At 42.8% G+C, this 144,179-nt stretch overlaps 1 protein-coding gene across 6 annotated transcripts; it reads left to right on the top strand.

Moving 5' to 3' along the window:
• The first annotated feature begins 48,635 nt into the window (after positions 1–48,635).
• LOC148040454 (flavodoxin family protein / radical SAM domain-containing protein) lies at positions 48,636–133,556 on the top strand. Of its 6 annotated transcripts, none has more exons than XR_015694797.1 (11): positions 48,636–49,016; positions 49,100–50,070; positions 81,162–81,277; positions 93,241–93,416; positions 93,512–93,702; positions 130,709–130,795; positions 131,355–131,512; positions 131,623–131,833; positions 132,033–132,245; positions 132,340–132,928; positions 133,164–133,556. XR_015694797.1 is itself a non-coding variant. In XM_087699505.1 (9 exons), exons 1-9 carry the CDS (start codon positions 48,785–48,787, stop codon positions 132,189–132,191), a joined length of 2,301 nt encoding a protein of 766 aa, XP_087555631.1. In that variant the 5' UTR covers positions 48,636–48,784; the 3' UTR covers positions 132,192–133,018. The 6 variants fall into 6 exon arrangements, 1 of the variants encoding a protein (XP_087555631.1); XR_015694793.1 differs by having other exon boundaries at positions 132,335–132,928; positions 133,164–133,518; XR_015694803.1 differs by having other exon boundaries at positions 48,636–48,976; positions 49,096–50,070; positions 132,033–132,928; positions 133,164–133,517.
• Positions 133,557–144,179: the final 10,623 nt, after the last annotated feature.

The following is a 144,179-nucleotide window of genomic DNA, read 5'->3' as shown; positions in this document are numbered from 1 at the left end:
TACGACATGGTTTATGTCACAATGGTTTGAAGACGGTTTGTAAGTGTTTGTGAACAGGTAATCTTCTATCCAAATCCCCGACAACCTCGATGGTGGTATGTTATACCTTCAACTCCTCGAGGTGTGAGAGTATATGATCAAAGTGATGTTCCAGGCATAGATGAAGAAAATATGCAAATAGAGGGATCGAAATTACAAGGGGTGGAGGCCACCACAAGCTTGGACCCCGCATTGGCTAACAATGATGGAAATACAGAAGTCGTAGAATTTTTTGAGAACGAGACAGACTCGTTGTTTTGTGGTGACATGTCTATCGACCTTCCAGTGTATGCAAAGTTGTGTCAGGAGATTAACATGGGACCATAGAATACTTCATTCTTGGAGAATTGTATTACTCAATTCGTTGTTTAGATCTTCCATAAAGGTAGATAAGATATGCATTTTAAGAGGGATTTTTCAAAAATGATTTTATTAATGTGCTTTGTATAGTTTAAATTGATTATTCTAACATTATTTTTTATCTGTACAGGTATCGACATTTTCAGGATGAGTCGAGGGATGAGCGATGAGGAGTTTCAGGAGATGATGGCACGTATGTCTCCAGATCAGCTCGCGAGATTCAGAGAGATAGCAGATCAGGAGCTGTTTCGTTCTTCGTCAGGGCGCTCTGCTAGATCAACTTCGGCGCGATCAGATGCTTTAGCTTCGAGTAGACGATCTCGACGCTCGCGACTCGGGCCAGAGGGAGGGACTGCGACTGCAGGAGGATCAGGGGGTGCTGCTGTGGAGACACGGACACGGTGTCTCTGTCTCGTCGTTCAGCTCGAGCTCGGTCACCTCCAGGATTTGTCACACCTGTGGGGACGTCCACTCCAGTTACTCCGGCTTTTGCGCAGCCGTCGGCAGATGTCACGCCTTTTGGTGGCACTCCTTTTGGTGGCACCCCCTCTGGTGGCACTCCTTTTGGTGGCACACCCTCTGGTGGCACCCCTTTGTGTGGCACTCCGGGAGAGGGTACCCCCGTCGGTACACCGGATGTTCAGGGGTCTCCTGGATATGCCCAGGAGCGTGGACGGAGATGGGAGAGGGCCCATACAAGGCACACTCCTAGGGATTATGGATACCTAGTGGATGGCAGGTCAGGAGCCATCATCATGAATGATGAGGGGAGGAGGGTGATGGCTCGCATGAGGGAGTTGTGCCAACAAGTTTTTCGGCACAACGTCCTGGATCATTGGAGGAACATACCGGAGGGGAGCAAGGAGTACATAGTAGCATCCTTGCACGAGGAGTTCCTAGTGCCAGCCGCAGTGGATAGATTCTCTACGGGCTGGATGATGGATTGCATGCGTGCATACATGTCACATAGACGATCCGACGCACGCAAGGCAATCAAGAGTGGGGCTCCAAAGCCCGAGTGGTTAGATGCAGACGACTGGCACCGACTGAGGGAGGAGGCTACAAATTCGCCAGGACGTTGGAGTCAGCAGCGGGAGGCGGCGAGGGCACGAATCGAGGCCGGATCGGTACATCATCTTGGGAGTGGCGGCCACAGGACATATTTGGAGGACTTTGCAAGATTCTCTTTTGTTTTGCTTATTTGTTTTTTTGAGATATTCTTTGTACTGACAATCATGTTCCTAACAGTTAGCATTTTGTTTTCTTTGCAGCACTCCATTACAAATCGCGATCCGCAAGGCCTTGAGACTCGATATGCGGAGAGGCACGGTCTTAGATCATTGATCAACCGATTATATAGACGCGGCGGCCCAGTAAGTCACTCATCTTTCTTGTCCGTAGTTACCATGAGATATTTGAATGCATTATTGTATGGTGGATTGATATGTTGTTTCTTTTTCTGCAGAATCCGTTTGATGCTCCTTTACAGCGGGAAGAGCTTTCGGGGGACGACGATTTGTAGCTCGCCCTTGGATCCTTAGAGCTCACATACCTTTAGTTTTTAGTCGCCCGATCTATGTAGACATTTTCTATGTATTAGTGATATTGTTTTATGATTGTACCAATCGCATTTTATGCGATATCATGTATTTATTTCATCCATCAGTTTTATGATTTCAGTATACATTCTTTTTGTTTGCAAACGCTTTGTATGAAGCAGTGCAAAAACTATTTTGTATGGCTCTCATACAGCACACAGTGCTATATGTGGCAGGGCAGCTTGCTGCCCTGCCACCAAAAAAAAAATTTATCTGTTACCGTCGCTATTTACGTCGCAAATTTACTGCACGCGTCGCTATTGTCATCGCTATCAGCGTCGCAAATTCTCTGTAACCGTCGCTATATGCGTCGCTATATGAGTCGCATTTGCGACGCATATAGTGACGCATATAGCGACGGTTATAGTGACGATTCTATGGCGTCGTCAATAACGACGCTTTTTGCGAGGACGGGGGCAAATTTTGTTGTTTGTATTTTCGTCGCTTTAAACGTCGCTATAAGGTCTATATCTTGTAGTGTAATGTATATGATTTTTCTACTCCACGTATTTGCCTTAAGTTGAGTATTCTTCATTTTCCTTTCCTCCCATCTTGCACTATGGCTTTGGTAGGAGGAAGAAAGATAACCTTTTTTGAGGGCCTATTATTTGGATGATATCCCAATGACATATCTTTTTCCTTGATGATGTACATATTATAACCTTAATGTAGATAAAGCCTGCATTAGAGATTGAATGATCACAATGTTGATTTTAAAGATATAGAAGATAATGAAGGATGATGATACAATGCTCCCAAAACAAATTGTGAAACTTGCAATGGCCAAATGAGAGAGATCTAAGCACTTTAGGCTTGCACCCACATCCAACAAATAATTTAAGCATTCATCTCTCCAAATTATCACTCTACCTTGCTTTTGTTAATGTTTATAAAGTTGTTGCATGACATTATGGTCCCTTTTTCTGATTATAGTGTGTGACTCTTTTGAGAGCCATAAAGTTATAGACCCCCTTGCTTTAGGGTAAGGGATCCCATGATATGACAACCCCTAAGCTATTACCATGTACCCCTCATTATTATTATAAAGGCTATCTATCATTCTTCTATAGAGACAAGAGAGACCTTGATAACAACTTCCAATTTTGCAATCCTATTGGTAAGAAGAAGAAAAATTTTGAAGCATAGCCATTTTTTTCCAATCAACTCCTCCTTTTAATAGTTCAATTGACTTTTTTCCCTAATGTAGGACAAAGTTGCACCAATATGTCTTGTGATACTAACCCTGTTGTCCTAAATACATGTACTTGTACATTGTGTCCCTTACTTAGCCAAAGCTATTGGCTAATTTAGATAATTTATTTAAACTTTATATAATGCTAATATTGACAAGTCTTTAAATGTTATATACAACAATAATAGGTTGGTTTTGAGACTAATACTAACATATATTAAATTTTGTTGGGTCCAAATTTTCTTATTTTTGACCTGAATATTTAAGTTATTATCTAAGAAATTGGTCGTGATATTGCTTTTACACGTAAATGTCTTATCATTAATGCTGTAAAGACTGTCCCCACTTTGCGGCTCCAAAGGCTTTCAAACTCTTCAAATCTTGTAGAATAGTTGCTTCACCAAGGGGAGTCCTAAAAAATTTTGGGGGCCAATAATTTCTCACTGGGATTGACTTTATAATGCTATCCACACCTATTTTCACAAGTCGTGCTCACTACTTAGTGAGATTGGCCTCATGCATGTAGAGGTGTAGAGTTCTCATTTAGTTTCTTCATTTACCCCCTTAACTCTTTTGTGCTAAGTTTTCTTATGTAGTATTCTTTCTTATGTAGGTTTGGGATGCTCGTAGTTCTTACTCATGTAGCATTCCCATAACTCATGTCCCTCACCCTATGTGTGATATGACCATAGCTCCTGACTCCTCCCTTTACAAACTTATATATTTGCAAGCTCTCAACCATGTCTCACAAGAGTGTGTGCATCCATTTTAGAGCCTTCTCTCCAATAAAATTAAGCAATGTATTTTCAACTTCAAGGTTTCATGAAAATAAGTTGAGGGAGGTCCACATGCCTTATGAGGAACGTATGGGGAGAGAAAGAAAACGAAAAATGGGGATGGGCTGAGGGCATGCTTTCGTTTCCCACTGTGTACCAAGATTTTCTATGCATTTTTGTCATCCATTTCACTTGACTAAAATACCAAAGGGAAACCAATGTAATATAAATAGTAGAAACTACATTGGGTCATAACCACTATTGGAACTAAAAGATTAATGACATCCAAAGATATACACACTAATGAGCAAGAGATATCTTTCAAGTTCTTTGTTGAATAATGCTATGCTTTTTTTAAAAGTTACTCTTGTCACGTTTCCTTGAACAACACTAGTGTGCATCAAAGCTCGTAGCCCACGAGGATCTATCTAATTTGGTGTCTAGCAAACATAAAAAAATCAAGAAAAATTGCAATTTAATTTGATAGCTAGCAAAAATAAGAAATTAGGCACATCTTTATATAATTGGCCACCCATGAGTCCAAGGGGATCACATTAAAACACAAAGCTGTTTATGCCTTGACCTTGGCATCCCATACCATCAAGAGTTATGATTCTACAACAATGCCGCTAAGCTAGAATAGAAAAGAGAGAAGTTTACCAAAGCTCAAACTCTAAACAATGAATGTGAAGAGAGAACTACATTCTACTTACATAGGATTGAGAAGAGCAAAACTCTTCCATCCAACTTCCTAGTTGAACTCTTCTACTTGAACCACTTAGATTATATGACTCTTTGTGTGCATGCATTGAAGCTTGAGGATTAGGATCCCCAAGGCATTATGCATTCTTGAATTGGTTTAGGCCTCTTGAGACATAACATACTTTCACTTGATTTTAACTCTAGGAATCAAGTGATTTTACAAAGCTTTTTTCCCCCTGAATTCAAGCACCTTACGAGTTCATGTGGAACATGAGAAGAATCTTTAACCTTAGCAAGTTCCCAAGGAGCAACTAGGTGTTCCTCACCTCCTAAATTCTTTTAAGATTATCTTGAAACACTGGATGCACTCTAACATGTGGGATAGTTTAGCTCCTATACAATAGTCCTTATCCAACATATATTTTTGTATGGACCATAGTACCTAGAACGTAACTTTGAGTAATTTCATGTTGAAAAAGTTTGAGACCCTTTAAGAACATTCACATAACCAATGCTTCATGTTCCAAAGACCAAGATGAGTGTCCTCTACTAGCATAAAATGTGCTCTATCTTGAAGATTGTGAGCAATTGTGATACGATCTAAGCTAATATTAATATTTGTTTCCTATCATGGAAGAAACCCTTCGTGTATCAAGCTCAATTTCCTTAGCATTGACCTCAACAAGTGCTTTGGGTTAAGACCCACACATAATCACAAACAAATGGTTGTAACCAATGGAGATGTGATTGGAACTATCACAAAATTTCCATAATTGGTTTACATTTTTCCCAACTTGTGGGTTTTGTAGAGACATAAGCATGAAGTGTGTCCTTTTAAATTACATGCTTTGTTTTCCCATTCGACCATAGATGATGAAAGGAAGAAAGAAAAAAGAAATCAACTTAGAGTTCCATTTTTTTACAATATCAAAAGGCAAAATATAAAGTCTAAACAATTGGCAAGACGCTTTTAAACCTTTAGATATAGTGATGATGAATAAAAACCAAGTAATATTTATCAATATCCATGACTACCCAATGGCACACTATGACCTCTACTTACACATAGAAGTTCCACTATGAAATCCATGAGGATATTTTGCCACTTCCTTGATGGTATATCCAAATGATGTGACCATCCCAACAAATTTTAGGCATCCATCCTTGTTACCATGACATACATCTTGGATACAATCATTCTATTTTTGTGTTGAGAGTGGAAAAAGACTGAATTTTTTGACTGATTTTTGTTGTTTTTGAGGTCTAAATGATTGATTTTTGATGGATTTAGAGTGATGTATGGTTGTTAATGGAAGTGTTTGAGAGTGTTTTAGATGATATTGATTATGTTTTAGAAGCTCATGATGATTTTTAGTGGAAATATGAAGCTCTGTGATGTTCTGATAGGTTCTGTTGAGGTTGTGATTGGTTCTGATACCTTTTGTATAGCTTTTGTTTTGTTCTGATTTTCTACTGTATGAAGTATGGATTGATGATTGATGAAGAATGAAATATTTTGGAAGCTTATTGATATTTTTTGATAGTTTGGAATGGTTTTAGTATGAGCTATGAGGATTTGATGTTCTCTGATGACCTTCTATAACCCTTTGTAAACCTTCTATAGAGCCTCTGTCTCTGCTCTATATTTATTCTGTCTCTGCTTTGGTCATATTCTATATTGTTTTGGAGATCTTCTGTAAGTGTTCTGTAGAAAGTTTTTGTGACTTTGGGAAAGTTTTCTAACTTTTGGAAAGGATAAATCTAAGTTCAAAAGAGCTAAAACAAATGGAAGAAGCAGCTGCTGAAGACTAAAGAGAAGACTATAGTGACAATGATAGTAGTGAGCTATGAAGAGACACTGTAGTGGCTCTGGTGCCTCTTCACATCAGACATACCTCTTGGGAGGTGTATCCACGGCCTAAGAAGGATTATTGAGAGTCATTATTAGAGTATTGTAGTGAGGAGATGATATACTATTGAGAGAGAGAGAGAGAGAGAGAGAGAGAGAGAGAGTCAATTTCTATCAAAACGATGTAGCTGTATATGAGAGATTGAGAGAGAAAACTATGAAGACATTGAAGATGAATACTATGTGATTGATTTCCATTCAAAAATGGTGTATTCTTTTGTGTTCATTGTTCTACTAAAGGATTCTATGAAGATATTGAAGATTATGATCGATTCTATCAAATCTGTGGGAGATATCTACTATGATGCTGCGTGAAGAAATGCTGTTTTCTTTGTTTTGGTAATCAAAAGAATGAAATGAAAGCTTGTTGATGTTATAAGATAGATTTTCTTGCAATAGAATCCCTTTTTCCTTGGTGTTCCTCTTGGGGCTCCATTTTGCTACTATAATTTCATTTTAAGCAATCTCAAACTTTGATGTACTACTTGATGGTGCATTGTGACATTCCTGGAGGATCGTCAACTTCAACATACTAGATTTGAACTATGAATGAAAAAATGGTTGACTTTACCATGGTTCTAACAACATAATCCTAAGTATATTCATTCATCTTTTTGCTAATGAGAAACATTTGTTTTCTTGATGTCCTACCAATGGTGCATCATGACATGGATGGAGGATCCTCGATGTTAGTTCTAAAACATATGGTACAAAAACTTAAACATTTTAAAATAACAATGGCATCGACATTAGAGTTTATCAGTGATTCTACCAATGTCCACAATTTTTCAAAGAAAACATTTGTGTTGCATCATCCTTTGAGTGAGTTACATGGACTAGAAGTAACTTCAATGAAGGTAAGTTCATTTGGTGCAAATACTTTACCATTATAGAATAGCAATTGGATTTATGTTGGGTTGGTTTATACAAGAACTCATACATGACTATACCAAATTCTAGACATTTTCTTAAGAAAACATTTGTGTTGCATCTTTCTTTAAGTGAAGCATTTAGACTAGAAGTAATTTCAATGAAACTAGATTATTGCACTTCACAAATCAATGGCTTTTATATTTAATTATTAGATCAAAGTCTCCCCCCTTTCCTATGGACCTCTCAAGTAGCATTGATTAGAAACATATCCCAAAAATTGATGGTTTATCAAAGCCACAAGCTAAAACACATGAAGACATTGTCTCCAAGCCTTTAGTGCATGAATATCATAAATAATTTCTAAATTTCATATCTAGTTTGCACATTATCAAGCATTATAATTTTAAAAGCTTGAAGCTAGCTCCTATGAAAAAAACATTAGCATTAGTCTCAATAATGTAGGGATTGCTAGGATTAAACAAAGTAGTAATTGATCCCATGCTCTAGCTTTCAAAGTCATAAAGGCATTATAACTTCTCATTCCCTTGAATAGCAAAATTGGTAATTTCTAAGATTATCTTTAAGAGGGTTTGTAAACTACAAAGTCAACTTCAAATAATCTTGAATAGTTTTTTGATGAAGTACCAAACACTACAAGATACAAGCCTCATACTGACGTTCAAAGCAATGAAAATGTTCATAAAAAAAATTGCCCCCGTCGTCGTTAAATGCATCGGTATTAGTGTCTCCATAGAAGCGTTGCTATTGGTGTCAGTATTTGTGTTGCAAATAACGATGCAGATACTGACGCCAATAGCGACGTGTGCAATAAATTTGCGACGCTAATAGTGATGGTTACAAATGAGTTTTTTTTAATGGCAGGGTAGCAAGCTGCCTTGCCACATGTAGCACTATGTGCTAAATTTACATTCTACAAATGGATTACATGTTAAGTGTACAATGATTGTCAAAATGAGTGCAAAATGTACTAGAATCCACAAGTCTAAAATATAAAATAAATACAAGATCACTAATGAAAACTCATGAAATCATGGCAAGATACAAATGATGATAATAACATAGTACATAGAAGATGCTTGCATAAATCACAAGACTAAAAAGGAAGAGGATGTGTGCTTCACAAATCCAAGCGCGAGCTATAGATCCTCACGATCCGAAAGCTCGTCCCAACACAAAGGAGTATCGAATAGAGTTTGCAAAAAAAAAAAAAAACTATACATCAGTCTACCATACATAATGCATTTTAATAAAAATAGTAACTAGGAACAAGAAAGATGAGTGACTTACTGGGCCACCGCATGCATACACTCTATCGATCAATGCAGTGAGACCGTGTCTCTCTACATATTGAGTCTTTAGGCCAGTGGGATCGCGGTTTGTAATGGAGTGCTGCAAAGAAAACAAAATACAATTGTTAGAAACCTGATTGTCAGAAGTACAAGCGATATTACAAAAAAGAAAGCAAAAAGAACAAAAGAAAAACTTACAAAGTCCTCCAGATAAGTCCTGCGGCCGCCACTCCCAAGATGATGGACTATTCCTGCCTCCAATCGTGCCCTCGTTGCCTCGCGTTGCTATCTCCAACGTCCCAATGAATCTATAGCCTTCTCCTTGAGTCTACGCCAGTCATCTGCGTCAAGCCACTTGGGCTTCGAGGCACCACTTTTGAGTGCCTTGCATGTGTTCGATCGTCTGTGTGACATGTATACACGCATGCACTCGATTATCCAGCTTGTGAAAAACCTCTCTGCTGCGGTGGGTTACCAGAATCTCCTCATGCAAGGATGCTACTATGTAGTCCTTGCTCCCCTCGGGTATGTTCTTCTAATGGTCCAAGACGTTGTGCAGAAAAACTTGTTGGCACAACTCTCTCATACAAGACATCACCCTCCTTCCCTCATTATTCATGATCTCAGCCCTTGTTTTTCCATCTACAAGATATCCATAGCTCTCTGAGGTATGTCTAAGATGTGTCCTCTCCCACCTACGACCGCGCTTCTGTGCATAACCAAGAGACCCCTGTACATCTAGTGTACCCACGGGGTGGTATCTCTTGGAGTAGCACCCATAGGGATGCCACCTGCAGACAACTGAGCAAAAGCTAGAGTCACTAGAGTAGACGCCCCACAAGTGTGACAAATCCTACGGGTAATGTAACTCCACTAGAATGACGAGACGGAGCACTATATAGGTGCCTCCACAACAACCACTTGAGCCACCCTCTCTCAAACCTGCATGAGAGCGAGGAGTAGCACCTGTATCTTGAGCTGACCATGGGCTCATCACATCCATGTCTCCGCAGTATCCCCCAGAACCACTCCCTTCGTCTGCCGGCCTACGCCACCCTCTCTCAAACCTACGTGAGAGCAAGGAGTAGCACCTGTATCTCAAGCCAATCACGAGCTCCTCACATCCATGTCTCCACAGCATCCCCCAGAACCACTCCCTCCGTCCGCCGACCCAAGTCTGGAGCGTCAACCTCGTCTATTGGAAACTGAAGCATCATAGCGTGCCGATGTAGATCTAACAAAATGGCCTGATGGTGTCCGAGATAGATTCTGGTCAGCCATACCTTTGAATTGAGCCATCTGATCTGGAGACATACATGTAAATATATCTTGTAACTCCTCATTTCTCATCCCTCGACTCATCGTGCTCTCCAAAATATTGTCAAAGGTCACCTGCATAGACAAAAAGTGATGTTAGTATAGTCAATATAAAGATTCAAGCAAAGAACATTAATATAACTTTGAAAAAAAGGATTTTACTTAAAAACACAATATTAGTGAGTTTGAGAATCTTCCAATTTCCATTTTTTGAATAGTAAAAAGGTGGCACCCGGATAACATACCCATAAGTTTTTCAAAACCATATGATGTGACCTAACATTGGAAAGCGCTTGAAAAATGGAATCTATTGAGCTATAGAGTGCTCGATTTGGAGTTATAGTGTCCAAGTTACTATCAATAGCATTGGGATCAAAAAATAGGGGAGGCAAGCTGTTTACTTGCAGTGCCAAATCTTGCTTGAGTAGGAGCTTAAGGAGCGTAAGGTAATTACACATAGTTATGAAAGTGGGATCGGGATAGGAGGAGAATTCCGCGAGGAAGCGCGTCATGGAGTCGGTTAGACTTCCTAAATAAAAAAGTAGAGCATCCTCGAAGGAGGTGGCATTGGAATTGTAGATGACGGGGAAGTCATGCCTCCCATGGAGGGTTGCGACAAAATCCACGCCTACCCTATGAGGATACGCCATGAATGTGGGGTCGTTTCTCTCGTAGGGTAGGGTGTTGCAAAATGCCATCCAGGCAAGCATGTTGGTATTGCATATTCACCTTCTCTAGAGGGGTTGGCAGTCGTAGCCCCTTACGGTGTGTGGCACTTCGTACACTTTGTCTTGCCAAAATTCTACTTTCTCTATGCCCCACGGAGTGGGGGTCCTTGCCTTGTCATCCAGCCATTTTCGGCCTAATCGGTTGCCAGCTGCAATCACCTCCTCCATTACTTTGATTGGTAGGACCCTTCTCAGGCTGTTAGGCATAAGGAAGCTGAAAGAGAAGGGGTCCTTTTCGATTTGCTGCCGCTCCCAGACCACCAGCTCCGCGTGGAATTGAGTTGGGAGGTCATCGGGGCATGGTGGGAGGGATGCGGATGGCCGCACAACTGGCTTGGCCTGCAGCTGCCTTCTGGCTTCTTCCACCAATTTTTTCCATCGCTCCTTGAGCATGGCTTGTCTGTCTAGGGGCGGGTTGAGTTGTTGCTATTCCTGATCGTGCGGCAAGGGGGGTTGTGGGATTATTTCTTCACTGGTTCTTCTTATGACGAATTCAATGTTAGTGTCCTCCCCCTGCCGATCGTCTAGCTGCGCCCCTTCCTCAAAGCCGAGTGCATCTGCCTCTTGGGGGGTTAGGCCGGCCAGTAGCAGGTACTTTCGTTGTTCTTCTAAGCCCAGCCTAACCTCCGCAAGTTAGGGTGGTATCTGTAGCCCTGCATGCAGGGCTCTGCATGAGATGCTCAGTTTCTTCTGCACCACCTCCAACAGCTCCTTTCTCTCCGGTTGGGTTGTGTCCAGTAGTGTGTTGAAGAAGCCCTGTTGTTGGGCAGTGAAGGCTATCTGGGCAGCGTCCATGTTGCTTTCTGCCAAGATTTTTTCTTTCTCCACCAAGGCGAGGCACCACACCAGTGCCTTCACCCGTTTCTCGTTCTGTGTGGCCAATTCCTCGGCCCTTTTGCTCATTCCTTCCATGCTCTCCCCCTGCTTCTGTGCTAGGGTTACGAGCTTCTGCTCCTTGTCTCTGAGCTCTTTGCTCATGTTGTCTTGCTCTTTCTTCCCGAGGTGTAGTTGATCGGTCATGGACTCGATCTCTTTTCATTGTTGCTCCCTCTCTTGTCTTCTCTCCTCTTCTTTGGTGTTCAGTTCCTCCATCATCTGCTCAATGGTGGCAGTTTTTGACTCCAGTTCCCTATATTGCATCAGGAGGAGCTTGTATTCCCGCTGCATCTGCACAAGTTCTTGATTCTCGTCCTTCAGGCCATTGTTTGTAGCTTTCTTCCCTGTCCTCTTTTGCTTTCAATTCTTGCTTGAGTTCAAATATTTGGCGTTGTTGCATGGCGATGATGCGGATTTTCTCCTGTTGGAAAGCCGCCACTAACTCTTTCTCTGTCACCAAGTCAGCCCCACCGCCATTCTTTTTTCCTCCTTCGCTCTCTCCAGTTGGGAGAGCAGCTTAGCGACGTATTTATCGTAACTGGATGCTGGCGTATTGTTGCGTGGGTGGGGGTGGTTGAGGCCTCCATATGCGGACGCTTCTGGTCCTGCCTCGATTCTACATCTGCGGCTGGCCTTTTTGGTCCCGTGGTCATGGTTTTCGTGCTCTTCCCTTGGGCCATTTCTTTACTGATGAAGTATTGCATCCAGGCCACCAGGTTGGACACTTCCAAGCTGGTGGGGATGCTAGGGGTGAGCATAGTGGGTTCAGCGGGGGATGCCATGAGGGTGGGGATAGGATGGAGGGGTGCTTTGCCTTTTCCTTCCGGAACTACGGGGGGCGCAGGTTCTGGTGCCTACATGCTGGAGCTAGGCCCTTCTTCCCTCGGCTGGTTCCAAGCTTCTGGATCATCCACCCTGCATTGTTGTTCGATGGACCGGCGTGTAGCCTCGGCCAAGTCCTCCTCCTCCTTTCTTCTTAACTCCTCTTCCTCCTCCGCGACTCTTCTTTTCCTTTCCTTTCCAGCCTTTTTGTATTCTTTCTCTAGTTTCTCTTTTTCTTCCTGCTCTTCTCTTCTTCTCCTTTCAACCTCTTGCTTTGACGCCTTTTTAGCCTACTTAACTTGCTCTAATGTTTCTGCTTCTTTCTGCTTGCTCTTCCTTTCTCTCTCCTCAGCCTCCTTGAGGGATTATCTTTTCGCTTTCTCCAAGTCTTCCTTCTCCTTCCTGCAGCCTTCTCCAAGTCTTTTTCTTTTGCGCTGCCTTTTTCTTGGTCTCCTTGACCTACTTTTTGCTTTTATGTTCTTTCCCTTCTTCCTCAGTCTCAGTCCTATCACTGGACCTCTCCTGGTGTTGATGAGGAGGTGATCTGTCGGGTGTTTCCCCCTCCCCCTCTTCTGCCTCCTTCGCTTCCTTCACGGCCTCCTGGATAAGCACCGTTAGATGCTCCCGTAGGCGATGAACGAGGCTTTGGAGGAGGCCCTCTTTCTTTCTATGGCCTTCGACACTGGGAATTCTCCTCCTATGGGCATGCTTCCTAAGGCTAGTGCTCGAGCTGCCTGGTCGATGGTCTTGCGCATGTAGCCGTTCTAGTTGACTTCGTGCAGGATATGGGCCGCCACATTCTCCAGTATCGGTATGTTGATCCAGTGCATCAACGCGTTATAGTGCTGGCTGGAAAAGAGCGCATGTATGATTTTTGCCTGTAACCTGGTCTCTGCATTGGGGATGTCCTGGATACTGATGCCATCGTTTGTCAGCACGTCCTCCTTTCTCATCCCCAGCATGGCATATACATCCCTCTTCTGCTTCTTTTCCACCTTTGGTTCCAGTCCCAGTGCCTTCTCCACCAAGGCCGAGGTTAGACGGAACCAATACTTACTTAGCATTCTGTCCTCTTCCCACTGTGACGGTGCCGCATTCGTTGTCAGGGTCATAGGACCTGAGAAATTCCACACAGCTTGTGTAGTTGGGTTCTTGTGTGAAACTTTCCAGGTACTTCTTGAAGTTGCAGCTTTCCACGACTCTCCTGGCCGCCTCTTCCTTGGCCACTAATTCTTCTAAATTGTGAATAGTTCAGAATTTCAATCGATTGTAGGCGCGGCTCTCCAAGGTGATGCTGTACCACGTTCTCTCCTCTTGCGTGAATGGGAGTTGGTGGGCTTGGTCTTGCTGCGATATTTTTTGTTCCTATCATAAATCGTAATTTTCATTAGTGCTTGCGACATAATAATTTGTTGAAAAAGAAAAAATCTATGCTTTTGAATGAATTCATTAAGATCTAATGCAGATTCCCCTTTTCAGTCTTTGACTTTTTACCCCTTACTTCAAAGTTTCCATGCCCTTTTCCTACCCCATCTGTTTTTTATAATATATGGATATGTGTTTGACTGACTTTGATTTGATTTACTGATTCTGATTTGATTCACTGATTCTGATTTGATTCACCTTGCCCCCTCCCCTTCTAGCTTGAAAAGAATCCTTCCTAGGATTTAGGGTCAGAAGGTGAAGGACTTTCGGCATGGTGGTGTAGGGGTTACTTGTGAAGGAGCCAAGTATAGAAATTGGGATTCTATTCCAATTGGGCTTCATGGTCCGGATCATAGGGCTTAATCCCCACTTGGGTGATGTATGTGAGAACATCTGTTAGGAACTCACCAGAGTTGACTCGGCTAGCAATGTGTAACTCTTCCTCAGTCACAAGTGGTCAAGGTAGGGGTGCCCTTTGATGTGTTCTTCCATCGGATGGCCCCCAAGAGTGGTTAACACTCGATATGAGGTTGGCGTGACATATATGGGGTCGTACTTTGCTATTTTGATAGCGTGGCACTGCTCAGCATTGGTCATTATTTGGCATCCTTCAATTTCCCATTGCAACCTAAGAGCGTACCAATGCCCTAAGAACTGGGATTTTGTCTCAGCAAGTCTTGACAGCTCTGCCACTTTTTGGTCAATGATGGCAGAAGTGGTTCACTGATCATACGACATGATGAGGCCTTGTTTGATTGCTTGCTCTTTGGAGATCTCACTTCTGAGCAACTTAGTAGCAGAGGTAGCGGCTTTTGCAAATGCGAATTCAAACATTTCCCAAGAACAAGGCATCGTTTGAAGTTCAGTTACGAAGGATTTGTCCAATAGGCCTAAGTTGAGGCGATCGTAGCTCAGAGCTAGCGATACAAAAGCGGCGTCCAGTCACTTAATGCAATCCACCACGTCATCCTCGGTTTCTTCAGCTAAATCAGCTACTAGTGAGAGAAAGGATTTCCTCTCGTAAGAGGGCCTAAGGCCTGCGGGTGGTTGGGGTTTGGTAGGACTTGAGCCGTTGGCGACGAAAAGTTGCGGTCATGAGTGTTTTTAAGCTTGCGATTGGGTAGCTAGGATGAAGGCTAGGTTAGCAGCAGCCTCGATGAGTGACAGCCTACTGCTTTCAGGATGGATTTGGAAAGTCCGATCGACGCTGGCGGGTGAGGACTCTTGTGATGGCGGTTGTCGCTTGGGTCGATAGGCTTGGGCGACTCTCTTGGGTTCGCGCGTGGATGAACTTGATGGTTGCGAGTCAGGGAAGCTCTGCAGCTTGTGGTTTTGAGGTTCTACAATTTTTGGGATGATCAAGCTTGAGGCTGGCATATGAGTGGTGCCTCTGGCCGTGTGGGCCTTAGGTATCCATATCCAAGCATTGCCCTCGTGGTAGCCTTGAGCATGCAAGAGGGCTTTAGGAACCCATCTTTGACAGATGTCACGTCTATACCTGTAACTATGTTTGGGCCTCCTAGGTTTAGAGTTTCTAGTCTTATGAGGGTAGGAGCATCGACTCCGAGGCAGCTGTTGCGGCTGTTTAGGCATCCATTGAAGGCGAGGTTGCGGGGTCTCAGCTTTGGCTGCTATGGGTTGCGGTCTATGAAATTCGGGGTGTGGTTGCCGCGCACTACCCCCCTCCTTAGATTTGACTACATATGTTTCTATCCGGTGGCTTTGTGGCCCGGGATGAGGTTGCGCCGCCCTTGCTGAAAGTTGTAACAATGCGGACGTTGCCTATTGCGAGGTGGATGCGCTTCAATGTGTAGTCAATATTGCAGTGGGTCTACTTTTTGAAGGTTCGCCCCAGCAGTGACTCTGTGCCTGCGTTTTTAGCATTTGGCAACACGTAAAAAATCATTGGAATAGTCTCAGACTCTGTCCGCTGGCACTTGCCACAGTGCTTGATGAATCGTGCTGCGTCGCGGAAAAGTGTGGGCCACCACAGTTGAGACTGCAACACTTTTCATGCTGTCGTGTCTCCGCTAAAGTGCCCTCCGACAATGCCGCCGTGCCCTTCTGAGAGCACACCGTGCATCTCATATTCGCATACGCATCTGCGCAACAATCCATCTTACCCCAGCCTATAGAGTTGGCCTGCTATTAGCTGATAGGGCTGGATCTTAAGGATTAATTGCTTAAGTTAGGCTTTTTCTATTAGTCGGTCAGGCAGTCCATGCTCAAGCACTTGGACTATGTCATCTGCCCAATATGACGTTAGGTCAGTCTTAAATAGATCTCTCTTGCTGGATAGGTTAAATAGATGGGTGTCGGGTAATTCATCAACAACACCTTGTCCAGCGGCTTCTCCGGTGGGAATGCGTGACATGTGATCAGCCATGTAATGTTGTTTTCCCTTCCGTACCACCACGGAGAAGTCGAACTCTAAAAGCAGAAGGAGCCATCAAGCTATGCATCTTGTAGCGCAAGGTTTGTTTACTAGATAGAGCAAGGCTTGATGGTCCACAAAGAAGGTAAAGGGCGTGGCCAAAAGATAATGCCGAAATTTCTTCACAGCGAACACCATGGCTAATCCCTCTCTTTTCGTTGTCGAGTAGTTCATTTCAGTCTCAATGAGTTGTTTGCTAGCAAAGCTCACTGGATAGTCTAAATTGCGTTTGCCCGGTTGGCACAACACTGCCCCCACAGCAAACTTAGAAGCATCGATATGCACGTGGAAGGTGATGGTCCAATCTGGGGCTCATAGGATTGGTGATGTGGTTAGAGTCTTCTTCAATTCTTCGTATGCCCGTTGGCATGCTTCAGTCCACTCGAATACAATAAGCAGCTTGTACAAGGGTCTAGCGATCAATGCATAATTCAGTACAAACCGCCGATAGTATCCAGTATGGCCTAGGAAGCATTGAACTCCCTTGTAGTTGTTTGGGGGTGGAAGGTCAACCATGACCCTAACCTTCGAGAAGTCAGTGGTGGCAATGCTGTTCTTCGACACTACATGCCCTAGGATGCATCCATGCTTCACCCAAAACTGGCACTTTAAGGGGTTCAAGGAGAGACGATATAAGCGACACTGCTCGAAGACTGCTCGGAGTTTGTCTAAGTGTTCGATCCAGGTCGAGTGGACAGAGAGATCGTCGACAAAGACTTCTAACTCCTTGCAAAGCATGTCCTTAAAGATGGTGCACATGAGACATTGGAAAGTGGCAGGGGCATTAGTCAACCCGAAGGGCATGACTATGTAAGCAAAGACGCCCCACTCAGTGGCGAAGGCAGTCTTATGCATGTCTGCAAGATGCACTTGCACCTAGTTGTACCCTGAGAAGCCGTCCAGAAAACTGTAGGCTTCCTTGCCTGCCACTCTCTCAAGCATATGCTCGGTGTATGGCAACACGGATAGTTGTCCCTCTTGGTAGCAGCGTTTACCTTCTTGTAATTGACGCACACTCGGATTTTTCCATTCTTCTTCATCACGATGACTATGGGCGATACCCAATATGTGTGCTCAATTTCGTAAATGAATCATGCTCTCATTAGCTTATCAATCTCTTCCTTGACATCATGAGCATGTTTTGGATTCATAGGGTACGGTCGCTGCTTGACTAGCGTTGCGTCTGGCGTCATGGGTATGTTGTGAGTCACGACACTTGGATCTACCCCCTTAAGCTCTTCTAAGGACCAAGCGAAAACGTCTATGTACTCTCGCAAGAGAGTGACAAGACTCGTTTCTTCTTCATTAGTCAAGTCATCGGCAATGAAGACTAGTCGGGGAGTTTCCCCTTCCTGGGCTAGGTCCACCTCCTTGACCTTGGCTGGTCCCTCGATTGGTTCGCTTATCTGTGCTTGACGTTTAGCACCTAACAAAACTACCACCCTATCCCCTTTTTTGAATTTTGTAAATCGTTTAGGGAGGTCCTGCAGTTTTCGTTGTTCTTCCGTTCGTGTATCCCTGGGTTGTTTTACCTTTTCCTGCCTTAATCATCTGCGCCTCAGGTGCACTACAACGTATCGACCCAATAGCAATGTTTAAAGCGACGAAATTATTCATGGAAAAAATTATCCCCGTCATCGATATTCGCGTCGCTATTAGCGATGCGATCAATTCGTCGCTATATGCGTCGCTATATGCGTCGCTATATACATCGCTATTTGTGTCGCTAACCCAATTAGCGATGCAAATAGTGACGCAAATATCAACACATATAGCGACGCATATACGACGCAAATAGTGATGCTAATAGCGACGGTTGCAGAGTAAATTTGCGATGCAAATAGCGACAGTTACAGAAGGGGAAAAAAAATAGGTGGCAGGGTTGTATGCACTAAATATTCTTGCATAATTCATTTGCCAATGTCAGCTACGTCTAATGTCTAAAAATTGTGTATCAGATTATTTTTTTAAAAAAAAATTGAATCCTTTGATTGCAAAAGCAAGATATAATTAATTCGAAAAGGTATTTCGCAAGGAGCTTTTTCATCACTTGCTTAGGCCCGAGAAGAAAAAGAGATTGTGATTACAAAAGCTAGATATAATCAATTCAAAAAAGTATTAATCAAGGAGCTTTTTTATCACTTGTTAGGCCCAAGAAGAAGAGCTTCACTTCAAGCTTTCATTATAGTCAGAACCCTGAGGTATGAATAAGTCCCATTGATCTTCTGCTTACTCCAACTTATTCTCCCCCTTCTCAAACTCCATTTCTTGAGCTCAGATTAGTTACTGTACTCCAAGTAGATCCATGAAACAAACAAATTTCTCTTTACCAAGTGATTTGGTAAAGATATCAGCTACCTGGTCTTGTGTCTTCACATGAAGTAGATCAATCTGTCCTACAAGTATCATTTCTCTTATGAAATCGTAATGAATCTCTATGTGTTTTGATCTAGCATGATAGACGGGGTTGCTAGTTAGTATCCATATACACCTCAGGTTGTATACATAACCCTCATGCTACTCCATATATACCTCTTCAAGCAAGTCACCATTCATGAATGCATTTTTTACATCCACTTTTCATAATTTTCGGCCCTTAGAAGCCACTAATGCAATGACTATTCTCACCATTTCCATCTTAGCAACCGAGCTGAAAGTCTCCTCATAATCTAGGTTGTATTGATGTGCATATCCGTTTGTAACAAGACGGGCTTTATACATTTCCAACGAACCATCTGACTTGCATTTCTCTTTATAAACCCATTTGCTTAAAGACATCGAGTACCTCATCCTTGTACTTCCGAATGTACAGCCATGTGTATCAGTTGAAATCATCTATCCAACCACCTTGTACTCCAGGTGGCAGGCTTTGGCATGAGGCCTGTCCATGGCCGAGAAACGGGGACATGCTTGCTTGGTGCCTGCCATGCAAGCTCGAGGAGGGCAAGATGGAGAAGAGACAGAGGTTGGCTTCTCCTTTGTAGTTGTCCCCTCTCTTTTAGTGGATGTGGTGGCAATGGTAGTGGCAATGGCAGCTTCTCTCTCTCTCTCTCTCTCCCTCTCTCTCAATCTCCCTTGTGTTGATTTGTCTCCCTTCTTCTCTCTATACATCTCTTCATCAACAAAAATAAAAAGAGAAGTAAATAAAAGAGAAAAACAAAGAGATAAGATATAATACATTTACCTCAAAGCTTGAAGAAGAATCCTTTCGCGCTTCTCTCCTTCTTCTTCTCCTTCACGGGTTCCCTCATTCTTCTTTGCAGTTGTCCCCTCTATTTTTGTGGTGGATTGGCGGTGGCAGTGACCTCTCTCTCCCTCTCTCTCTCTCTCTCAATCTCCCTTGTGCACGTTGATCTCTCACTTTTTCTCTCTATACACTCTTCATCAACAAAAAGAAAGAGAGAAGTAAAGAAAAGAGAAAAACAAAGAGAGAATAGATAATGCACTTACCTCAAGCTTGAAGAAGAATCCCTTCGCGCTACTCTCCTTCTTCTTCTTCTCCTTCACGGGTTCCCTCCTTCTTCTTTGCAGTTGTTCCCTCTCTTTTTGTGGTGGACTGGTGGTGGCAGCGACCTCTCTCTCTCTCTCTCAATCTCCCTTGCGCATGTTGATCTCTCTCACTTCTTCTCTCTATACACTCTTCATCAACAAAAAGAAAGAGAGAAGTAAAGAAAAGAGAAAAACAAAGAGAGAAGAGATAATGCACTTACCTCAAAGCTTGAAGAACAAAGAGAAAAACAAAGAGAGAATAGATAATGCACTTATCTCAAAGAGAAAAACAAAGAGAGAATAGATAATGCACTTACCTCAAAGCTTGAAGAAGAATCCCTTCGCGCTACTCTCCTTCTTCTTCTTCTCCTTCACGGGCTCCCTCCTTCTTCTTTGCAGTTGTCCCCTCTCTTTTTGTGGTGGATTGGCGGTGGCAGCGACCTCTCTCTCTCTCTCTCTCTCTCTCTCTCTCTCTCTCTCTCTCTCTCTCTCTCTCTCTCTCTCTCTCTCTCTCTCTCTCTCTCACAGTCTCCCTTGTACATGTTGATCTCTCTCACTTCTTCTCTCAATACACTCATCAACAAAAAGAAGCCCCTCTCTCTCCTGTTTTTTATTTCACTCCATCTCTCTCTTCCTTCCCCTCCCTTCTTCTCTCTATTTCTCTCCCTCCTTCCCTCCCCACTCTCACTCAACTCATCTCATTGCAAAGACAATCAAATATAGAAAATAAAAAGCTTAAGAAACAAAGATATTGAAAGAAATGTCACCCCACTTCTCTTTATCTCTCTCTCCCCCCTCTCCCTTTACTTTTCTTTATTAACCTTCTCTCTCATTCTCTCATTGTTTTTCTATTTCTCTCTCGCTCTCTATTTTTTCTCTCTATCTCTCTTTCTCCCTCTCTCTCTCTTTCTTCTTTTCACTCTCCTTCCTCTCTTTACCTCACCCTTCTTTTCTACGTCCTCCTCCTCTCTTCCTTCCCTCTCCCTCTCTCTATTTCTCTCCCCCTCCCCTCTCCCTCTCTCTATTTCTCTCCCCCTCTCTCTATTTCCCTTTCTTTGTTTCCTCTCTCTTTGTTTTTTCCCCCTCTCTCCCTCGTTGTTTCTCTCACTCATCCTCTATCCCTCCCTTCATCTCTCATTTCTCTCTTCCTCTTTCTCTTTATTTCCTTTCTCTACCTTTTTCTCTCTTTCTCTCCCTTCATTCTTCTCCCTTCTTTCCTCCCTCCCTCTCTTTCCATGTATCTCTTTGCAAAGAAAAACAAAAAAAGAAAACAAGATAACACAAAAATAAAGCAAGAAGAGGCAATGTACCTACCTCAAAGGCTTGAAGATGAAACCCTTTGTACCTTCTCTTTGCACCTTCCCTCCCTTCTCCATTGCACACTTCTCTTTCTTCTTCATATATAGCGGCGGCGGCATGGTGATGAGCTCCCTCTCTCTCTCTCTCTCTCTCTCTCTCTCTCTCTCTCTCTCTCTCTCTCTCTCTCTCTCTCTCTCTCTCTCTCTCTCTCTCTCTCTCTCTCTCTCTCTCTCTCTCTCTCTCTCTCTCTCTCTCTCTCTCTCTCTCTCTCGCAAAGCTTTAAGCTCTCTCGCTCTCTCTTTCATTCTTTCTCGCAAATGTTCTCTCGACGAATGTTACGCTCGGGTTTTCGAAATTTTTTCCCCCAGACCGATGTCGCTATTTGCGTCGCTATTTGCGTCTCTATTTGCGTCGCTATTTGCGTCTCTATTAGCGTCGCTATTTGCATCGCTATATGCGTCTCTATTGGCGTCGCTATATGCGTCGCTAATATTAGCGACGCTAATAGAGACGCAAATAGCGACGCTTTTAGCGACACCGCCTTTTTGCGTCGCAAATGACCGTCGCTATTGCCCCATTCCCTTGTAGTGGTGGACGGGTAGGTCCCCCTTGGTGCGTCTGGTTGTGGACGGCCTAGGGATTTCTGGATCACTATCCGAACTAACCTCCGATTCAGAGTCGAACCCTCCGTATTCGCTAAAAGAGGTGGTCTCCCCTGGTGGGCGTAGTTCAGATGGTGATTTAGTTCTAAGTACTGATGTCGTTCCTAGCTGGGCTAGGCCTGCTTGCTCAAGGTCTATGGCTTCTACGTGCTCCAACCAGGCGCGGTCACATTCCTTGTGCATGACTCCTCGCTCCATCGTGAAGATACTCTTTTTCTGCGGCTTGGAGTCTGCGCGTATCTGCTCTATTTCTTGTCCTTCAGTGTCGTATTCCATGATATCTACTTCACCCTCACTTTCATCACTGAAGGATTGGCAATCTTCGTATTCTCGTCAAAATTCTCTTCATCAGATTGCTCATCTCTCCTAGAGCTTGGTATATCTCTCAATGTTGGTCAGGAACTAGGGCCCAATTATACATGAGATTTAAGTCATGCACTCTGGTCCGTTGCCACTTGGATTCATCTAAGAGATCCTAGAGTGGTTTGAGATTTGCAGCTGGATTGCCAACTAGCTTGTCCGTTAGGTATTCCAGTATCTCTTGGAGTTCCCTTTTGTTGGTTGGGACTTGGAAGTTGACTGGCTTTGGTTCCCCATGAAGGCTTCCTGCCATCATGCAGACTGGTACAGAGGGTGTGGAGTTAGCCTTACCGATTGTTTTGATGGCTTGCTCATACGCCTTGTGATCAGAGAATGGCAGGTAGATTGTAGCAAGGACATGCATCCAATCCCGCTTGTCCTCTGGGCATGGGATATACTTGGTCAAGGGCCCATAGGACTTCTTGACTTGAGCATTACCCTTGAGCATAGCAGAGATGGCATTTTAAGTTGACTGGTGAGGTCTTCCAGGTGTCCATCTCTACTCTCACGATGTCCGTCCTATTGCCAAGGAAGATCAAGCCGTTACCCCAATCTTCGATGACTCTAGCGTTGTGCATCCAAGGTCGGCCTAATAGGATGTCATAGTTCACTCCCTTCATGACTATAACGTCAACGGAGAATTGGACACCTGCGATCTTCACTGGCTAATTCTTAAGTACCCCAAATGGCTTGACTCTCATACCGTTTGCTAGTGTAACATTAAACCTAGCAGTCTCAACAGGTGGGTTTTCCCAAGTTTGAAGCACTACGTGGCTAAGCACATTAACCCTAGCCCCCGTGTCCACGATTCCCTTCCTCATTGTATTGCCTAGGGCTAAAACCAGTAAGACCACATGCATCTCGGAACCTTCCTAGAAGGCATTGACGTGTAAGGATTTAGGCATAGAGTGCAGCGTCAAACTCGGTATTTGCGTCTCTGCGTCATGGTCATGAGGGTCTACCGTGACCTGTTCTTGTGACCCTTCAACCTACTGCTTAAGATCTTGCCATAGGGTGGGGTGCTACCTAAGTAGATCCCCCAGGCTAAGTGTTACAGGGGTAGTCACCAACGTGGTCAGGAGATCGTTGGGTGTTCGCCTCTCCCCTAACCTGGATTGTCCTGACCATTGGCCGTGACTAAACTGCGGCCCTGTAGTAGCACCGAGGCTTGGCCTTAGCGGCACCGCTTGTGGTGCAGTTGCTTCTCTTGACTTTGGTTGTGGAGGCAAGGTGGGCGTACTTATACTGGAGAGATCATCGATCCCGTCCTCTATGATGGACTCAGCGTCTTTTAGATGCTCTTGGGCTTCCTTTACCCATTCCTTCACCTTTTCTATGGCCTCTAATTGTCACTTCGGATGCAGGTATTCCCCTACCTTAGCGCTTCCCTTTTTGGTCGTCTTAGGGGCTGATATCTCTGCCTCTGCATTAGAGACCTTCTTTCCAGCAGGCAGAGTTGTAGCACTCTCTGTTTTTAGTGCGATTTTAGCTTCCAACTTCTTCCTCCTCCGTTTACGACTCTTCTTCCCTATCGAGGCTGCATCGAGATTGCTAGGTCCTGGCAGAGAGATGCCAGCCCGCTTCGTTTGGGCACGGGTCATGACCCGTAATGGGATAGGCGTAGCCTCCCCATTGTGGTTCTCGACACCAAATAGCCACGACTTGGCTTTTTCCATTACGACCTTGGACGCTATTGAGGCATTGTCTTGGTTACCTGTCTTTGGTACTTTGACTTGGTTTGCTTGACCTGTTGAGCTCGTTTATCTGCCTTTTGAGCTAGTGGGAGCATCTTGTATACTTGACTGACATTGAGCAGGGGTTTATGCTATTTGAGCATTTTGCAGTGTTATGTATACTTTGCCCTACTATCTAGGGGATATGCCTACTCTGACGGATGCTTTGGAGACATGTTTGGGTGTTTGCTCAAGGTCTTGATGACTGTTTGGTGCTGATTTATGCCTGTTTATGGCTGGTCATGTCTTGGCCATCATTTATTGACTTTGTGCAATGATTTGGTCAGCAATTGACTCTCATAGTACCTTGCTGTCATTTATTACAGCAAGCATATAACTCCAGACTAACATGGATTTTTCATGTTGAAATATTCTGAAATGATGTACTTTCACTAGTACTTGGTAGGCAGCAGCTTTGGTTACACTTTTCTCGCCATTTTCTCTCGATTTTGGTGATTTTTTTGTCATTTTCCGCAGTAAATAGCAAGCAGTTTTGAACTATCTACAGTCTTCCAGCCTGCATTATGGCGAGTTCGTCCACTGATCATGCTATTTTCAACATCACTAAGCTTGATGGTACGAATTACTCTTATTGGAAGAGCCAAATTTGGCAGGTGTTGGTGCAGAAATCGCAGATCAAACCTTTGAGGTTGAGCGGGCATCCGCCTGCAACTATACCAGATGAGGAATGGCTTGAGCTTGATGAGTTATACAAGTCCACTATTGCATTATCTCTCATAGAACAGGTTCATTAGAATGTATTTGAGGAAGAATAGAGTGCATGGTAGTTGTGGGATAAAATCAAGAATCTCTATGACAAGAAAATTCCAGCAAGTCAGATGTATTGGTTGAAGCAACTTATGGATCTCCGCATGAAGGAGAATGTGACTATGTCTGCTCACTTGATCCAGTTCCATGCTATAATCAAGAACTTGACTTCGCAAGACATCACTTTTATAGAGGATTTCACTCCACTTTTCTTGCTTGGTACTCTTAATGAGTCATGGGATGTATTCCACACTGCATTATGTGCATCTACTGCTACCTTGAAATTATCTAATGTTGAGAGTGCTCTTCTACAGGAAGAGGTTAACCATAAGAATTTGGATGCCTCTCGTGTGTCGCATGCTATGATAGTTAGAGGTAGGAATGATGGATATGGAAAGCATGGCAGTGGCAGTGGCCGTGGACGGGATTCTCAAAAATCTCAGTCCAAGTCTCGTGGGAAGTCACGTAGCAAATCCCGTGGTAGGAATGCAAATGTTACTTGTCACCATTGTGGGAAAAAGGGCCATATTAGGCCACAATGCCATGAACTGTGCAATGAAAGGCGCAAAGATAAGGGAAAAGACAAAGTGCATGATAAGTCTTCTGATTATAGCATAGTGCTTGCAAAGTCCAATGTTAAAATTGAAGAGATCAATGTTATGCAACCTGAGGATGTTAATGATGATAATGATTATATCCTTGCAGCTTCTTCTAGTGCTTTGCAGATGACAGAGATACGCTCTATGTATGCACAGTGTTGGATCTTGGACTCAGGTGCATCTTTCATGTGACACCTTGCCGAGAGTGGTTTCATTCATATCGTACTGTTTCGGGTTTTGTGCGCTTGGGTGATGAGAACTCTCTTGATATTGTGGGCATTGGTGATGTTAGGCTGCAGTTTCCTTCTGGCAACAGTTTTGTTATACAGAATGTACATCATGTACCTGCTTTAATACACAGTCTCCTGTCAGTTGGACACCTTGATGACGCAAGTTATCATGTATCTTTTGGAGACTCTGCATGGAAGATCACTCATGGCAAACTTGTGATTGCGAGAGGTGCCGAGGCTGGCAGCCTTTATCCCTTGATTGTATCCGCTTCTTCCCTTGATCATGTTTTTTCTCTGGGTTCTATCCCACATGTATCTCTTTGGTATGCCCGTTTGGGCCATATGTCTTTGAAGGGAATGAAAATGCTTTCTAGTTTGCAGTACTTACTACCCCTTGATTATGCATGTTTTGATTCATGTGAGCATTGTCTTTATGGCAGGCAGACTAGGTCTACGCATAAGAATTCTGGTAGGGCATGCATGAGTGAGCCCTTGGCATTGGTACATTCGGATATCTGTGGACCCATGCCTTGTCAATCTATGGGTGGTGCAAAGTATTATGTTACATTCATAGATGATTTTTTAAGAAAAGTTTGGGCTTATCCCATTAAGCTGAAATCTGATGTCTTGGCTGTGTTTCAGAGATGGCTTGCATTGGTTGAGAACCAATCCGGGTATAGGCTAAAATGCCTAAGAACAGATAATGGGGGTGAGTATGTCTCACGTGCTTTTGAGCAGTTATGTGATGAGAGGGGTATTAAGCGTCAGTTGACCGCCCCTTACACCCCCCCCCCAGAATGGTTTGGCTGAGTGGATGAATAGAACCATCCAAGAGCGTGTACACAATACGCTTAGCCATGCAGGCCTACCACAGAGCTTTTGGGCTGAGGCAGTTAGTACAGCTGTGCATATCATAAACATATCACCTTCTAGTGGTTTGGATTTCCAAGTTGCAGAGGAGGTATGGACTGGAAAACCTCCCTCTTATGCTCATCTCCGTGTCTTTGGATGTGAGGCATTTTGCCATGTGCCCAGGGACAAGAGAAGCTGAATCCTAAGAGTGTCAAATACATTTTCCTTGGTTATGGGGATGTAGGCGAGATGGCTTACCATCTCTAGGATCCGCAGGTGCGGAAAGTCATCCGCAGTCATGATGTAGTCTTCCATGAATACAAGATGCATAGGCAGCCTGAGAGAGTTGTTGAGATCCACAGGGTCATATTTCAGGAGGAGCGGAGAACTCTTGCACAGCCAGTTGGACAGCCTATAGCTGCAGCAGATGCTCATGGTCAGGGTTTTGGACAGACAGCAAAGCCTGCCGTGAGACGATCTACTAGAGACAGACATCCACCTGATAGATTTCAGCCCTCGATGCATTATGTCTTGGTTACAGATATAGGAGAGCCTTTCACTTATGATGAGGCTATGCGCAGGGGTGACAGTCACTCTTGGGAGAGGGCTATGCAGTCTGAGATAGACTCCTTGCATAAGAATGAGACTTGGGATTTGGTTTTCTTACCTAAGGGCAAGAAGGCTTTGCCATGCAACTGGGTGTACAAGCTGAAAAGTACTCGTGGACACCCAAGCTGGCATACAAGGCTAGATTGGTAGCAAAGGGTTTTAAGCAGGAGCATGGTGTGGACTTTGATGAGGTCTTTTCTCCTGTGGTTAAGATGACCACCCTGCGCTTAGTCTTGGCTTTGGTTGCTTAGCTTGACTTGGATTTATACCAGATGGATATCAAGGCCGCTTTCTTACATGGAGACTTGCATGATGAGATTTATATGGAGTAGTCTAAGGGCTATGCAGAACCTAGCAAGGAGCACCTAGTGTGCAAATTGAAGAAAATTCTTTATGGCTTGAAACAAGCACCTAGGGAGTGGTATCATAAGTTTGATTGCTTTATATAGTCACAGGGCTACAGCACGAGTGCTATGGATCCGTGTCTTTACACGACCAAAAGCGCCCTAGGGAGTGGTATCATAAGTTTGATGCATTTATATAGTCACAGGGCTACAGCACGAGTGCTATGGATCCGTGTCTTTACACGACGAAAGCGTGTGATGGTTCTTTAATGATTTTGGTACTCTATGTGGATGATATGCTAATAGCATGGAAAGCTCATGATGAGCTAGATGCTCTTAAGGCTCAGCTCAAAAAGAGCTTTGAGATGAAAGATCTGGGACAGGCCTCTCACATACTTGGTATGCACATTAGACACGACATGCATCAGGGACTCTTCTACTTGTCACAGAGGGAGTACATTCATAAAGTCCTTGAGCGCTTCCGCATGTAAGACGTAAAGCCTATTGACTGTCCATTGCCTTCTTATGTGAAGGTATCACAGGCTGATTGTCCGCAGACAGATGAGTAGAGGGCCGAGATGGCCAAGATTCCCTATGCATCCGCAGTGGGCAGTCTTATATATGCCATGATCGCCACTCGTCCAGATATTGCCTTTGTAGTTGGTGTTGTGGTACGCTATATGGCTACACCTGGCAAGAAGCATTGGGATGCCATGAAGGGTATCATGAGGTACCTGAAGGATACCGCAGATATGTGCATATGCTATAGCAGCTAGGATACAGAAGTTGTGGGGTACACTGACTCTGATTATGCAGGACATGCAGATAGTAGGAAGTCCACTTCCGGTTATGTATTCACCTATGCTGGAGGTGTTGTTTCTTGGATGTCCAGGGTGTAGAAATGCACAGCCCTTTCTACTACAGAGGCCGAGTATGTTGTAGCCACTGAGACTTGCAAGGAGGCCATTTGGTTGGGTCGTTTGGTTGCTGACCTTGGTATTGATGCTATACCTACACTGCATTCGAATTCTATGAGTGCTATTCAGTTAGCCAAGAATCCTAGCCAAGAATCCGGTCTTCCATGCAAAGACAAAACACATTGAGGTAAGGTATCACTTCATACGTGGAGTTGTTGAGGATAAGTCTGTTGACCTTGTCAAGATCTCGACTATTGACCAGAATCCTGCAGATCTGCTCACGAAAAGCCTCTCTACAGAGCGCTTTGCCTTCCTCAGAAGGTTAATGGGCGTGGGATGAGATGATATCTTTCCTCATCATGTTGTACATGTGTACATGTTGTACTGTCTTTTTTTTCTTTTTCTTTTCACTCTTCACTAGGGCAGATTCGCCTTTAAGTGAGAGGTTGTTTGAATAAAGGAAGGCCCGGTCACACATTGTGACTGTTGGAGTTCCCATTTCTTGTCTCTCTCTTTCTTGCTCTTGCTCTCCCACCATAGCTCTCGAGTTCTAGCTTCGATCATTCTCACCTTTCACTTGTTCTTGCACATGTTGTTTTTATAGGTGTAGCTATGTGATGTTTTGTAATTATCTTTTTTGCTATTTTTTTTGGTTAAAGAATGAAAAAATAAGTATACACCCAAAATTGAAGAAAATCTTAAACGTTTGAAAGATTTTAGGCTTTTGAAGTTTCTAAACAACAAAAGCTTAAAGGAAAGCTTTGAACGTTGGGAAGCCTTAAGCCTATGTAAAGGGGGGAGAGGTAAGTAGTATGGCCATTCTCTTCATTACGAAATTCGTCTCTTATTTGAGGATAGAGGAAGGTCATACACGTGTGTGGAGACGTGTACATTAGTTGCTTGTCATCGTGTTTGCAAGACAAAAGGTTAGATTCAAATCTTTGTCGTTCGTTCTTATTAGGATTAGTTTAAACAATTTTCTTCTTCGTCTTTTTAGTTTATTAAGGTTAGATTCAGATATTCTCATTCGTTCTTTTTAGGATTAGTTTAAACAATTTTGTCCTTCGTCTTTTTAGATTATTATAATTAGTCAGCATCATTAGTTAGTCTTCATCTATCCTTAGAATAGTTAGTTTTGTCAAGATTAGTTTACTATAATTAGTCAACATGATTAATTCATTGTACTTCGTCAACATGATTATTTATTTAGTTTTCGTCCTTTCTTAGAGCAGTTAGTTTTGTCATAGTTTAAACAACTAGTTTTAACATTTACATTAGATTTTGTCAACTTAGTTAAAACCATTAGTTTTAACGATTAGATTATATTATTATACTTAGTAAATATATTAGTTACTACTAAATTAAGTACTATTACTAGTATTAGTTAATTAGCTAGACTTATTAATAGTATTATTATTAGTTTATTATTAATGCTAGATAGTTAAACTTATTAGTAGTATTAGTAGTTACACTTATGCTAGTTAGACTTGTTAGTACTATTACTACTACTTAATTAGTTAGACTTAGTCAAAGTAAGTGCCAAGTTTCAAAATCAATTAATTGATCATAAGGAATCACAATTTGTCATTGCAAATGGTAACAACTTGGCCATGTTGAGTCCTAGCAAACCAAATTCTTATTGCTATCACTAATAGCTAGCATGCCATGATAGATTCGCCATAGGTACAACTTAGTATCACTACATCAAAGCAGTCACTAGGTTTAGCACCACTACCAAGTGGAAATGGATGGATTCAATACTTACACATGGAAAGTCAGAGTAGTGGGTTGATGACTTGGGCAAGCTAAGGTGCAATGTAGGGCTTGCAAAATACAAGTTGACGCATTTCAACATGCTACATAATCCACTAATCCAAAAGTATATGGCTATAACAAAACATCCACATCCAAGGATAGGACTTTGTATCCTCAACAAAGGCAATCCATCGAAAGGATTATAGAGCCCCATCGTGAAAGCTCTCCATTTGAGCCAATGCTCCAAGCAAATCATGAGAATGGAAGATGTTTCAGATTGCTCGAAAATGTAGTCGAACCTAGCGACAAGCATTCTAAAGATCCGATTAACACGAGTTTACATGCATCATATTATAGAATAATAATCGTCTCGTTGAAAGAACAACGACATTGAAGATGGACGACTTGCTTGCAAGAAACTCACCCTACCTAAATATTAGCTTGGAAAATGCAGTGTTTCCATTCTTATTCCCACTTGGCCATGGCGCCTACGATGGCAACATCTTACTTAGTGAATACATCAAGATGCACTTCAACTTTGTTCTTTGTGTATACCTTACACGAGACGTACATTTTGAATCTATACCAGCTAAAACAAGTTGTCTTTATCGTGAACAACACATGCACAACTTACCTACAAAGGGACATTGACAACTACAGGCACACTAATAAGCACAGTTCCAATGAAGAGGTCGTCAAGCACATCCTCTGATACAGTGTTCTTGCCTCAACACCAAGATCCCATCTTGGCACTGACATAACTTGAAGGACTGTATCACAATGGTCGACGCATGGGAAATGCCTCATTGCTTCCTCACGTTCACTGCAGACGAGGTCATCAGTATAAGGTGGGTTGAGATCAACAAGTTGGAATACATCGCAAAGGAGTTCAATCCTGGATTCTCATGGAAAGATTGTCCCATTGAGTGCACCATCTTCTTTCACACCACATTCCATCTTTTCTTCAACCAGTATATCCTTGTTGGGGCAGACCTGCCTACATAGGGCGCATTTAGCACCATGGTTAGGTATGAGATTCAACATAGGGGCTCCTTACATGCACACGTAATCCTATGGTTACATGAGGCAAACGTTGCAAATACTATTAGCAAGACATGCGCATACATTCTATCCAATGATGATCGGTGCAGTTCAACAAGAAAACTAAGAGCCCTCATCATGGCAAAGCAAATTCAGTTGGAATACATCACAAAGGAGTTCAATCCTGGATTCTCATGGAAAGACTGTCCCATTGAGTGCACCATCTTCTTTCGCACCACATTCCATCTTTTCTTCAACCAATATATCCTTGTTGGTAGACCTGCCGACGTAGGGCGCATTTAGCACCATGGCTAGGTATGAGATTCAACATAGGGGCTCCTTACATGCACACATAATCCTATGGTTACATGAGGCAGACATTGAAAATACGATTAGCAAGACATGCGCATACATTCTATCCAATGATGATCGGTGCAGTTCAACAAGAAAACTAAGAGCCCTTGTCATGGCAAGGCAAATTCATAGGTGATGTCGTGCCTACTACATAAGCAAAAGTAATGGCCATGGTAAATGCAAGTATGAATTCTATATGCCTCTCATGCGACAATCCAGAACCAACAATAGACCTTGAAACTCAAAGATACATTTGCTACCATCCTAGAGATAAGCATCGAAATGTTATGCCTTATCACCCAACGTTACTGCACCTATGGGAAGCGCACATAGATATTCAACGAGTAATGAACTCTTTAATCTCTTACTACCTACTTCAGTACCCAATGAAGGTAGAGCCAATCGGGAAGATAAATATCCAGACAGAAGATGCCAATAGACTTGGATTGCGGGACTTTGGACTCAAACAGGCAAAAATCAATTTCCATTGAAATATTGTGCAAGCTAATGTCACCCACTGAAGTGGTGTTGAATTGCTTATAGATCCAGATAGTCACAAGAAGCGAGTCGGTCGAGTACATCAATAGCTCCCCTGCACAAATACAACAACACTTTCACAAGGACATGGAATATTATCATGCACCTTGTAGACCTTTATGGTGCTTGGCCATCGAGCTTAGAGCATTTAACATTCTATCACTACCACAAAAACTACAACATTACCAAAATCACCACTGCATCTGATTACGAACCCACTCTCTGTGACGCTTATGGCAATACAATGTAGGAGCATACGAGACTAGTACGTTTCACCAATTTTCACCTAGGCCACTAAACTAAAGGTTTATTGTTCAAAATATTATGCAATGAAAAACCTTCAGGTCAGAGAGCAAATTAATAAGCGCTGAGAATATGGCACAATCATACTACATTGAGTGCCAACTCCTTGGTCTCGTGTCCAATGAGGAAGACCTCGAAATGTTCATCACGGACTACACACAAAGAAATTTGCTCACCTCGGACCAAACCCACCAACTAATTAACATGATCATTCAAAATATCCCTTTCATCAAAGACAACCCAATGACATTTACAATACCTCTAGCAGGTTCTAACTACGAAAGTGCAAACACATCAATACAGATAAAGATATTACATCTCACGAAAGAGTTACGAACAATTCCTAAAAGTCCTCTAACAATAAAACAACAAGCTATCTAAAACCACCTCATCTATGTGACATACGGCGTACACATCTTCAGTGACACACTAGGCAGTGGAAAAAGCTTCCTCGTACATTACTATAGTTATAACCTCAATGCCAAGAATAAGAGCATATTGTTGACATCAAGCACAAAAGTAGTTGCAACTAGACTTTGCAACCTATCCACCACGGTCCACTACCAGTTCAAGATACTAGAGGTGCATAGCAATATCCAGTATAATTGCAAGAGATGGACAAATGTTACATTGCAATAAGAGAAGCTAACGCAATCATCATCAATGAGATGCCCATGTTAACAAGGATAACATTCGATACAATAGTGCGTCATGTAGTGAGCATCTGCCAAGGTTTGTTGCTCGATCCATTGAGCAAGAAGCTCGTGATACTATTTGGTGATCTTGCACGGTTACTGCCTATTTTCAACCATTAGACTAAGTTCCGCGAACAATTTTACATCATGTCCTTCTCATACTGGGCACATAGAAAGCAACACACTCTCCAAACCTCAGTTCGGGCATGCACATGACTTGTCATTCCTACAATTCCAACAAGTGATCATGCATCATTGTCTAACAATTTCCATGTCCACCCTTTCAAATCTTGGCCACAAATTGACCTCCTTGGTTGCCCACACCACATTCCCCACAAATTAAGGTATTTTGTCATGAATTTTGGCTCTAAATACATTAGCCACTGCCCCACTTACTGCAATAGTGAATTTGTAGTTCATCGCACCTTTGCCTTGAATTGAACCATGACTTGTGCCTTGGATATCTTGCCAAATGGGTATGCTTTAAGTCTCAGTGGTGCACAGATCGGACGCCGTATGCACGTGTAGTGAGCATTAGATGTAAAATTTTGGATTGAACCAACTATATTCATAATTTTTCCTTCTATCCTACTTTTTTTTTCTCAAGAATAAGTTCAAGTCGTGGAACGATACGGGTTGAGCTTACCCCCGGCAACTGCGGTTCCTTGAGTCTCTATCAATGCCTAATAAATAGTCAAATACTACACTCTTTAGCTACTGTACTCCGAGCGTTTCGAGGTAGCTCGCTGAGACGAAGTGATTCTTGGCGTGATCGTGAAAAGGTCAAGGGGTTGATTCTCAATCTGATGAAAAGAACAAAAGAACTCTACTTTTTATACAAAAACCAATGAAGAAAGCTTGCATAACATGAACAAGAGACCAATTGGGTGCAATCTCCCCCCATGCCTTGTGTGAGCGCTCCACAAAGCATGTATTTTATATATTATTCATCTTCAAGCTCAAATAATAGCCCAATTTACAAAATAGCACGCTTTAGCTTTTGTGTTTGCTTTTGTGCCACTAAAGAATTAAAGCTATTGGGCGCCCAAGAAGCTAGGCAGTACCCAAATACAATGTCCAATACAAATATTTAAATCATGCATCCATGTGCATACAAAAATAATAAATAAATATCAAGCACTTTAATAAATAAGCGTGACAAAATATAGGCGCCTCAAAACCTCATGGAATCCACCTCAAAACCTCATGGAATCCAGCGTGGAATATAGGTAATAATAAAATTTTATGGAATCCACCTCAAAACCTCATGGAATCCAGTGTGGAATATGCCTCCTGGCATCATACCCCCGGGGTGGGATAGCAATTGTCATCAATTGCTATTAGCTCAATATGGAGCTAACAGTGTGGGGAAAGCACTTAAGTATCTAGCGTGCAATCATTGGGCTTCTTCAACAGGATAATTTTTAAACTTGACCAAATATCTAGAATATCTACGGCCAGTTCTAGTGGTCATAAAGTCAGTATCTATAATAGTTTCAGGCTCAAGGATTTCAGTTTCATCATCTAGTAAAGGAGGATTTTCATAGACAGTGTGTATAGGTAGTTGTCCTCTAAAAGGTTGTAATAAACTGATATGGAAGGTGTTGTGGATTTTCCAATGTTGTGGTAATTGTAGTTTAAATGCATTGTCATTGATTTTGTGTATGATCTTGAATGGTCCATAAAATCTAGGTGCTAATTTAACAACGGGGTGTTTATCTACACTTTGTAATCTGCGATTTTCAATTCGTAACCAAACATAATCATCAACTTTAAAATTCATAGCCTGTCTTTTCTTGTTTGCTTGTTTTGTGTATGATTGCTGGGCTTTGGCAATCATATCTTTAACTTCATCAAAAATAGTAGCATGCATATTAGCAATATCATCAGCAGTTTGAATTTTGTTTGATAATGATGTAACAGGTGTAGACAATCGATATCCATAAATAACTTCAAATGGTGCTTTCTTTGTAGCTGTATGTGGTGTGTTATTATATGCAAACTGAAGTAAATGTAGATACGTATCCCATGTATGTGGTTTTGAAATGGTGTAAGCATGCAAAAGATCTAAAATAGTACTGTTAGTAGCTTCTGTTTGACCATTTGTTTTAGCATGAAATGTAGATGAAAAATCAATCTTTGTTCCTAAGTTAGCAAACAAAGTAATCCAAAAATTATTACAAAATCTAGAATCACGATAAAAAATAATGACTTGTGGTAAACCATGATTAGTGAAAACAGTTTTAAAAAACAATTGAGCAGCTTGAGATGCAGTTAAAGTTTTCTTGCATGGAATGAAATATGCTTGTTTGCTAAACCTGTCTACAACAGTCCAAATCATATCATGGTTAGCTTTAGTGTTAGGTAGACCAGTGATAAAATCCATTGAAATTTGTTCCCATGGTTGTAATGGAATGGATAATGGCATTAGTAAACCATATTGTTTACTATGGTGTCTTTTAACTCATTGACAAATTAGGCATTCAGATACAAAGTTAGATACATCAGTGTCCATGTGTGGCCAATAAAAATCTTCAATCAATGTACGCAAAGTAGATATAAATCCTCTATGACCTTGATATGGAGGACAATGAATTTCATGCAAAACAAATGATCAAAACGGAACAGTCACACATAATATTTTTTCATAAAACATAAATCCATTATTGTAAGATAATGAATCAATAAGAATCCAATTATTTGCAACTAATTTATTCCAATCAGCTTGAAAAGTAGGATCCTGATGATAAGTATCTTTCATAGGGATAAGAGAATCAAATGATATCACATAAATATTTTGATATGTCGGTCTTCTACTCAAAGCATCAGCAACAACATTCCCTTTTCTAGGTTAGTATTGTATAAGGAGATGAAAACTTTGAATAAAAACGGCCCATTTAATGTGTCGATCAGATATTTTTGGTTGACTAAGGAGATGTCTAATGCTTTGTTGGCCAGTTTTGATAATGAATTCTGATCCCATTAAATAATGTTTCCATTGACGTAAGGCTTGTACTACGGCTAACAATTCCTTGTCATAGGTAGAATATTTAAGTTCAGATGGTTTGAGTTTGCAACTAGAGTAGGCTATGGGATGAGAATCTTGCATAAGGACTGCTCCTATTCCAGATCCACTAGCATCAGTAACTACTAAGAAGAATGGTCTATTAAAGTCAAGTAATCGTAATACATGAGCATGAGTTAAAGCATGTTTCAATAAATCAAAGGACTTTTGTTGATTGTCAGACCAATTATACACAATACCCTTCTTTAAAAGTTTTGTCAAAGGTAATGCAAGTAATGAGAAATTCCTCACAAATTTTCTATAAAAACTAGCAAGACCTAGAAAAGAACGTAATTCATGCACATTTTTGGGTATGGGCCAATTTAAAATTGCTTCTATCTTTTTAGGGTCAACTTTAATATCTTCCGATGAAATAATATGTCCTAGATATTCAATTTCTGTTTGGAAGAATTCACTCTTTTCTGGATTAGCATATAATTGATTGTCTTTTAATAACTTAAAAACTAAAGACAAATGTTCATAATGCTCATTCTCATTTTTACTAAAAACTAATATATCATCAAAGAAAACAATGACACAATGTTGATGTTTCAGAAATATGCGATTCATCATACGACTGAATGTGGTTGGTGCGTTAGTTAAACTGAAAGGCATAACCAGAAATTCATAGTGTCCAAATTGTGTTCTAAATGCATTTTTGAATATATCAAATTTGTCCAATCTTACTTGATGATATCCAGATTTAAGATCTATCTTACTGAATATGGCAAATGCTTGTAGCTTATCCATAAGATCATCTACCCTAGGAATTGGGTATCTATTCTTAACAGTAATTTTTTTTAGGTTACGATAATCAATGCACATGCGATAGGTATTATTTTTCTTATTCACTAATAAGACAGGTGCACCAAATGAAGAACTACTAGGTCTAATTAATCATCTGTTAAGTAATTCTTCTATTTGTTTTTGAATTTCTTTCTGTTCAATTTGGTTATGTCTATATGGTGCTTTACATGGTGGTTGTGTTCCAGGAATTAAATCTATCTTATGATCTTCAGGTCGTGAAGGTGGTAAATCATCAGCAAAACAATCTTGAAATTGGGCAAGAAATTGTGTATGCCTAGGATGCATATGTTTTTCTTTAGCTTGAATTTCATTCACCCATATTAAATAGGGTGTGCTACTTTTACGTAATGTACGGTTAGCCTGAGTATGTGTAAGCAGTGGAAAATTATTGGAAGCGTGCATACCATGCAATGTGATTTGTTTTCCTTGAAAATAAATTTTAATTGAATGCATAGAATAATCTATATCAGGATTGTATTAATGGCGCCAAGGCGTTCCTAAGATAATGTCACTAGACTGCAAAGGTACAACTAAGAAATTTCTTCGTTTAGTATATTCACCAATTTTAATTTCTAAATTATGCACCTCTTGTGTTCCATTATATCTCGTACCTAGGAATGCAACCTTGATGTGATAATGTGTAGAAACAGTTTGTAAATTCAATTCTTTGACTAATTTTGCAGAAATAAAGTCATGTTGCTCCCATCAACATGTAAAATAGTATTTTCTTTACCATGCACAAAACATTTCATTGTTAATAAGGAATGGGGAGTTAGCATACCTGGTAAAGTATCCGAAGTAGTACCAATGTCGTCATCCTCTTCCGTAAAGTCCGGCATCTCTTTACGTTCTTCATCTTCGATTGATCCCAGATAATTGATATGGACAGATGGCTTTTTGGATTGACAATTGGCTGCTAGATGTCCAGGTTGATGACATTTATAACAAACTATAGGTTTTGCTTTGGATACATTATTGGTAATGGCAGGAAGTTTAGGAATGTTGGGATTTGACTGTGGAGATGGCTTAGGGTTTGGATTTGTGTTTGATGGCAAGGCAGGTGGTCATGTCCAAGATTTACGGAATGAAGATGGAAGAAAACGACTTTGATTGAATCTTCGAAAATTTGAATTGAATTGTTTGGAACCAAAGTTACCATTCGTTGGAAATTGTTGTGGTCGCTTGTCTCGTCCAAGAATTTTGTCTTCAGTGGGCCAAGGAAATTGCATCTTCTGAAAGGTGAGAAGGATCGAAGCTTGCACATGAGCTATGGCGGCCTGTCCCAAATCCTTCATCTCAAAGCTCTTCTTCAGCTGAGATTTAAGAGCATCTAGCTCATCATGAGCTTTCCTTGCTATCAGCATATCATCAACATAGAGTACCAAGATAAGCAAACTGCCATCACGGGCTTTCTTCGTGTAAAGACACGGATCCATAGCACTCCTGCTGTAGCCCTGTGACTGCATAAAGGCATCAAACTTATGATACCATTCCCTAGGTGCCTGCTTCAAGCCATACAAGCTCTTCTTCAACTTGCACACTAGGTGCTCCCTGCCAGGTTCTGCAAAGCCCTTAGGCTGATCCATATAGATCTCATCATGCAAGTCCCCATGTAGAAAAGTCGTCTTGACATCCATCTGATATAGATCTAAGTCAAGTTGTGCAACCAAAGCCAAGACTAAGCGCAGGGTGGTCATCTTAACTACAGGAGAGAAGACCTCATCAAAGTCCACACCATGTTCCTGCTTAAAACCCTTTGCTACCAATCTAGCCTTGTATGCCAGATTGGGGTGTCCAGGGGTACTTTTCAGCTTGTACACCCACTTGCATGGCAAAGCCTTCTTGCTCTTAGGCAAGGCAACCAAATCCCAAGTCTCATTCTTATGCAGGGAGTCTATCTCAGACTGCATAGCCCTCTCCCAGGAGTGACTGTCACCCCTGCGCATAGCCTCATCATAAGTGAAAGGCTCTCCTGCATCTGTAACCAAAACATAATGCATAGAGGGCTGAAATCTGTCAGGTGGACGTTTGTCTCTAGCAGACCGTCTCACCACAAGCTCTGCTGCCTTTCTAACTGCCTGTCCAACACCCTGGCCCTGTGGAGGAACTGCTGCAGGCTGTACTACTGGCTGTGCTGGAGCTCTAGGCTCCTCCTGAAAGATCACTCTGCGGATCTCAACCACCTTCTCAGGCTGCATGTGCATCTTGTCTTCATGGAAGACGACATCATGGCTACGTACTATTTTCCGCACCTGCGGATCCCATAGGCGATAGCCCATCTCTCTTGACTCACCATAGCCAAGGAATATGCATTTAATGCTCTTTGGATCCAATTTACTCCTCTTGTCCTTGGGCACATGGCATAATGCCTCACATCCAAAGACACGGAGATGCACGTAAGAGGGTGGCTTACCAGCCCAAACTTCCTCTACAACCTGGAAATCCAATCCACTGGAAGGCGATCGGTTTATGACATGCACTGCCGTACTAATTACCTCAGCCCAAAAACTCTGGGGTAGGCCTGCATGGCTAAGCATAGAGCGTACACGCTCCTGAATAGTCCTGTTCATGCACTCAGCCAAACCATTCTGGGGTGGGGTGTAAGGAGCGGTCAACTGACGCTTAATACCCCTGTCATCACAAAACTGCTCAAAAGCATGCGAGACATATTCTCCCCCATTGTCAATCCTAAGGCATTTCAGTCTATACCCAGTCTGGTTCTCAACAAGACCAAGCCAACGCTGAAAGACTGCCAAGACATCGGACTTTTGCTTTATGGGATAAGCCCACACTTTCCTAGAAAAATCATCAATGAAGGTAACAAAGTACTTCGCGCCACCCATAGACATGCAAGGCATAGGCCCACAAACATTGGAATGCACCAATGCCAAATGCTCAGTCATGCGTGGCCTACCCGATTTCTTATGCGTAGACCTATTCTGCTTACCATAAAGACAATGATCACACGAGTCAAAACATGCATAATCCAAAGGCGGAAGATACTGCAAACCAGATAACATTTTCATTCCCTTCAAAGACATGTGCCCTAAACGAGCACGCCAAAGTGATACATGTGGGATAGAACCCACTGCCAAAACATGGTCAACTGAGGACCCAGATACAACAAGAGGATAGAGGCTGCCAGCCTTGGTGCCCCTAGCAAGCACAAGTCTGCCACGAGTAATCTTCCAAGCAGAATCCCCAAAACATACATGAAATCCTGCATCATTCAGTTGTCCTGCAAACATAAGACTGCGCGTAAGCGTAGGTACATGACGTACATCCCTAAGAAAAAATGAACTGCCAGTGGAAAACTGCAACTGAATATCACCCATGCCCACAATGTCAAGAGACCTGTCGTCTCCAAGTCTAACTGAACCAGATATAGTGCGATAAGAGTGGAACCACTCACGGTAAGGCGTCACATGGAAGGATGCTCCTGAATCCAATAACCAGCACTGTGCATACGTACTAGATGTCTCAGTCAAGTGTGAAGCATCAGAAGAACTAGCTGCAAGTATAAACTCATCACCACCATCGGACTCCTCAGTTTGCATGACATTAATTTCCTCAATCTTGATGCTAGACTTCGCAGGTACTATGCTGCGATCAGAGGACTTCTCCTGCACTTTATCTTTCCCCTTATCCTTGCGCTTCTCATTGCGCAACTCATGACATTGTGGTCTAATATGGCCCTTTTTCCCACAATGATGACAAGTGACATTTGCATTGCGCCCATGCGACTTACTACGCGACTTGCCACGAGATTTAGACCGACCCTTCTGCGAGTCACGACCACGGTTATTACCACGATCATTCCTGTCATTCCTGCCTCTAACTGTCAAAGCATGACTACCACGAGAGGCATCCAAGTTTTTGCGATTCACCTCTTCCTGAAGAAGAGCACTCTCAACATCTGCCAATTTTAGAGTAGCACTAGAGGCACAAAGAGCAGTGCGGAATACATCCCATGACTCATTCAGAGTCCTAAGCAAGAAAAGAGGAGTTACTTCCTCTCCAAAGGTGATATCTTGCAAAGTCAGGTTCTTCAGTATAGCATGGAACTGGCTCAAGTGAGCAGACATAGTCGCATTATCCTTCATGCGCAGATCCATAAGCTGCTTCAACCAGTACATTTGACTCGCCGGACTTTTCTTATCATAAAGATTTTTTATATTATTACATAGATCCCATGCACTCTGTGCTTCCTCAAATACATTATAATGTACCTGTTCAGTGAGAGACAATACAATCGTGGACTTGCATAGCTCATCAAGTTCAAGCCAGTCGTCATTGTCCATAGTTTCAAGCTGCTTCCCACTCAACCAAAGTGGCTTAATCTGAGATTTCTGCACCAAGACCTACCAAATTTGACTCTTCCAATAAGAGTAGTTGGTACCATCCAACTTTGTAATGTTAAAGATGGCACTATCATGCGAAGATGACGCCATTATGCAGGTTGGAAATGCCCAAACAGTCCAAAACTGCTTGCTGTTTTACTGCAGAAACTACCCAAAAAAGACCAAAACGGGGTCCAAAGGGCGAGGAAAGTGTGCCAAAAGTTGCTGCCCACTTAGTACTAGGTGGGTACACCAAATTAGGATATTTCAGCATGAAAAGTACACCTCGGTCCACCAATAAGTGCTTGATGTAATAAATTGCAGGTATGCAGTCTAGAGAGCAAACTGTCCCAAAATAGGATCCAATGTCAAGCAAACAATGCTAGGTCCAAAGCCGGCATGAAACGGACATAAGCAAGGCCAATGACAATGAAAAGAACACGAGCTCAACACCGAAGCATGTCAAAATAACATTTGCCAGTGAAAGGCACACCCCTAGACACTCTAGGCAAAGTGTTCATGTAACTGCCAAAACCTGACACAAATAGGTGTCTGCTCAAAGAGAAAGATCCAAATATGAGACTCAGCTCATAAGCATCCTGTGAACCAAGAGTACATCAATGCATATCCATAAAGATCGGAGTATGATCCCAAAGTCTCAATGCGTATGTAGCTGCTCAAGACATAAACTGCTCCAAATACATGTAAGTGCTCCAATAGCATGCAACTGTCAGAGGTCAAGCAAGCGTGTAAAATGCTCCCACTGGCACAAAAGGCGTACAAAGCGAGCTCAGAAGCTCAAACAACCCAAGAGAAAGCACCAGTGATAAGGGACCCTGTCAATGTATCAAGCGCATCCAAGAGAGCATGACATACATGAAGCACCGGTCGTATTAACCATGAAGTAATACATAAGCCCAAATAAGCTCTCGGTCAACTCAATGACATCCAAATAGCAACCAAGATCAGTGATCAAGTAAGCCGGGAATGCTCAAATACATCCAAATCCAAGCTCCAAATGTCGGTATGGCATACACGAACCAAATAGCATATGTCACGAACCAAAGCATGTAATGTAAAAGCCTAACTGTCAAGCAGAGACATGAGGCATAGGCGGTCCACGAGCATGCCAAGTCGGTCCAAATGCCAGTGAAGATGGAGCTAATGCGAAGCTCAAAAGCATCCCATAATCTCATACATATGCTCCAAGTCGTCCCCAAATGTCAGAGACATCATGCCAAAGCTCAAAGCATACATCCGGTATCGGTAGGTAAGTGCCAAAGCATGTACCTTCAGCCCACTGTTATTCCAGCATGTATTTACTATTCTAAACAGTAGATTTCAGCCCCGAATTCAAGCCAAAATCATGGTCAAACCAAATGCATACATCCCCAATACATCCAGGTAGGAAGTAGACCGCATACGGGCATCAAATAGCTCCAATGGAATGAGGCATAAGCAACAAATGTCAATGTCAGGGGTGCTGCCCTGTTTCCAGCACTATTATGCAGTGAATGATAGTTTCAAAACTGAGAATGATCAGCTTCCAACCTCAATGTCAAGGCAAAGCATCAAAATGACATCCAAAAATGGCTCAAATGCCCTCCAAATAGGCCAATGATGAGTGCTCCATGAGCAACAAAGCATTCAGCTATAAAACGTGGAGGTCAAAGTCTGAAAATGGGCGCCATATTCAGCGTGTTGAGGCCTGGAGTGCTGCTGCCAATCACGTGGAGTTAGGATGGTTGGGGGGGCTCAATGATGGCCCAAGGTAGGCACATACCAAGCCATGAAGGCCCAATGCAAAGGGGAGGGAAGATATGAGCTATGGAGCTCAAGAAGAGTGGCTGCCCTTTGTTCCTGCCCTGTTTCAAACTGAGAATACATTCAAATGCCTGCAAATGCCGAAGCAATACCTCAAGGGCAATGCCCTGATGAAGCTCAAGAAGGCCGGGATGGAGCTCGGGAAGCCGGGGAGAGTCGGGAGCTCGAGAGGTCGGCTATGGCTGCCGGGATGGAGACCCAATGCGTGAAGCGAGTCGATGAGAAGGTCGGGAAGCACCAAGTTGAGCTTGAGCAAGAGAATGCCAAGCTCTGATACTACCAGTTGAAAGGTGAGAAGGATCGAAGCTTGCATGCGAGCTATGGCGAGAGAGCAAGAGCAAGAAAGAGAGAGACAAGAAATGGGAACTCCAACAGTCACAATGTGTGACCGGGCCTTCCTTTATTCAAACTGTCACTAAAAGAATAAAGAATAAAGTGACGTGACGGGCGCCCGCCACCTGCAGTGTGCAGTGGCGGGTACTGTCAGTGTAGTAATACACGGGGCGGCAAGGCGGAGGCACCTTTACCCCCAACATCTTCAAGGGTGGTTGGCTTGAACATATTGACTTCCGCATAGAAATGTCCAAGTAGGCCAGACATAAACTTGCATTTATGAGTTGCTTCAGGTACATCTTCGAGCATCCATAGTTGGAGTAGAGCATTCCAGAAATGTTCTGTGTATTGGGAAATAGGTTCACGATCCCTTTGTTGCAGAAGATCCAATTGCTTGATTCCTTTTTCGTGGAATTGGGGAGAAAGGAAATTCTACAAAAATTTCTTTTGGAAAGTCTCCCAAGTAATGGGACAATCAATGATCTTGTGGACCACAGTCCACCATAGGGATGCTCGGTCAACTAAATGGTTAGTGACACATTTAATTTTGTCTTTCTCAGCATATGTCTCTTCATGGAAATAATCATCCAATTGACTAATAAAAGCAATAACAGTCTTTCCATCGCGTGATCCATTGAAAGTATGAAATTTGAAGTTTCTTTTACTTATCTTTGTTTCTTTGCAAATGGATTGGGCTTCAAGTGTTGCATCGATGGTACGTCGTATAAGATCTTCACGTTGCGATCCATCTTGGTCGGTGGTAGATCGTTGCAGATTGGCCAATTGAGCTTGCAAAGCTTGTCATGCTCTTCGTTCCTCTTGAAGCTGCATCATAATCAAATCCAACTTTTGCTCCATTGTTGGTTCGGGTAAATCTCCTTCAGCCATAAGATCACCCATGTTTTGTTCAGTCATCCTGCAAAATTCCAAAAGACCTCACACACTCGAAACCTTGTTAGCGAGATGAGCGTAGCTCAAAGGCGGGTTTACAAGGCTTGTATATATATTTATTTATTTTTTTAGTTTGGCTTTTGTAGTATCTCTCCTTTATGATTGCGGAATTCGTTGTCACAACCGTCTTCCAAGAAAATAATTGTGCGTATAGTCTGCGTATAATCTGCGTGTTGATAATTGATTGCTGTAATCTGCTTCTGTCAGTTCACAGGTGTGAACAGGGGCTTCCAGAGGGTAGTAGACTGATTCGTATGCTGCTAAGTATGAACTGTCTCTAAGGTAGTTGTTGAAGAAGACTTTAATGACCTTTGTGACTTGGATTGCTTAGAGAACTTAGAGTTTTAAGTCTTTATGACTTAGCTTGATTTTCTGGACCTCAGGAGCTTTTCGCCAGCGTCAACGGTGGCCAGTTCATATGTAATCAACAACTTGATGAAGGAACTATTCGTGTGGTCCTATCGAGAGAGGTCCTTCGCGATCAAAGGGTACAGAAGGGGATTCTTGACTGTGAACACGCTGGTTTCGACCGTTTGCCACGACACCGACTGTAGAGCTCGATCATTCTAGGAGCTCCACCTTCGCGCGAGACGGTAAGCAATTAAAAGCTCTCGATCTCAGCTTCACTCTAATACCAATGATGCACAGATCGGACGCCGTATGCGCGCGTAGTGAGCGTCAGAAGGTCCCCAAGAACAAAAGAACTCTACTTTTTACACAAAAACCAATGAAAAAAGCTTGCACGACATGAACACAAGACCAATTGGGTGCAATCTCCCTCCATGCCTTGTGTGAGTGCTCCACAAAGCATGTATTTTATATATTATTCATATTCAAGCTCAAATAATAGCCCAATTTACAAAATAGCACACTTTAGCTTTTGTGTTTGCTTTTGTGCCACTAAAGAATTAAAGCTATTGGGCGCCCAAGAAGTCAGGCGGTACCCAAATACAATGTCCAATACAAATATTTAAATCGTGCGTCCATGCGCATACAAAAATAATAAATAAATATCAAGCACTTTAATAAATAAGCGCAACAAAATATAGGTGCCATGCATAAGATACGTGCCAATAAAAAATTGATGATAATTTGAATACACACTATCCTTCAATGCTTTCCAATGCCACCGCTGCTTGCTTCACACATCAACTGAAGCATTCACAATTGTTAGAAAAATAATACAATTAAACCGATAAAAGTGAATACCTAGCAGTCTTCAGCTACAAAAATAAATTGGTTAGAAATCAATCCTGACCTTAATTTATTACGAGTGTGCACTCTAAACTCATAAACGTTTATTCATTTAAATATGTATTTTACAGAATCACCCGCTATGGAATCACCCACTTACACATTAAATTAACAAAACGCCCGAAAAGGATAGGCGTCCCCATCGACTTTTCGCACAAAGAATCCACTTTGTGTATGAGCCCCGGTAATAATAAAATTTTACGGAATCCACTGTAGAATATACCTCCTGACATCACTCAGGTCTTCAAATTTGGGCTTTAGAACTTCAAAAATAGCTCGTACATCCTCCAAAATAACTCTAATTTTTCTATTTAAAATCCCCTCCTCCTATAGGATGGCTACAAGTATTTATACAGTTGTTTAGGTAGTTTCACCATGTTTAGAAGTAAGTCGGATAATAGTTTTGAAGTTGCCAAAAGTTTGGGCAAGTTTCCAAGCAAGTAAGGTAGTCTAAATAGCTTAGGCAGATATGCCATGTGGCAGATTGCATTTTTCTTTAGCCATATATGTTTCCAATTATGCACCATCTATCCCATAGGTTCCATCCCATCCCCTACAATTTCTTACAAGACGGTTCCCTTGTACCTCCCATCCCTCACAAAGGGGGATGAATTCGATATGTGGGTGAGAGACACATGAATGCTTACATCAGTGCATGATCGACGAGAAGGACGTCCTAGATTTCATTGACCAAAAAACAACAATCATATGCACACACAAGGAAGATGTTCACAAGTACAATGAGTAGATTCTGCACAAGTATTATACAACTGAATAGATCTAAACCGTCAATGTTCAAATGACTGCAAATGACGAGCCAACAACATTGCAAACCTGGCTACATGACAATAACTTCCACAAGATAGTAGTTGGGGTGATTGCAATGATAACTGAGAACATTGACCTCACTATATGTGCAACAAACAATGCGATGTGTAAGATCAACTATATCAACACAACAAATGAAAAATTGATATCATGAATCTAGGTCATGATCCTTTCAACGAACCAATAACTCACCCTGCGACATAACAAGCACCAACGCAAGGCACTTGAATAGCAAGTGGTACCATAAATCCAGGTTCTCTTTGACCCTCACATACGTGATCACTGATCACAAATCGTAAGGAGCCACCGTGAACCAAAAAGCACATCTACACATTAGAAGCATGTACATGCCAAGACTAGTGTATGTAATGCTCTCCATTTAATCGAAAGAAGAAATTTGCAAATTGTTGGCCTTCCAAATCCATCTGCCTTTGCTTCAACACCTTTCTTAATACCATGACTCAAGTGAAGAAACAACATAGCTTAACAAAAAAAAAGATTAAACATAATACATTCTATCACACAACAATCTCATAAGCTTCTTATAGCAAGTAATAAATCAAACTTCTATACCTTCTTTCAAACATTATTTGTTATATAGACCAATGTGTTCTCCAAATTCTCTTCTCCAACTAATAGATTTATTAACAAACAAATGCGCTTTCCTCATTTTCTCCTTTATAGATACACAACACTTGTTAAGGCAAAGATGACTCTAGATGAGGTACACACAAACCAAATGATACCTACTATGTATTTAAAAACTAATAGATTGCTTTACCTAACCACATTCATCTATGCAAGCAGATGTTCTAGCTATACATTCAAAATCACAGGAACGCCCAATGCCCTATCAAGAACCGTTCTGCATATACGCAGAATAACAGGTACGTAACGATAAATCAGATAAGAATGGCAAACGTCGTTGGGTAAATGCCATCAACATATGTCAACGGCTTTGCAACGTACAATAACCTTCAAAAATTGATGGCCATACGAAATCAAATTCTTAACAATGAGCAACGTCTCACATCAAATGATAAGCTTGTAATTGGTACACAACCTCCTAAAACTTTGCAACCTTAAATTTTATTACAAACAATAACACTAACTCACGTGCCCTTAACATGCAAGATTCCTCAAATAAATACTTGACATACTTGAACTTGAGTATAAAGACACAATTGATAATCCACTATGAACAAGCACAGTCTAAGCGCTACTGGACACAATAATAAATGGGATCGGAACATACCCAATTGTGTTGTTGGATTATGGGTTTAACGTCTCGCTCAACCAGTTGGTAGAAGTCATGAAAAAAAAAGGCAAGAACACATTAGAAGATTACATGAGAAATAACCAGTACAATCATGGTCGTGACACTCTTGCAATAAGAATCGAGGCTACATATCTATTGAGCAGAGAGGCCTACACCCATAAAAATTGTTCCAACTTCGATCCATTCAACGACATAACCTACGTAACATGCAAGTTCTCAAATATGATTTCTTCTGAAACTTAAAAAAAAAACAAACTAATCATATCAACTTCTCTCATGACAGAAGTGCAGACTGAAGCAAACTAAGAAGAAACCAAACTTCTACCAACGCCAAACTTCTAGCCTCAACCATTGCAAGTCCTGCCACTAGCTCAAGTACTTCCATATCGTCTACCATCGGCACCTTCTGCAACCCCAAGAGCCATGAGCCAGTCTAGAAGCGCTAACGTAGAGATACAAAAGCAAGTACTTTATCTACAACATAAGATGTAAGAAAAATGGAAGGACAAACGATGAACATTGAGAAAAGAATCCAACAACACTGAAGAAATCCATTAAGAAAATGAAGAAAGACATATAATCATTCTTGCCGTTCGAGGATAACTTGGAGGTTAACATAGAAGCAACAATTGATAGCATAAACAAAGCTAGGAATTTTGAGCAAGCCACCATCCGTAAGAAAAATACAACTGTGAAAGGGTACAACAACCTCTATGGACACCCATCAAGATGTAAAAAGTATTAATTTTTGAAGAGAAGAAATCTCATTTAACATACCAAAAGAAATGTGAATATTCAAAATCACGATTAGTGACTTGAAATACATATGCATACATATTTTCCATTCGATATTCTCTATGTATTTATACAATGCAAAAATTTATTTACAAGCGTACTTCGGTTCGAAATACGACATAAATTTAAACACCATCAATAAAACTGCTATATAACAAACGTACAAAAATTGCATAATACAACTTCACACTATGCTACGCTGCATGTGTCAATCTAGTTACTATACCAAAAAGAAATCGAGCACTCCAATCTCACTGACCAGAGTAGAGTAGGGCAGAATAATTATTTTCTCCCCTTCTCTCACCCTTCCCGAAAGGATTTTCGCCAATTCTGTTCTGAATGCTTTTCTGTACATTTTTCGATACTTGAAGAAGAAGTCAGAAAATCAGACACCCCCGACAATGGACCGTCCTCACGTCCGAGTAGCTCTGCAGTGTGCGTCCGTGGCGCTGCTCTCTCTTTCTCTCTGGTATTTCTACCGGACTCGCCGGAAGAACCTAGCCAAGGCCCTTCAATATCGCGATTGGGAGCTGCAGCAATGGCAGAAGGAGATGGCAGCATTGGCAGAGGCAGGGTTGGATGACTTGCAGCAGGTAGCCACCGATGGAGATGGAAACGCTTGCGATCAGTCTGGTATATTCCTCTTAGTCTCCCTTGGTCGTACGCTTACTCTTTTTAATTTAATGTCTTGTCCTCTTTGGTACTATCCAAGGAAGGTTGCTGCTCTGAGACCTGTCATACTTCCTCAAACTCTAAACGGAGGAGTTTAGAAGAAAACGGGGGATTTCTTGCCGCGAATGCTGTACAGGGGAGGCAGAATTGTATTCAATGTAAGCCCAGCCCTGTAAACAGAAACACAGAACAAGTCCCGAAAAGCAATGGCTACTCTGTGGAAAATTTGCCATTGGAAGGTAAAATCATGTTTGCCTCTCAAACTGGAACAGCTAAAGGGATGGCCGAAAAGCTTGCTGTTCGGCTTGCAGCCGAATTGCCTTCACTAGTAGTGCAAGTAGTGGATCCCTCAGTGTATGAACCTGAAGACTTGGCCCGTGAAAAACTTCTGTTTTTTGTTGTGGCAACATGGGAGAATGGTTCGGTTCCACAGAATGCATCTTTTCTTGGACGTTGGCTGGAAGAAAGTGCAGCAGACTTCAGGATAGGATCGTGGCTTTTAAGCAGCTGTAAATATGCAATTTTTGGTCTAGGCAGCAAGGTTTATGGGTCTACATATAATATGGTTGCAAAAACTTGGGATCGTCATTTGGCTGATCTAGGGGCAAGGGGCATTCTTCCTGTTGGAGAAGGTGATGAAGAGGGTGGAATGGTTGATCAAGCATTTGATCATTGGACGAATGAACTTTTGAAGAGGCTCAAATCCTTCTACATGCATGATCAAGAGCCTAATCAGAATGATGAAGCTGCATTCTCAGAAAGTTCTAGCAACAATTCTTTTGATGAGGATGCTGAAGAGAATAGTGAAAACACAGGAGAAGGCCTTGTTGATGTTGAGGATGTTGTGGGGAGAGTCAAAACATCAGTTACTTCCACGAAGAAAAATGGTGGCAAGCCAACTTATCGGAGAAAAAGCCTCCAAAATGGAATTGTAAATCATGAAAATCCAGTGCAAGATCCATCAAGTCCGAAGGAAATGGTCACCTCTGTTATCCGCGCAAACTTAGAAAAGCAGGTGATCATCTCTGTTCCTCCCCTTGAGTGTGTTCAAGTTAATCAAAATGGGTTAACAAAGCATAGTTATAGTTTGCTTGCATTGTTGTTTTGGTGACATCTTCATGGCTTGGTGGATACGAATGTGTTGGGAGTCCTTGTATAGAATTGGTACTATTATTTGGTGCCATCCTTGATATTTGAACGAGGCCTTTTGTGCAAGTGAACCAGCTTTTGGCTATCCAAAATCAAGTTTTTCTCAGAGAATAGCATGCTGGAATGCATATGGAAATACAAATCTGAATTCAAAATCAATTTGTTTCCTCCAGTTCTGCAAAACCTGCAATTTCACAGTTCCTGTAGTTCTTGTAGGCCTGTGTATTTGTAATTCTGAAGATCTGAATCGCCAAAAGCTTGAGTAGAGATCTGAATGACAAAGAGGTAGCACAAAAAAGACTTCTTGTTTGCTGTAGTGTCAATTTGGATACTTCGTTGGTAGAAATCCTCAGTTTTTCTCCTATGGTGTTGGCTTGGGGGTTGATAGATGCCAACCACCTGATTCACCTACCAATGGGGTTGGGATACCTGTGCATATAGGTCCCCATGGAAGTTGTTGTTGGGTTTGATGCATGAGAATCAAATCGCACTCAATACTCGTGATATGTCATAAGGTCTATAGACACCGTGATAGTTAGGTGTATCTCCACCAGTGTTGAAACCTTGTTGGGCAAGTTGTGAAGCCTACTCTTGCTTAGTTCTCGGCATAGCACATTCTGAAGATTGAAGCGGTGTGGAAGTGTTTGAATTCAATGGTCATCTTCTCTTTGATAGTTTTTGTTTTTGATGATGAGCTTTTGGAGTGAGGGCCTAGGTCTCTTCGGAGAGTACCTAGTTGTGATACCATGTAAAGAAATACTAGCTTTGATACCATGTAAAAAAATACTTGTCTCTAGATAATGAACATAAGTGTATGACAAAGCATAGACTAATAAAGAACATAGGGTTAGGGTAAATCAGAGACAATGAACACTGAAGATGAATAAATACAATGCTCAATGCAGCAAACACACCATGCAAGGTGAATATTGAACCTCAAACTCTTGTGTCTCAAGGATTGGGATAGAGAGTATGTGTTGGAGAGTGTGTGATACTTTCATGGACCTCAAAATGTTGCAGACAACCTTTGAATGTGTTTGGTAGCAGCAAATGCTGATTAGGAAAGTTTGGATTAGTGCTTGACGAAGCTGGACAGCTTGAAACTATAGATAGATGGTTGGAGAAGTGTTTGAGGATGAAGGTGACAACAGCTGTAGTGAAAACATAGCCTGTAGTGATGATGTGGCAAATTGACGTGGCACCCTTGATAGCAAATGCAGATTTGATGATGACGTTAGCTGTAAATGCAGGCAGATTGCGCAAGTTGAAAACATGGTGATAGTAGCAAACACAACCAAATCAGTGTCATCAGCTGTAGGGGTGTTTGGAAGTAGATGCTAGTGGTAGATTGCAGCTCGAACTGAGATAATGAACATAATCGTATATGACAAAGCATAGACTAATAAAGAACACAAGGTTAGGGTAAATCAGAGACAATGAACACTGAAGATGAATAAATACAATGCTCAATGCAGCAAATACACCATGCAAGGTGAATAGTGAACCTCAAACTCGTGTCTCAAGGACTGGGATAGAGAGCATGTGGTGGAGAGTGTGTCATACTTTCATGGACCTCAAAATGTTGCAGACAACTTTTGAACGTGTTTGGTAGTAGCAAATGCTGATTAGGGAAGTTTGGATAAGTGCTTGACGAAGCTGGATAGCTTGAAACAATAGATAGATGGTTGGAGAAGTGTTTGAGGATGAAGGCAACAACAGCTGTAGTGAAAACACGGCCTATAGTGATGATGTGGCAAATTGACGTGGCACCCTAGATAGCAAATGCAGATTTGATGATGACGTCAGGTGTAAATGCAGGCAGATTGCGCAAGCTGAAAACATGGTGACAGAGTAAACACAACCAAATCAGTGTCACCAGTTGTAGGGGGTGTTTGGAAGCAGATGCTAGTGGTAGATTGCAGCTCGAATTGAGATATCCTTTTGAGACGGGTGCGGACAGTACAGATGGGCACCAATAATCTGCAAAACAAAAGTTGTAGGAATCGATTAGGCACGAAGATCGAGACAGACTATCGTATGCACAGTGAGAGACAGAGTGCGAAAGAGCAGAGTAGAGAGAGCACGTTTTTCCGTACAATGAGTGTACTACTTTAGGTTTATATATATATATATATATATGAAAGTACAATGTGCTAAGGGTGTGTTCACACTCGTGCACTTATAAAAGGCACGACGGCCCTTTATTCCCAACAACCTTCCACCTAAAGGCAATGTGCTTTAAGAGGAGAAAAGAATCAGCTAAGTCTAGGTATGTACAAAGCTGAAATAAATATATCTATCCAACTCCCATCATCTGTCGGCAATGAGCAAATTGCTCTGCTGGAAGACCCTTCGTGAGAAGGTCTGCAGGGTTATCATTTGTATGCACTTTGACAAGCTCAATGCTCTTGCTGTGAAGTACATCTCTAATGAAGTGGTACTTCACCTGTATGTGCTTTGTATTTGCATGAAAGATAGGATTCCGTGCTAGCATGATAGTACTCTGACTATCACAATGGAGAATATGTAACTTTGAGATGCCAAGCTCTCCCACCAGACGTGAAAGCCATAAAGCCTCCTTGCATGCCTCAGTGGCAGCCACATACTCTGCCTCTGTAGTAGACAATGCAACACACTGTTGTAGCCTGGAGATCCAAGAGACTGCTCCTCCTGTGAAAGTAAACACAAACCCAGAAGTGGACTTCCTGCAGTCTGCATGACTAGCATAGTCTGCATCCGTAAAGCCAACAACAGATGCCTTCTGCTTTCCAAAGTAGATGCACAACTCCTTTGTGCCTTTGAGGTATCTCATAATACCTTTCACTGCATCCCAATGCTTCTTGCCAGGGGTTGCCATGTATTTGCTAACCACTCCCACTGCAAAGGCAATGTCAGGACGTGTAGCAACCATAGCATACATCAAACTACCAACAGTTGAAGCATATGGTATCTTGGCTATTTCAGCCTTCTCATCATCAGATGTAGGGCTGTCCTCTACACTGAGTTTCACATATGGAGGCAATGGAACCCCAATTGTTTTTCCCCCCTCCATATTGAAATGCTGCAAAACTTTGGAGATATACTCTTGCTGAGATAGATAGAGTTAGCCTTTAGATCTATCTTTGAGTATTCGCATGCCAAGAATGTGATTTGCATCACTCAGATCCTTCATGTCAAAGCTGCCATGAAGACTTTGCTTCAATGAATCCAAGGCTTGAGTATCCTTTCCATCAATCGGCATGTCATCAACATACAAAACCAAGATAATTAGGTTGCCATCTGCTGCCTTCTTGGTGTACAAGCAGTGATCCATTTGACTTCTATGAAAGCCTTGGGATTGCATGAATGTATCAAACTTATGATACCATTCTCTTGGTCCTTCTTTCAGTCCATACAAACTCCTTTTGAGTTTACATACCATTTTTTCTTTCCCTTGTTCAACAAACCCTTGAGGCTGTTGCATGTATATGTCTTCATGCAGATTACCATGTAAAAATGCAGTCTTTACATCCATCTGTATGAGCTCCATATCTTCAATTGCAACCAAGTCCAAAATGGTTCTCAATGTAGTCATCTTGACTACAGGAGAGAAAATTTCATCAAAGTCAATTCCATGCTCCTGCTTGTACCCCTTTGCAACCAATCTTGCTTTGTACTTGGGTGAGGAACTAGAAGTGACCTTCAACTTGTAAACCCATTTGCATGGAAGGGTTTTCTGCCCTTTATATATATATATATATATATATATATATATATATATATATATATATATATATATATGTGAAAGTACAATGTGCTAAGGGTGTGTTCACACCCGTGCACATATAAAAGGCATGATAGCCCTTTATTCCCAACAGAAGTGGGGCTGACTGGTGCATAGCTTGTCTATTTATAGAGGTGTAGATTCTCCCAAATTAGGGTCTGGGTTATGGGACACAGACATTCCCTAGGAACACATTTCTTTTTTAATGAAAGTTTGGTAATTTGCATTTTGCGGCTGCAATAAAGAGCTAATTAGTTTATAATGCATTTCTTAGCTCAACATTCTCTAGCACTTATGGACTGTTGGTGTGATCATGGGCTGATTATTGATGAATTGTGGGCACTTGGAAATTGTGTGCAAGCTTCCCAACAATCGTAGGCTTCCTCTTAGCAGTTGTAGGCAAGTAATCATCAGCCGTGGGCTCCCTCTTGCACTCATGGGCTGCTAGCGCAATCTTGAGTAGACGTGGGTTTAGCTGTCATTACTGTTGAGGTGAGGCTGTCTTGGCCATTGTTAGAGCAGTTTCTCATTACTTTGAACAAGATTGGCTTGGTGGCATCAGATTTGGGTTGCAAATTGTGGGCTGTCTCAAATCAGAATGCTGTTTTGCATTTTAAGATCGTATTTTGGGGTTGTGTAGAGATTGAGGTTGGCCTGTATATGTAATGATCATATATTGCTTGATTTGGATGAGTCCAAGTTCATTTTTGTCATAAGATTGAACGATTCCAATTTGATGGATCATACAAGAAGAGAATAGCTCAACGACATGGATCCACATAAAACTATATATCACAGAATATGATCCTAAAAGTATGTAGAGTAGACTTCCATAAATCAGACACACTAAGTTGTAGATCAACTTGAGAAGACATCATGTTTGTAGCCTTGAAAAGGAGGGATGTCATGTCACTACATGAAGCCATCATGACACATTCTTTTTAATTATTCTCATCAACGTGGGTGAGCGGATATGTTGACAAAGTAGCTACTAGCAACATTGGCTATCTATGTTGAACTCTAAGCTAAAACTTTGATAGGAGCAAAGAACATTATAAGCTCCTAAATATACAACTTCCATATTCAAGCCAGTGTGAGCTCTTGAAAGGATGTCTAGGCCTCAACATAGCTCAAATAGAGTCTCCCAAGTGGAAAGCATAACCCTATAAAACGTGCAATGATGAAAGTAAAAAGCAAAGTTTAGCCGAAATGCCCACTGTTTGAGTACCTCACAAGGTGGCTAGTTTGCTAATGTGCTAGATGATAGTAGGGTGGTCTCAAGAAAGTCCCCAAACATAGGTAGACAAACAATACGATAGATTCTATTGGAAACACATACATGTGTGCTACAACTAGCCTCTCACGTACCAAAGCACAAGCTATGGGCATAAACATAGTGTGCGACTAGGCTGGTCATCTTGTTGTTAGAGATCATAGCCTGTTTAGAGGGCAGGCCTGCACAGTCGGACCAGCAGGCTGCTGCACAGTCGGACTGCCACGTGGCAGTCCGACTGCCTGTAGCCGATTTATTCCAGGCTGCACCCTATTTCTGGCGCCCCAGTTCGTGGCTGTTTTCAACTATTTATAGTCGACGTCTCCAGCAGTCTGGCCATTCTTCTCTGTCGCAGATTACAGACCGGTGCCGTGCAGATTTCTGTCTCTGTTCACAGATTTCAGACAGCAGACAGTGCAGACTGCAGCAGACTTCGAGGTGGACAGCAGGTTGCATCGTCGAGGTGGAGACACGCAGTCCAGCGCACTGCGCCCGTGTATATCTTTGTATTCAGCATTCTTTATACAGCAGATCTTCATTGTACACTGTCTCTTTCTCTCCCTTTTCTCTCTGCGTTCTCTCTCTCTCAGTCCTACGCTTCCGCACCGCTGCACTCTGACATGGTATCAGAGCAGTGTTTGAGGGCTGACTGAGCGCAGAATCAACTTGAAGTGGGGTTTCCATCGCGACACAAATTTGCGTTTTTTGCGTTTAAGGGCAGACAAGAGGGCTGCGCCTTGGAACAAGGCTGAAACGAGTGTGGGCGCACAGGAAAGGAGTACAGGTGGTGGATTTGCTGCTGTTTACTGCTGTTTGACGCGGAGGAAGTTTGAGTTTTCAACCTAAAAGTGCAGGTTTTGCTTTTTCATCGCCTCCGGCGGGTGAAGAAGCTTCAGGACGCGGAAGAGCCTTAGCAGGCTGAGTTTACCCAGTCAGAGGGGGCTGCTTTTGCGTTTGAGAAGGCATTGCAGGTGAAGATGTCTACAGAGATGGACTTGGAGTTCCAGGCGATAATGGACCGGAAGGTGCCTGTCCTACCGGCTCTTCCTACAGATCAGAAGCTCGACGGGGACAACTACCGCATTTGGCGCGTTATGATGTTGGCCATCCTTGAGTCCTATGATTTGGCGGAGTTGGTCCAGGAAGATATTGACCGGCCTTCGGTAAGAGATGAGTCCAAACTCTCTTCCGATGCTCGTGCGGAGTTGGCCAGGGCCCAGTCTCATTGGGACAAACTGAATGCCAGGATTCGATCCTTTCTCTTTCTATCATGCACTACAGCCGTGATCGCTCACATCGAGCACTTGACGGTGGCTCGTGAGATATGGCTGGAGCTTGATCAAATGTACAATCGGATGACCCTGATGAAGAGGGTTTCTTTGGAGGTCCAGATGCGGACTTTGTCCGTCAATAAGTCTTCTTCGCTAAGGAAACACATTAACAAGCTAAGGCAGCTACAGATGCAGGTTCAGAATGCGGGGAAGCCGATTTCCTCCGAAGACATGGCGATCACACTCTTGTCCCAGTTGCCGCCACGATTCGGTACATTTTACTCTGCCCTTATTGCTTCGGGGCGAGAGTCTACTCTTCGGTGGGAAGAGTTGGTTCCTATGGTCTTGGACCAAGAGAAACAGTTAAAGGGACAGAATGCTTCCAAGACGGAGGTGTTGACAGGTCAAGCCTCTCAGAAGAAGGGGAAGGACCAAAAGAAGAAGAAGGGGGATAACAAGTCCAAGAAGGACAAGGAGAAGGACAAGGACAAAGACTCCACATGCCATATTTGTGGAAAGACTGGCCATTGGAAGAAGGATTGCCCTGACAAAGACTCGAAGGACACCAAGAAGAAGGAAACCAAGGATTCTGGAGCGGTGGCTGCACCCTCATCAGCTGCATTTCTACATTTAGTTGTCATTGAGGACGCTTCACCGAATGCTTCTGATGCTGCGATGACGGCTCCCCAAGCTCGCGAGTGGATTGTTGATAGTGGTGCCTCACGGCACATGACTCCTTCATCAGATGGTGTTGCCCAGCTGCGACCTTCGCGTGGGCAGGTTCTCATTGGAGACAGCTCTTCAGTTTCTATTACAGGTCGGGGTAAGATGCAGCTTATTCCGCATGGCCGAGGTGGCACCCATACCTCAGAGGTTTTGCATGTACCAGGATTAGGGTACCATCTCCTTTCAGTTCATAAGATTTGCTCCCTTGGTCTTTTGGTGGAGTTCGACAGTTCTACTGTGCGAGTCCTTGATCGTGAATTGAGGAAGGTTCTATCATCTGGATATGAGGAGAATGGCATTTACAAACTGAAGTCTTCCACTGCCCTCTCTACTCTTCTTCTTACCTCACAGTCTGGCGGATGCGTCCCGCTATCGACAGTTGATAGGGTCCTTGATTTGGCTTCTCAACACGAGGGTTGATCTATGTTTTGCTGTTGGGCTCTTGGCAGGGTTCATGAGTGAACCTAAGACGGTGCATTGGCAGGCTGCTCAGAGGATACTTCGGTATCTAAGGGGGACGTCTGATTTGGGGATTCATTACTCCGCAGGGACAGATGGGTCAGATCTTGTACTTGCAGGTTGGAGCGACTCGGATTGGGCCGGTGACGTGGACCACAGGCGGTCTACAACAGGTTACTGCTTTACTTTGGGTGCAGGTGTTATTTCATGGAGTAGCAAGAAGCAGCCCACGGTAGCCCTTTCGTCTATTGAGGCGGAGTATCGGGCCGCGTCTTCCACCACATGCGAGGTTGTGTGGCTTCGGAGATTGTTGGAGGAGCTTGGGTGCCCCCAGACTCGTCCTACATTGCTGCGATGTGACAATGAAAGTTGCATTGCCTTGGCGAGGAACCCTGTTTTTCATGCCCGGACGAAGCACATTGAGATTCAGTACCACTTCATCCGAGAAAAGCTTCTGGATGAGACCATCACTGTGGAGTATTGCAAGACGGAGGACAATCTTGCGGATTTGTTTACGAAGGCGCTTCCTCAGGCTCTCCTTCGGCAACATTCCAGATCCCTCAGGCTTCTGCCCTGTCCAGGCTCTGAGAGGGGGTGTTAGAGATCATAGCCTGTTTAGAGGGCAGGCCTGCACAGTCGGACCAGCAGGCTGCTGCACAGTCGGACTGTGCAGTCGGACTGCCACATGGCAGTCGGACTGCCTGCAGCCGATTTATTCCAGGCTGCGCCCTATTTCTGGCGCCCCAGTTCGTGGCTGTTTTCGACTATTTATAGTCGACGTCTCCAGCAGTCTGGCCATTCTTCTCTGTCGCAGATTACAGACCGGTGCCGTGCAGATTTCTGTCTCTGTTCACAGATTTCAGACAGCAGACAGTGCAGACTGCAGCAGACTTCGAGGTGGACAGCAGGTCGCATCGTCGAGGTGGAGACACGCAGTCCAGCGCACTGCGCCCGTGTATATCTTTGTATTCAGCATTCTTTATACGGCAGATCTTCATTGTACACTGTCTCTTTCTCTCCCTTTTCTCTCTGCGTTCTCTCTCTCTCAGTCCTACGCTTCCGCACCGCTGCACTCTGACGCTTGTTGTGCAGTGGCGGGTGGTTGGGAGTGGATTTTAGGTATATGGTACAACCTATGTGTCAAGGGTTGAGGACACGGCATAACTATAACTGTCATGGAAATAAAGAATGCCCTTGTTGAGGATAAGTTGCGAAGGGAAGACTTGGTATGTCCAATATATCGAGGTACCTGGATGGACAAAAGATGTGATTGTGGATGTAGAAAGATATTGATTTCTCCATTTGAGCAGCATAAAAAAACAGGTTGCTTAAATATTCTACCCTGCAACGTGCTCTAGAAAGTCCACTAAAGATGTAAGGTTGCTCCCAATGCAAAAAATTACAGGTCTTCTATCCTGGTGGGCAGCATCAAAATGCAGGTTTGTCCCTCGTAGTGCCCTCAAAATGCAGCTTCTTTCGACATGGTAAACTTGTCCTACATGTCACGCCTTGCTTGAACGCTGCAATAGGGGTGTCTACCAAATCGAGCTACCCCAATATTGTTGGAAAATGACAGCCAGCTATGGAGGAGAGAAAAGAGAGAGAATGAGAGTGTGCTGAAGTAAAAGAGTAGAGTGTACTTGCTGAATTGAAAGAATGAGAATGAAAGGTACAAGATAGGTCTAAGATAGATCTAGCTCTAACTCAAATAGAGTTAATTGACTCTAACTCTAACTCTAAGTATGGTGACAACTTATAACTTTAGTTGTGTTCACACTAAGAAGTGAAAAAAAACTAAAGACAAACATTGGGTATTGCCTATAGAATTGGCAAGTTCTAACACCCCCTGTAATGCCAATGTGGTAAAGTAGAGGAATGATCAATCACCAAAGGGTAGCAAGTTTAAGGACTTGTGAAAAGCCTCAAACTTCTCACTAGGTAGTTGTAAAGAAATACTTTGACACAAAAACACAAATAACAATCGTACAACAAAGCACAGATTGATAAAAGAACACAATTAGGGTTAAGGTAACTCAGAGACAATGAACATAGAAAATAACTGAAGTCATATAACTATTGAATATACAATGCTCATGCAGCAAACACATTATGCAATGAATGAATACTGAACCTTGAACTCCTGTATCTCAAGGATTAGGGCAAGGGTAATGAGCTGGAGAATGTGTTGTACTCTGAATGGATTTCAAATTGCAGCAAGGTAACCTCCGGATGTCGAACACCAGCAAATGCAGTAGTGAGAAGCTGGATTTGATTCAGACGACAGTGAAGAGAGAGAATATGTAGCAAACGCAAGCTGAGGAGAGAGAAAACAACCAAACGCAGGCTGCAAAAAATTGGCGACAAGAGAGGAGAGAGAAAATCTGTCAAATGCAAGCTGCATAGCCTGATGACAGTCTGTAGGAGCTGGGCGACAATTGGAGGAGAGAGAAAACTGCTAGTTGACACCTGCAGCAATCGGGCGACAACTTGTAGTAAGCAAAAGTAGGGCTGTAATGACGTGGTAGGTTGTACGGCAACAGGTTTGTGCAAGAACAGCAATCGCCTGGCTGGGATCAGCTCCAAACTGTGTGAAGAGGGTTGGAAATCAGACGCCAATTGATGGAGACAGCAATGGACAGCTTCGGTTGAGATGTCCTCCGTGAACGGGGCGTGGGAAGCAAGCTCAAACACCTGAAATATGCAAAAACGAGATTGTGGGCTGAATGGAGGGCAGCATACTTATTTATAGAAAGTTTGGGCCCTCCCAAGTGGGTTTGTGCTTATGGGACATAGAAACTCTCTAGGATTGCGTTTCTTTTAAATAAACTCGGTTTCTTTATTAATTAAGCAAGTTTTGGGGCTGCTTAAGTAAAGCTAATGCATGTTTAGCTCAACATCCCCTCTCAAGTCCAACAATAGTGCCACGAGAAAGATAATTTTACCACAAGGCGTTCCATCCCAAAGCAGCCAGAGCATTGGACAAAGGGTGCGCGTCAACTGCCCAATGGCCTACTAAGACTACAGAGGCGATGGTTATCTTACCAAGGGAGCCCAAGTGATCACCCCAGAGAGGACAGGGCATTGGACAAAGGGTGCACGTCGGCTACCCAGTGGCCTACCAAGCCCTATAAAGGCAGATGGAATCAGTTATGGATTGTTTCTCTTCTTGTTTTTTTTTTTGGGTTTGTTTTGGAATTTGATAGGTTTAGCATTAAGTGAGGGTTCAAATCAGTTTTCGTCCTATTGAGTATCCGTGCCCCAAACGGGAGAATGATAAAGGATGGTCAGACCCAAGAACTTCACAAAACAAGCACACTATCCCTGCCATTATTGAGGGTCGGTGAAGGAGATAAAGGCTAAGGTGTGGATATAGCAAATATGTGAAGCAAGCAAGACAAGCAGAGTAAGCAAGCAAGCTAAGGAAAAAACTGCCTTGGAGATTGCCATGGGCAATGCTACGAATATGGTGGATCCAGAGTCGACCACTCCAAAAGACCGAAAAGGGATAAATGTGCATAGATGCATGTTTACATGAACAGAATACCAATGTATGGGGTAATGCAAAAGGTGATGCAAGATGTCATGCTCACGTAAGATACAATGCAACGGTGCCACTTGGACAATGTCCTCGTAGGGGAATTATTCACTCGCCCAAGTGTCATTTTACAATCATATCATCTTGACAGTGCGGATGAAGTTTAAATGTCCATAATATAATACAGAAGAATAAATAAATAAATGACTAAAAAACTATAAGCATCATCATTGTCACTATTAAGAGAAGTAGCCGCCCCCTCTCAAACTGGAAGGGAAAGCAAGAGGAAAGCACCCTCTCCCTGTCAATCTGAAGTAGGGGAGGGGGTATCCAAACCGGTCCTGGGTAACAGGTACTGAAGAACCGGCCGGAACTTTGGTCAAAATATCTATAAAATTGTCGGATGTAGGCATAAACTCTAGGCAGATAGTGCCTAGCTCACCCTGCTCTTTGGAAAAATGAAAGTGGACTTCCACATGCTATGTCTGTGGTGTAATGATCGGATTGCCTGCAAGGGCAATGACACTTAGGTTATTGCAGTAGACAACGGTGGGAGAGTCACATGGGAAATGAAGTGTTGCTAGTAAACTCCTTAGGTAGATGGCCTCGGTGGTGCCATCGAAGAGAGCCCGGTACTCGGCCTTGGCCATGGAAGTCGCCATCGTCTCCTGCTTAAGACTTGACCAAGAAATGGGAGCCATGCCCAAGATAAAGAGGTAGCTGCCATGGGACGTCAGGTGAGGGGATCTCTTGCCCAATCAGAATCAGTGTATCTCCGCAAACATAAACTAGAATCATATGTCAGGTCATAAGAATAAGTACACCGTAAATAACGCAACATACGAAGACATGCAATCGAATGTGACATCCTAGGTGCTATGAAATACTGACTGAGTATGTTGACTGAGTAAGCCAAATCTGGCCTAGTGTGAATTAACCAAAGAAGTTTTCCTACAACAGAGCGATAGGTACGTGCATCGAAGGGCTGTCCTAGGGTATCCTTCAACAAGTGGACAGTAGAATCAAGAGGCGTGGCTAGAGGCCATGTTTGATCTAAAGTGTGCTGTTCCACTAGCTGAAGTGCGTACTTCTGTTGTGACACAAAAATGCAACCCCCAGAATGAACTACCTCCATTCCCAAAAAATAAAACAAGTTTGTTATCTCAAAAGTAGTACTAAGCTTTGCCTTGATATTTGCTAGGGCAATAGAATTTGAGCCTATGATGAGTAAGTTGTTAGCGTATAGCAGGATATAGTTGACTCCCTTTGCAATAGATCGAATATAAGTTCGGGTCGTAAGGGGTAGAATGGTATCCATGAGTTCGTAAGAACTCATGCATCCTATGGAACCAAGATCGCAGTGCTTGCTTCAACCCATAAGAGCCTTTTGCAAGCGGAATACCTTATCCCTCAGGTTCCTTGAAGGAAAGCCCGGTGGTTGCTTCACATAGACTTCCTCCTCCAAATAACCATTCAGGAAGACACTCTTGACATCCATCTGATATATCGGCCAACCATGGTGAGCGGCTAGCGTGAGAAGCAATTGAAAAGATGTCAACCGCACGGTAGGAGCAAAGGTCTCTTCATAATTAATGCCATGTTTTTGTTGAAACCCTTGCACGACAAGGCGAACTTTGTAGTTATTTAAAGTCCCATCAGCTTTTAGCTTGGTCCTAAAAATCCACTTTGTCTCAATGACTTCCTTGTGGCTTGGACGATCTGCCAATGTCCAAGTCTCATTTCGGTTAATACTTTCTAGCTTCCTCTCCATGGCCTCTCGCCAAAGCTGGCCAATAAAAGAAATGCTCTATTGCCTTGACCGTGGCATCAATATCTCTGTGTCTTGCATACAGAGGAGCATGACTTTCAGTTGATAACTCTAGGCCTTAACTGCTCTGTGACACACAACTGTCCATGCATCATCAGAAATCCATCTCTTGGCACAAAGTGTCCATGCTTTTGGCCATTGCAAAGTTGATCATAAACATTAGCAAAGTCCGAATCATCAATATATTGCTCTTTCATGGCATCCAACTCAGTGTGATAAACCATGTTGACGGCTGAAATTCGTAGCTTACGTGATAGTATATCAACCATAATATTCTTTTTACCATCAATATGTGCAATTTGAAAATGAAACATAGAGAGAGAATTTTCCCATCTCATATGCTTCTCTGACAACTTTGTCTGCGTTAGAAAGTACCTCAAAGTTTGATGGTCTGTCTGCACTGTAAAATCAACCCCCAACAAATAATGTTTCCACGTAGACAGTGCATGATTTACAACCAAGAGCTCTCTCTCATAGACCTGCAAATTCTTTTTTGCACTCTGGAGAATTCGACTCTCATAAGCCACAACTTGGCTATTTTCTTGCATAAGAACAGCTTCAATGTTGTTACCACATGCATCACATTGAACTATGAATGACTTCCTTAGAACGGGCAACACAAGCACAGGATCTGAAGTCATCTTTTCCTTCAACTTTTCAAATGCTGAATTTTCCATTGGTGTCCATCTAAATGGCACATCCTTCTTTTGTAAGGCATGTAATGGAGATGCAATTTCAGCAAACCCGCGTACATACTTCTTGTTGTAAGAACATAAAGCCAAGAAGTTACGGATCTCATGCACATTCCTCAAAGGTGGCCATGATCATATTGCTTCAACCTTTGCAGGGTCCATGTGAATACCATTAGCCAATACAGTATGTCCCAAAAACAGTCCATATTCACGTAATTCATTGAACACAATGTCTAAGTGTTTTCTATGCTCTGCCTTGTTCTTTAAATAGACAATCATGTCATCAAAGAAAGTGTCCACAAATCCTCTATGTGGCTTGAAGATACGATCCATCATCCGATTAAAAGTGGCATGAGCATTTGTAAGTCCAAAAGGCATAACAAGAAACTCATACAATCCAAAAGATGTCCTAAAAGTTGTCTTAGGCACATCTTCCGGTCTAATGCGTATCTGATGATACCCACTTTTCAAATCTATACAGCTAAATATGGTAGCTTCTTGCAATCTATCCATAACATCATTGATCCGGGGAATTAGAAAGCGATTCTTTATTATGATCTTGTTCAGAGCATGATAATCAATGCACATACTCTATGAATCATCATTTTTTTTCACCAAAAGCGTTGGAGAACAAAAAGGAGACGAGTTGGGCTGAATCGACCCTTTTTCTAACAACTCTTTTACTTGATGCATAATCTCCTATTGGGCTGTACTGACTCTGTAGGGTGGCTTATTAGGTGGGCTACTTCAAGGGATAAGATCTATGCCATGATCTTCTGGCCTTTCAGGCGGTAGTTGCTGTGGAAGTGACTGAGAGAAGCAATCAACATACATTTTCAGAAATGACATGCAATCCTTCTCTAACTTAGATATGTTCCCAGCATTCACACTATCATCTTTATCCTTAGTATAAACCAAGTACGCTGAAAGATGATTTTTCATTACTTTAGAAATAACAACTGCAGATACAAAAGGGATAGATTCACCTTTCAACTTTATATCAAGTGTGGGTACCTTTCCCTTATGTTGAATAGTTATATTTTTTGCATGAGAATCAATCATTGCATGCATATGGTGACACCATGGCATACCAAGCAATACATCACAACCCTCAAGTGGAGCAATGAAGAACTCTTTGCTGTCCGTATATCCTTGTATATGCAATCGAAGCTTTCCAATGAGCGGTGTGACGGGCTCTGCATGGCCTTTACATGCCATTCCAACTTTCCCCATGGGTCCCATCTCATCCTTTGTGATGCCTAGACAGGCGGCCATATCAACAAAGATGAAGTTGGCTCGTGCACCATTATTAAAGAAAATCAATGCATGCTGATCCCTAAATTTGCCCCATGCTTTGGACAACTTAGTAGCATCATCATTGGACTAATCACTAACAACATCGGACACCAATCCCACTAATGTTTTGGGCTTGTTTCCTTTAGAATCTCCTTGATTTTTTGATTTTCCAGCTTGTTGCATATTGGGACAATCTCTCACAATGTGACCCTCCTGCTCACAAATAAAACATTTATTTGCAGCCATCAATTCTGTACGTTGTGCCAATGTTTTCGAGCCCTTTCTTTGTTGTTTTGGTCTCTTTTCAGGTTGATTTTCAGATCCGCTCCTTTTCTCAGCCTTAAACAACTTTTTATTCAGCTTCTTCTCACTCTTTAGGAAGCCCAAATGCTTCCCACGCAGCAAAGCATCGGCTGTAGTGCAATCTCTATAAGCTAAGACATGCTAGACATGGTGGATTCAATGTGAAAATCCCCGATTTCTTTGGGCAGCCCACAAACATATTTTTCCACTTGCTTATGAAGGGGTACGGGGTGATAAGAAGTAATAGGCAGCAATGCATTCCAAAACTTCTTATTATATTGCTCCAAATTCTTATATTCCTTAGCATCCAGCTTATTCCAAGTTGTTATGATGTCCACCTCAAAGGTACTTGCCAATCAATTTGATGCAAACATTTGCTTGAATTGTACCCACGTTGACGATGCTCTACCTTGCATCAAAAGAGTGGACCACCATTGTAATGCATTTCCTTTCAAGAAAGTGATTGCCTTTTGAATCTTTGAGGACTCTGTGAAGTTCCCCGTTGAATAGGCTGCATCAAACTGCTAAATGAAAGTCAAAGCTTTAAGCCTATCTTGTATACCACTGAAGGACTTAAACTTCACTGCTTTTCCATCCCCATTATAGTCTTTTGTTGCCCCTTTGGGTGTCAAGTTATAATATATTGGTTGCTGCAAAAAAGGGTGCATTTGCTGAAATTACATCAAAACCAATGCCAAACGGAGCATTTGCATGCCCGACATTCATTCCTTGAGTCCCATAAGCATTCGAGGGTGTAGATGCAGTACCAAACATGTAACTTTGTGCCCAAGGCAACAAGCCAATGCTGCTATACATAGGGTTTTGCATATTTTCAACCATACCCGAATACATTGGGCCTTGCACGCCATGCATTGGTTGCTGCATACCATAGGGATTTGTGCCATACATTCTCGTATGCGGTCCTTGTCTAACCATAGCATGAAAAATTGTGCTTCTACCAAAATATCCTAGTTGGCCCATCATAGCATGCATGCTCGGCTGTCCAAAATCCATTGGATTGGCACTTCCATGATGGCCTTGCATTTGCATTCCTTGCCTTGTACGTACCAACTGTTTTATTTCATTAGCATCTTTGGGAGCTTCAAATGAAGGGTTTGGCATTATCTTCGATGCATCTTGCTGTCCTGAAGGTGTAGAAGATGTCGTCTTCTTCTTGCCTTTGCTGTCCTTCTTTGGAGCATTCAAAAATTGGGTAAATTGAGGATCCTTTGCCAATTTAGCAAAAAGATTTGTTGTTGTCCTCATCCGATTCTTGAAGTGGTCATCAAATTCCTCCACTTTGTTGGTCATCAGCCTCCTTATGCCTTGAAGGTCGTGCATCTTGCCCAACATCATTTTTAGCTTGCTATCCATGGTTTGAGTCTTGTCCAAGGGCGTTGCATTTCATTTATTCCCATGTGAACGTTCATATTGAGAGGCATCATCATTGCTTGAGTCCATCTCATTGTGTGAAGATATATTGCTTTAATTTCTCAGCTGAGAGTAAAAATCAGTACTAGCACAAAGCATTGGCTTGCAATCAGGTGCCTCAGTTCCACCAAATCAAGGGATTGAGTGGTATTCCGGTAATGGAACGATGTAACCAGCCTTCCTCCTTGGATAGGGTGGTAAATAACTTGATTAAGCACTATTTACAGCAATTAACAAATTCACAAAACTGAAAAGTACACTTTACCATATAATCTTGGACATCGGACACCCTGTTGGTCCCAAAAATGGCACCTCTTTTGGTATTTATTTAACTTAATTGAAGAAGAAGTTGATCACAATGGGATTCTCCCAATCTCTTTCGGTATTAAAACTCCCCTTGGTGTTCAAAATGATGAGCAAGTCTTTAATTTGATTTGCCCCTTGATTCGGGCAATCGATTGGCCTTCACCCGTTGTGATGGAGATGAAAAATGCCCCAAATTCAATTATTCGCTGGTCCCTCCACTTGAATAGGCTAAAAACAGCTTTGAATCCAAGTCTTACAGCTTCCAATTTGTGGCACGCTTCTCGAGGTTGTTGCTAAACCCTAATTTCTACTGTAGATTAGGGTTTACAGAAGAGACGTATGAAATTTCTCAGTTTCTAGTGATCTCAATGCTCCAATCTTTGGAGCAAGGTTGTAGAAAGGCTAGGAGATAAGAGAGAATATTGAGGAGAGAGAAAATTCAGACTTTCTTCACTAAGGACTAAAAAAAATCTATCATTTACTACTGTTGCCTTGTCTCAACAGCTTGTAGATGCAAAGAAAATCAGTCATTTACTGCTGCTGCCCTGTCTCAACAGCTTGTAGATGCTATCACCTATTGTTGATTGGTCTTCTTCTGCCCCTCGCTGTCTCAGAAGGCTCTCCAATGGCTGTAGGTCAACCCAACAGCATCTCCTCCCGCTCTCTTGCAGGCTGAATATACTAAAAATGCCTCTCTCCAGCCTCTAAAGACGTTTTTTAATCTTGCATGGGCATTTTTGACAAGTGGTACAGACATTCCAACATTATCCATAATTAAACATTAACTTTCAGTCTTCAAATACTAAAAATTAATCTTATAATTATTTCGATGCCTTGAAAAATAATGACTGGCCAATAATTAAATTGGCTAGGCAACTTCCATTCCTGAGTGTCTCTGTATCATCTTTGACCATCGGATTGACGTTAGGTATCATTAAACGCCACTTCTTTAGTGTCATAAACTGACACTTAGGCCCAAATGATTTACCTAGGCCAACAACTAGCACCAGATACCACTAAGTACCTGTGCAACATAACTTATAGCAACTTTTGCCTTTGACATCCCGTGATTTCTTTGGGTCCTGGGCTCGTAAATTTACTCTAACCCTAGTTACACCTCATATGTGCAACATTTACTTAACCATGCGATTAAAAATTAATCCACATGTTAAGTGAGGTTTCAAAAATATATATCCTCATGACAAGAAGGGTAAACAAAATCAAACTTCAAATCAAAATTAAATTCAAAATAGAAATCAAAATCAAAATAAAAAATAAGCAAGGGAATCAAAAGAAAACTCCCAGTCTCAACTCAAACCTGACTGGTAGAGTGTAGTTTAAAAGCATAGGTATTGTCAACATTGTCAAAATGATTGGCCATTTTGACGATGTGTGTCGTTCAAAGGCAAGAGGTACAACATCAAAACCCAAGTCACAGACTCTCGCCCCTCAGTCGCGGGCAATCCCCCTCAGGGGAGATAGGGTGATGGCAAGGGATAGTGGAAATGTCAGACTCACATTGCCATTGGTCAACCATATTAGTCGACAACGTTCTTAACTTCGGAGGCCTTTGCTTGACAATGTATACTATATCCCTCAGCTTGGGGTGAACTTGTTATCTCTTCAACAGCTTTGCCGGTTGGGGAGATCAGTTTTCTTTACAATGACCATGGTTGAGATCCTTGACTCTAAAACTAGTTTAGTGTTTTCTCATGGTGAGGCACAACCTAATGGCCTCTACCACATGACCCCTTTTTTTATCGAGGCGACAATTGAGAGCTCCGTGTTTCATAGCTTCTAGGCATTAGCCACATCTCGAGAGCTTACAAACAACAAGCGTCTTTGGTATTTCCGCCTAGGGCATCTTAGCTATGACTCTCTTTATGAGTTGTCTTGTCATGAGATGGTTGAGGGCCTTTCTCACTTGAAGCTAGCTCGAGATTTCTATAAATCATGTAAGCTAGAAAAGCAGCACTGTACCCCATTCTCTCAGTAGTCTACACATAGAGCTGAGGCACTTCTTAGATTGACTCACGTTGATCTTTGTGGGCCAGGTGTGTTATACTTCTTTTTGACAGCGGATGATTATTCGAGATACATGTGAGTGTATTTTCTCAAGCCTAAGTTCGATGCTTTCACATATTTCTCTGCTTGGATATTGCTTGTTTACAACTAGATGGGTCGTCGTATTGGTTGCATGAAGAGTGATAGCGGTGGTGAGTTCATCTCCCACGAGTTTTTCGAGTTTCTACAGCAGCATGGCGTCTCTTACCAACTCACCTCTATTAACTTCACCTCTTAGAATGAAGTCGAGAGTATAGGAATTGTATAGTCATGGAAATGACTGCTGTATGTTGTTCGCAGCAGAGCTCCTTGAGTGCCTTTGGGTTGAGGTTACTAACATTGTGGTGTACATCCTCAACCAGAGTCCGACTACTACTATTCTTTCTTAGAAGACCCCGTACGAGGCATTCTTTGACTTTGGGCTCATCATCTCCCACTTCAAAGTCTTCCGTGTCGTGTATACACACACATGCGCAATGATAAAATAGGAAAGCTTACTCCTCGAGCTGATCTCTTTATCTTTGTCGGATATTTCTCCGAAGCGAAAGCTTACCGTTTGTCAATCCTCGGACGAACAAGGTGATCGTTAGGAGAGACATTATATTTGACGAGAGGGATATCGTGGAATCCTTTGTATCGGATCTCGACCCGATTCCTCCTTCCACATCATTGGAGATTGTACCTATTTAGCATGATCTATTTCTCACTTCTGACCTATCTGCGGATTTTTCAGCTCCCAGGCCCCCTCCGCGAGACCCGTTACCTCGCTGATACCAACTGACCATGCGGGATTCGGGGATCTTACCACCGATTTTCACTTCAAAGAGACCTAGAAGATCTACTCGGCTTGTACCTTAGGCATCATTTGCGTCGTCGTTTATTTTGAGTGAGATACATGGTAGGAGGCTCTTCAGTACTCTCAATGGCAATAGGCCATTGAGAAGGAACTAGAGAGTATTGATTGAAATGAGACTTGGACATTGGTGGATCATTCGAGCCACAAAAAAGCCATTGGGATGAAGTGGATTTTTAAGACCAAGCTAAAGGCTGATGTGACTTTAGACAAGTACAAGACTCCCCTTATCGTGCAAGGGTTTCGACAACATGATATTAATTATGAAGAGACCTTTGGACCTACTACGCGGTTGATATCTTTTCGGTTATTACTCGTGCTAGCCGCTCACCACGGTTAGCCAATACATTCGATGGATGTTAAGAGTGCCTTGGTGAATGGTTATTTGGAGGAGCCACCAGGATCTTTTGCGAACTCGAGGGATAAGATATTCCACTTGCAAAAAGCTCTTTATGGGTTGAAGCAAGCACCACGGTCTTGGTTCCATAGAATGGACGAGTTCTTACAGACTCACAAATATCATTCTACCCCTTATGACTTGAACTTATATGGTTGATCTATTGTAGCGGGGGTTAGGTACATCCTGTTATACGTTTATGACTTACTCATCACAGGCTTAAATTCTGCTGCCATAGCGGAAATCAAGGCAAAGCTTAGTGCTACATTTGAGATGAAAGATATCTGCTTGTTATCTTACTTCTTGGGGATGGAGGCAGTTCAATCTAAGGGTTGTATTTTTGTGCCACAACAGAATTATACACTTCAGCTCGTAGTATAGTTTACTACGGATCAGATACGGCTAGTGTCCATGCCTCTTGATCCTATTGTCCACTTGTTGAAGGATATCCTAGGTCAACCCTTCGTTGCGCATACCTATAGATTTGTTATAGGAAAACTTCTTTGGTTAATTGAAAATTCATACCAGGCTAGACTTAGCTTACTCAATCAATATTCTCAATTAATATTTCATAACACTTAGGATGTCACCTTGGATTGCATGTCTTTGTGTGTTGTATTATTTATGGAGTACTTATTCTTATGGCTTTACTTATGGTTTTGATTCATTTTTGTAGGGGTATACTGATTCTCATTGAACAGAAGATCTTGACACCCAGTGTTCCCATGGCGGCTATCTCTTCACCTTGGGCATGGCTCCCATTTGTTGGTCCAGCCATAAGTAAGAGACGGTGGTGGCTTCCATGACTGAGGCTGAGTATAGGGCTCTCTTCGATGGTACCATCGAGGCCATCTACTTGAGGAGCATAGTGGCGGGGATTCGCTTCTCTTGTGACTCTCCACTGTTATCTACTGCGACAACCAGAGTGCTATTGCTCTTATGGGCAATCTAATCATCACATGGAGTGAGAGAGTCTCTTCAAAGGTGCAATATTTTAAATGAGAGTTGGTGGATTGGGGCAGAGACATTGATGAAAAGTCTCACTCCTATTTACATTGTATTGCAAATCACTGATATGGAGGGGAGTACTTTGGGCCTTCTATATGAGTATGTATATAAAATTGACAAGGCCTTGCTTCTCAATAGTTTTTTGTCCCAAGATAAGTAAGTTACTGCTTAAGTATTGATGATTGCTCTAACTTCTAAGTTTCTAACTTATTTTATCTATGATCCATCATTCTTCGCTCTCAAGGGTTGATGAGATTCGTGCAATGTGGAATGTACGATGGGATTTGTAATCTAGGTAACAGGTTCTGTAATCTATTGCCAACGTAAATGTTGATTTTGCGGCTTGTCTATTAGCAATTGTTAATTACATAATTTCAATCTCTTAAATTTGAATAGAAGCGTATTGCCATTCGTGTTCTCTCACAAGAGTATAGTTCAGGGCCTGTTGAGAGAAATCGGAGCACATGGACCCTATTCTACACCAAAAAGTGGAACAAGTTCACAACTGTTCAGTTGTTGGATCCTCTTGCACATCAAAAAGAGAAACAAGCTTACAATTTCCCAGTTTTGTTGAGGGGTTTAGTATTTTGCCATTGCAATTTCTAGCTTTTTGAGAGGACCGCTTTGTTTCCTAAGGCTTTACAGGTAAATTAGGAATGAACAATATTATGTATAATAACTTTTTAAACCTGACACTTAACATTGCTTGGAAGTTGGATTGTAAATTGTGACATGTATGAATATTGAACATGTTGAATCTTATCTCATATCTTTATCTCATTTATCTTTACGGGTGAATGTTGACAAGATTGATATTGAGAAGCTGCGTGACATCCTAGAGATACCACAAGAAAAGCGAGACATCTACTCTATGCTTTATGAGGAGCTATCAACATTGGTGTATGAGACTCGTATACAGAGGAGGGCTAGAGCTACTAGAGCAAGGGCCATATGTGGTCATGTGTCATAGGTAAAGTCAGAGCGAGAGTCTGAGGTTGAGCTTGAGGTTGCTTCATCATCTTCTCGATCATCAAGGTCCTCGGAGTCGAATGAGAAGATGACGCATGTATCCTTGGAGTCCGGATGAGTCATGACTCATGATAGTACATACTCACGAGTCAAGACTCAATTTAGCATTGCAGACTGTTGTTGCTAGTTGCTTATTGATGTTGATACTTATTACTTAGTAGTTACTAGAGTCTAGAGACTAGTATCGAGTTCCCAATGCTTATTGGACTTTGAAGTTTGGACAGATTATTCACATGACATAGTTACATGTATCATTGTATCTTGATTTTACTAATTATGTATCTTATTTTACTGTTATTGATAATAGTTTTCATTGCTCTTTAAATCATAGATAATTTAGAGGTCATAAATTATAATTTATTTTGTTGTCTTAAGTTTTGAAAATTGAGTCTTAATTATGTTTAGGTGTTTTAAGTTTTAATCATCGAGTCTCGACTCTTAACTCATGAGTCGTGACGTGTAATAAATCATGATTTCAATCATATGACATGAAGACTTAAATTTTTGTATGAAATTTAGATATATGTTGTTGTAGGCATTTATATATTTACATACCCACATAATATCGTATTTTAGTGTACGATTGAAACACTGTTTTCGTGTTTCCAAAATTTGGCCGAAACTAAAAAATTCCGGTTGTTCTTGCTTTCGTTTTTCCCATTTCTTAAACTCCCTTGTACTATGGACCGTGCCCAAAATTAAAAGTGCCTATCCATAATTAAATTGGCTAGGGCATTTGCAACCTAAAGTGGGCCCCAATCCTCTATCGACCCTTAGATTGACATTGATTAATTAGTTAATGCTAGTCCTTAGTGTTACCACTGACACTTATTGGCCACATCAAGATTAAAGCATCTCAAAATTTCATGTCTTTGTGATAAATCTCCCCCTTGAAATTTTTGCAATTATCCTCGATTGCACTACAGTGTGGCAAAAGAAAAGCCTACTGTATTGGAACTTCCATAAGGCATCATAGTTACAACGTTGGCCATTGTTGTCTAACCATGCAATATGCCCCCAATCTGTAGAAAATTTCCAGCTAGTATATACATAATACAAAATTGAAAATAAGTCCAGAAATGTTGTTAGAAACTCATTGGATGGATCCATAATTCATGTTTCTTAACTATTTTGACTATCAACCATAAAAAAACATTAATTCAGCATAAAGCATGGTTGAAACTATCAATGGCATTTACTAATATGCTGCTGTCCGTGAAACCATTTGTAAACCATTGAAAACTGAGCATAAATTGATCACTTGTTGCTGATCTGAGAATTAATTGCAATTACTGCAAATGCGATTCTTAACTGATCACAAACTCATTGCAAAAACTGATGCAAAATTGCTTCCAAAAGTGACGATAAACGGTTCTCAAACTAATATAAATTGAAATTGATCAGAAATTTTGTCTCAAAATTAAGGTAAAATTCATACCAAATTGATCATAAGCTAATGCAAAAGTATAGTTCTAGGGCGTGGGTGAAACTCATACTCATATGCATATATCTTACAGTGACTAGTACACTAAGTAATAACCTCATGGCAAACATACTGTCAGCACAATACATTGGATGTATGCCAAATACATTCGAGATCCATTACATATGAGAACTATCCACAATTGGTAGAGTGAAAGTATTACTTTTTCCTTGAGCATGAGGCAATACTTTGGACCCTTGCTCTGTTGAACCTGATTGAGCTGAAACTAAAGTCGGCTCTAAGTGAAAGGCATCCAGGTGAAGCTGCACCAACTGAATATGGTTTGCCAAGTTATCCTTTTCCATCCATTTGGCATCCATTGGTGAATAATTATGAAATTTTACCAAGTATCTTCTAGAAACTTTACCTTTGACCTTTCTTTCCTTATATGCCAAAGTTTGCTGGAGTACCAAAATCTCATCTAGCTTCTCAACCTCGGGCTAAATTTCAGCAGACATCCCATGAAAAGGCCTTAACAAATTGACATGAAAGGCATTGTGTATGTGCCAATGTGGATTAATTTTAGTCGATATGCCACATCGCTGATCTTCTCCAACACCGAACGGAGCATTTGCATGACCAACATTCATTCTTTGAGCCCCATAAGTATTCGAGGGTGCAATTGCATTACTAAACATGCTACTTTTGTGCCCCAGGCATCAAGGCAATGCTGCCATACATATGGTTTTGCATATTTCTAGCCATACCTAAATACATTGGGCCTTGCACACCATGCATTGGCTGTTGCATACCATAGGGATTTGTGCTATACATATTCGTATGTGGGTCTTGTCTAACCATAGCATAAAAAATTGTACTTTTACTAAAGTATCTTGGTTGCCCCATCTTAGTATGCATGCTCAATTGTCCAAAATCCATTGGATTGGCACTTCCATGATGTCCTTGCCTTTTCATTCCTTGCCCTGTGGGTGCCCTTTGGGAGCTTAAAGTGAAGACTTTGGGAGCTTAAAGTGAAGACTTTGGTATTACCTTTGATGCACCTTGCTGTTCCGAAGATATAGAAGATCTCTTCTTCTTCTTGCCCTTGGTGTCCTTTTTGGGAGCATTCAAAAATTGGGTAATTTGAGGATCCTTTGCTAATTCAGCAAAGAGATTTGTAGTTGTCCTTATCTGATTATTGAATTAGTCATCAAATTCCTCTTTACTTTACTGGTTATTAGTCTCATTATGCCTTGAAGGCCCTGCATCTTGCCCAACAGCAACATTTTCAGCTTGCTGTCCATGGTTTGAGCCTTGTCCAAGGTTAGTCATTGCATTTCCTTCATTCCCTCATGAATGTTCATACTAAGAGGCATCATCACTACTTGAGTCAATCTCATTGTATGAAGACATATTAGTGTAATTTCTCAGCAGTAGCTGAGAGCAAAAATCAGTACAAGCACAAAGCTTTGGCTTGTAATCAGGTGCATCGGGCCCAATAAATCAAAGGATTGAGCGGCATCTAGACATCTAGACAATGGAATCATGACACGAGCCTTCCTTTTTGGAAAGGGTGGTAATTTCCTGATTTAATCACTTAATTATAGTAATAAGCAAATGAACATAACTTGAAATGCACAAATTAATTTAATAATCTTGGACATTTGACACCTTGTTGCTCCCAAAACTGGTGCCCCTTTCGGTATTTCTTTAACTTGATTCCTAAAGGAATGAGTATAAGTTGAGATTCACAATCTCTTTTGTTGTTCCAAAAGCCCATTTGCGATAGATACAATAATCAACAATCAATTTGGGTCAATTGTCCCTTGATTTTTCACCCAAGACTTACACAAATGGAACCACCAACTAACCAAATGCTACCCCAAATTACAATGAATGGGCTGTCATCTAAATTCCTTGACAATTACACAAATTTTAGGTGCTCAATTCAGTGAATGATGGCTTCACCAATTGGCATGGGTCCCAAGGTGGTTGTCATACCCGAATGTTTGCAGAAATTTAGGGTTTACAACAGAGATATCTTTGCGGGCTTCCAAATTTGACTAAAATCTGATTCAAAATGACCGAGAAATACTAAGAAAAATTAAACACAAGTTGGAGAAGGTGAGAGACCAGAAAAGAGAGGAATTCCTCCTAGAGAAACCATTTAAATTGGTTGCAGCTTGTCAAAAACTGCCTTGGATTGTCGCCTATTGTGAGGGATGCTAGAAATTGCTGTCGCCAACTCCTGATTGGTCTTCTCTTGCCCGTGGCTGCCTTAGATGGTCCTCTAATGGCTGTAGATCAAACCAATAGCATCTCCTTGTTAGCAGATATTAGTCAGCTCATGGTGTGAGTCTGTGTTAGAGGCTGGGCATTTTATGCAGTATTTTATGGCACATTTTAGTGGCCATTTATGATGTATTATTTAGCATTTGTTGCTGGCCGACCAGCATTAAATGCTGGCCGACCTGCATTTTATGCTCCCCACTTTTGTGGCTATTTATAGGGCTCCTCCTCCATAGTCTTCGGTGCTTCAGCCATCAGTGGAGATCCTTCTGGGAGAGAGGAGCCGGTGCTGAGGAGCCCACGCAGCCAGTGACTCACTGTTGTATGCTGCTGTCTCGTGTTCGATATGGATTCCATTTCCCGAGCATACATCTGAGTTCTCATCTGTCTACTGTGTTCATTCTTTCTTTTGTCTTGTGTTTCAGCATTTATTTCAGCATATTCTTTACGCTTCCATTGCTGCACCACTTCTGACATGGTATCAAATTTCAGGCTGCAACCTATTTGTGCTGTGTTTTCTTGCTGTTTTCAGGATTTACACCCTTCTTGCTGATCAGGCGGCTGTCCCTCCTGCTGGCGACTGCTGATTTGCTGCTGGCGATAGTGTTTCAGCATTTGCGTTTTGCGTTTTGCATTTTTCTGGACAGATTTGCGTTTACTGCTGTTCCACTCTTTGCTGCCCGTGTTTCCTTCATCAAACTGCTGGCAACAGTCTTTAGCCCCTGTTTCTTCAGTTTGCAGCCTGCGTTTTGCTGTTTACAGCATTATTTTTGGCTGTTTTTCTGATTATTCAGGCCGTTTTTGCTGTTTTTGACAGTTTTAACCTAATTTTTTTCACTTTGTGCAGCAGCTTTTGGCTTATTTTGCTCAGCCTTTGGGTTATATTGCATGTGAACCCACTATTTTTGGTGTTTTTGGTTGCGTTTTGGCTGTGCTCACTCTCCAAACGACCTTCTTTTCTTCTACTTCTCTTTTCTACCTCCTCCAGATGGCCCCTCCGTGCACCTCAAGTGAAGATAAGTTACATGGACCTGATTACCTCACATGGAGTGCTGTCATGAAAGCTTGGTTTGTGCAGAAGCGGCTATGGTACATCGTCTGTGGAGCTCTTGCTCGCCCTCTCCGTCCTTTTCCTCTTCCTGAAGACTTTGATGAGGACAACCATGAGGAAGCGGTGCTCACATGGGACTCGGACGATGCCCGTGCTTACTCGGCGTTGCTTCGGTGTATTTCTAAAGCGGTCTTACCGGCGGTTACCTCCTGTAGGACATCTCCTGAAGTATGGCAGAAGTTGCAGCAGATGTACGAGGCACCTTCCACCATGCGGGCCGTCACACTTTATGGCCAGCTCCAGCAGATGAAGTTTGAGCCGAAAGATACTATTCAGTCTTTTCTTCTTCGTGTTACGCAGGTACAGGACCAGCTTCAGCACATGCAATCTGCTCTTCCCGAGGTGTATCTTGTCGGGACGGTCCTCTACAAGCTCCCCCCGGAGTTTGATGGAGTGGCCAATGCTTTGCGGGCGCAGACATCATCGTCTCCTGTCAGTTTTACACATATGATCTCGATGCTTCTTGAGCATGAGGCATCCTTGAGATTACAGGGGCGGCTTCCGGCACATTATGAAGGTGAGGCTTATGTAGCTTCAGAGAGGGGTGACGGGAAGAAGAAGTCGAAGCCCCAGTGTTACCACTGTGGCAAGAAGGGACATTTGCGGAAGGACTGCAAGAAGTTAGCGGCTTCCAGGAAGAAGGAGCAGAAGACGAAGCGGGATGTTGACTCTACCGATGAGTCCTCTCCTCCATCAGACTCCGACTCCGATCCTCCGACCAAGGAGAAGTCCAAGGCGCGGAAGGGATCCTCTTCTTCGGATCGCGGGAAGGGCTTGGTGGCCCCTTCCTCGGCTGCTTTCTAATGATGGCATGATGTCATCCCTCACGACTCCTCGGTGCCAGAGATGGAGTGTGAGCGGGTGTTGGTGGGGCTGCAGTGCCTCATCTATATTTTGATACAGGTGCACAGGATCTAGAGAGGGATGTCCCTGACGCATCGACGGTATCTGGCAGTGAAATCCTAGAGACTGGAGTTGATTTCAAGGTTCATGATGAGCTGTTCTTCTTGACAGAGAGTGAGAGGCTTTCGTCTGGAGCTCATATGAGGGGACACTTTGGTGGTTTGGCCAAAGGCGGGGAATCCATGGTCACATGTTCAGAGACATGTTTGGCAGATTGGCTTTGTATGTCATGAGTGACATAGGTGACATTACACAGAGAGCTGCTATGAGTCTTCTCTATTTTCAGGTATTGTTGGTACGATCGACATCGACATCAGATACTCTCCGAGGCATCTTGGTGGTGGGCTGGCCACTCACCGCTTGGACATCCATGGTCCTTCTGGTGTTTGTTTGTTGTGTAGTTTATGATTCTCCATCATTGTACTATTTTATTGTATCAGATCACACATGATCTGAGAGAGGGTGTTGGCAGATATTAGTTAGCTCATGGTGTGAGTCTGTGTTAGAGGCTGGGCATTCTATGCAGTATTTTATGGCACATTTTAGTGGCCATTTATGATGTATTATTTAGCATTTGTTGCTGGCCGACCAGCATTAAATGCTGGCCGACCTGCATTTTATGCTCCCCACTTTTGTGGCTATTTATAGGGCTCCTCCTCCACAGTCTTCGGTGCTTCAGCCATCAATGGAGATCCTTCTGGGAGAGAGGAGCCAGTGCTGAGGAGCCCACGCAGCCAGTGACTCACCGTTGTATGCTGCTGTCTCGTGTTCGATATGGATTCCATTTCCCGAGCATACATCTGAGTTCTCATCTGTCTACTGTGTTCATTCTTTCTTCTGTCTTGTGTTTCAGCATTTATTTCAGCATATTCTTTACGCTTCCATTGCTGCACCACTTCTGACACTCCTTCCTCTCTCTTGTTGGTTGAATGAAATGAACGTGTCTCTCTAGCCTTCAAAAACGTTTTTCAGTCTTGTATGGGCATTTTTGCCAAGTCACAACCTTCTAAACCCATTTTTTAGCATTATCCAACCATTTAATTAATTTTAAAATTAAATAATTTTGAAAATTAAATTCAGCCATTCAAACCTTGCCCAAAATTAAAAGTTCCCATCCATAATTAAATTGGGTAGGCCATTTGCAACTGGAAGTGGTCCCCAACCTTTATTGACCCTTAGATTGAGATTAATTAATTAGTTAATGCTAGTCCATAGTGACACCACTAACACTTATTGGCCAAACTACTGTCCTAGGGTCAAATCCGATTCCAACTGACCAACAAAACCTAGTCAACATAACTTATCACAACTTTTGCCTTTGACACCCATTGCATCCTCGAGGTTCTTGGCTTGCTACCATGAAATAATTGCCATGTGCATCACATGTGCTTAAACAACCTTGCACATTTGATTAATAACTTAATCAAATATTATCAGCAAGATTGAAACATCTCAAAATTTCACGTCCTCGTGACACCAGATGCTGATAAAACTGAATGGCGGGTAGCCCATCTATCTATAGATGTTGAAGGGTGCCCCCCAAAAATTAGGGTTTTGGGAGACCATTGAAACTCTCTCAAACAACACACCAAATTTGTGTTTTTCATTAATTAAGCGTGTTTTGGGGCTGTTAAAAAATGCTAATCAGTTGTAAAGTGTGTTTTATCTCAACAATAGGGCTGGTTGAGGTTGATGGGTGGTGAAATGCAGTAGCAACAACAATTAGTATACAAGCTCCAGTAAAGATACCATGTCCCTTGATACCATGTTAGAGCGTGCAGTAGTATGAGGGATGAAGATAGGAATTTGTGAGGTGGTGGATCTCCATAGATGGCAAAATCAAGATACAAGGTACAAGATGGTAGCCTCAAGTAAGTGTGCAATGCGTACATAAGTGAGGGTGATGTTCAGAGGGAGGGTGCTGCAAACCACCATGCTGTGTTTTGGTCAAAAGGAAAGAATGCAGTGCAGACTAAAAGTAGTTGTAAGAATAAAATTACCCGTCCATAACACAATTGGTCATAATTTGCTAAAATACCAAACGTTCATAAATGGATTAAAAGTGTCAAAGCTCCATAATTATCCCCATGAACTCATCGATGGGGCTTACAACTATCTTGCATGCATTTCCCTCAGTCATTTTGGGAGGCGTACCATCTGCATCTTCCTAGACTCATTCTAAGAGAGAATGCCATTTGTATATTTCCACACATTTTTTTTGAGTGATTATTATTTGCATTTTCCACTTTCTTTAGAAATCTGTCCAATGTGAATCATTTACATTCCTTTTGGAAATGTGTTATTTCAGTGATTGCTGTCTTCTCTGCTTCAAATTAAAATACAGTGTTGTATAGTATATATGAATTGTTCTGAGCCTTGTTAAACAGCAAGTGTAGGAAAATGGTTTAGAGGTTTATATGCTAATTGTACTCAGGAGGTTCAGGCTGTCATCAACAGTGTGTTGAAGAACAATGATTGTACTGGGTTTTGCAAAGGAGCATGAAGTAGTGGACACAAGTTTGAAGGTGTTACACTACTGATGATTTAGGTTTCTAGTGTAGGAAGCTAAGAAAAATTGAAGGCTTCAAAGTTCAGTTTAAGAACCATGTTTGATGCAAGGGGCAGTGCATAAAAGCATAAGAGCTGACGTGTGGATTGGAAGTGTCTTTGAGGGTTGACATCCATGGAGATTTCCAGGTTAAATGTGCAGCCCACTTTTCGTTACTTGTTCTCATTGGCACTTGGGCCTGTGACATCATTGAAGAAGTAAGGAGTACCAAGGTTTCTTGTGTTGAGGTAGAATAGACACAAGTAGAGAGACGATTACAGTTGTAAGTTTTACATGTGTATGTCTGATTTTTTAGCTTTTAATTTGGCCTTTAGCCTTGTTCCTTCAGTCGTATAGGGTTCTTTGATTCATTTTATAGTGCTAGAAAATTATGGCTCACATAGCCATGATATAATTAGTCTTAGTAAGCTTTTTTGTTCATTTTTCAGGGCTATAAAATATTAGGTTCACATAGTGGAGTAAAGCTGTGCCGTTGGACAAAGTCACAACTAAGAGGGCGAGGAGGATGCTACAAACATTCATTTTATGGTATTGAAAGCCACAGGTATTCTGAATACTCTTGTGCATAAATAACTTTTGACCTTGTTATTAGTTCATAATCATACTGTGAAACAGTTATTTTACCAAAACAATGCTCTGATCATTAAGTTTTCAAAGAAAAAGGCTTTGAAAAGTTTGGTTGTTAAGTGGAATTGTAATTTTATTTTCGTCCATATTCAATTGCGAGCATTGTTTAGTAGATTGGCTGCAGCAAATATTGCAAAGGCACAAATCTTATTTGTGGTTGGTAAAATTGCAACTATGATTGGGGGGAAGTGAAGGCATAGTGAATGAAAAATTTAAGTTCTTATTAGACAAAGGAAAAGTGTACGCTTTTGATAGTTTGGCACTTGTTTGATAATCTCGAGGGATTTTTGGTACTCTAAGGAGTATACATGCTATGCTTTAGTTTTGAAGTATTTGAATGTAGATTTTTGCTCAGTCTTGACAGCATGGCATGTCAGGGCAACAATGATCAGAGCAACATCCTTGGTGTCCTCATGTAGAAGGATAAACTTGATGGCTCCAGCTATCCATTGTGGAGTTTTATGGTTCGCAAACTTCTTATTGCAAAGGACTTGTGGGACTATGTTACAAGTGACTTGCAGCGACTAGGAGGTTGTGCACCTTGGATACCTTAGTGTCATGCCCAAGGATAGGTTGCTAGTGCTGCTGGTGTTGCTGCTATTGCTGCCCCTTCTCCCTCTCCTACAGTGGATCGGAGAAAATGGGATACGAAGGATGCTTAGGCACTTTCTTTGATAGCATTGTTAGTAAGAAGGGCTATCATTTGCACATTTAGTCTTGCAAGACCTCAAAAATCTGCATGGGACATACTTGAGTGTATGTTTGTTGCCCGTGATGATGCTGAGATCTCCTATCTCCGTAGAGAGTTGGCAAATGTAAACATGGATGGGGGTGATAGCATGACCGATCACCTTATTCATATACATGATTTACGTGAGCAGTTGCTCAATGTTGATGAGATTATTCAAGATGCTAAATTGGTGAACATCACAGTGAACTCTCTTCTAGAGTCATATCTTGGTTTTTACACCTCTTTGATGTTGTCATTGAGGGAGGGGTAGTAGCCTTTACTTTGGTGGAGTTTATCATTTTTCACTTCGAAATTGGTATTTAAAAAATTACTTTAACGTTGTACTTGGACTACCAACTCCACAGGGTTTCAACACGGTCGGAGATCCTTTTGACTACATTGGACACATCAATGATGAGAAGTTGTAGCTAATCCTAGCTCACCTCATAGAGCCAAGAAGATCAAAGAGCTATGTGGACAAGCCTCCAAACACAAGTTGCATGAAAAAGCATATTTGGTTCTTTCTCATCAGGATGTAGTGCACAAGTTTGATGATGTTGCAAGGCCGTCAAGACCTATGCCTGCCCCCCCTCCCCCCCCTCTTGGAGAGGGAGATCAAAAGTGTGTTCCTTACTTTCAAACTAACTCTCTTGCTTTGGTGCAAGACACACAAATTTCCACTTTTATCCCTCAATCTATTTTCTTTTTCTTCACCACCTTTGTAGCATGTTGTAAAGAACAAGTTGAAGGAAGAGTACTATATGCTAATCATGGCAAACCTCTTGTTGAAGTTCCACATGTATGCTAATAGAAGAAGGGGTGATTATAAGAAAAAGTCTCATATTTGTTCTTCCCTCCTTCCTTCTTTTCATTATGCTTCTCAAAGCCACAATGCGTTTAGTGTATCATCTTCATTGCATTATTCATCTTCACCTTCATTCCAATTGCCATCACCTAATCAAAATCAATTTAATGCATTATCATTTTCAAAACTATTTTCAAACCCACCCATCTCGACCCACATCTTTTGCTACATCACCATTGCCTTTTACGCCATTCACTTTTGCATATCAGACACCACAAGGTCTTGCATAGACCACATTGGGAGGTCTCTCAAACATAGGTACAACCTTTAGAACCTCTACACCTTCACTTCCAAGTGGTGGTCATGCACATTTGGGAAAGGCTCAATCTCCATCCTATACAACTTTGGTTTATACCCAGCATGGAGTTTTTATGTGTATCCTATTTAGACATGTAAGTACAATGTTAAAATAAATTTTAAATACCAATTTTGAAGTGAAAAATGATAAACCCCACCAAAGTAAAAGGCTGCTACCCCTCCCTCAATGACAGCATCAAAGAGATGTGAAAACCAAGATATGACTCTCGAATAGAGTTCAGTGTGACTTCCAAGTGGTGCTTGTGCACATTTGGGAAAGGCTCAGCCTCCGTTCTACACACCTTTGGTTTACATGCAACATGGGGTTTTTATGGAGTTCTTGGCATGGGCTCCTTTGGGGACCAAGTTGGTATAGACCTGTTCCAAGTCATTTGACCTACTATAGTTCTTGGCTTTTGAGAAGAGCTTTCAGATTAAAGTCTAGGTTTCTTCAGAGAGTACCTAGCTTTGATACCATGTAGAGAAATACCCTAACACAGAAACTCAAATATAATTATATGACAAAGTAGAAATTGATAATAGAACATAGTTAGGGTTAGTGTAGCTTAGAGACAATGAACACAAAGAAGCTGAATCAAGGAGAAAACAACAAACACAAGTTTGGAAGATGATGTGGTAGCTTGGCAAAGTGTAGCAATAGCAAAACACAAGTTTTCTGGTGATCTGGAGTAAGGTAGCAATTGATCTAGAGTAGACATTAGTAGGGAAGGATAAAATGCAGCTAGCTATGATGTCATTAGCTGGCTGCAAATGATTTCTCCAAGACAACTTCTACATGCAAAAAATGGTTGCCGGTAGCAAAACGCAAACTCTTGAGGCTGGTTAATAGGCGATAGCAGTTGAGGGTAGTAGATTGCGATGGAAGGCTAGTAAACAAGTGCTAGGTGGTAGAAGATGATGACAGGCAGCTCCAATCGAGATATCCTCCATGAACGGAGTGTGGAGAACAAAGCTTCAACACCTACAAACTATAAAAACGAGATTGATTGAATGGGAGGGCAGCCTATCTATTTATAGAAAGTTTGGGGCCTCTCAAATTGGGGTTTGTATGTGGGATATAGAAACTCTCTTAGATCGTTACTTTTTAATAAAAGGTTTAAATTCATGAATTAATTTAAAATTTGGGGATACTTAAATAAGGCTAATGTGTTTTTAGCCTAACTATCTGTCCTGGAGCTAAACAAAATCAGCTAAGGCATCAAAGAAGGGGAATGGTGACCCTCTGTGGATTGGTCACTACCATCAATCAGTCAGTATGATTACCATTGAAGGAGAATGAGATTATCTCATTTGGATAGTGTAGAGATGGGGCTATCAAAGTTACCGAAAAGCAGCCATCAGCGAACTTGATGAAGCATGCAAAAACCACCATCCTCTAAAGAAGACTTGAGGAGCACCAAAGATGTGGAAGGAATTCGCGAGGCTAGGTAGATGGTGGGAGTAGTACATGAACTTGCGGTTGCGAACCAAAGACCAAGTATCCTCCAAGCTTAGAAAGCCTAAGAAAGAGCAAGGTTAATGAAATGAGTCTTCCTTCACGGATAGGGTGGTAATTGCTTGATTAAGCACTCGATTACAACAATCAACAAATAAATGTAAATTGAAATGCACACTTTACCTTAATAATCTTGGATAGTAGGCACCTTATTGGCCCCAAAACTGATGCCCCTTTCGGTATTTCTTTAACTTGAATTGCCAATGGATTGATTACAAGTTGAGATTCCACAATCTCCTTGGCTAATCCAAAAGCCCTTTGTTGTATCAACAATCAGCAAACAAATTGGGCAAATTGCCCCTTGATTTTCACCCAAGACGTGCTCTAATTGGACACCAACTAGCCAAATGCTACCATCAAATGTACAATGGATGGCTTGGCTTGTGAAATCCTTGACAATTTCACAAAGTTCAGGTGCTCATTTCAATGCACAATGCCTTTTAGTGTTGGCACAGGTCCTGAGGTGGCTGCTAAACCCCATTTGCAACCTAGAGTGGTCCTCAACCTCTGTTCATCCTTAGATTGGTCTTCATTAATTAATTAATACTAGTCCCTAGTGTCATCACTGATACTTATTGGTCAAACAACTATCCTAGGGTTAAAATTGACAACAATTGACCACCAAACTGAGTTGGCATAACTTATTACAACTTTTGCCTTTGACACCCATGGCATCCTTGGAGTCCTTGGCCTATTACCATGAAATACTTGCCATGTGTATCACATGTACTAAACAACCTTGAACATTTGATTAGTAATTAAATATAATGTTATCGGCAAGATTAAAGCATCTCAAAATTTCATATTTGCGTGACAGACCTTTTTCTTGAAATCCTTGCAATTATCCTAATTTCATTACTGTCCATCTAAGTGGTACATTTTCCTTGTGCAAAGCATGCAATGAAGATGCAATTTTAACAAACCCGCATGTATACTTTTTGTAGTAAGAATATAATTTCAAGAAGTTGCGGATCTCATGAACATTTCTCAAAGGTGGCCATGAACGTATTTCCTTGACTTTAGCAGAGTTCATATGAATACCATCAGTTGATACAATGTGGCCTAAAAAGTGGATTTCATGCAAAAAGAATTCACTTTTTTTTGTCATTGATAACTAGCCTATACTTATGCAGCTCATTAAACACAATGTCTAAATGCTTTCTGTACCCTACCTCATGCTTTGAATATACAATCCTGTCATCAAAGAAAATATCCACAAATGTTCTATGTGGCTTGAAGATGTGATATATCATCCAATTGAAAGTGGCCTTGCAACCTATCTATAACATCATTGATCCTAGGATTCGGAAGTTGATTCTTTATCGTGATCTTGTTCAAAGAACGATAGTCAATGCACATATGCCATGAACCATCCTTTTTCTACACCAAAGGTATTGGAGAACAAAAAGGAGATGAGCTGGGTTGAATCAACCCTTTTTCTAATAGCTCGTTCACTTGATTCATAATCTCCTCTTGCTAAGTTGCACTATCTTTGCAGGGTGGCTTGTTAGATGTGCTACTTCTAGGGATAAGATCTAACACATGATCTTCAAGCCTTTCAGGTGGTAGTTGCCTTGCAAGTGAGTGAGAGAAGCAATTAGGATACATTTTCAGGAATGATATGCAATTTCTGTAACTTTGATATATTCGTAACATTGTCACTATTATTCTTATCCTTAGTAAGGACCAAGTGCGTTGAAAGATGATTTTGAGAAGCAATTAGGATATATTTTTAGAAATGACATGCGATCCCTCTCTAACTTATATATATTCTCAACATTGTCACTATCATCTTTACCTTTAGTAAAAAGCAAGTACGTTGAAAGATTATTTTTCATTACTTTATAAATAGTAGTTGTAGATACAACATGGAGTGAATCAATCATTGTATGCATACGTTGATACCATGGCATACCAACCAACACATCACAACCCTCAAATGGAGCAATGAAGAACTCTTTGCTATCCGCATATCCGTGTATATGCAACCAAAGCTTTCCAATGAGTGGTGTGATGGGCTTTGTATGACCCTTACTTGCTATTGCAACTTCCCTTATGGGTCCCATCTCATCCTCTCTGATGCCAACATAGGCTGCCATGTCTACAGAGATGAAGATGACTCTTGCACCATTATAAAAAAAATCAGTGCATGCTGATTTCTAAATTTGCCTATGTTTTGAACAACTTAGTAGTATCATCATTGGGTTGATCACTAATAACATCGGACACGAATCCCACTAATGTTTTGGGCTTCTTTCCCTTAGGATCTTCCCGATTTTCTGATTTTTCAGCTTGTTGCTATTGGGATAGTCTCTTGCAATGTGACCCTCGTGTTCACAAATAAAGCATTTATTTGCAGCCATCAATTTCCTACTTTGTGCTAATCTTTTTGAGCCCTTTCTTTGCTATTTTGGCCTTTTTTCAGGTTGATTTTCAGATCTGCCTCTTTTCTTAGTCTTAAACAACTTTTTGTTTGGCTTCTCCCCACTCTCTAGGAAGGCCGAATCCTTCCCATGCAAAAAAGCATTTGCTGTAGTAGTAGTCTCTATGAGCTGAGACATACTAGACATAGTGGGATTTATGCATAAATTTGTAATTCTTTGGGCAACCCACAAACCTATTTTTCCACTTTGCTCATGAAGGGATACGGGGCTATAAGAAGTGATGGGCAGTAATGCACCTCAAAACTTCTAAGTTCTTATTATATTTTTTCAAATTCTTGCATTCTTTAGCATCTAGCTTATTCCAAGCTTTCATGGTCCACCTCAAAGGTACTTGTCAACCAATTCAATGCAAACATTTGCTTGAATTGTATCCAAGTTGACGGTGCTCTACCTTGTATCAAAGGGATATGTGCCAATAGAGAACAATAGTTGGAATCTCCCTTAGGGTGCATATCAAAGCCTTGAGAACAAAAGCCCCAAAATCCATGCACAAATTTTGAGGGAATTGTGCAATGTTGGCTCTCTAAGTTTCAAGAAGAGCGTAGAATGCCAATTTGATGAAAAGGTCCAGTTTGAGACACTTTGGGAAGTATGTTCAGCTTTTGAAATTGAATAGTAGCTCAGTCGGTGTTGGAAGGTGGCATGTGGCAGTTGTGTGGAGCTGTGGTGGCGTGTAGAGTAGTGTTGTAGAGGCAGTGCTCATAGCAGTGGTGGTGGTACTGTTGTTTAGGTGCAAGCAAAGGTTGCTCTCTTGTAGAGTGTTGGGAGGTAGTGGCTGGATAGGCGGAGATGAGTAGCATGTTGGCTGAGTAGGGTGGTTGGGGTGTTGTTGATTGTTAGTGGTTGGAAGCCACAACAAATGCAAGCGGTGCTAGTCGGGGTAGTCAGACTTTCAACAATGTCTTTTGGCATAGGCGCAAAAGAGAGTGCAATAATGGTGGCATCTTCTAGAGTCGAGGCATAGTTGGTGGGCGATTTGGTGAGAGTGGCGGCAATGTTGGACAATAGGACAGCAGCCTGATAGCAGGTAGCGCGTATAGCAGCAATGGCGATTGGTGGCACAGCCAATAGGGAGGTGGGGGAGGGCTTGAGGTGGCAGCCACAAGGTGGCGCAAATGGCTGCGCTTTGGCAGCAGGCTGAGCGTACAGTTGGCGACTCTTCCAGGTGAGATGACGGCTCGGTGGTGCATTGCGCATTTTAGGATAGTTGTGCAGTTGTTGTCTCTCTCATATGAGCAAATGATGCTGATGGTTGGTAGGACCTCTTGCGGAGCAGCACTAGTGGCGGTAACTATTGGGAACTTGCGTTGGGGTTGCTCTGATACCAACTATGAGAAAACAAGATTAGCAATGGAGGAGAGAGAAATGAGACGATGACAATGAGCAAGCTGAAGCAAGAGAGTAGAGCGTACTTGTCGAACTTAAAGATAGAGTGAAAGTACAATACTAGTTTAGGTCACTAATCAGCTTTCCAACTAACTAGAGTTATGCTAACATACTCTAGTTCCTAGTGTCACTACTTTAATGTCTAAAGACACTAGGTACACACACTATATTGATACCTTAATAAGTGTCCATACCACACGAAATACATTGGGCACTGCCCAAAATTACCAAATTCTAGCACACTTTTAGTTTTGCAAGTACAATCTATCATTTTCAGCTCACATTGTCTACTTAGTGTGTACTCTCACTCTCTTGTTTCTCTCTCCTTGATAGTTGGTTAGATCAAATAACCTCCCAATCACTAGTGTGTACACAACTTACTCCAACTCATATTCGATCCTTTTTGGACTCATTCCCACTTATCTAGAATAGATCTTTAAATGCTCAACTCAATTAAGCATAGTAGGTGGAGGTTCCCTAGGAACCCTTTTAGGTCTAGTAGGACCATTGTCCTTGTAATCCATCTTTCCACATATAGGTTTTGATAATATACCCTGGTAGTATGATTCCAAGGTTTCGCTTAACCCTTATTTCAAGAGCTTTACTTAACACAAGAGCTTCACTTAACACACTCCTTATTACTAAGGGCTTCTATTGTCCTTATAACTTGAACGTTTGTTGCTTAAGTGTCAATTGAAGTACTTATTGAGGTTCACATGCATTTTTTTGGAGCCATCCTTACAACCATGCAACCTTTGAATCGTACATTCATACCTTCTCATACCTTGGTGGATGGTCAATACATTAGTGTAGAGGATTAAGATGATGATTGCAATAATTGAGAAGTAAATTTATAACATAAAGGGTGAGCGATAAAACGTGATAATATTAATGATTGTAGGGGTAAGGATAAAACAAGATTAAAGATGAAGATGATTGATAAATAAATGGTGATAAAATGATGATAATGATAATGAAGAGGGTCAAGATTGAGGGGATAGGTGGTGGAAGAGATTACAAAGGTAGAAAATGATAAGATGATGGAAGTGGTGAGATGGGCGGCTATATGTAGTAGCATTAGTGGTGAGGGAAGTTGGTAGCTTGTTGGAGATGACGACCATTCAAGGTGGTGGAGTTTGTGTGTGTAGTTTTATTTTCTTTGTGCTTTAATGTTATTGAATGTTGGTGTCACCTAATGTTCTTAATTCTCTCATTTGGCAATGAGGTTTGTGCTAGACAGAATAAACATTGATGGTAAGAAAGGTTGTGGGCCATAGTATCCTAAAACGCCGTTTTGGCAACGCTGAAACGGACCGGCCGTTTCGGACTGGAACAGAAACGGCAAACCACCGTTTTGCAATCCTGCGGCTCATTTCGGTGTTGGTCATCCAGCGCGTTGGATCACGATTCTAGTCATTCTTCGCTTCTTGACTTGTGCGACACACTAGCTCTCGCCTCCTCCTCCCCTCGGACCTCCACAGTCCAGCTCCCTCCTCCTCCTGCTCCTCCTCCCCCTCCTCCCCTTGGACCTCCACAGTCCAACTCTCTCCTCCTTCTTCTTCTTTTTCTTTTGGCCCATAAAAAAGAAGTGCATCCATATCTGTATCGAGTCCAAGTGCAAAAAGGATCCCATTGCCATTTTCTAGTGGTGGTGGGCAAAAGGGTTCCTTGCATGGTGCAAGTCTCCATGCAGGACTTCAGAGACAGGCAATTGTGGAGGCAACTAGGGAACTCACATCCTTATTTATTCGGTGTGCTATCCCTTTCAATGTGGCCACTACATATTAATGGAAGAAGACAATTAGGGCAGTAAGCCGCATAGGGTGTGAGTGGGAAGGCCCATCCGCAGATGCATTATGTACACGAGAGCTTCGAAAGGAGAAAGCATCCATAGAGGCTCAATTGAAGTCATTGAAGGAGAGATGGATGAAATATGGATGCACAATATTATGCGATGGATGGTTAGATATGCGCCAAAGGAATGTTTACAATGTTTTGGTGACTTCACGTAAAGGCACCATGTTCATTAAGGCCATCGATGTCTTTGCCTCAGGTCTTACCGTCACAGGAGCTTTCATTTGGGAGTATATGTTGTCATTATGGACGTAGGAGTCCAAAATGTGATGTAGGTGGTGACAGATAATGGAAGCAATTGTGTGTCTATGGGACGTATGCTTGAGGAGGAGTTTCCTAGCATAGTATGAATTTCTAGCATCCCATTGCCTTGACTTGCTTATTGAAGATATTGGGTAAATATCTTGGGTGGATGACATTTTTAAGACGGCAACAAGCATGATAAGATTTGTGAAGAAGAGGCCATCCGTCACTAGTATGTTTCGAGCCAATAGCATACTTGAGCTGTTGAATTCCTCCACTACTAGATTTGCTTATATGTTTATTGTATTGGAGAGGTTGATATTGATCCAAATTTAATACAGACCATTGCATGCCAAGAATGACTCACATGGAGTGAGAGTGAGTCTCCAAAGGCTCTTGCTTTTAGGCACAATACTGATATGGAGGGGAGTACTTTGGGGCTTCTATATGAGTATATGGATAAAATTGGCAAGGCCTTGCTTCACAATAGCTTTTTGTCCCAGGATAAGTAAGTTTTTGTTTAACTTTTACACATGTAATTATTTGGTATTAACGACTCCTTGATGATCGATCATTATTCTAACTTCTAAGTTTTTAACTTATTTTATCTATAAGGTCGATGAGATTCGTGCATTGTAGAATGCACGATGGGATTGGTTCCATAAACCAATCCATACTGTCTCACATATCTTGCATCCCCTTCGGCGTAGTGAGGAGCAGTACACTAGCGAGGAGTTAGAGGAGGGCTTCATGGAGTACATGAGGCGCCTCACAGGGGATGATATAGATATGATGAGAAGAATAGAGGATAATTTGCTTGCATTCCGCAATCATTCTCTTCATTTCGACCGACTCACAACTAGGCTTTGAGAGACATAGCTTCAGCCTTGGTGGGAGAAATACGGCAATTGCGCTCCTACTTTGGTATGTGATTGGTAACTTTTATATTTTGAATCTTGATTATCTAATGCATTATGCAACCTAGGTAACAAGTTCTATAATCTATTGCCCACTCAAATGTTGATTTTGTGGCTTGCATATTAGTAATTGCGAAATACTTAAGCTCAATCTATTAAATTTGAATAGAAACGCATTGCCATTCGGGTCCTCTCGGAAGATTGTAGTCGAGAGATTGTTGAGAGGAACTGGAGCACATGGGATGTCTTTCACACCAAAAAGAGAAACAAGCTCACAACTGCCTAGCTAGAGCGTTTAGTGTTTTGCCATTACAATCTCTAGCTTCTTAAGAGGACCGCTTTGTCCCCTGAGTCTTCAAAGGTAAATTGGTAATGATTAGTATTATGCATAATTAACTTTTTAACCTTGAGTCCTTGACACTTGACATTGCTAATTTTCTTGGAAGTTGGATTGTAAATTGTGATATGTATAAACATTGGACATATTGAATCTCCTCTCATATGATATATGTATCTCGTTCACCTTTACAGGTGAATGTTGACAATATTGATATAGAGAAGGTGCGTGACATTCCGCAGATACCACTGGAGGAGCGGAATATCTACTCCATGCTCTATGAGGAGCTATTACAACAGTGCATGAGACTCGTGCACAGAGGAGGGTTAGAGTGAGGGCCACATGTGGTCGTGCATCATAGGCAGAGTCAGAGCTAGAGTCTGAGGATGAGACTGAGACTGCTTCATCAACTTCTCGATTAGGGTCCTCGGAGTGGGACGAGGAGATGGTGCACAGATCCTCAGAGTTCGGATGAGCCATGAGCCATGACTCATGATATACAGAAGTCGGTTTAGCAATGTAGACTCTAGAGTCCAGACTAGAGTTGTCAGTTCTTCATTGATGTTGATACTTATAGCCTCACTGGACTTTGGAATTTTGACATATTATTCACATGACATAGTTACATGTATCATTGTATCTTGACCCCACTTATTATGCATCTTGATTCTTGTTCCATTGTTCTTGATGTTAGTCTTCACTGCTCTTTAGATCATAGATTATTCATGAGTCATAAATTCTAATTCATTTTGTTGCCTTAAGTTTTGAAAATTGAGTCTTAATTGTGTTGAGCTGTCTTAAGTTTCAACCATTGAGTCCTCAGTCTTGACTCCTCAATCTTCACTTGTGAGTCGTGAAATGTGTAATGAATCATGATTTCAATCATATGACATAAAGACTAAGTTTTGTGTGAAATTTGGGTACATGTTGTTGTAGGCATTGATATATTTACATACCCACATAATACTGCATTTTTTAAAGTGTACAATCCGAAACGCCGTTTCCCCGTTTCCAAAATTTGGCCAAAACTCTGAAACTCCGGTTTTTCTTGTTTCCGTTTCCCTTGTTTCCGAAACTCCCTCGTAGTATGTTGTGGGCAATGGATGTCGTTCTTAAGTAAATACTGTTGCTTTGCATTTTGTATGGCATGTGTCATCGTGATCGGAATGACATGTAAATTGCATAATTGACCTTTTTTCAGGCACATTTGCAAGAAGTTATATCTTTTTGGATACAAGAAGTTTGTTAATGCTTGTTGATGCCATGTATTGTTTTTGTTTAACTCATGAAGGTGCATGGAGACAACACCAAGTTTGGCTTGTGCAAATAAATGTATCTTTTGTTGGAGACATCATACCAACCCTGTAGGAAAATCTTGGAAATGGAAAATGGACGATCCCAGTGAAATTGTTGAGGCTGCACTAGATCAACACATCAAGATGATAAAACAAATGAAAGGTGTACCAGGTATGTATTTATGATTCTATTAGTTTGATTTGTGATCTGGCAAGACTAGTTGAATGTAGCTATTAATCTTGCTTTTGTGTCAATGCCTTTGATAGGAGTCAAAGAAGATCGATTGACAGAAGGATTAAATCCTAAACATTGTGCTCTTTCATTAGTGGGAGAACCAATAATGTACCCGGAGATCAATAAACTAATAGGGGAGTTGCATAAGCGTAGAATCTCAACCTTCCTTGTGACAAATGCACAGTTTCCTGATCGAATTGAGAGCCTGGATCCAGTCACTCAGGTAATCTCAGTTTCTTCGAAGAGGAGAGAATTATACCATCAACAAGAAAAAGTAAACTCTAAGATTAAACTTACTTCAATGCGATCAATCTATACGATTCTTCATGTAAATGACCCATTATCCTCTATCAAGATCTAAGTATAGAGAGAGGACTTGGGTTAGGTAAAGTTCACAAACTACTCTAGCCAATGGATCCTGGCAGTGCCACTCAGTGAGTGGAGATGGTACATTGACTTGGACCCAAGCATGATCAGAGCAAATCCAAAACTACTCATCACTAGCAGAGTCAAGGCATCTTAGGATCCTTCTTGGCAGGTTTTGGAGGAGATTGGATGACAACTTCAGGCCTAGGAAGATCTCTCTCTTCCTATGGCTTGTGGCTCATAATAGTTTGACAAGCCTTACATGGCTCAGAGTTGGCAAGGCATGTGCCAGGTTCAGAGAGTTGGAGGAGACTGAGAGGCACTATCAATGGGATCATCCTAGATCTCAAGGAGTATGAAGGAGAGCCCTTAACATAGTCTTTCATGGCCAAGGTGAGACTTTGGTAGCAACTTGGGGGCAATAGCTTAGGTCTAGGATTCTTTGGGGGAATTACTCATTATTGGCTAATGCTTGAGCAGGACTCCCACTCCACACTATTTGCAGCATTGTTAAAGATGGAACTGATTGCTAGTATCATTGCTTGGTTCATTTCAATTGCAAGCTTTAGCTATGCTATTGACCTTAAGGTGTTGCTGTTATAGATACTCTTTCTAGAATTTGGACAGATATTCTTTGTGTAAAATGGGAGAGGTTGTAAGGTGATTCTGTGCAGGTTAGAAGGGAATTACTCATTATTGGCTAACGCTTGAGCAGGACTCCCATGCCACACTATTTGCAGCATTGTTAAAGATGGAACTGATTGCTAGTATCATTGCTTGGTTCATTTCAATTGCAAGCTTTAGCTATGCTATTGACCTTACGGTGTTGCTGTTATAGATACTCTTTCTAGAATTTGGACAGATATTCTTTGTGTAAAATGGGAGAGGTTGTAGGGTGATTCTGTGCAGCTTAGAAGGAAATGGGAGAGGTTGTAGGGTGATTCTGTGCAGGTTAGAAGGAAATATGCTTTTATGCAAACATGGGATTTCGTCATTTTTTACAAATTTAGCACCTCATATGGTCTGGTGTTATAGCCACCATGGAAGTTTAGACAATCTTTGCATTTATGATGCACTTAGCTGCTTGTTACAAGGCCACCTTTGTACTAAATATTTTACCTGAAAGGGGTTTTTCCCTCTAAGGTGTTGTTTATATGATCTTCATTTCTTCGGGAAAAAAATGTAAGTACTAGTTCATCAAACCACACACAAATTTTAGAGAGAGAAATGTGAAGAAATAGAACTAGAATGCTTTTCTTTTAAAAGAGAAAAGAAAATCCTCTTAGTAAGTCTCCTCGGGACAAAGTGTCCCAAGCCAAAGTAAAGTAGACAAAAAATCCCCCTTAATGGACTGAAATACTTTTGTGCACATCTAAAGCTAAGTAAGCGTTTGGCCTTGGCTGAATATCATCATCTTGGCATTTGCTCTATAACTCTTTATTGAATTATGCATGAATCAACATTACAAAAGTGGAAAGGCCTTGACCTAGCTGCAATGTTGCAGCTATCAATAGGTGCCCAACAAGTAATTTTTCTTATCCCCGACATAGCGTTCACAAGAAACGATGTCTATACTTCAGCTTATTTGTGCTTGGATAACTTGTGATTTGGAAAGGTCTGCCAAGTGTTAGGGGCTGACCTGTCATGTGGCAATCAGTCCCGTCCAGGAACATGCAAGGCTGGAGAATGGTGTGGGGAGTAGTTATGGGACTGAAGAGGACAGATGGAAATCAACTGATGCACAATCTGAAACAATTGACAGCAGGTAAACACTAATTTGTAATAGGTAGAACATTGGTTGGAGCTCCTGCCATCGTGTCACAACGCTGCCCCCCGCCTCTGTCTAATTCCCCGCCTGCGCCCGTCCCCCCCCCCCCCCCCCCTTCGCACATCTCTTCTGCCTTGAGACCCAGCCAGGCGGTCTTACCACCGTTTTGAAAACAGTATCCCCTCACCATCGACTCCGCACACATCCAGTTGCTCCCTCCCCCCTGCAGCAACTCTCCGCCCGGTAGCACAGCAGCGTGATTGGTAGGTTCCCAGGAGGGATGTGCAATGGAAACCCCTGGTCAGATGCCAGCGCATTTTGTGAGTGTCCCCCAGTTAAACACCTTGCACATTATTCTCTCTGAGGAACAACTCTTAGCCGTTCGGGCCATAGAACTGAAGCTGAAAGAAACAACGATATTTGGTCAGATCGTTGGACACTTCCCATTGAGGGCCTAGCTGCGGGACTAGCTTTACTCCACGCTGCGCATTGGCACAGTACAAATCATGGAGGTAGTCCTCATGGGCCGAGGGATCTTCATGGTTCAACTCACCTCTACGGATGCAGCTCGTGAGTTAGTGGAGAGCTCGCCCTATGTCTCCACGAAGGGGGTCATCTACATGGTTCCTTGGTATAGCGGCTTCACTGCGGAGACATTTGCGCTTCACAACAGTTTTCTCATACACCCAGTCACCCTACTTTTCCCTGGATTGGCGGTCGAGTACCGCCAATTAGTGGAGGATTTTGGGCGGCTCTTTGGCACAGTTCTTCCTGCTTCCTTCGCGGATGTAGTGACAACTATAGGAGTCCCAAAGGTACGGATAGCCGTGAAGGACACAAAGAGTATACCAAAGTTCATGGAGATTGAGGCAGGAGGTCACTCCTTTAGGCAGCAGGTCATTGTGATTGGGCAACTAGGGTAGCGCCTGCGTTGCCACGACTTTGGCATCAGGCAATAGATTATACGCGTTTTGGAGCCGAGGTGGCTCCGCCGACAGGCCCGCAGGTGGACGCTGACGGCTTCACATGGGTCCAGAGACGACAGAGAGGGAGACGGCAGGGGCGGCCGCAACCATCTCCTTAGACCCAGCTTCGGTAGTAGGGAGCAAGAGGGCGGGAGACACCTCCTCGGCAGAGCACTCTGTAGCAGGGCCCCCCTCCCCCTGCCGTAGTCCCCCACATCCACCACCTGCACCACATACTACCTCACCTGAGATCCTACAGTCCCCACATACCCCACCTCCCCCCCCCTCCACACACACACACACACACCCCTTCCATGCCCCCCCTGACCTTGGCCCACAGCCCCCCCCTTCCAGGACCATGAGTCCCCCCCTACACCTGCCACGTACCTTCGATCATCCCACCATCCCTCGACCCTCTTTCCCCCCACCACCTCCCCTGCCGAGTATCTCTCCTGATCCACATCCGGTTCAGGTGATCCCTCCCAAACCCACCCCCCCTCCTCCCACAGAAGGTGAGGAGCCACACACGCTTACATCCTCCTCGAGCCAGGAGTACTCCCCCTCCCACACAGCCACCAGCTCATCTGCCCCTGCCACCCATCACACTTTCTCGAGACAGGTATAGCTATTGCCATAGGAGTTCTTCCGTAGTAGCCCATGGTCCTACCTGAGAGTTGCAGAGCGCAAAGAGTTTCCACTACCTCTCGAGGTGGGGATTCTCGTGGTTCGTAAGTCAAGGAGGGGCAAGGTCCATCTACTAGCACCACCGTATGGACCAAACTACACTTTTTTCCTTCAGTCCTCTCACTCAAAGGATTGGACGATGACACAGATAGAGGAAGAGTTGAAGAGTCAGGTGGTGGACCACACCTCCCAGTGGATGGGAGAGGAAGGACTAGCACTGTTTGCACAGTAGTGGCCTGGTTGCATGATGGACATTAACTGGTGGGTTGGTGCCAAGGTCCCACACTTGAGCATTATCTTTCAAGCTGCTCCACAGTAGAGAGCTTTGCGGGATGTAATCGAGTGATAGCGGCCCATTTCTACTAGTGTACAAAGTCACGACTCTCAGCATGGCTGATAGATGCATTGATAGTACCACCTGGAGCATCTATCATCTCTATGGTCCGACCGAGGGCCACCATGGGGGATTAGAGTTCGCTGTCCAAACCGGCGGCAAAGCGTACTTGTATGCCCCATAGTTTTTCCTCCTTATCGGCAGTCTCCACACCGAACAGTGCCTGTTCGGTCGATCACAGGTTTCCCCATGAGCTTACACCTTGCATCTTGGAATGTGAATAGTCTCCACTACATTGGGACATGTGGTTTCAGGAACTTGATTGTTCGGCAGGAGTTGCAGCTTGCCTTTGCCAGATGGATTGACATCTTACTTCTATAGGAGCACAAGCTCACTTCCACCCAGGTCCAACGGGTTGGGAAGGTACTCTCGGGCAGCTCGTACACTCACTGGGAGCACGCCATAGGTGCCCACGGTAGGAGTGGAGGCGTATGCACCTCTATTGGCCCGAGTCTCACCGCTTGTGTACGAGATCACAGGACAATAGTGGCAGGGAGGGTTCTATGGATCAGTTTGGATATTGGGGACTCGTGCCTTGGAGTCTTCAATGTCTATACCCCGACGGAGGTTAGGGCACGTAGCAGGTTGTGGGTGGAGATCGCGGTTGGACTCCCAGAGGTAAGACTCCTGGATCGTTGGAGGAGACTTCAACAACCTGGAGGCTTTGAAAGACTAGCAGGGCAGAGGCAGAAACTACGAGGGCATGGTGGGGGAGGAGCAAGAGGCATGGGAGGTCTTTCTACTGGCTGTCGGAGCACGTGATGCTTGGAGAGACCTTGCCTTCCATAGGAGGGAGAGGTCGTTGGACTTCTCTTGGGGATACAGGCGGCTAGGTGGAGTCCTGCTGGAACGGTTGGACAAGTTTTTTGTGGGAGAGTGGGATGGTTCTCGTAGAGGCCAGATTGAGCAGTTGGCGGGCACCACATTGCTCGATCATTGCGCAGTTTTCGTGACATTTGGTCCCCCAGCGCTTGCCCTCCCTAGACACACTATCCTGTCGGATCCATGACTCGATCTATAGGAGGGAGGAGGTGACGAGATAGATAGAGCAGATTTGGACTAGGAAGGTGGGTAGGAGGGACCGGATCGTAGGGGAGGTGGTAGAGACCCTAGCTGAGTCGAGCAGAACCTGCCAAGCGGCAGCCATACAAGCTAGGCAACAGTGTTGGGAGGAGGAGAGAGCACTTCGGTGGGACCTCGCAGCCACACAGAGATTATTATAGGAGGCACCAGGGAATCCCACCCTCCACTCATAGGAGGTGCATGCGCGAGCAACCATTGCTGGCCTAGAGGACAGGCGTTTGGAGTTCTCTTTCCGCACCTCAGCAGCCTTCTAGGCGCGGAAAGGGAACATGATATGCAAGGAGTTCTTCTAGGTGCATCAGTCTCGCACCGCAGGAGAGCAGATATGCAGCCTTCGGGATCAGTATGGGAGGACTCATTCTAGCCCAGACGAGGTGATGGAGATAGCCACCGACTACTATAGGCGCCTTTTCCAATAGGAGACAACATTAGCTAGAGAATACTGATGTAGATAGTAGGTCTGGGATCACATCCCGTCCCTCGTCACAGAGATGGGACGCTTCCTCCTAGCCCCATTCATAGAGAAGGAACTAGAGGATGCCTTCCATACACAAGATGAGCAGAAATGCCCGGGAGAGGACGGCCTCTCTAAGGCCTTCTTCGCTATCTATTGGAAAGTGGTGAAGGACCCCTACTGATGGCCTTCCAAGAGATTTTCACTTCAAGACAGATGCTAGGGAGTCTTTCGGCAGGCCTTATCAGTCTTCTCCCCGAAGGGGTGACCGGTTGGCACTTTCCTAGTGGAGACCGATCACCTTATTGTCAGTGGCCTATAAGACACTGGCAAAGATGATTGGTAGATGACTACGCTTAGTGCTTCCAAATATCATCCATGATACACAAACATGCTTTGTCCAGGATAGGAGCGTCCTAGACAATGTATTTACCTTCTTTGAGGCAACAGAGTGGGCTCAGCAAAATGGGCAGAGACTAGCCGTACTACTCTTGGATTTCGAGAAAGCTTATGACATGGTGGATTGGGATTTCCTAGAGGGCACCATGGTGAGGTTGGGTTTCCCCCAGGGTTGGATCCGCGGGGTCTCTGCACTTTACAGATCGGTCACTAGTAGGATTCTCATAGGTGGAAGGCGAGGGGAGGAGTTTCGGCTGGAGAGATCGATCCGACAGGGTTGCCCCCTGGCCCCATACCTGTTCCTACTATTTGCAGAGACGATGTCTCACTTCCTCAGGTCACATGTGGGCGGATTACGCGGTCTTCGACTTCTAGCGAGAGAGGAGACTGAGTTGTTAGACTCGAAGTATGCAAATGACACAACACTCTACATAGAGGACGATGAGTTGATGTTGGAGAGAGTGAGGCTGGCTCTTGAGGTGTTCTGTTCTGCAGCGGGAGCAAAAATCAACTGGCGAAAGTCGGTTGGTTTCCTCACAGACCCAGACTCTAGCACGGAGTGGGACGTCTACCTAGGATTTAGATGGGTGAGCAGAGGGTAGACCGTATGGTACCTAGGGTTCTTGGTGGGACTCAACATCACTCCTGCCTAACAGTTTCTTCTTGTCCTTGATTCTATTTGGAGGAAGCTGACCTACTGGAGCACGGCTCGCCTCTCACTAGTCAGCCGAGCCCTGGTGGTCAACTAGGTCCTCCTAGCGACGGCCTGGTACATTGCCTCGTGTTGGTGCTTCTCCTCATCCCGTAGTGCAGCTTCGCGGCCTAGTGCGGAATTTCCTTTGGTCAAGGTTAGATTGCTCTAGGGATTCCAGGGCCAAGGGGACATGGGCGACCATTATATGGCATCGGTTAGAGGGAGGGCTTGGGATCATAGACCCAGAGTATCAAAGTATGGCCCTCTTGGGCAAGCTAGTTGTTCATGGCCTCACACCAGGTGGTCAGACATGGAAAATCTTATTGCAGAAGGGTCTTTAGGATTGTAGAGCGAGACTTGGCGGGGAGTGGAGGTTGTCCGTGAGATGGATCTACACGTCAGCCCAGATCACCCCTCCCATATCATCTTTTCTACGCAGCTTACTCCGTGCGTGGCAAGGTCTCCGTAAGGTCCTAATCCAGAGCCCCCCAGGCTGCCAGGAGGAGATAGACTGTCAGTCGGTGATTTGGAACCCCCAGGGCAAAGATTGGGAAGGGATAGATTGGTGAGCGCCCCCACATCCAGTGGGTTGGTTGGGAGGTTGGTCCGGCTCGTACCAGCAGGACTTGGCGGGAGGTGTGCAGGATGGTGGACGAGGAGGTGGTGCAGTGTGTATCAGGCTGCCAGAGAGGAGTGGAATTGAGAAGGGAGATAGATACAACAATACCTTTGGAGTGGCTTGCTCCCTCGATACAAGAGCTGATAGAGCCTGGGGAGGTATGGGCCGCTATGTTTTCACCAGTAGGCATCCCCCTACAAGTGGTAGGTAGAGTGCGCGGCACCCCGCAGGGGATTTTCTTCACCGTTTAAGAGGGGGGGCGTTTGGCCCTTGACAGAGGGCAACAGGATGAGGGGATAGCTGCCCTTTTGTGGAGGAGGATTTGGGTGGTGGGACTTCAGGGGAAGACACGGTGACTGGACCCCTATGTCTCTGGAGGGAGCTCAAGGAGTGGCGCCTTTGGATTTTGAAGAGCAGACCACTTGATGAGCTGGAGTGGGATCCAGGAGAGTGGCTACGCCCGGCCACTGTGGCTGCCAAGAAGCCACTGAGGTTCTTGGAGTACACTGCCAGGATGGGCAGACACATACTGATGTAGGAGGATATGGATTGGGCGCTGCCATGTAGTAGGCACTGGGTGGAGCACAACATCATAGAGCCTTTCCGACAGACTTTGCGGCGTCGCCTATGGGATAGTTGGAGGCCGAGAAGGGTATCGTATTTTTTATGGCTGGTGGCACATGGAGGCTTGGCGGTGGGAAGTTGGCTTGCCCAGATGCAAAAGGAGGGAGGTTGTAAGCGCTACACACAATAGCCTTTGGAAACCCCAAAGCACTGCCTTTGGTCATGTGAGGAGGGCAGCTCGTGTGGAGAGAAGCATGCCGTATCCTTCACCGTATAGCACCTAGCCTTGGATATATCTCATGGGGAGCTTTTTGCTGACAGGCAGTTAGCTAGGTCCGTCACCTTCTGTATGGGGCCGGGATGGAGGACACGATATTCATTATCGAGGTAGGGTCGTGCGCAGTGGTCGGTTTGGAGGCTCTACCCATCCGCCAGGTACTGGAGCCCACAATAGACTGCTCTGAGGTATGGGAGATCATAGGGAGTCTTACTGGATGGCATATCTGGAAGGTGCGGTGTTAGGAGGCTTTTGGGGGAGAGAGACTTTCAGTACAGGCGACCTTAGGAGAGCTCTAGGCCTCCATCATCCACTCCCTTCGCAGTCGATGGGATCAGGTGCAGGGTGAGTCTAGGGCTCATTAGGAGCTCCGTTGTCATTTCATGCGCACTTGGGGCCATCGGGACCTGTTCTTCATGATGCAGGCAGGCAGCCCCAAATAGCGATACACCCCCCCTCCATGGCTTCTTGCCCCTATCCCCCCTTGACCGCCTTGAGAGGCTTGTATACATGATGTATTTGTGACTTTGCATCAGCTCCAGCTAGTCTGTTAAGCATGAGCACTCTGTTGTAATCAGTTTTTTTTGAGTAATAGCCACATTTTACTGGAAAAAAGAAGGTAAACACTAATTTGCAGCTGGCAATCTGATTTGGGGCATCAACAGCAGCAGGCAATCTGACCTGTGCACATCTGAGGTTGAGAACAGCAGCTCAGTGCCAGTTTGATTAAGGCTGTCATCCCAACGTGTATTTCCATTGCTTTGCTTTCGCATAATTAAGTTGTGCACACGTGAGGTGCACAAGTGAAGTGCAAGTTAATTTGGGCATAGTGATAGTCCAAAATCCAAGTTGTGCAGTGAGGGAGATTGACAAAAGCTGTTACAAGTTATGTCGGACAGGTACTTGCGGGTGCTTGGTGATAGTCTTGGTCTAGAACATCAAATGGGCCCTGAAAAATGAATTGTGGTGTCATTTGGGCTAGGGAGAAATAAATGTTTATTGTCTAGACTAAGGTCAATGAAAGTTAGAACAACTTTCAAGTTCATAGGGCTTAGCACATTAAATGTGGATGTGCAATGGCCAGTAATGGGGCAGGGATGAAAATTATTAATTTTCACTTTCTAGCCATTAATTGATTGCTGGACATCAAGTCTAGAGGCTGAGTCTTGCATTAGAAGTTGTGCCATTTGTCAGAGGGAGAGGGAACCTGCCATGCAAGCTAGTTTGGGGCTGGCTGAGGCACAGGACAGGCCATTCCAGCTAGGTGACTGCTGCCAGGGGAGGTTCTCAGCCATCAACAAAAGGGAAAACAACAGGTGACAACAGATTGTGTGCCCGTGGCAGAGCAGGGGAAGAAATCCTTCTCTGCCTTAGGGAGAGGTGACGATAGAAGAGGCGGGCTCGTCAGCTGCATTGGGGTTTAATACCCCTTTTCAAGCTATTGACACCACACAATTGCCATTAGAGTTACTATTTGAAAGATTCTCTCTCCAGCTGATTTACTCTCTCCCCTTTTAAGATCTCAATTCCTCTCAACAGAATTGAACAGCACAACATTGAATTTACTGTCATAAACAGTAATTTTTACCAAATTTAGGGTTTCTCAGCCACATTGGGCTGCGCGCGCATCAATTGGAAGCCATGTTATTAGAGTAGCTGCCCCAATTGAAGAAAATTACAGCAGATCTGAAGGGGATTGCACATCCATTTCGAAATTGGCACGCATGCAAGTGCTCCCTGTTCAATGTGTGCCCGAAGTGTGTCAAAATTAAGGGAAAAATTGAATCTTGATGTTGCTGATCATTTGTGACAGCCCAAAGTATTGAAATTTGTAGAGAGATTAGTCTACATCCTAGTGCACTACAGATTTATACAATAGAAAGTTAAAGAAAAACCACAAGGGGCACTAGTTTTGGGGCTGATCCTATGTCAGCTGTCGAAGATTAAAGTAGTAGAGTATTCATCTTAGATTTTTGATTTATTTTCTTGCTGTAATTATTGTAAAATCAGGTCACCCTATCTGTGAAGAAAGTCTTGTCTCATGATTCCATTGCCGGGATTCATCAATTCCTTCCAGTTGGCGGGCATGAGGGTACTTGATTGCAAGCCAATGCATTTGCAATTTGCTGAATTTGATCAGATGAGTACAAAACAGTAAGCATGCCATCATCATACTCTAGTGGTGAGGGGTTCAAGTGATGGTGATGCATCACAGTTTGAAGGATCATTGAGCATTGCAAGAAATGCAATGCCTGATCTTGGTATGGGCATGCAGCATCGGCAGCATGCTGAGAATGTTGGATTTAATCATGAAGCAGGTCCTCCAAGGCATCCAAATGTTGATGACCAGCAAGAGGAAGATGATTATGATGCTTAGTTCAAAGCACAATTGAGGACATCAGTTGATATGTTTGCTCAATTCGCAAAGGATCCCCAATTTGTGGAATTTTTGCATTCTCACATAGGCTCAATGGGTGTTCAAATATTCCTTGCAAAGAAGGAAAGTACAACAAGGGCAAGAAAGCTTACCTTCCAAAGTTTGATGGCAAGATAGATGGGAAGCTTGTCACCTTTGCCTTTCTATCGCAAATGGAAGGTTTCAGGGTCTTCATGTTTAGAAGAGTCTTGTTGATGGCACAATTGTTTGGTGGAATATACCTTAATATCCATGGAGTGAGCTCTTGCGCTTGGCCATTCTATAACATTTTATTTTGATGTACTGCAAGTTGGAGCAAAGGAAATAGAGAAAACCCCTTTAGCAAAAGCAAGAAGATGTAGACCTTTTTCACTTGCTTCATCAAATTTCTATTGCTGTATCCCTTCTCTCTCTTCAATGATGATGTGGTTTCTAAGTCATTGGATAGCTTGCATACCACTACATCAGCTGATCTAAAGGTAGGTCAGCATCCTTGTACTTGGCGATCATCCTTGGCATGAGTTGTCATCATTTGGGCTGTTCGTGGTTTGTGTTTGCAGCTCATCTCCCTTGACATTTGCCTTATTCAGCTTGGTGACTTCTCCATCATCTGGTGTCATCCCATTCCTGTTGGTGTCAACATCTGGGCTGTTATCATCTGCGTTTGGCAGCTCACACATATCTAGTATTTGCATTTTGCAGCCAGGCCATCTTCTCGGCATTAGAGGATTGCGATTCGCTCCCTTGACAATTAGTGATCACCTTCCTCATCTCTGAAGGCATTAGAGAATCGTGGTTCGCTCCCTCGATAGTTGTCCTTCTCCTTCCAATTATTACTTCGATAACCCATTGCCCGGAGGATTGAGTTTCACTCCCTTCAGTGTGCAGATTCCCATAGGTGCTGCCACCTGATTTAGACAAGATAGTGCAGCCATCTTTTGAGCTTTGACTCTGTTGTATTAGCTTTTCTTCTCATAGCATGACTCAATGCATCATCATCATGTTCTTTTGTGTTTCTAAGTTTCTCTTCTCTCTCGGTGTTTGCCATACACACCCTGTGTTTCTCCTCGCAAACCCTATTGTCTCTCTGGTCTCTTAGTCATTTATTAACATGGTATTATAGCACAGGAGCTTAGAGAGTTAAAGACCATGTTTATCATAGAAGGCAAGGGTAGGTTGCGGGTTCAATATCATCTATTGATTTCCCCCTTCCGTTGCATCACCAGGAGATAGAGATATCCTTGTCTTGCTCTCCCTCCCACCCTCCCTTTTACAGGTTGACACTCCGGTGCTATGACCTCTCCATAGACAGATGGATGTCTAGACCATTGGGTACTTTTCTTCCGAAATCATTGGACCTCCCACTGATGCTTGTGGACTTGGACCTTTTGCTCCCTGCCCTATTGAAGTAAATGTGTCTATCCCTAGGCATTCGTTGTGCCACCTCTTCCTTTTGAGTCTCAAAGCTTATTCTACACTAGCTTTTAGTTTTTTATGCTCAAGGCAATCAGACGCATCTGATGTGCACTAAGTCCTATTGAGTAAAAGTAGGATCGTCAAGTTGAAGGGGAATGTGAGTGCCTAGGTGATGTGCGCAGAAAGAATGAGATGTGTATAGTAGTAGAGAGTGCAAAGAGAGTGGCGACTCGAATTGGGTGTGTACCAGTGTGGTATATACAAAGAATAAAAGAACGTATTTATACTTAGGGTATGGTACACTTACACCCACAAGGGTGTGGTCACATGTACAAGTAAATTTATACATGGGAGCGGGAGTAAAAGAGTCTTTACACCCAACAATCTCCCACTTAAAGGTCCTTAGTGAACCTTTAACCAACTCCCACTAGCTGAATGCAATGTTCATGTTGAGTCTTTGCAAGATTTTTAGTGAGAACATCTTGTAGAGTCGAAGCGGAAGCAGATAGAGAAAGAGAGTTGAGAGCAGGCATATTAATTGAGTCGTTCAATGACTCAGAGCTGAACAATGTTTGACAGTGATGGAGTGAGAGTAAGTCGTCGGATAGGTGTGTATCAGTGTGGTACGCACAAAGAATAAAAGAATGTATTTATACTTAGGGTACGGTACACTTACACCCATTAGGGTGGGTTCACATGTGTGAAGTAATATATACCCAAGAGAGCGCGTAAAGGGACTTTACACCCAACAACCTTCCTCTTAAAGGTCCTAAGCGAACCTTTAACCAACTCCCACAAGTCTAATGCAATGCTCATGTTGAGCTTTTGCAAGACTTTTAGTGAGAACATCCACAGGGTTATCATGTGATTTGATCTTAGTCAGGATGACTAGACCATCATCCAGAATTTGTTTGATAAAATGATACCGAACATTAATATGTTTGGTACGTGCATGAAACATGGCATTCTTAGTGAGGCATACAACGCTTTGGCTATCACATCTAAGTATAGGTGTTTTGGTGGGTAGTCCAAAATTCTTGACGAAACCACCAAGGCAAACTGCTTCTTTTGAAGCTTCAGTGGCTGAAATATATTCAGCCTCAGTGGTAGAGAGTGCTACTATTTTTTGCAATCTAGAGTACCAAGAAACCGCCCCACCTGTCAAGGTAAAGATATACCCGCTAGTAGACTTGCGAGTATCCAAGTTACCTGGCATGCCTGCATCACAATATCCTTACAGATTCAATGTAGCCTTGCCATAGCAAATACATTTTCTTTGTGTGCTCTTAAGGTACCGTAATATATATTTCACTGCTTCCCAATGTGCTTTGCCAAGATTTGACATGAACCTGCTTTCAACTCCCATTGCATAAGCAATGTCAGGTCTAGTAGCAACCATAGCATACATGAGTGAACCACAAGTTGAAGCATAAGGAATACCCTTCATAGTATTGGTTGTTTTACTATCTTTTGGGCAATCTGCTTTGCTAAGCTTAAGATAGGGTGAAAAAGGTACACCAAGAGGCTTAGCATTAGCCATAGAAAAATGATCAAGTACTTTGCTAATGTACTTTTCTTGTGAGAGAAATAAGAGTTTTGCTCTCTATCTCATGTTACACGCATGCCTAAAATATGTTCGGCTAGACCCAAATCCTTCATAGAAAATGCTGAACTCAGCTGTCTTTTCAATGCATTAATTTGGCTTTTATGCTTACTAGCAATAAGCATATCATCCACATAAAGCACAAGTATAATAAGGCTTCCATCATCAGCCTTCTTAATATATAAGCATTGATTTGCACTACTCCTTTTCAAACCATGTGAGAGCATGAAGGCATCAAACTTTTTAAACAATTGTCTAGGAGCCTGTTTCGAACCATACAAGCTTCTCTTAAGCTTACACATCAAATGCTCCTTTCCATGTATAACAAAGACTTTGGGCTGTTTGAAACTAGCTTTCCTCCTCGGATAGGGTGGTAAATTCCCAATTACAACTTAATTATAGCAGTAAACAATTAATGCAAATCTAAAAATACAATTTTGCCTATTGATCTTGGACAATGCACACCCGATTGGTCCCAAAATCGGCGTCCCTTTCGGTATTTCTTTAGCTTTATTAAAGAAGAAATTGATTTACAATGGGATTCTCCCAATCCCTTTCGATATTTCAACTCCCCTTGTTGTCCCCTTTCGGTATTTCAACTCCCCTTGTTGTCCAAAGTGACCAGCAAGTCTTCAATCTATTTTGCCCCTTGATTTGGCATAGACGATGGAAATGCCCCAAATTCAATGGCTGGCTAGTCCTCCACTTGAATTTAGCTGAAATTCACCTTCAGCCCTAGTGAATCCAAGACTTGGAGCTTCCAATTTCTGGCACGCTTCCCGAGGTTGCTGCTAAACCCTAATTTTCACTGCATACTAGGGTTTACAGCAGAGAAATTTGAAATTTCTCAGCCTCTGAGGGTCCAAATGCTGAGATCTTTAGAACAAGGTTATGAAATGGCTGGGAGATGAGAGGGAAAGCTGTAGAGAGAGAAAATTCAGAGTTTTGTTGCGAAGAATGATTGAAAATCAGTGAGGTGCAGCTACTGCCCTGCCACAACAGTATGTAGATGCAAAGAACTAAAGAAAATCAGTCACTTATTGCTGCTGCCTTACCTCAATAGCCTGTAGATGCTGTCTCCTGTTGTTGATTGGTCTTCTTTTGTCTCTGGTTGCCTCAGAAGATCCTCCAATGGCTGCAAATCAGACCAGCAACCTCCCCTCCCTCTCCCTTGCAAGCTAAATTTATAGAAATGCAAAGACGTTTTTCAGTCTTGTATGGGCATTTTTGACAAGTGGCAATCTTCCCAAAGTGTTTTTCCAACATCTTTCATAATCAAATATTAATTTTCAGTCTTTAAATATTGAAAATTAATCTAATAATTATTTCGGTGCCTTGAAAAATAATATGACTAGCCAATAATTAAATTGACTAGGCAACTTTCATTCCCGAGTGTCTCTGCACCATCTTTGACGATCAGATTGGCATTAGGTACCATTAAATGCCACTTCTCTAGTGTCACCAACTGACACTTGAGGCCAAATGGATGACCTAGGCCAACGACTGACACCAAATACCACCAAGTACTTGTGCGGTATAACTTATAACAACTTTTGCCTTTGACACCCCATGATTTCTTCGGGTATTGGGCTCGTAAATTTACTTTAATCGCAGTTGCATATCACATGTGCATCATTTACTTAATCACAGATTAAAAATTAATCCACATGTTAAGTGAGATTTCAAAAATACATGTTCTCATGACAACCCTTCCCCTTGAAATCCTTGCAATCGTCCTTGATTGCACTGCCAAATGTATCAAAAGCAAAGTACTACATTGAAATTTCCATAGGGCATCATAATCAACACAACATTGCGCACTGCTGTTCAACCATTCCATATGCCCAATATATGCTGAAAATCATAACATAACATAACATAAGACTCACAAAGAATCTTAAAAACATTGCGAGATTATCATGTGACATGTCCATTTCTCATGAGCTCAACTCATCTGGCAAAACCAAACCATAGTATAGCGAAAACCAAGCATAAACCATGGGTAAAACATCAATGGCATCATAACATATGCTGTTGTCCATTGAACTAGATATAAACCATTGAAAACTGAGCATAATTTGATCACCTGCTGATCTGAGAACTGATGATCATAAACTGCTGCAAATGTGACCCCCAAACTGATCACAAACTCATTGCAAAAACCGACCAACAATCAATGCAAGAAATGATGCACAACTGATCCAAAAAGTGACCACAAACACTTCTCAAGCTGATAAAAAACTGAACTGAAATCGATAAGAATTTTTATCTCAAAATTGAGGCAAAATTCATGCTAAATTGATCATAAGTCGATGCAAAAGTATAGTTCCAGTGTCCAGGTGAAACTCATATTCATTTGCATACATCTCATAGTGACTAGTACACTAAGTAGTGATCTCATGGTAAACATACTGTCAACGCAGTACCTTGGATGCATGCTGAATACATCTGAGATCCACTGCATATGAGAACTGTTCATAACTAGAGGAGTGGAAGTGCTACTTATCCCTTGAGCATTAGGCAATACTCCGGACCCTTGCTCTACTGAACCTGATGGAGCCCAAACTAAAGTTAGCTCTAAGTGAAAGACATCTAGGTAAAGCTGCAATAGCTGAGGATGGTCTGCCAAGTCATCCTCTTCCATCCATCTGGCATCCATTGGTGAATAATATTAAAACTTCACTAAGTACCTCTTGGAAACTTTACCTTTGACCTTTCTTTCCTTGTGTGCCGAAATCTGCTCAGGTACCAAAATCTCATCTAGCTTCTCAACCTCAAGCTGAATTTTAGCAGAGATATTCTCTGACACATATCCATGGAAAGGTCTAAGCAAACTGATATGAAAAGCATTGTGTATCCGCTAATGTGGAGGTAATTTCAGCCGATAGGCCACATCGCTGATCTTTTCCAACACCTGGAAGGGCCCATAGTATCTCATACTCAACTTTGGATACAATCTTTCTCTTGCTTTCATCTTTTTTAGCCTTGCCTTTTCAAAACGCAGCAATACATAATCACCCTCTGCAAACTGCAAAGCACGTCTGTGGCGATCAACTGCCTTCTTTTGCTTTTCTTGCGAACTCTGAAGTGTATATTTTATCTTTTCATAGGCTACATCCAAGTTTTTCACATAACGATCAGCCTCAAAGATCTTATCCTTAGTTTGTAGAATAGGTGGTACCTTCTTGCCATCCTCAATCACCTCAAATGAAGCTTTGCACGTAGAACTATGCACTGTGTTGTTGTAAGCAAACTCAACCAAGGGCAAATATTGCTCCCACTCGGTCTTGTGGTCTAAAACATAGCACCTCAAAAGATCTAACACTGTGGAATTTGCTTCCTCAGATTGACCATTTGTCTGCGGATGGAAGGATGATGAGAATTTCAGCATGGTACCCATATTCTCAAACAAGCCCTCTCAAAATAAACCGGTCATTCGGGGGTCTCAATCACTAATGATCGACTCTGGCATACCATGATACTTAAAGATGTGCTGCAAAAACAATCGTGCCATATGATCAGCCTTTATTTTCTTCCTCATTGGAATGAAATGGGTTTATTTGCTAAACCTGCAAATGATAGTCCATATCTCATCATTCCCTGTAGGTATCTTAGGAAGCTAAAAAATAAAGTCCATTGCAATGCTCTGCCAAGGCCGATCTGGAATAGGCAAGGGTTGCAATAAACGTGGCAACTTTTGCTTGTTGTGCTTTACCTTCTGGCATACGATGCATGTCTTAAAAAACTATTCTACATCATGCCTCAAAGCTAGCTAATAAAAGAAATGCTCCACTGCCTTGACCGTGGCATCAATACCTCTATGTCCTGCATACGGAGGAGCATGACTTTCAGTGATAACTCTAGGCCTTAACTGCTTTGTGACACAGTTGTCCATGCATCATCAGAACTCTATCTCTTACACAAAGTGTCCATGCCTTTGGCCATTGCAAAGCTGATCATAAACATTAGCAAAGTTCGAATCAGCAACATATTGCTCTTTCATGGCATCCAACTTAGTGTGATAAATTATATTGACAATCGACAACTGAGGTTTTTGTGACAGTGCATCACTTTTTTACTCTTTCTCTGCAATATGTTCCTCTTTCCACCTTTATTTTTCAGATCTGCCCCGATTTTCAACTTTATTTTTAGATTTACCCTTTTTCTCAGCCTTTGCCTCTTTGACATGCGACTTGGCATCATCATCGTGGAATCCTGCATCCTTCCACGCAGCAATGTGTCGGCTGTAATAGCATTTTCTATAAGTGGAGACATGTTGAAAACAATGAACTTAATGCCAAAATCCTGAATACCCTTTGGCAAACCACAAATATACTTCTCCATCTGCTCATGGAGGGGTACTGTGCGATAAGAAGTAATTGGCAACAATGCATCCCAAAACTTCTTATTATACTGATCCAAGTTCTTGCAATCTTTGGAATTCAACTAATTCCAAGTTGTCATAATGTCTACTTCAAAGGTACTTGTCAACTAATTCGAAGCAAACATTTGCTTGAACTGGACCCAAGTGGTAGGTGACTTCCCTTGAATAAGGAGTGTAGACCACCACTGCAATGCATTTCCTGTCAAAAATGTGGTTGCCATGCGTATCTTAGATGCCTCTATGAAGTTGCCTTTAGAATAGGTTGCATTAAACTACTGAATAAAAACAAGTGCTTTCAGCCTATCTTGTGCACCACTGAAAGGCTCAAACTTCACACTTTTGTCACCTTCATCATAGTCCTACGACGGACCTATGGGAGTCAAGTTATCATAAATGGGCTGCTATAAAGAGGTGATTGGCTGTATTTCCATGAAAACCAGCACTATCTGAAGCACCTACATGACCAACACTAAATCCTTGTGCTCCAACAGTCCTTGAGGGTGCTGATACATATCCATATGGCCCGCTTTGTGCCCCAAGCATCATGCTTATGTTGCCATACATGGGGTTAGGCATTCCACTTGCACTACCCGGATACATTGGGTGTTGTGAGTCATGCATTGGCTGTTGCATATTGTAGGGATTTGTGCCATACATTCTCGTATGCGGTGCTTGTCCAACCATAGTATGAAAAATGGTACCACCACCAAAGTATCCTTGCTGTCCCATGCTTGCATGTGCATAATTGCCTTGCTGCCCATGTTCCCATGTATTGGCACTACCAAGTTGGCCATGCATTTGCACTTCTTGCCCCACAGATACGAACTGTTTGTGCTCTTTAGGCATTTTGGGCTCTTCTAGAGAAGGCTTAGGCATTTCCTTCGTTTCTTGTCGCTGTCCCGAAGCTGTAGAAGGTGTCTTCTTCTCTTTGCCTTTGCTGTCCTTTGGGGCATTCAAGAATCCAGTAAACTGGGGATCCTTTGCCAATTCCGCGAAAAGATTTGCTGCTGTACGCATTCGATCCTTGAAGCTATCATCAAATTCTTCAGCCCCTTGCTAGTCATCAGCCTCTTAATGCATTGAAGTACCAACATTTGGGTCATTTCCCACATTTTCAGCATGTTGTCCATGCTGGGAACCATGCCCAATTAGTCATTGCATTTCCCCCTTCACCACATCATTGAGGACCAAGGAGTGATGCATCCTCTCCACTTGATCCCGTATCACCATGTGAAGACATGCTTGCTGTAATTCACTGCTGAGAACAATTTCAGCAATAATGCAATAGTCCCAAGTTGCAATCAAGTACCACAGGCCCACCAATTCAAAGAATTTGATAGTGTCCCGGCCATGGAACCATGCAACCAGCCTTCCTCCTCGAATAGGGTGGAAAATCCTTGATTACAACTTAATTACAGCAGCAAACGATTAATGCAAATCTGAAAATACAAATTTACCTATTGATCTTGGATAATGCACAACTGATTGGCCTCAAAATCGGTGTCCCTTTCGGTATTTCTTTAGCTTTATTGAAGAAGAAGTTGATTTACAATGGGATTCTCCCTATCCCTTTTAGTATTTCAACTCACCTTGTTGTCCAAAGTGACCAACAAGTCTTCAATCTATTTTGCCCCTTGATTCGGACACTTAATTGGCCTTCACCCACTTCATAGACGATGGAAATGCCCTAAAATTCAATGGTTGGTTAGTCCTCCACTTGAATTTAGCTGAAATTCACTATCAACCCTGTTGAATCCAAGCCCTGGAGCTTCCAATTTCTAGCACGCTTCTCGAGGCTATTGCTAAACCCTAATTTCTGCTACATATTAAGGTTAACAGTATAGAAATCTGAAATTTCTCAGCCTCCTAGGATCCAAATGTTGAGATCTTTAGAGCAAGGCTGTGAAATGGCTGGGAGATGAGAGGGAAAGCTGTAGAGAGGGAAAATTCAGAGTTTTGTCCCGAAGAATGATTGAAAATCAGTAAAGTGCAGCTGCTGCCTTGCCACAATAGCATATAGATGCAAAGAACTGAAGAAAATCAGTTATTTACTACTGCTACCCTATCTCAACAACCTGTAGATGCTGTCTCTTGCTGTTGATTGGTCCTCTTTTGCTCCTAGCTGCCTCAAAAGGTCCTCCAATGGCTATAAATCAGACTAGCAACCTCTCTTCCCTCTCCCTTGCAGGCTGAATTTATAGAAATGCTTCTCTTTAGCCTCTAAAGACGTTTTTCAGTCTTGCATGGGCATTTTTGACAAGTGGTCTCTTTATACGTAAGAGGCTCTTTATACGTAAGAGGCTCACCTTCATCTGTGAGCAAAATGCAGTCCAAAGAAGGATCAAATCTTTCTGTAGGTCTTCTGACACGTGTAGACCTTCTTACCCAATGATCTATGTTATCAGGTAATGGATACACATCCAAGGGAATGTCAATGACCTCATTGTTTGGCTGTTGAATTGCATGTTGAGATTGCTGTAATACAATTTCAGGTGGTTGTAATTCATTTTCAGCATGCTGATGTTGGTGCTCAAGTTGATGTTCGGCATCCCCTTGCTGTCCATTTTCATTTGGCTCAATAATGATACGCTGATTGTCATAATCAGCATCAAAAGGAGCTGAATTTTCAATGGCTGATGGTTGCTCAAGCAACTGATCATGCTCTTTTTGTTTGAGTCATTAGATGTGACATTTCTCAGCAGCTTTGACTCATTGAATACCACATCCCGGTTGCGTAGCACCTTTTTCATGCTTGGAACCCAAACTCGATACCCCATTTCACCTTCATCTCCATAACCCATGAAGTGTCAGAGTGCAGCGGTGCGGAAGCGTAGGACTGAGAGAGAGAGAACGCAGAGAGAGAAGGGAGAGAAAGAGACAGTGGACGATGAAGATCTGCTGTATATAGAATGCTGAATACAAAGATATACACGGGCGCAGTGCGCTGGACTGCGTGTCTCCACCTCGACGATGCGACCTGCTGTCCACCTCGAAGTCTGCTGTAGTCTGCACTGTCTGCTGTCTGAAATCTATGAACAGAGACAGAAATCTGCACGGCACCGGTCTGTAATCTGCGACAGAGAAGAATGGGCAGAGCTGGAAACGTCGGCAATATATAGCTGAAAAACTGCCTGAAATGGGGCGCCAGAAATAGGGCGCAGCCTGGAATAAGTCGGCTGCAGGCAGTCGGACTGCCACGTGGCAGTCCGACTGCACAGTCCGACTGTGCAGCAGCCTGCTGGTCCGACTGTGCAGGCCTGCCTGCCCACCAAACAGGCTATGATCTCTAACACCCCCTCTCAGAGCCTGGGCAGGGCAGAAGCCTGAGGGATCTGGAATGTTGCCGAAGGAGAGCCTGAGGAAGCGCCTTTGTAAACAGATCCGCAAGATTGTCCTCCGTCTTGCAATACTCCACAATGATGGTCTCATCCAGAAGCTTTTCTCGGATGAAGTGGTACTGAATCTCAATGTGCTTCGTCCGGGCATGAAAAACAGGGTTCCTCGCCAAGGCAATGCAACTCTCATTGTCACATCGCAGCAATGTAGGACGAGTCTGGGGGCACCCAAGCTCCTCCAACAATCTCCGAAGCCACACAACCTCGCATGTGGTGGAAGACGCGGCCCGATACTCCGCCTCAGTAGACGAAAGGGCTACCGTGGGCTGCTTCTTGCTACTCCATGAAATAACACCTGCACCCAAAGTAAAGCAGTAACCTGTTGTAGACCGCCTGTGGTCCACGTCACCGGCCCAATCCGAGTCGCTCCAACCTGCAAGTACAAGATCTGACCCATGTGTCCCTGCGGGGTAATGAATCCCCAAATCAGACGCCCCCCTGAGATACCGAAGTATCCTCTGAGCAGCCTGCCAATACACCGTCTTAGGTTCACTCATGAACCCTGCCAAGAGCCCAACAGCAAAACATAGATCAACCCTCGTGTTGAGAAGCCAAATCAAAGACCCTATCAACTGTCGATAGCGGGAAGCATCCGCCAAAGGAGAAGCTGAGTGGGAAGTGGCCTTCCAGTTCGGATCCATAGGAGTAGAGAGGGCCCGACAATCTTCCATCTCAAAAGACACCAAGAGCTCCTGTACATATCTCTGTTGGGAGAGAAAGATCCCTCTCTGAGACTGATAAATCTCATGGCCTAAAAAGAAATGGAGTAGCCCCAAATCCGTCATCTCGAACGTCCGATGTAAAGCTGACTTTGTCTCCTGGACCTGCTGTGCATCATCACCTGTGACAATCAAATCATCAACATATAATACAAACAACACACAACCATCCGCGGAAGTGTGAACATACAGCTGCGGATCGGCCTTGGACCGCCGATATCCCAACTGAGACTGGAGGAACGAATCAATCTTCTCGTTCCAAGCTCGCGGGGCCTGCTTGAGACCATACAGGGCCTTCTTCAACCTGTAGACTTTCCCATCTGAAGAACCAAAGCCAGGAGGCTGCTCAACGTAGATCTCCTCCTTCAAATCACCATTCAGGAAGGCCGACGTCACATCCAACTGATAAACAGGCCATCTCCTATGGCCAGCCAAAGCAAGAACAGCTCTAATGGTTGCCATACGAGCTGTGGGGGCAAAGGTGTCATGACAGTCAATTCTTGGGCACTGGGCAAAACCCTTAGCAACAAGGCGAGCCTTGTGCTTATCCAAAGTACCATCACTGAGATTTTTGGTCTTGAAGACCCACTTGACTCCAATCACCTTCTTCTTCGGGGGGCGTGGCACAAGTGACCAAGTGCCATTCCTCTCAATAGCCTCCAACTCAGCTTCCATAGCTTTCTTCCATGGGGCGGACTGTAAAGCCTCCTTCACGGAGGTGGGCTCTCGATTCTGCATAACACGGGACATCAAACAATAATTGGAGCAAACAAGCTCCGAAGAATGCGCCTGGTGCCTCCGTGACCGCCGGGGACCATCCTGCGGTCCCCACTCCTCAGGAATCCCCTCGATCCCTGAATCACGGAGTGTGTCACGGGCCCAGCGAGGAGGAGGCCGAACCTCCCCTCGTCGTTCTCCATCAGTAGAAGACTCTGGAATGTCCACCGGTGGTAACTCCTCAGAAGGGTCCGGTGGAACAGTAGACTCTGTGTTAGAAACAGAATCATAATCAAAAGGCACAGGCTCCAGTGGAACTGTAGAAGGAGCCAAACTCTCCCCTGGATCTCCAAGAACGGGATGCTCCTCACCCGTTGAAGTAACCGGAACCTCCACAAACCGCACATCACGGCTAGTATATACATCCCGCTTGACAGGATCATACAGTCGGTAGCCTTGGGACTGGGAGCTGTAGCCAACAAATACCTGTTTTCGGGAAGCCGCTTCAAATTTGTCACGGTGAGCCTTGGGAATGTGAACATAGGCATCACACCCAAAGACTCGAAAGTAAGAAACATCTGGCTTCGTCCCAAAATAAGCCTCAAATGGAGTCATCCCTGCCACGGCCGAAGTAGGGGATCGATTAAGAATGTGGACTGCAGTAGCCACAGCCTCGGCCCACAGAACCTGAGGGGTCTATCGGTGCTCCATCATGGTGCGCCCCATCTCGATCACACTGCGGTTCTTCCGTTCTAGAATACCATTTTCTTGAGGAGTATTGGTATTGGCAAACTCTTGGTGAATTCCTCTATCTGCACAAAACCGAGCAAATTCATTAGACACAAATTCACCTCCCTTGTCGGATCGCAAGGTCTTCAACTTCCGGCCTGATCAGTTCTCCTCAAAGAGAAGCCAATCCTTGAAGTGCGAGAAAGCTTCTGACTTTAGTGCCAAAAAATAGGCCCATGTCATCCTGCTATAATCATCCACGATCAGCATGAAGTACGAGCTCCCACGCAGGGACTCATTCCGCATAGGGCCACATAGATCCGTAGATACTAACTCCATCGGTGAAGTAGACCGCCGCGAATCGGTGTGGGGAATGGCATCCCTATGCTGCTTCCCTCGTATGCAGGAGACACATGGCTGCTGGCTCACCACTATATTCGGCAACCCTCGAACAAGCTGTCCACGTGATGCCCTCCGAAGATAGTCATAGTTCAGGTGACCAAACCGAGCATGCCATAACTCAGACTGTGACTGTGAGGTAAGAAGAAGAGTAGAGAGGGCAGTGGAAGACTTCAGTTTGTAAATGCCGTTCTCCTCATATCCAGATGATAGAACCTTCCTTGACTCACGATCAAGGACTCGCACTGTAGAACTATCAAACTCCACCAAAAGACCAAGGGAGCAAATCTTATGAACTGAAAGGAGATGGTACCCTAATCCTGGTACATGCAAAACATTTGAGGTATGGGTGCCACCTCGTCCATCTGGAATAAGCTGCATCTTACCCCGACCTGCAATAGAAACTGAAGAGCTGTCTCCAATGAGAACCTGCCCACGCGAAGGTCGCAGCTGGGCAACACCATCTGATGAAGGAGTCATGTGCCGTGAGGCACCACTATCAACAATCCACTCTCGAGCTTGGGGACCCGCCATCGCAGCATCAGAGGCATTCGGTGAAGCGTCCTCAATGACAACTAAATGTAGAAATGCAGCTGATGAGGGTGCAGCCACCGTTCCAGAATCCTTGGTTTCCTTCTTCTTGGTGTCCTTCGAGTCTTTGTCAGGGCAATCCTTCTTCCAATGGCCAGTCTTTCCACAAATATGACATGTGGAGTCTTTGTCCTTGTCCTTGTCCTTGTCCTTCTTGGACTTGTTATCCCCCTTCTTCTTCTTTTGGTCCTTCCCCTTCTTCTGAGAGGCTTGACCTGTCAACGCCTCCGTCTTGGAAGCATTTTGTCCCTTTAACTGTTCCTCTTGGTCCAAGACCATAGGAACCAACTCTTCCCACCGAAGAGTAGACTTTCGCCCCGAAGCAATAAAGGCAGAGTAAAATGTACCGAATCATGGCGGCAACTGGGACAAGAATGTGATCGCCATGTCTTCGGAGGAAATTGGCTTCCCCGCATTCTGAACCTGCATCTGTAGCTGCCTTAGCTTGTTAATGTGTTCCCTTAGCGAAGAAGACTTACTGACGGACAAAGTCCGCATCTGGACCTCCAAAGAAACCCTCTTCATCAGGGTCATCCGATTGTACATTTGATCAAGCTCCAGCCATATCTCACGAGCCACCGTCAAGTGCTCGATGTGAGCGATCACGGCTGTAGTGCATGATAGAAAGAGAAAGGATTGAATCCTGGCATTCAGTTTGTCCCAATGAGACTGGGCCCTGGCCAACTCCGCACGAGCATCGGAAGAGAGTTTGGACTCATCTCTTACCGAAGGCCGGTCAATATCTTCCTGGACCAACTCCGCCAAATCATAGGACTCAAGGATGGCCAACATCATAACGCGCCAAATGCGGTAGTTGTCGCCGTCGAGCTTCTGATCTGTAGGAAGAGCCGGTAGGACAGGCACCTTCCGGTCCATAATCGCCTGGAACTCCAAGTCCATCTATGTAGACATCTTCACCTGCAATGCCTTCTCAAACGCAAAAGCAGCCCCCTCTGACTGGGTAAACTCAGCCTGCTAAGGCTCTTCCGCGTCCCGAAGCTTCTTCACCTGCCGGAGGCGATGAAAAAGCAAAACCTGCACTTTTAGGTTGTAAACTCAAACTTTCTCCGCGTCAAACAGCAGTAAACAGCAGCAAATCCACCACCTGTACTCCTTTCCTGTGCGCCCACACTCGTTTCAGCCTTGTTCCAAGGCGCAGCCCTCCTGTCTGCCCTTAAACGCAAAAAACGCAAATTTGTGTCGCGATGGAAACTCCACTTCAGGTTGATTCTGCGCTCAGTCAGCCCTCAAACACTGCTCTGATACCATGTCAGAGTGCAGCGGTGCGGAAGCGTAGGACTGAGAGAGAGAGAACGCAGAGAGAGAAGGGAGAGAAAGAGATAGTGGACGATGAAGATCTGCTGTATATAGAATGCTGAATACAAAGATATACACGGGCGCAGTGCGCTGGACTGCGTGTCTCCACCTCGACGATGCGACCTGCTGTCCACCTCGAAGTCTGCTGCAGTCTGCACTGTCTGCTGTCTGAAATCTGTGAACAGAGACAGAAATCTGCACGGCACCGGTCTGTAATCTGCGACAGAGAAGAATGGGCAGACTGCTGGAAACGTCGGCAATATATAGCCGAAAAACTGCCTGAAATGGGGCGCCAGAAATAGGGCGCAGCCTGGAATAAGTCGGCTGCAGGCAGTCGGACTGCCACGTGGCAGTCCGACTGCACAGTCCGACTGTGCAGCAGCCTGCTGGTCCGACTGTGCAGGCCTGCCTGCCCACCAAACAGGCTATGATCTCTAACATGAAGATGCCTCTATGAGATTTCATGTCAAGTTTGGTTCTGCTATCAACAAGTATATGTACATAGCATTCGTAGCCAAAGACTCTTAAGTGGCGATATGAAGCAGGTTTGCCAGACCAAACCTCTTCAGGGATGCCACTTTCAAGTGCACGATGTGGAGATTGGTTGCAAATGCGCACCGCGGTTTTAAGTGCCTCTCCCCAAAACGATTGCGAGAGATTAACTGTGGACAGCATGCATTGAGTCTTCTCACATAACGTGCGATTCATTTGCTTGGTGGCGGATCTGTAAAGGGCGGAGACTCTGCCAATCCAAACTTGGGGGAATCCCAACCTCACCATGGTGCCCTCTAGGAAATCCCATTCTACCTTGTCATAAGCTTTCTTGAAATCCAAGAGTAGTACAGCCAGTTTTTGCTCATTGTGCTGAGCCCACTCTATTGTCTCAAAGAAGGTGAATACATTGTCAAGGATGCTTCTATCTTGGACAAAGCCTGTTTGTGTGTCATGGATGATGTCTGGAAGCACGGGGCGTAGTTGCCTACCAATCATCTTCACCAGTGCCTTATAGGCCACTGACAATAAGGTGATCGGTCTCCATTGGGAAAGCTCCAACCGGTCTCCCCCTTTGGGAAGGAGACTGATAAGGCCTGCCGAGAGACTCCTTGGCATCTATCCTGAAGTGAAAATCTCTTGGAAGGCCATCAATAGGGGGTCCTTCACCACTTCCCAGTAGGTAGCGAAGAAGGCCTTAGTGAGGCTTTTCGTGAGCAAGTCTGCAGGATTCTGCTCAGTCGGAATCTTAATAAGGTCAACAGACCTGTCCTCAACGATCTTGCGAATGAAGTGATACCTCACCTTAATATGTTTCGTCTTTGCATGGAAGACCGGATTCTTGGCCAATTGAATGGCACTCATAGAATCCGAATGCAGTGTAGGCATAGCATTTGTCATACCAAGGTCAGCAATTAAACAGCCTAACCAGATAGCCTCCTTGCAAGCCTGTGGTTGCAATATACTTGGTCTCTGTAGTAGAAAGGGCCGTACACTTCTGTGCCCTGGACATCTAAGAGATAGCCCCTCCAGCATAAATGAACACATAGCCAGAAGTGGACTTCCTACTATTTGCATGTCCTGCATAATCAGAGTCAGTGTACCCCACGACTCTTGTATCCTGGCTGCCATAACAAAGACACATATATGCTGTGCCCTTCATGTACCTCATGATACCCTTCATGACATCCCAATGTTTCTTGCCAGGTGTAGCCATATAATGTGCCATAACCCCAATTGCAAAAGCAATATCTGATCGGGTGGCTATCATGGCATACGTAAGACTGCCCCTTCTGCTGATGCATAGGGAATCTTGGCCATCTCGGCCCTATGCTCATCTATTTGCGGACAATCGGCTTGTAAAACCTTCACGTGAGAAGGTAATGGACAGCCAATAGGCTTAACATCCTGCATGCGGAAGCGCTCAAGGACTTTATGAATGTACTCCCTCTGTGACAGATAGAGTAGTCTTTGAGATCTATCGCGCGTAATGCGTATACCAAGTATATGAGAGGCGTGTCCCAGATCTTTCATCTCAAAGCTTTTCTTGAGCTGAGCCTTAAGAGCATCTAGCTTCTCATGAGCTATCCCTGCTAAAAGCATCTCATCCACATAGAGTACCAAAATCAGTAAAGAACCGTCATGGGCTTTCTTCGTGCACAAGTACGGATCCATAGAATTGCGGCTGTAGCCCTGTGACTGCATGAATGCATCAAACTTATGGTACCATTTCCTAGGTGCCTGCTTTAAGCCATATAGACTCTTCTTTAGCTTGCACATTAGGTGTTCCTTGCCAGGGTTTGCAAAGCCCTTAGGCTGCTCCATGTAAATCTCATTATGCAAGTCTCCATGTAGAAAAGCCATCTTGACATCTATCTGGTACAAGTCTAGGTCAAGTTGTACAACCAAGGCCAAGACTAAGCGTAGGGTGGTCATCTTAACCACAGGAGAAAAGACTTTATTAAAGTCAATACCATGCTCCTGCTTAAAAACCTTAGCAACCAATCGAGCCTTGTATATCGGCTTGGGGTGTCTAGGGGTACTTTTCAACTTGTACACCCACTTGCATGGCAAAGTTTTCTTACCTTGAGGCAAGGAAACCAAATCCCAAGTTTGATTTTTATGCAATGAGTCAAGTTTAGACTGCATAGCCCTCTCTCGAGAGTGACAATCACCCCTGTGCATAGCCTCATCATAAATGAGAGGCTCTCCTGTATCTGTAACCAGTACATAATCCATAGAGGGCGCAAAAACGGTTAGGAGGTCATCTATCTCTAGTAGAATGCCTCAACCCAGGCTTTGCTGCTTGAGCGACATCCTATCTAATATCAGCATGTCTAGCATTTGGGCCATGAGCATTAGGTGATGCCACATGCTGTCTAGCTGGCTGTGGAGCGGGCTGAATAGGAGCATGTGGCTCCTCTTGAAAGATCACTCTGCGTACCTCAAACCACTTTCTCAGGCTACATATGCATTTTGTCCTCGCGAAAGATGACATTATGGCTGCGGATCACTTTCTGCGCTTGCGGATCCCATAGACGGTAACCCATCTCTTCTGTATCTCCATAGCCAATGAAAACGCATTTGACACTTTTAGGATTCAACTTATTGGGTTTGTCCTGCACATGACATAATGCCTCACATCCAAAGACACGCAAACGATCTTAAGAGGGGGAGTTGCTTGCCCACACCTCCTTTGTAGCCTGAAAGTCAGTGTCACTGCTAGGCGACCTGTTAATGAGATGCACTGCAGTAGCAACTGCCTCAGTCCAAAAGTGCTGCGGTAAGCCAGTTTGGCTAAGCATGCTATGGACCCTTTCCTGAATGGTCCGATTCATGTGTTCAGTCATACCATTTTGGGGTGGGATATAAGGGGCGGTCAAGTGACGCTTAATACCCCGCTCATCATAAAACTGCTCAAAAGCATGTGATACATACTCAATCCCATTATCTGACCTTAGGCATTTGAGCCTTTTCCCAGATTGGTTCTCTGCCAATGCAAGCCAATGTTGAAATGTATCTAAGATATCGGATTTTCTCTTTATGGGATAAGCCCAAACCTTACGTGAGTAATCATCTATGAAAGTAACAAATTACTTTGCCCCACCAAGTGACTGACAGGGCATGAGTCCACATACATCTGAGTACACAAGAGTCAAGGGCTCACCCATGCGTTTCTTACCAGACTTTTTATGCGTATTTCTAGTCTGCCTGCTTTTCCACAATAATGACATGTAAGATCAGACTTTCGTTCATGGGACTTACTGCGACCATGTGATTTGGACCTGAACTTTTAAGAGCCCCTGCCCTTATGATCATTATGATGCCTGTCATGTCTGCCACCTCTAATGGTCAATGCATGTGAAGAGTGGGAAGCATCATTGTTTCTCCTGTTGATTTCCTCAGTCAATAAATAACTTTCAACATCTTTGATTTTTAGCCCATCAAGCTTGTTCATGCATATGGCATTATGGAATACATCCCATGAGTCAGGCAAGGTGCCAAGTAGAAACAACGGGTGCAAGTTGTCTTTGAACTCAATACCTTGTGACAACAGACTCTTTATGATAGCATGAAACTGACTGAAATGAGATGAAAGGGAGGTCCCCTCCATGCGAAGGTCCATTAACTGCTTCAGCCAATACATCTATGACGCGGGACTCTGCTGCGCATAGAGCTCTTGAATCTTCTCTCATAAATCCCATGCACTTTGATTTTCATCTTCAACAACATTATGATGGACCTCTTCTGAGAGTGATAAAATAATGATAGACTTGCATAGCTCATCAACTTCCATCCAAACATCATCATCCATATCCTTAGGTTTAACACCCTTGAAATGCAAGGGTTTAATCTACAACTTTTGCACCAAAACCTGCCATATTTGGGACTTCCAATACCCATAGTTGATACTATCTAGCTTGGCAATATTAAAGAGAGCCGTGTCTTTCAATGACCAGCCATACTGTCCCAAATCAAAGTAAATAAGCAAAATTGCAGGTTGCTGTAATTAGCAGAAAATGCACTAAAACCACTGCTAAAACTAGCTGAAAGGTTGGATTTCACCAAGAGAAGCACTTGTCCACCAAATATGACCAAGATAACATCAAATAGTAAGCATTACCCTCATAGAAGGGCTCAAAATCTGCAGATTTCAGCTTGCTGTAATAAATGACAGCAGTATGTAAAATTGTCCCAAAATGAAGCAATCACTGATACATCTGGCACTGCAATTGCCAGGTAGCAAGATACATCCAACAGTGAGTTTCCAGGGGCAAGAAGGTACCAAGAACTGTCAAACCAATCACCTGTCAGGCAAGAGACATCTCATAGGTCTAGAAGTCTTGCATGTAAAAGTCTCGGGGTAAGAGAAGAGACCAAGCACAAGCACAACTGATAGAGGAAGAAGCTCAATACATAACCATCTAAGATGCATACAAAACTGACAAACATGCGACAGAGATAGATGCTTGTCCCAATAGGCATATCAAATCAGCCCACTACAGACAAACTGCAAACATAAAGCTCTCAAGAGAGCAAATGTATATAACTGTCCCACAAGCTCAAGCTCATCTATAAATAAGACTATGTGTACATCTGAATATACCAAGAGGCTTCCACTGGAAGTGAAGTCAGATGCAAAGAGAGCAAGCAACGTTCTAATACATCAAATACATAGCATCAGACATGCCAAATCCCAGTAGGATACGTCCGGAGCATAAATCCCAAGCTATCTCAGACCCGTAAAGCATAAGCTTGAAAGCATTCAAAGAGTATGTAACTGACAACCAAATGTAATGCCCAGTAGATTCAAAATGCTCAAATACATCTAAAGATGAAGCTCGAAGTAACTGTTAAGCATGGGCAAATCAAGTGACATCCATATCTGACCAAAGCATAAATGGAATAAGCCTAAATGTCAAGCAGTGACAATAGGCATAGACCGGTCAAAGCATGCCAACTGAAGCCAAATGCTAGTGAAGAATGACCAAGTCGGAGCTTAATCCAAGCTCAAAAGCATTCCCAAACCAAGAAAAAGCATTTGATAACCTCCAAATACATCCGTATGATCACTCAAACCTCCAGTAAGCACCTCATATCCATAAACCAATGCATACACCAAGTAAATGAGCTTCAGCCCACTGTATTACAACAAGCAATTTATCGTTAAATGAAGTTCAAACGGTGCTCAAATCTGCTCCAAATCAGTCCCAAAGCATAGACATAGCATTCCATAACATCCGGGCATCACCGGGCATTAACAGGCATCAAACGGGCAATGCTAAGAAGCATTAAAAAGTAAATGTCAAGTGCTGTCCTATTTTGACAGTCTTGGGATTGTGTATATAGCAAAGGGCTGAAGGGGAAGCACTTGAATCGATCACCAAGAGTCAATCACTAATGACGGGGAGTCAAGCAATGCTCAGTAAGGTTGCCAAGAGTCCCAAGAAGCCGAGGAGGAGCAGGGAAATGCCGGGAGTAGGTCAGCCTAGCCCCCTAAAAGTGTGCTGAAAATTGCACTGGCTGTTCCTGGGGGCTGGGGCGTCTTCAACAGGCCTTTGGGGCACTTGGCAATGTCAAGGGGGCTCCAATGCAGCCCGGGAAGAAGCTGATGAAGGTCCGGAAGCTCGGGGAGGAGGCAAGAGATCAAAACATACTTGCAAATGAAGGTGCCATGGCTGCCATTGAAGCTCGGGTTAAAGCTCTTCAAATTCGGGCTGAAGAGAATGCCGGGCAAGCTCCAATGCATTTACTCTAATACCAGTTGAAAGGGAAGTGGAACCCGGAAGGAAGAAGCTTGGCGGTGAGAGCTATGGCGGATGGAGAGCAAGAGCCAGGAGAGAGAGAGACTTAAAAATGGGAATTCCAACGACCACAATGTGTGGCCGAGCCCTCCTTTATTCAAACTGTCACTTAAAGAATAAAGAATAAGTGACTGTGACGGGCGCCCGCCACCTGCAGTGTGCAGTGGCGGGTACTGTCAGTGTAGTAATACATGGGCAACTAGGTGGAGGCGCCTTTATCCCCAATAACTTTGAGTTCTAGTTTTAGTTCTTGTCTAGTCATGGTATTTAGTCTTGTCTCGTCTTCCATTATACTCCTATTATCTTGTCACCTTGTAATCTCGTAGTAAGAGATCGTTTAGTACTGTCTTGTATCTTGTTCATCCTCGTTGAGGGAGATCTTATAATTTTGATATCTTGTATCCATACCTACTGTCTTGGGTTGTGGGATTCTATATATTATATCAAGTGTTGTTGTCTATACCTACGGTCTTGGGTTGTGGGATTTTTCGTATCTTGTTAAGTTTTCATTGTATCTTGTGCCCCTACATGGGATTATTTTGTAATTAGAATTCTTGTAACAAATCTTGCATCTAGTATAGTCTCTTGAGCATAGTCTGGTGCTCCCATAATAGTTGCTCAATGACACAACCAATGCTTTCCATGAATATGGCAAAGTCATGAGCAAGAAGATAGCGCTTAGCTTATGATTAGAAGCTGGCAAGCTTGCATCCTGTAATTGACCCAAAAGACGAGTGAAAGCAATTAAATGCTTTGAGGCGGGCTTAGACTCATCAAGCTTCAAGTTGACCAACTTTCGCATGAGATGGACTTGATTGACAGGAGTCGTATTCTCATTCGTAGCCTTGAGTTTCTTCCAAATTGCATATGCAGTGGTGAGTCCCTTGATATCAACCAAGATATCATCTGTGACTGCCATTTTGACATAAGTAATGGCTTTCTTATTCATTTTAGCCCAATCCTCATCCAACAAAGCAATAGGTCTATGCTTTGCCAAAGCATCATCGCAATCCTTTAGAAAAAGTATACCTTGCATACGATCTTTCCAAAGATCAAAGCCATTGTTGTTAAATATGTGAATCTCAAAAAGATTCAGTGTCAAACGTAGATGTACTATCAGCCATTTACAGCAATACAAACTGCAATAAAATGCTGAGTACTTTCAGCCAATACCAAGATTGCTGAATACAGATATTATACTGATGTATTCAAACTTGCACTTCCAAATGTGCCCAAGAAGCAGATATTATACTGCAATTTTAGTCCCTAGGGCTGATTACAGCATATACATGAACCAAATCTTATACATATGCATAAAAGACAGCTCCCACTTCAATAATACATTGCCATAATGCCGAAATGCAATAACCCAAGTGCTGTACGTACCACTGTTTCACTGCACAATGAGTATTTAGAAATACATGTACCAAGAGAAGCTACCCTTTTACAACATATGATACATCCCAAGTCCAAATTTCTCCCACTCAGCAGTGAATCTGCTGTAAATTTAGTGTCAAAGCACAAATCGGTTCAAAATGCATAAAGCCCAAAAATTATTGCAATAAATCTGCTCCAATTGAATTGATACATCATCCGGAGTGTCAAATGCGGGCAAATGTTGCAGAAATTTCCCAAATTTTTCAAAACCCCCAAATTTCAGGGTCCAAATGTGTACAAATTTCAGTGAAATTGGGTCAGCTGAGCAAAATTTCACTTGTACATAAAAAGCCCCAAAATTTTTGGGGGCAAATGCACACACTGTTTGCAATTTCTGGGTCAGATGTCTCTGTTTTGCATGAACAGCATCAAATTTGGGAAAAGCCCCAAATTTCTGGGCACAAATCTTCACAAATCTGAGCACTATGCTTATGCACGCGAACCTCCATCAGTGAACAGGGGGACCTACTGCAGAAAATAATTAAAACATCTGAGAAAAAATTACCTCAAATGTGTTGAAAAACCTAGCCATTGACATGTCACAAGCCTTGCGCCTGATGCTGCCTGCTCAGAAACATGAGACTCGTTGCCAACTCGTGACCTGTGCCACCTGCCTGCCGATGGTTGCCACATGCCTGCCGTTGGTCAAACGTTGGTGCCGACTAATCATGCCTGCCTGCCGCTGGTCAAAATTGACTGTTGATTGGTCATGCTTGCTGCAAACTGTGAATGTAAGTCAGAAAACTGATGATCCACCCATGGGAGGTGACGACTTGCTGAAACATGTCGCCTCGATGCGCGTGCAGCTGCTTGCTGAAAAACGACCTGCAGTATTCTTGGCACACGCACTCTTGCGGCAGCTCTAATACTAGTTTGAATGGAAATGTGAGTGCCTAGGTGGTATGCGCAGAAAGAATGAGGTGTGTACAGTAGTAGAGAGTGCGGAGAGAGTGGAGACTCGAATTGGGTGTGTACTAGTGTGGTACACACAAAGAATAAAAGAGTGTATTTATACTCAGGGTACGGTACACTTACACTCACAAGGGTGTTGTCACATGTACAAGTAAATTTATACACGGGAGTGGGAGTAAAAGAACGTTTACATCCAACACAAGTGCCACGGCTTGCCTGTGACATTTGCAATGCGCTACGACCGTTGCTTTTACTTCATTTAGGGTTTTAGGAATGCCACCTTGACAACCCAGGGTTGTGCAGTCCACTTCTTTGAGAGACGGTGATTGTTGGATACCGTCCCCTCAGCAGCCTGCTCCTTGAAGAGACTGTGATTGTTCGACACCTTCCATTACTTCGGCTCTGGAATCCACTCCATTGAGTGACATCGATTGTTGCCGACCTTTGTTTTCGCATGAGCCTTCCCTTTCCCCACCCTTGACTACTAAGGTTGGAAAGGCTATATTTGGGAGTTATTTGACATCTTCACCACCTCAGATACCTTCTTGAGCACAACTAGCAACACTTTCATCATCATACGATGATTCGGAGTCCGTGATCTGTGAGTTTTTAGATTCTCTATCCCTTGCAGAGGGGGATTTAGAGGGAGATGTACCCTCTTTACCCTCAGAGGGGGGCTTCTACTACTTCTTTGGCTTCAGAGGGGGCCTCTCCCTCATAACCGTCAAAGGGGGGACCTACTCATCATGATGTTCTTCCCCCACCATTTACTCATTGGGGTTGGTCGTCTTTGAGCAATCATTTCTCCTATTGATACCTAGGATCTTTAGCAACCACCTAGATTAGGGTCTTGGAGGTTCAGCCATGACTTGGTGATGAGGCCTTTGAATTCCTTCCAACATGGAGTTACGGAGCTAGTGGCTTCTCTCATGAGGTGGAGTCGGGTTCTACAGTTCATCTCATCGACTGCTCCTTTCTATAGGTTACCTTTCAAGTGCAAATATTGAATCTCGGTATCCCCTATGCCTTGTTTGTGAGAGGGAGTGTTGAGAAACCACTTTTTCAGTATACACACTTCATTTAGGGTTTTGCATTGATAGCCCCAGAAAGGGCTGATGTCGACATTTTGGTCATTTTTTCAATGGGTGTCCACTTAGTGGTATGCCACCCTAGACAGCTTATGCCTATAAACAAATAGTCACTTCATTCATTCTTTACTACCACTACATCCACTTTAGTCATTCTTCTCCCTTCTTCGTCTTTCATTCCAACACTCTTCCCTCTCCACACCATTGCCACCCATATCCCTATTAGAGGATGTCGTAGTTCGTGTTCTCCTCGAGGTGTACTCAAGTTTTGCGTTTGGAGCTCTTCCAGCTTGGTGTCAGTATTTGCTACATTGGCATCGGCTTCTTTCTCATCATGCATCACTTTGGATTTACATTTGCTTGTCTGGAGGCTTTCCCCTTTCTTGGCATCACTTGCATTGGTTTGGGGTCAACATCCTTGTACTTGGCAACCATTCTTGGTATCAATCATCAGCATTTGGGATGTTCTTGCTTTGTATTTGTAGCTCATCTCTCAAAGCATTTGCACTTTGCAGCTTGGTGACTTCTCCATCATCTGGCATTGTCCTATTCCTCTTGGGATCAACATTTAGGCTGTCATCATTTGTGTTTGGTAGCTCACACATCAGGCATTGCGTTTTTCAGCCAAGCCATCTACTCGGCATTAGAGGATTGCGGTTTACTCGCTTGACAACTGGTGATCACCTTCCTTATCTTTGATGGCATAGGAGGATTGTGGTTAGCTCTCTTGGCAGTTGTCCTTTATCCTTCTATAGCCCATTGCTTGGAGGATTGCGTTTCGGTCCATTCATTGTGCAGATTCCCATAGGTGTTGCCACTTGATTCAGACAAGACAGTGCAGTCATCTTCTTGGCTTCGACTCCACTGTATTAGCTTTTCTTCTCATAGCATGATTTAGTGCATCATCATCGTGTTCTCTTGTGTTTCTGAGTTTTTCTCTCGCAGCATTTGCTGTAACGGTTGTCCATGTCCGACGGACTGGTCAACTCGTCCGACCCACCCAGTCCCGTCCGTCGCGTCCGGTCCCGTTCGGACCCGACCGGTTCGTTCCCCGCCGGAGTCGTTTGATTGTGCCCTGTCCGTCGACCTTGGACTCCCGACAGTCGACCGTTACGCGGGCAGCGGGCCCCATATGCCTGGGCCTTGCGGCGAATAAGCGGTCACTTTTTTGACCATTTTTAGGCCCCGCAACCTGTTTGTTTCTTTTCTTCTTTTCGTTCTTGAACCTTCTCTATTCTTCTTTTCTTTCTTTCTTATCTTTCTTTTCATTCTCTCTATCTTTTCTTTCTCTCACACAAAGACTCAAGAGAAAAGATTAAAGATTAAAGTTTTAAACTAACAAATTCACTCTCCCTTTCTATAAAAATCTCCCCTCCCCCATCGTCTCATTCATCCTTTCAAGTTCTCCCTTTAAAATTATATGTATTTTTTCTTTCATCGAATGTAAGATCGGACGTAGGCTTATGTTGTCTAAAATCAGTGTTTTTTAAAGAGGTTTATGTTTTCTAAAACTAGTTTTTATCTTTTTCTTTCCCATTTCCAGCTTTATGTAAGTGTTGATGCAGCCACAAAGGAGCGACTCAAGGCAGTTGATCGCCCTCTATTTGCAGACTTCTGGGAACGATTCACGGTATTGCATCCTTTGCTAGTTCCAAAGATTCTCAATTTTGTTCTTGCTTTATTGATGGCCATCAACTCTTAGCAATTTTGATTGGAGTGCATCATAGCCTTATTTCTTGGAAGCTGGGAAGGACATGGAATTGATGAGGTGATAGAGATTATTGTAGGTTCTTATAAGGCCTATTAGTAATGTCTTTGTGTTGGCCTTCCATTTTTCTGTTGAGAGGGGATGGTGTGAGTGAAAGGGGGATTTGGAGGCATCCACTTTGAAAGATTTAGTAGAATGCAGCACGATGTCGAGAGTTGAAGGATTTTAGCCTTATTGTTTTGCTTCACGGGCTTATGATCATCCCATTAGTCCTTTACTATCCCATGGCATAGATACCGGGTCGCTTACTCCTTTACTATCCTGTGGCATAGATACTGGGTCACTTTTGTGTGATTAACAACTTAGATCCTTGCTAATCACTTGTTAGGTGCATTTTTCTCATAACATGGCTTTTTAAAAAAGAACACACATTCTTTTCCTCTCTGCTAAAATAGGAGAGCTCTCTCTTCTATCTCTCCAGGATTCTTTGAAGGCACTTCGGAAAAAGCAGCAGAGGACTGTTTACAGGTTGACTCTGATCAAAGGTTGGAACACAGAAGAACTGGAGGGCTATGCAGAACTATTGAAATTAGGTGAACCTGACTTCTTGGAGATAAAAGGGGTCACGTATTGTGGCTCGTAAGTTCCATTCCTGAAATACCTGACATATTTCTGGTAGACATTTTACTGGACAAAATGAACTTGTTTGTCTTTCTCTATCCACCCTTAAAACAATGCTGATTTTCTAGGTCAAAGACATCCACTTTGACAATGGAGAATGTTCCTTGGCATGAGGATGTGAAGGCTTTTGCTGAGGCACTTGCTGCAAGGAGCAACGACAAATACGAGGTTGCATGTGAACATGCACATTCTTGTTGCGTGCTTTTAGCAAACAGAGAAAAGTTCAAATTGGGAGGCCATTGGTATACATGGATTGACTACGAGAAGTTCCATGATTTGGTATGGCTTATTGCTTTTGCTGTCAGGCTATTATCTACTGAATTCAACAGGAATAAAGATGCTCATCTTGGTTTAAAGAACACAAAATGTAATCCAGCATGCCCACATCCAGTTGATGGCTCAGAATCCAGATGGACTATCTTGTGTCGTAATTGAATTTATTTAATGCCTAATTTATAGCATTTTTTTGATATAACAGGTGGCCTCTGGAATACCCTTTAGTAGTAAAGATTATATGGCCCTTACTCCTGAGTGGGCTATATATGGGTCAAATGAAGGTGGCTTTGATCCTCAAGAAGTACGCATGCGAAAAGAGCGTAGACACAATCCAAAGCCTGATTCTGGAGGCTGTACGTGAGCTAGCTGATTGTTTGAATGAAACGTCTAGAGGCTGTAAGCTGCAGCCTACCTTGTAAGTCTCTGCAAAGGTTCTTACATTCTTTTCATAAAGACCGAATCATCTGTGTGGAGAGGAGTGTAAGATGTGCCACCTGGATGCAGTTCAGGCTCAATATGTTGAGGAAAGCACAGTGAATTTTCCTGCATAAGGGAATTGTGGATATGTGGTTAATAAGAGCTTGGTATCCATTTTTAATGCCAAGATTTTCCAAAGAGCTTGAAGATGTGGGTAAGAGCTTTGATTTGTGGTGGATACGAGCTTTGTACCATTTGCAATTCCAAGATTTTGCAAAAACTTGTGCAGACAGTTGACTACTCACATGTATTGGATGTAAGGTATAAGCAGTTTGGCTTGCCTCTATCAACACAATTTGGCAGGTGTTTTACCAATATGCAGACTATGCAAAGGAAGATGCCTATGGTTCTTCATTATTTGAGGCTTCTAAGTTGATGTTCCTGAAGGATCCGGATCTATTCATTCTGGTGCATCTGAAAACTGTTCCATGTAGTCAGTCTCGTAAATTCTCACAGGCACAGATACTCTGCTTTGTGTATGGCACACAATACAGAGTACCTTACACCGTATGAGAGTAGGTGTGACTATATCTGCTTTTGTGTATGGTGCAGTATGCAGAGTATCTTCCACCATGAGAGAGGTATGATCACAAACATATCAACACGAGTTTTGTTCTTGAGGTAATTTTTTGTTCTCTTTGTACATTTGTCGGATAGGTAGTCAAATTTCTGTAAGTTCAAGGTTAACAAAGTGAAAGAGTTGTTGTGGGACACCCTTATCTGAAGAGTCATGTTCTTTTCTTGCTTTTTTTGTATAATGTGTTGTCTGCCTTTTGTGTGAGTAAAGTAGTCCCAAGCTTAGCTGTGAGAATGATGATGAAAGAATCTATGGCAAAACTAAGGACTCTGCGTGCAGGAAAGTTCCAATTTTCTATAAAATGTAGAATTGAAGTTGAAGCCGCCAACATCTTTGGCCAAATGTAAGGTGGATTGCTTCTATCCTTCAAGCACCGGGAGTTACTATTGACTGCTTGCATTGGTAAAGACACCATCCTGCTCATTCCCATGTCCTTGTGGTTGTTGCCTCTTTTTGGGATGCACATTTACAGTGGTTTTCCTCTAGGCAAGGTCATTTGGCAATTGCAGCATGGCCAGCATCATCTAGTGCATGAATTCAGTTTCCTGTTGTTGGAACCTAATTGGAAGGGCAAAGCACACCATTGTTACACCATTGTTTCTTTTTTTGGCATGCATGTGCATGCACATTTGCAAGTTGTCAATGCTCTGTTGTTATGTGTGTGCATTATGGTGCAAGTTGTCATCGCTTTGTAGCACGATCAAAGTCATGGAGATGTTGATGTTACATGGTTTCTATCAAATTGAAGTAGACAAGCATGTGTGTGGATTTTTGCTGTTAGCTGCTCAGACACGTCGGTTGCATGACACTGAGCAAGGATTGTTGCAAGGCAAACATGTCGTGTAGGACTGGTGTAAATGAGAAAATGGATGACGAGAGTGATATAGAAAGCTATTGCGGATAAATGTTGATCGTTTGAAGGTGTTTTCATGAACTATCACGTCTTGACAAAAAGGAAAGAAACTGTGTCAAAACTGTAGATGGTTACTGAACACGATCGATACTAATTTAGAGCATTGTTGTGGGTAGCAGCCATAACAATGAATACTTAAATACTATGCTAGCTTCGACAACCCCACCAATGCATGCTGATTTGTTTGTTGCCTTGCTTTCATCACTCTTGATATGGTTGACACTAAATCCAACTCTCGTCTGGTGTTTAGCCCAATATTTCTTTGCAAGATGCAAGATTTAGAGGTGCTTTGCTCTCGATGGGCAAATAGAAATTACATGGTTCGGATGGTTTGATGTTGAAATTGGAATTTGCTTAATGAGTTGGCACTTTATTTAATAACTTGAGGCTTGGGTAAGAATCTTGTACTTACATCATGTGAAGAGAATTTAGTTAGATTGTTTACCAAATCTAGCTTTATGAAGCAATATCTAATTGGTGGCCAATAACATCAATACAAAGTAAATTGGTTGCTAAGATGCTAGCCAATTGAATAAAGAATTTTCTACATGAGAAATTGTCCTACCGCCATCAAGTTGTGCGTCACACTTTGCTCGACTCGCTACTAGTCCCTACCTCGTCATTCTCCTTCGCCTCTCTTAAATTGTTTGCCTACTTTGACATTCCTTCCACTCTTACTTTTTGACTCATTTTTTCAACCCTTGCTTGTGTTATTGCTATAGTAATAACTCTACCTAGTCTCTGCGAACCATTTATAGACATTCGCAAACACCTAATTTTGCAAGACCTCTACATGAGTCTTAGTTCAATTGCCAAAGTGAGAATTTTGGAAGAAGAATGCATATTTTGTTTTAGCATGTCCCATGGAGCAAGCAAATGTGCCTTTTATCCCTTTGACTTGCAAATAATGAAGGTTTTAGCCGCTAGAGGAAGCATGAACTCTACCTACTCGATAATTTTCAAGTAGGACCAAGAGTCTGCTATGAAAAGAACTTGTGGGAAAAGTTGTGTTTGTTGGAGCAAAGCGTGGCATGGTATTTGATGTTGAGAAGCTAGATGTGTGGTAAGAGCCACTACGCTATTTTCTTGTATTTGAGCCCATTGGGCTTGACGTATGGTGTGGCTTTGTTTTGAATTTAAATAACTTAGCAAATTGAAATATCATTATAGCTAAAGGAAAGGAAATTAATCGAGACTCCATTAGTAGCGACAAGCAAACATGGATTAAGTAAGGAAAAGTTAAAAATTGGTTTTTGGAACCCCTAAAAGAAAAGGGGAAGACTTCTGAAAAAGGAAGCATAAGTGCTTGCTTGTTAGGATTTCGAAAGGATTTGAAGATCTAGCCAAAGAGGGCGATAGCCTTGTAGATTTCTATCAGCAAGTCTAATTACTATGATAAAATGCTGATACTATGTCAATGATGATTGCTTTATATGCAATAAAGGGGGACCACCCTTGTGGCCTAAGTATTCCTCAATAATTGATAATATACTATAAGTACCGCGAGGGAAAGGTGAAAAACCAAAGGGTAGCATGACATTGTTATGTACGTAAAGACCTGGAGTATGGGTATTTTTAACCTATTTGTCATTTTGTGAAAGCAAAAAATGATTAATGATACACCTTGTTTTTTGACATCTCGAAAATACTTAGCCATAGTTGCATTTGTTAGGGAAAGGCGCGTAATGGGGGAAATGTACAGGGGTATGAGGCTTGTGGCTCCTTGATGACTAAGGGTTGTTTTGTTTTGTTTTGTTTTTTTTTTTTGGGGGGGGGGGGGGGGGTTTGGGGGGAAGAGGGAGGGAAGGGGAAAGTTTGAGGGGGTAGTGGAGTGTTGTGAGAAACCTGTGGTTAGGGAGGCCGCAGGGGTTGTGGGGGGGGGGGGGGTTAGGTGGTGCATTGACTTGGGGGTGATGTGGGATGGGAGGGTGGGGTATTGAGTGATGAGGTGGGGTGGGGAATTGGAGGTGGTATGCATTATGTTGGGTGTGGGAGAGACATAGGGGGATGCTTGCATTGCCATGATGCATGGCATGTTGAGGCTTATCCAACCTCCTATCCCTCTATTGTTGGACTTGTAAAACCATCATCCTTCGCTTGCATGGCCACTTGTTATGTGGCCTTGGTCCTAAAGTATATGCACTCCAAGGGCTAATGCCCAAAATCATGGCAACGAAGGCATTGATCGAGCCACCCAATAATAATGATCTACTGTCTAAATGTGTCCATGTCCACCTCAATCTCCAAAAGCTTGGGTATTCTATTGGTATCTTTCATTGCCACCCGTACTTTTGAGAGCCTTGTGCATGTCATTGCATCAGCAAATGAGGGAGGGATGATTGTGCCAAAAAGGCACCCAAGATCCTCTACCAATTGGTAGTTCTTGAGAATGGCAATCGAAAAGGGTGATTGGATATTAGGGGGATTTGTTGTGAAGCACGAAGCTCTCAATTGTGAAGCTATTATACCATTAGACTAGGTAAATGATGCCCTTTGCATGCGATTAAGGAGTTGTCAACCATCTCATCTGTTGCATTCGTGGAGGTGAGTCTAATTGTGAAGATGCCTTGCCCCAACAACATCGTCTTCGATATTTGCGAGGTGCCAATATGGAAGGTGGAATGAAGCCAACCACAAAGTTGTGCCTTGGATGAAGAGTGGCTTATTTGTGTAAAGATCATGGTCTCATCTAGTTCCTTCTCTATGGCGTGGATGGGCAAGAGCTGTTCTTCAGTGAGAGTGATGCAGGAGGTGTTTGTTGACTAGGGGTAGCTGTGGGGTGCTCCTTACATCAAATGAGGGGTTTCCATTATACCCACGCCCAACCAAGGGTGTTGTTATATGACTCGTGGGGAAAGGTGCTATAGAGAAAGGAGGTAGCTATTGATTACGTGTTACAATCAAGAGAGCAAAGGAGAGGTGGTGTGAAACATTGAGAGGGGCTAGTTGGTAAGCTCAAAATGCAGAGACCGTTTTGAACTAGGCAACCAATGGTAGTTTGATTCCAACAGATGCAACAAGAGGAGGTCCATAGCCAAGTGTGACAAGAGAGAGCAACCAATAAGGATGAAGAGTGTGGATGAATAGAATGGTAGGAGGGGGAGCAAGTGATAAGTTTGGTGCATGACGGGCATTAACTGGTGTCACAAGGTAGAGATCTTGCACCTTAGTGTCTTTATCTTGGCCTCGCCACAATGGATATTACTAATGGAGGTGATTAAGTAGCCATTCACATTAGTTTCTTGATGCATGAAGCCCTCTAGGCCCACTCCCAAGCACGAGTGCATGTCACACAGCTCTCCTACTTCATTGTCTTTATACACGCCGAGCACGAGCCTAATTGGTAAACCCTAGATTTTCCCCCATGAGTTTACACCTAACATCCTTGGACATGAACGAGCTTCATTATAGTGGGGCAAGAGGTCCTAGGAAGTCGATTGTCCAACTACCCCTTGTTGGATGGATGATCATCTTACTTCTACAAGAGTATAAGCTCCACCCCTCCTAGCCACTAAGGTGGGAAAGGTACTCTCGAGTGGTTACACACTTATTGAGAGTATTTTATTAGCGCCCATGGTAGAGTGGTGGTGTGTATTTTGATTGGCATGAGCTTGACAGCTTGTGTGTGGGAGGATGGGATGATTTTGGTTGGGAGAGTAGTATGGGTCAAGCTTGACAATGGGGACTAATGCCTTTAGGTCCTCAATGTCTATGCACCCACAAAGGTTCGTGCATGTACATACTTTTGGATGGAAATCCTATCAGGTTTGCTTGAGGTGGATTCCTGGATTGTTGGAGGTGACTTCAAAAGCTTGGGGACATTAGATGACCGAGAGAGCTAAGGTAGGGACTTTTAAGGCATGCTAGATGAGGAGTAGGAGGTTTGGGAGGTCTTGATCCTTGTAGTTGGAGCTTGGAATGTATGGAGGGACTCAACCTTCTACAAGCGTGATGACTCCTCAAACTTTTGTTAGGAATACAAGCAATTGAGTGGCACTCTTTTAGAGTGGCTAGATAGGTTCTATGTAGGGGAGCAAGGTTGCACTCCAGGAGGGTAGGTGGGACAACTAGTAGGGACCACCTCATTAGATTCTTCCTTGGTGCTCCTCATGCTTGATACCCCTTCTTTGGCCTTGATCCTTGCTCCTCCCATATGCGGATTCGGTCTATCGACATGAGGGGTATATTGAGCAACTTTGGACGAGGGAATGGGCATGGGATGGACAAATTGTAAGGAATGTTGTAGAGCCCCTAGTGAAGCGAGCAAGATTTATCAGGAGTTGGCCATCCAAGCTTGTTAGAATTAGTAGTGTTAGAAGGAGGAGAGGGCCCTTCTGAGGGATCTAGCACCAATTTAGAGGTTGCTCCAAGAGTCACTTGGGGATCTTACTCTCCATATCTAGGAGATGCATGCATTGTAGTGGAGGCTAATCACCTTGTTGTCAATGGCCTACAAGGCATTGGCTAACATGATTGGCAACAAACTTTGCCTCATCCTTCTTGATGTCATTCATGACACATAGATTGGCTTTGCCTAGGGTAGGAGTATCATGGATAATGTTTTCATCTTCTTTGAGGCCGCATAGTGGGCACAACATAGTGGCTAATGGATAGCCATGCTCCTTTTGGACTTTGACAAGCTTTATTATAGGATGGATTGGGTTTTATTCGAGGGGACCATGGCACAACTTGATTTTCCTCGAGAGTGGATCAGAGGTATATTTGCATTATATAGGTCAGCCACCAATAGAGTGCTCATGGGACGACAAATGGAGGCTGGAGTTTCGGTTGGGGAGGTCCATTCGTTGGGGCTGCCCTCTAGCCCCTTACCTCTTTTGTGTCTTTGTTGAGGCGATGTCCTACTTTCTTTGCTTGTGAGTGAGTGGCTTGTAGGGCCTTAGGCTCAATGTGAGGGCAAAGATAGAGTTGGTGGACTTGGAGTAGGGTAGATAGTTTGGTACCTTGGGGTTCCAAGTGGGACTTGGCATTACTCTAGCCATGCAATTCATCTTCGTACTTGACTTTATCTTACAGAAGTTGACCTTCTAGTATATGGTCTGGCTCTCCTTAGTGGGCAAGGACCTATTGGTCAACTAGGTTCTCTTGGCGATAGCTTGGTACATTGACTCATGTTGGTATTTCTCCTTGATATGTGACTGCATCTCTTGGTGTGGAACTTCCTTTGGGCTAGTTCAGATGGGTCCAAGGATTCCCATGCCAAGGTGGCTTTGGTGACTATCATTTGGCATTGCTTTGAGGAGTTGGTTGGAGTTATTTATCCAAAGTGTCAGAGTCTAGCCTTACTAGGAAAAGTAGTGGTCCAAGGGCCCACACCACAAGTGATCAAACGTGGAAAGTCCTTCGGGAGAGCTTCTAGGAGAGTAGTATTCAGCTACGATGGTTATGATGACCATCGCTGAGGTGAATCTTCACTACAACTTAGGAGATCGATTGACAGCCTATGGTTTGGAACCCTCAAGTTGTTGGGAGGTAGTCCCTGCTTGCACTGCTAGGGTGTGGCGAGATGTTTATGAGATGTTGAATGGGGAGGTTCTATAGCATGTGGTAGGATGTCAGAGGAGGTTTGAGGCTAGGAGTAGGGAGATTGATGCAACGATTATTCAGGAGTGACTAGATCTTTCCTTTCGAGAGCTTGTGCAACCTAGTGAGGTGTGCAATGTTGGGTCCTCGCCAATAGGCATTGCCCTACAGGTGATAGGTGGAGTGGCTGGTGCTCCCGACAATATCTTGTTTGTAGTTCATGTTGATGATCGGCTAGTCATTGGGTTGATGTTAGCAAGATAAGGATTTACTATTCATCCCTTACAGGAGGAAGATGCATGCTATCGGTTTGTAAGGGAATACCTAGGTGTTGGACCCATACGTATCTTGGGTTGAGTTTTGGGAGTGGCGCCTTTGGACATGGGAGAGTAGGCCTCTCGATGAGCTGGAGTGGGATCATGAAGAGTGGTTGTGGCTGGCCACTATAGTTGCCAAGAAGCCATGGAGCTTCTAGCCTACACAACTAGGATTGAGAGACATGTTTTCAATCAATGCAAGAGGAGATGGATTGGGCACCCTTGCGTAATAGGCACTCAGTGGAGCACAACATCATAGATTCTTTTCGTGAGACTTTCTGGCGATGTCTGTGGGATAGCTGGATGCCATGCAAGGTGCTCTACTTTAGGTGGCTTTTTGCACATGGGGGTCTGGGAGCTGGGACTTGATTGGCTCAAATGCAGTAGAATAGAGTCTCCAACCCATAAAAATAAAGCACACATGCAAGTGCACGCGTGTGTGTGCACGCGTGCATGTGTGTATGTGTTTGTGTGCATGTGTGCTCACATGCACATGTCTGATCTATGTTGATTGCAGCATATGATTGATGTAGGTTTGAAGATTCTTATTTGTCAATATTTGCATCAAAACTTGTATATTTTTTTAAGATTTCAACATGTATCGATTCAATTTGTTTTTCCAATGTGTTATTTCTTTGCATGAAATTGTAGCTTAAGATCAGTTTTTGGTTGGCTAGAAATTTTGCATTATAAAAATTTTTGAGCTTTCAAGATTCTTTTAAAGAATTTGTGAACTTTGATTATACAATGGTTTGGTTTGAAAGCACCAAGCTAGCAAGATTTTGGTTACTTATCTTTTGAGGCCATGCAAGTTGTTTTAAAAGTTGATCGGAGTTATAATGGTGTTAAGCCCTTTATTTGAGCCCTATTTTGGGCTTTGGTGATGGTATGGTTTGCAATATTATGTACTTTAACTTCCTATTTGTAACAACATCCTCTCTTGAAAGCATGATTTCCTAGTGGCTACATTAGCAAAAGCTGAAATTGTATTCCACTTCATGAAATCACATAAAAAGCATAGTGCTTTTTGAGTAACATATCAAACCCATAATTTACTAAAAGGTCCTTGATGCATTACACATATCTCTCTATCATGGACTCTAACATTTTCAATAGGAAGTATGCAGTGGGATTGGCCTAGTTGCAACACCATCAGAAGCGCAAGGTAGAGGGGTCCCGATCACATGGATTCTTATTTTGTCCCATCTTGTATAAGCAACCTTAGACATCCAACTTGGACACACACTTCACATCCAAGCACACTCACAAGAATTTTCACACATTTTCCCATGTGGCAGAAGGCTCTCTTTTCCCATGTTTTTCCTTATAGTGTTTAGCATCATGAGCTTCTTCTTTGGATGCGCTGCATACCTATTTGCCCCCAATCACACATAGCTAAGCATGTAGTCCCTCCCTCATAGAAGTTGATGATGTCATCATAATTCACAACACGAGAATTTATAGTGCCAGTTGATCTAAAACGTCTTGTGACTACCACCCCTATCAACATTAAGAAGGTCTACCTCCCCTCTTAAGGCATGGGCCCACAACTTTTCAAATAAAGACATCTACAAGTCATTGTCTCATAGACATCTAGTACTTCTATAACTAAACATGCCATAGTTTCACAATGACCCAAGGATGCTACTACCTATGGCTAGGCATTGCCACAATAAGCGGCCAATTCACATGCATATTCATGTACTGATTGGTTCTAAATTTCAGTGACCTATTGAAGACTCCTCATCCCAAGCACCCCCCTATTTTTTAACCTTCACGTGGGTTGTGACACATGCACCATGATCTAAATACATAGTTGCTAGTTCTATGCATAGAGTTAGTTGCTAATTGTGTGCACATTATGTGCAAAATATATAGGCATGTTTCTTCATTAAGAAAATTTCTACTACTCACAATGTTTCTTTATCCATTTGGCCACTCATCTTGCTTAATTTTCATATACCTTAATGGCCAAGTATTTAAACTTCCTTACTTTACCCTATCTTAAATAAATCAAAGCACAAGAGGAAGAATACAATAAAAGTTAAGCATACATAATGCAATATACTACACCTAGGGATCCAATCTTTTAATGCTCAGTAATTTTGCTAATTCCCTAGCCCCTTTCTCTATATTCTTCATTGGACATAAGGGTTTGGCATATTGCGAAGGCTCTTGAATATGTAATGTTGGGCTTGTCTTCCTAGGGTGTAAATACAAGTTCACTTGTAAGTTTATGAGTGCTACTCACAATGTTTCTTTATCCATTTGGCCACTCATCTTGCTTAATTTTCATATACCTTAATGGCCAAGTATTTAAACTTCCTTACTTTACCCTGTCTTAAATGAATCAAAGCACAAGAGGAAGAATACAATAAAAGTCAAGCATACATAATGCAATACACTACACTTAGGGATCCAATCTTTTAATGCTCAGTGATTTTGCTAATTCCCTAGCTTCTTTCTCTATATTCTTCATTGGACATAAGGGTTTGGCATATTGCGAAGGCTCTTGAATATGTAATGTTGGACTTGTCTTCCTAGGGTGTAAATACAAGTTCACTTGTAAGTTTATGAGTGACAAGGGTTTACCCCTAGGGTGGCAATGTTAAGAAAGAAGTCGTCACAATATAAAGAAACTAAAATTAAGGTAGGAAAAAGCAAGCAAGTGAAGAAAAATATAAAAAAGGCCCTTTTAATATTTGAGAGGTATCATTCTATAATATATTATGTAAAAGTGCTTGTAAATATTTCATGCATGCAACTTACATGCTATGCTATTGTATGTGGCTAGCTAATCTTAGATGTATTTAGAACTAGATGATTCCATCTCAAGTCTCAAAATAGTCTATGATATTAATAGGTGTGAAAGGCTCCTTAGGTCATATGTATGGGATGTCATGGGGGAGTATGTAAGTAAAAATGGAGAAAATTTTACATTCACTAGTAATAAGATTAGTGAGTGGACTAATAGCAATGTCATGTGTGGTCAAGTGTGACATTTGTATTCTCAACTAGTTTTACCACTATTTCTCTAATTTGGAGAGGATGAATTAAATTATTCCATTTTTAGTTTCTCGATTTTGATATCCACCTCCTTGGGTGTAAATTTTTAATTTTCCTTTTTGATATTTGTTTGTTTTGTTGTGCCATTTTTCTTATTCTATTCGCTCCTACTCTTGTTTTTCGAATTCAAAAACTTGAAATCCTATCTTTAACCACAATATGCATTTGAAGATACCACCTTTCAATTAGATGTCCATCGAAGTCATGTTTATCAAGATCATCCTCAATCCATCGCTATTAAAAAGACTATACTTCTATATTATGCCAAATATTTTGCTTCTACAAATGCATAATGACGAGGAAAGCTAAAAGAACTCCTAGTGTCGAGCCTTGCTTCACTTGAGTGGGAGAAGCCAGATAATTCAAATTTCATTGCTTTTAAGCTTTAGTTCAATGTAGACATAAAAATGCAATAAAGATAGATAGAATATCAAAGAGTGTGCAACTTTTGTGGTTTGGTTTTGGTATATGTATTTATCACTTCTTCTTAGGGAACCATGTTGCATAGGAGAAACAAAAATATCATTGGACAAGACAAACATTGGATCTTGATTTAAGCCAAATTATAATTGGTTGGAAAAAGGAATGAAAAGAGACATCGATGTAATAAGCTCCTCAAAAAATCTTTCACGACATTATTATTGCACAACGTATTGAAGAGTGTTGTTTTTTGAACATCTTAATGTTTGCATGTAGATTTGAGACAAAAGATATCATATATTTTGATATACACAAAAGCTTCCACATATAGAATAATACATGGAATGAAGAAAGTGTTGACCTCCTCACACATGGGCTCCTCCATTGGATTCCCTCATGGATGTTCTCCTTGACTTTGGCACTAATGTGTTTGCTCTTCTTTCATGTATGAGACTCATTGCTCTTCTTTGGTGTGGGACTCCTTCCCTTGGTAGTTTTCTTAGTCTTCCTTGGTGTGAGAGTCCTTTCCTAAGTAAATTCTTTAGGGTTTTCATATTTTAAAATTTCTCCCTTAGCATGTGCACTAGCTTTTTCACCTTTACTAGTGATTCCTTTTTGCTTCTCCTTTCATGGTCTATAGAAGTGTTATTTTCTTTCAACACTTTTATTCTTCATCACACCTTTCTTTGTGAGGCTAGTGGAGATTATGGAGGGTTTGGTTGAGAATTTGGATTATTTGGTATGTGAGTGTATTGTTGAGTCAAGTATACCCAAACTCCAATGGGTATTGTAAGAAACAACATGTGTGACTTTATTATGGGATATAAAATAAAACAAATCACAATTTTTCTATTCACACATGCATTAAGGAGTCCAAAATGCACATTGTTAAGTTTCTCAAACAATAATTATCAATCTAAGTAGCTACCAAAAATATGATTTTAAAATAAAATTGAAAATAAAAAATTGGCAAAAAATAAAATGAAGAAAGTACCCCAAGAAAACTAAGATGGTGCATCATTGGTTGTCCTATCTATT

This window comes from Lygodium microphyllum, chromosome 2 (assembly GCF_053477565.2).
Source record: "Lygodium microphyllum isolate KBCC chromosome 2, Lygodium_microphyllum_v1.1.10, whole genome shotgun sequence".
NCBI lineage: Eukaryota > Viridiplantae > Streptophyta > Polypodiopsida > Schizaeales > Lygodiaceae > Lygodium > Lygodium microphyllum.
The sequence above is the reverse complement of the archived record's forward strand: the minus strand, read 5'-3'. Positions and strand labels throughout refer to the sequence as shown.

Bases quoted from the DNA above. Each gene is read 5' to 3' on its own strand.
- LOC148040454 (XM_087699505.1), top strand. From the start codon at position 48,785: ATGGACCGTCCTCACGTCCGAGTAGCTCTGCAGTGTGCGTCCGTGGCG. The intron at 49,017-49,099 runs GTATATTCCTCT...TATCCAAGGAAG, and splicing joins AAACGCTTGCGATCAGTCTG to GTTGCTGCTCTGAGACCTGT. The intron at 93,417-93,511 runs GTATGTATTTAT...TGCCTTTGATAG, and splicing joins ACAAATGAAAGGTGTACCAG to GAGTCAAAGAAGATCGATTG.